The 121,896-nt window shown below is 40.1% G+C and overlaps 12 protein-coding genes across 21 annotated transcripts in view; 2 read left to right on the forward strand and 10 right to left on the reverse strand.

Annotated features, from left to right (window-relative positions):
* The window catches only part of khsrp (KH-type splicing regulatory protein), a 9,069-nt gene extending 1,762 nt beyond the window's left edge, over positions 1-7,307 (reverse strand). The window contains exons 1-17 of the mRNA XM_085277615.1: positions 6,989-7,307; positions 5,160-5,259; positions 5,024-5,077; positions 4,907-4,943; positions 4,755-4,813; positions 4,584-4,655; positions 4,439-4,496; positions 3,421-3,568; positions 2,792-2,890; positions 2,602-2,703; positions 2,414-2,516; positions 1,898-2,022; positions 1,164-1,460; positions 946-1,055; positions 761-846; positions 468-677; positions 42-238 (exon numbers count right to left, since the gene is read on the reverse strand). Coding sequence (XP_085133741.1) covers positions 42-238; positions 468-677; positions 761-846; positions 946-1,055; positions 1,164-1,460; positions 1,898-2,022; positions 2,414-2,516; positions 2,602-2,703; positions 2,792-2,890; positions 3,421-3,568; positions 4,439-4,496; positions 4,584-4,655; positions 4,755-4,813; positions 4,907-4,943; positions 5,024-5,077; positions 5,160-5,259; positions 6,989-7,078 — 1,947 coding nt within the window. The 5' untranslated portion in view covers positions 7,079-7,307. The remainder of the gene's footprint in view (positions 1-41; positions 239-467; positions 678-760; positions 847-945; positions 1,056-1,163; positions 1,461-1,897; positions 2,023-2,413; positions 2,517-2,601; positions 2,704-2,791; positions 2,891-3,420; positions 3,569-4,438; positions 4,497-4,583; positions 4,656-4,754; positions 4,814-4,906; positions 4,944-5,023; positions 5,078-5,159; positions 5,260-6,988) is intronic.
* Positions 7,308-10,526: 3,219 nt separating this feature from the next.
* On the reverse strand, positions 10,527-25,884 carry LOC146573073 (mitochondrial adenyl nucleotide antiporter SLC25A24-like). 2 transcript variants are annotated; one of them, XM_085277627.1, is made up of 12 exons: positions 25,513-25,884; positions 22,728-22,945; positions 18,954-19,077; positions 18,781-18,868; positions 17,253-17,364; positions 16,957-17,115; positions 16,673-16,825; positions 15,263-15,376; positions 14,971-15,138; positions 14,743-14,890; positions 13,554-13,736; positions 10,527-13,157 (listed from the first exon to the last, which is right to left on the reverse strand). In XM_085277627.1, exons 2-12 carry the CDS (start codon positions 22,920-22,922, stop codon positions 13,147-13,149), a joined length of 1,455 nt encoding a protein of 484 aa, XP_085133753.1. In that variant the 5' UTR covers positions 22,923-22,945; positions 25,513-25,884; the 3' UTR covers positions 10,527-13,146. The 2 variants fall into 2 exon arrangements, with proteins under 2 accessions (XP_085133753.1, XP_085133752.1); XM_085277626.1 differs by having other exon boundaries at positions 10,527-13,736; positions 25,513-25,882.
* Positions 25,885-27,578: 1,694 nt separating this feature from the next.
* LOC146573074 (regulator of G protein signaling 5) lies at positions 27,579-30,453 on the forward strand. The gene is made up of 5 exons (XM_085277628.1): positions 27,579-27,756; positions 27,842-27,898; positions 27,987-28,039; positions 29,372-29,535; positions 29,615-30,453. The coding sequence occupies exons 1-5, from the start codon at positions 27,713-27,715 to the stop codon at positions 29,780-29,782; spliced, it is 486 nt and encodes a 161-aa protein (XP_085133754.1). The 5' UTR covers positions 27,579-27,712; the 3' UTR covers positions 29,783-30,453.
* A 169-nt stretch (positions 30,454-30,622) lies between these two features.
* On the reverse strand, positions 30,623-32,755 carry lg6h19orf53 (linkage group 6 C19orf53 homolog). Its single transcript, XM_085277629.1, has 3 exons — positions 32,604-32,755; positions 31,266-31,321; positions 30,623-31,171 (listed from the first exon to the last, which is right to left on the reverse strand). The coding sequence occupies exons 1-3, from the start codon at positions 32,689-32,691 to the stop codon at positions 31,025-31,027; spliced, it is 291 nt and encodes a 96-aa protein (XP_085133755.1). The 5' UTR covers positions 32,692-32,755; the 3' UTR covers positions 30,623-31,024.
* A 1,755-nt stretch (positions 32,756-34,510) lies between these two features.
* On the reverse strand, positions 34,511-50,414 carry mri1 (methylthioribose-1-phosphate isomerase 1). The gene is made up of 6 exons (XM_085277630.1): positions 49,850-50,414; positions 48,656-48,879; positions 42,869-43,038; positions 42,604-42,780; positions 42,285-42,509; positions 34,511-40,112 (listed from the first exon to the last, which is right to left on the reverse strand). Exons 1-6 carry the CDS (start codon positions 49,979-49,981, stop codon positions 39,979-39,981), a joined length of 1,062 nt encoding a protein of 353 aa, XP_085133756.1. The 5' UTR covers positions 49,982-50,414; the 3' UTR covers positions 34,511-39,978.
* Positions 50,415-52,458: 2,044 nt separating this feature from the next.
* Positions 52,459-71,671, reverse strand: cc2d1a (coiled-coil and C2 domain containing 1A). The gene is made up of 28 exons (XM_085277631.1): positions 71,479-71,671; positions 71,133-71,202; positions 70,898-71,036; positions 70,661-70,764; positions 70,337-70,582; positions 69,882-70,197; positions 69,037-69,146; positions 68,856-68,928; positions 68,081-68,182; positions 67,833-67,960; positions 66,911-66,983; positions 66,661-66,794; positions 66,203-66,290; positions 65,400-65,476; positions 65,139-65,234; positions 62,962-63,084; positions 62,649-62,707; positions 61,782-61,898; positions 60,708-60,781; positions 60,561-60,619; positions 60,324-60,475; positions 60,114-60,204; positions 59,889-60,038; positions 57,951-58,142; positions 57,713-57,839; positions 56,216-56,292; positions 55,999-56,046; positions 52,459-55,918 (listed from the first exon to the last, which is right to left on the reverse strand). Exons 2-28 carry the CDS (start codon positions 71,187-71,189, stop codon positions 55,886-55,888), a joined length of 3,045 nt encoding a protein of 1,014 aa, XP_085133757.1. The 5' UTR covers positions 71,190-71,202; positions 71,479-71,671; the 3' UTR covers positions 52,459-55,885.
* A 3,317-nt stretch (positions 71,672-74,988) lies between these two features.
* On the forward strand, positions 74,989-80,675 carry LOC146573078 (uncharacterized). 8 transcript variants are annotated; one of them, XM_085277640.1, is made up of 8 exons: positions 74,989-75,125; positions 75,330-75,369; positions 76,215-76,318; positions 76,405-77,156; positions 77,589-78,111; positions 78,931-79,070; positions 79,371-79,475; positions 80,402-80,675. In XM_085277640.1, the coding sequence occupies exons 2-8, from the start codon at positions 75,336-75,338 to the stop codon at positions 80,478-80,480; spliced, it is 1,737 nt and encodes a 578-aa protein (XP_085133766.1). In that variant the 5' UTR covers positions 74,989-75,125; positions 75,330-75,335; the 3' UTR covers positions 80,481-80,675. The 8 variants fall into 8 exon arrangements, with proteins under 8 accessions (XP_085133766.1, XP_085133765.1, XP_085133758.1 ...); XM_085277639.1 differs by having other exon boundaries at positions 77,580-78,111; positions 80,402-80,674; XM_085277632.1 differs by lacking the exon at positions 80,402-80,675 and having other exon boundaries at positions 77,580-78,111; positions 79,371-80,382.
* Positions 80,676-80,767: 92 nt separating this feature from the next.
* Positions 80,768-82,273, reverse strand: nanos3 (nanos homolog 3). Its single transcript, XM_085277641.1, has one exon. The coding sequence runs from the start codon at positions 82,109-82,111 to the stop codon at positions 81,449-81,451; it is 663 nt and encodes a 220-aa protein (XP_085133767.1). The 5' UTR covers positions 82,112-82,273; the 3' UTR covers positions 80,768-81,448.
* Positions 82,274-83,199: 926 nt separating this feature from the next.
* Positions 83,200-86,241, reverse strand: LOC146573080 (afadin- and alpha-actinin-binding protein). Of its 2 annotated transcripts, none has more exons than XM_085277643.1 (12): positions 86,051-86,241; positions 85,816-85,916; positions 85,673-85,741; positions 85,462-85,585; positions 85,299-85,377; positions 85,086-85,206; positions 84,579-84,723; positions 84,364-84,467; positions 84,116-84,277; positions 83,796-83,910; positions 83,552-83,711; positions 83,200-83,361 (listed from the first exon to the last, which is right to left on the reverse strand). In XM_085277643.1, exons 1-12 carry the CDS (start codon positions 86,097-86,099, stop codon positions 83,265-83,267), a joined length of 1,326 nt encoding a protein of 441 aa, XP_085133769.1. In that variant the 5' UTR covers positions 86,100-86,241; the 3' UTR covers positions 83,200-83,264. The 2 variants fall into 2 exon arrangements, with proteins under 2 accessions (XP_085133769.1, XP_085133768.1); XM_085277642.1 differs by having other exon boundaries at positions 83,552-83,720; positions 86,051-86,238.
* Positions 86,242-87,150: 909 nt separating this feature from the next.
* On the reverse strand, positions 87,151-95,565 carry LOC146573081 (guanine nucleotide-binding protein G(I)/G(S)/G(O) subunit gamma-10). The gene is made up of 3 exons (XM_085277645.1): positions 95,343-95,565; positions 94,673-94,799; positions 87,151-88,766 (listed from the first exon to the last, which is right to left on the reverse strand). Exons 1-2 carry the CDS (start codon positions 95,430-95,432, stop codon positions 94,674-94,676), a joined length of 216 nt encoding a protein of 71 aa, XP_085133771.1. The 5' UTR covers positions 95,433-95,565; the 3' UTR covers positions 87,151-88,766; position 94,673.
* Positions 95,566-97,750: 2,185 nt separating this feature from the next.
* Positions 97,751-98,582, reverse strand: LOC146573082 (pancreatic secretory granule membrane major glycoprotein GP2-like). The gene is made up of 4 exons (XM_085278721.1): positions 98,346-98,582; positions 98,098-98,257; positions 97,924-97,999; positions 97,751-97,836 (listed from the first exon to the last, which is right to left on the reverse strand). Exons 1-4 carry the CDS (start codon positions 98,540-98,542, stop codon positions 97,817-97,819), a joined length of 453 nt encoding a protein of 150 aa, XP_085134847.1. The 5' UTR covers positions 98,543-98,582; the 3' UTR covers positions 97,751-97,816.
* A 10,582-nt stretch (positions 98,583-109,164) lies between these two features.
* LOC146573083 (scavenger receptor cysteine-rich type 1 protein M130-like) lies at positions 109,165-121,304 on the reverse strand. The gene is made up of 17 exons (XM_085277646.1): positions 121,228-121,304; positions 121,040-121,127; positions 119,802-120,575; positions 119,278-119,709; positions 118,575-118,889; positions 117,685-118,116; positions 116,954-117,268; positions 116,259-116,690; positions 115,521-115,835; positions 114,825-115,256; positions 114,031-114,345; positions 113,666-113,874; positions 113,251-113,399; positions 112,068-112,310; positions 111,820-111,979; positions 111,646-111,721; positions 109,165-111,539 (listed from the first exon to the last, which is right to left on the reverse strand). The coding sequence occupies exons 2-17, from the start codon at positions 121,101-121,103 to the stop codon at positions 111,520-111,522; spliced, it is 4,683 nt and encodes a 1,560-aa protein (XP_085133772.1). The 5' UTR covers positions 121,104-121,127; positions 121,228-121,304; the 3' UTR covers positions 109,165-111,519.
* Positions 121,305-121,896: the final 592 nt, after the last annotated feature.

The raw sequence follows: 121,896 nt of genomic DNA on the forward strand, positions 1-121,896 counted from the left end.
TTCCAAGCAGCCATGAGGTCAGTTTTAAACATCAGCCATACCTGTTGTCCCTGCTGTGGAGCAGCTGCTTGTCCAGGAGCCTGGCCTGTCTGTCCATAGTAGGCAGCCTGCTGTCTGTAGTACTCAGCCCAGGCTGCACTGTAGTCCTGCTGGCCACCAGGTGCAGCTCCTCCTGCTGCAGCTGCTGTGGGGGCTGCTGCTGTGCCTGGAGCAGCTGCTGCCCCTCCTGCTGGCTGAGCTGGAAAAGAAAAACAAGTGCAAACATACATTATATATGTACAGTTACATGCTACAAGCACATATGGATGAATGAATAATATATTAGCATTAAAGTCACTTGTGAGATGGCAGCACATTTGACGGTTGTGACTTTTTAAATTCTTTAAGAATTAAATATTTGAAGTTGTTAAAGGCTGTCAGTTACAGACTTAATAAACATTATTTACTCAAAATTAGTTCCAACTTACTCATGCCCATCTTCTTATAATACTCTTCCCAAGCCTTGGTGTAGTCTGGCTGACCCCCAGCAGTCTGGGCTGCCGGGCTCTGGTCCCCTGGTGCTGCTGCTGCTGCAGGAGCTCCTGGATTCTGAGCTGGCATTGTCCCCCCTGGCTGCTGCCCGTAATATTGTGCATAGTAGGCTGCCCATGCTGCATTTGGGTCTGCTGCAGCCTTATCTAATTGGGAAAGATGAAATTGAGTTGAGGAATAAATAATCAAGTACTGAAACAAACAAAAGAGAAATAAATAAAGGACTTACTGGGGTCATATGGATTTGGGGCTTGCCACTGCTGATAGGCATTTCCCCAACCCTGAGAATACTGGGCACCACCTGGTGCAGCTCCACTGTAGAGAGACGGGACAGTTAAAGCATAAACCACCTACTTATATGAGTTAACCCTGAAAGAAAACACACTGGCACAACTATTTACACACTGTACTTACTGAGGAGCTCCACCAGGAGGCCCTGCATTATAAGGGTTCGGATTATAGGGACCCATTGGACCAGGTGGCCCTCCTGGACCAGGACCACCACCCACAGGACACAATGGGGCCTGGAAAAACAGGGAATAAAAATCATTATACCAATAACTTCAGACTGCATGGGATCTTTAGGCAGCTGCTTAAAGTCATTCTCTGCTTTGTAAGTAATGTGAACCTACCTCAATCTTCTCTTCTATAAGCTGCTTTGCATGATCAATCTGTTGTGGAGACCCTCTGATGGTGAACAGTTTGAAATTCGGGTCACCGTTTGGAGGTGGCTGACGAGATATCTCCACAAATGCACCAGTTTGCTGGTTGATGGACTTGACATTCTCTCCTCCTCTGCCAATAACAAGCCCACATTTGTGAGCAGGGATGGAGAAAGTCATCTCACCTCCTGGTGGACCCCAGTTCCCTTGGCCTCTACCCTGCCCTCGGCCACCAGGTGGCATACCAGCACCAGGACCCGGTGGACCCTGTGAAAGAAACATGCCACATTCTTTTTAATTAACACAAAATTCAACATTAAAATTTCTTAAAGAGGCCCTTAATAAACATGTGTAACATTTCAAATAATGAGGTCAGTGTTTATAACAGTTATCCCTGGGTGCCAAAAGTTCAGGCTGAAGACTGACTTAATGGTCATCTCAGCCACACAGCTTTGGCCCCACCCACTTTGTGTTTGCACCTTCTCTGTTTAATGGCTAGCCTATCTAGAGAGGAAAAGAGGAGCTAAAATGATCTGTTTCATACACATAACCTGAGGGTCTGCATAAACACCCAGTATGCAATAAATAAGGATTATTTGGAATCATGCAAAGCTACTCTAGCATAATCCAAGAAGAAAAAATATGGAGTTTAAATTGAGCATTTTAAATTACATCCCCTGCCCGTCTCTTCAGCGTGTACTTACCCCTTGCCCACCCTCCTCTCTGGCACGGATGCTCTGTAGCAGGTCAGTGATGATCGAGGCAGCGTGCTGACACTGGTCTGGTGGACCCATAATATAAGCAATCTTTTCAGGACCTGTACCATCATCTGTAAAGAGTAGGAAAATGACAGTTGGGTTTATTGATGAGAGTCCACACTGAGACAAAAACAAACAAACAAAAATTTCTAGCCACCAATACTGAGTAGATGTATGTATGGTATAAATGTGAACATCCTAGGTGACTTCCTTCTCAGTTATCACACCCACAAGACTTTCAGAAAATTTGAGCTCTGACCTTGACCTCAAGGTCAAAGTCACGATTCAAATTCATCCAAGATTTGTAGCAGATGCACCTATGGTATGAATTTCAAAACTATGTCATCTCATTTTCGAGTTATCGTATTCCCAAACTTGGGTGTCCACGTCGCCCACCTCCCCAGTGGGGTGAAGATATTTTTCAATTTTATTACATGCAGTGAAAGTAGAGTGAGAGTGTACCTGGTTTAAACTGTATTTTCACGCCAGCATCACTCTGGATCTTCTTGATCATCTCTCCACTGCGACCAATCACAACTCCCACAGAGTGCCGCGGGACAGCTATCTGTAACATTAAATAAACACTTAACCATTCAGAGTTGATGTGTCTCACTGTGCTGGTCGAATTCAAACACACTGTCTTTACTCACTTCTATGCCCCCTCCTCCCATCCTTGATCCATATTCGTTCCTCTCTCCAAAACCCTGATGTTCTCTCTCTCGTAGGATCTCATTAACCATCTCCTTAGCTTGCTAGAAAGGCAACACAATGAAAAATTTTAACCAACAGCAGCTTAACATATTTCCCGCACAAATGAAACCACTTAACCCAAAACGGTACCTGGACTTTGTATGGGTCTCCAATGATACGAAGAGGTTTATCTATGTTGGGTGGCTGCGACGCATCTTGGATAAGAATCATTTTGACTCCAGCTCGCTCCTAAGAATTAAGGAAGAGGTATATTACAGACACATGGCAGACTAACCAAACTTCGGCACATCAGACTGTCCATTTGTTGCACTTGTATTTCGTACTATGTGATATGTCAGGTGTTATTTGTAATAATAATTTTTTTCCAAATATTTTTATGCTTTAATTTCTACAGCTCCCTCATCTTGGAATTAAAAACAACCTTCAGGAGATGGTCTAAATGTTTAAAGTCACTTTATATGACCTTGAGTTACCTCAGGTTCTAAATGTTACTCCTGATAATTAAGGCCTTTCTTGGCACAAATCAAAACAATTAACTGTTCTGCTGTTTTAGTTTTCCCCAGCTTCAAGTTTGCAACTTTGATTGTTACTTTAATTATATACTTAATTTTGTGCATTTTATGCGCACATTTGTTTGCGTTACTAGTTTATGCAACTACTGATCTCTGCACTCTTACAAAAGCAGTGTTGCTGGCTATCTTTTCCTGGTTAAATAAATAATCATCACCATCTGTATAACTGAATGCTGCATGTGTCACCTGCAGTTGTTTGATAGTCTCTCCTCCTTTGCCAATAATAAGGCCAGCCTTTCCAGCAGGGATTATCATCTCTTGCATGGAACTTGACTGACCATTGGTTGACTCGTGACCTCTGGACACAATGTCATCAAGAATCGCCCTGGCTCTCCTGCAAGCAAATTCATATCAAGGTCATGAAATGATTGAAGAACAAAAGGTTAATGTGGCACAGACGCAACCTAGTTAACATTTCACACCATTACTGCAGAAAGTCCAAGCAACTTTTACAGCACACAGTATGGCATTGCCTCAGAAAGCTGCAAGGATCTGAACAGGTAACCCTGCCAAATGTTTATAATAAGGACTATCTCCCAATGTGACTGTAGGTACGACCTAGGACCAACCAACAGGAATGCTGCATGAAATAACACGCTGATCCAAAAAAAATAAAAATAAATCATGATTGCCTCAAGGAGGACAAAGAATGGGAACAAGCTACAGCAGTCACAGCCCATGATTCAATATTTTTTAAATCACCATGCAGCCAACCTGTCTTGTTGTCCTAGACAAGTTTCATTAGATCTATGTTGCACAGAGTGCCTTAGAACTGATAAAGCTTCTGACATCTTATAGTATCCAAGCAGTTACACAACATGTCCAAATCCCTGAGAGCACGCCAACTTCCTCCAGTCACCTAAAGATTCATGGCATACATACAATAGCAAACAAACAATGATTAGTTTAAGGACCATATTTATGGTTTAAGCTTAATATAGGACACAGACAACACAGAGTCATGTCTTAGAGGCCAAACTCATCCCAATAGTGCAAACCACTGAAACTTAACAAGTACACAGGAAATAAAGATTTCACACAATCTAAAGCTGTACCAGGAGGTTTGTCTATCATTTAACTAGGCTGGCCATCAATCTCGTTACCATTTCTCCCTACAGATATTAATAATGAAATAAAATTTACCACAAACCAAACTTCTTGACAGCTTTTCCCAATATTTAAAAGACTTAAAGGACCAACTTACTGTATGGCATCGGGTGATCCTGTGAGGGAAATGCTTCTATCTGGCAGACCAACACTGTCTGTGGATTGATATGATAACAATTATAAATCAAAAGGGACGATGGTATATCGATGAGGCACCGTTTACTTAACTAATCACAGCTCACCGTGTGCAATTTGGACTTTGCAGCCAGATTCTTGCTGAATTTTGTTAATCTGTTCGCCTCCTCGCCCAATGACTTTAAGGAAAACAGAAGAATGTTGAGTTTAGTCTGAACATGTGTAACATAGCAACACGGGAATAATTTGTACAGTTTATGAAGGGTTTGTCTACTCACTGAGCCCAACCATGCTATCAGGCACTCTGCACTCTTCTGTCATTGTGGAGGGCCTTACACTGCAGACACATGATCGTGAATAAATAATGACATACAGTGTTTCAACAATAAACAGCAAAAGGTGTTTACATAAAGAAAAATAAAAGTCAAACCTTTGCTGGGACAGAGCAGCTAGCTGAGCTCCAATAGCTGTAAGAGATTCAAAACTGGTGAGCAGGTGGAAACTGAGCAAAAAGGAGTTATTGTAACTAGAGAATTGTTTAACGTACACATTGCAGAATCTCTTTCACTCTGTGATGCTACCTTCTTGGCATCGGGTTCATCTGGAAACAAAAATAATAGTAAGCCTTCAAAGTGGAGTAAAGGAAACTGTAGACAGAGTCCAAGTTTGATCAGATTTTCTACCTCCTTCTTCCAGGGATCGTTTCTGTGATGTGAACGGGTAGCTCTCGGCTCCTCCGTTGTTTGTCGGGGACACACCGTCGCCACCAATTTTAGCTGCAATCTGGAAAGAGGTGAATACTGGATTAAACCAGAAACCTTTGCAAAGACACCATTAAGACATCTGAAATGTGTCTATTTTGGTAAGAAATCTTTGACATTGCTTGGAGCTTTCAGACATGTTCAGCTCATGTCATATAAATAAAAGATCTTCACATTTAAAACTGCAAATCAACAGACACATGAATATATGTTTAATTATGAGGAGATAATGTAGTGCTAATAAATGATGCTCCCACGGCATTCAGGGGTTTGGGTTGTTTGTTACAAAGAAAGAGTAGAAATTTTGAGAGATGTGAGCATGTGCCAGGTTGGGAAGAATAAACTAATGATAATATTGCAGTGCATTGAATCCCTACAAAACTGATCATCATTCTCTTAATATTATATATAATTGACTACAGATTTGTATCAGACTTTTCATTAACCCTTCACTGCATAGTGCTGATATGGACACTGTCTTGTTTAAGAATTGCTGGTACAAATGATTTAGTTATCATTTTAACTCTGGTTATTCTTACAGTCCAAAACAATGTTTAGTTCTGCTCCACATTATAAATTAAAAAGATGTGATCCCCAGGTCTTTTAATGTCCCTTTTGTATCACAGAAAAATGGTTTAAAAAAAGCTTTCATGTGTCAAGTGGCTTCTGTTTGGAATAAATTATCTTTAAATGTCCATTTTATCACTGTTTTAAACAAGCTTTGTTTTTGACTTATTATGTTTTCAGTAAGTCTATTCGTTTCTATTTCTATGTCTATTCAGTATGTTCATTTATTTCTTCTCTAACTGAATAACTTAATAGGTTCGTTTTGTATGATGGTGTAGTTTAATTTGCTTTTTATTATTGGTTATTGTTGGTTCGCCTTTGTTGTGTTATGCATTATAATAAATATCTTACCACTTGTTGTATAAATGTTTGTTCTGACTCCCTGGGCTTATCCACATATAATTGATCAAATATTAAGTACTTATTATAATATTAGAAGCCACTTTGAAACATGAGCCATTGTGACTGTGCCCCAAATTAATGGAAGCACGACAGTCAGGCAACCCGACACTAATTTAAATCTAATAAATCAAAGAAACTATAATCCAATGCTAGCAGTCCCTTCAAGTATCACAAATAACCTTAAACGATCTTAATTTATCAAAAAATATTAATTTAATATATCTATATTCAACATCTCAAAATATAACTATCACCAGATAAAATATACGATGTGTTTTTTTATTTTGTTGAAATAAACAACTATACTTGTTAATGAAAATAGCCATTAGCTGAAAAATAACCCTTTACAGTGAAAAAAAGTAAACGATGGCTCCTGAACTCTTTTCAGTCAATGGTCTACATGAAACAAAACAGCCATAATGCTATAATACAGTTACCTAATAAATGCCTCATAAATGAATGGAGATGATCCCCATATAACAGCTAACCGTTAACTAACGGGTAATAAGTAAATGTTGCTTACTTAGCCCAAGTTCACTAAATTTACCTCAAGGATCGCGGTAGGGACAAACATTTCATTTATGTAACAGAGCCATGCTAACACACACAATTCAATTGCCTCGATCTGAACAGAAAGTAGGGCAAATGAATGGCTTTGCTATTAGCTAGTGTGCTACCTCGCTAACTAAAGCTAACGTTACTGGTCGTTATGCTAGCTGCGGTTTCAGAGCAGCTAATTAGCTCGCCGGCTGACTCCTCTCGTAGTCGAGCGCTTGGATTACCTGTCTGGCTCGCTGAACGGCATCTGCGAAAGCGTCGTTTTTCATTCCTGCTCCGACTCCATTTGATGGCAGAGAGCTGTAATCAGACATGCTGCTCCCAGAGGGCTAACACAAACACGCGCGCGCGCGCACACACACACACACACAGGCGGGCTGGACGGCTTTGGCCGGGTCGAGCTGCGCAGAAGCGGGAAGGTTAACAGGAGCGTACAGGGAGACACCGATGTGTGTGAGATCTCCTACCACGCCGGCAAACTTCCCTGCTTGAAATAACCAATCAATGCATGTTCGACCCCGGGTTTTCTTCTTCCTCTTCCTTGTACCTTTGAGGGTTAAATTGTTAAAAATTTCAAACACAATAAAAAAATGTCGCCTCCATCTGGACTGGAGCGTAGTTGCACTGAAATTGCACAGAAACCGATGTCTAGTCATCTCAGTGGTTTTTCTTTCAATGTGTTCAAGTAATTGTATTATGGTAGGCTTTTTAACTGTATTTTTTAGCTTAATAACATTATATCACATATGTAATTTCCTTATGTAGAGATACACCATGAAGACATTGCAATGGATGCTTAAATTCATGTTTATGTAATTGCTGATACAGACAGTGTTTGCGAGTAACGGAATACATGTACCGGCGTTACGTATTTAAAATGCAAAATATGAGTAACTGTATTCCGTTACAGTAACCTTTTAAAAGGGTGGTATTCAGAATACAGTTACTTTTTTAAAAAAAAAAATGGATTACACGGTGGTCTTTTCCTGTTTCACATGTTAGGCTATGACATCTCTATTTTTGGTAATTCCACGCCAGGGAAACCCAAACAAAACACGCATTAAGAGGCTCTAATGTCTGCATCTCAATCTCGCGGCCCATGTCACCCCTACTTGCGGCCGCATAATCACGTGAATAAATATTTTTAAAAAGTTATTCACAAAAATGATTTAATATGAAGGCAATAGGCAGAGTGTTACAGGCATAGCCCTAAATAATGTAGCCTGATGGGCAGTGTAGTGCGTGCTGCAGGGAGAATGGACTGCCATACCCGTGCGTGTGTGAGCGCGAGGAAGGGAGAGAAAAACTGAAGTGGAAAGTCAGAGTTGTCACCGAGCAGAATCGGGAGATGGAAGCATGTAAATGTAATAATAACCACTGCAGCCAAAAAGAGTGCCTGACGAGCCCAGTTGTAAGTAAGCTGTTAAGACTCGACTGTACACTGTGTTCTGTTTTCCTTCGAAGCAACCTTTCAACGCCTCTCTCTGTCTCGCTAGCAAAGTTGACCCAGACAAGTTAAGGGTAGCTAGTTTTCGGCTACAAGCCCGCCAGAAGTCTCTTTACGACGGCTCGGAGCCGCAAACCTGTTTTATATACACGTGAATAGTTTTCAGAGATCGCTGCAAAAAGTGCAGCCTTACCTAATGTCCACCCTGTTACTCATTTTATATTAAGATTTAAAAATCTAGTTGGTATTGGTATGGTGAGTAACCTTCAGTAATAGTAATAAATCACACAGCAATAGTACATTCATGTAGTTGTAAAAAGCATGATAATATATTAAGTAATCCAAAGTATTCAGAATACATTATACCCTTTGGCTCTGGTCCTGACAACCAGTAGCGGTTTTTAATACGGGCGGTTGCCCGGGGCGGCATCGTTACATACAGCATACATACCGCTACATACAGTCCAGTATATAGAGAGACGAGACGACGAGACTCCAGTTACAGCAGTGCAAGTAAACAAACAATAAATATAAGAAGAGTAAAAAAGTAAATATACACTTTACAACTAGGGATAAAGGGACCAATAACAATTTAAAATTTATAGTTTGATGATTTAAAGTCTCACACACAACCTGTCGAAAGGGCAGGCGGCCGGCTGCTTCCAGAGCACATTTCATTCATAATGTTGTCAGTCCAAGCCCATTATGTATTCATGATTTGAATCCTGGGTTGTGCGAAATCCCAGACATAAACCCTAGACAAAGTGAATCTGTGAACTAAGGTGTAGGTCTATTAGGTTATGTTGTGGTGATGCTCGGGTTGGGGAATGGGTGTTCGTACTGGAGTGCAAAATTAAAACCAAGATGGACAAGAAAAGTTCAAAGCCATCAAGTCCTCAGCTTAGAAAAAATAGAAAAGAAGAGGAGGAGAAACAAGCAAAAGATACAGGTAAGCAGATGTGTCATTGGATAATGGCAGGACATGTAGCCTGAAACTATCAGAATCAGAATACTTTATTAACCCCTAAGGAAATGATGTGGGTTACAGTTGCTCCAAGAAGAAATGGTAAAAAAAAAAAAAGCAACAGTAACAGACTAAACTCCAAACATACATCTGTCATGACTTTAAAAAATAAAAACTGGATGTACAAGTTTTCATTTTTTTATATCACCAATAATATTTGGCTCAGTGCTAAGTGCCTTAGCAAGATGCACCTCAACCAAACACTTTTGGTAGCCATCAACAAGCTTCTAGTACAATTATTGTTGGATATTTGACCAGTCTTCTTGGCAGAATTGGAGTTCATTTAAACTGGTTGGTTTCCTGGCACAGATCCATTTTCAACAGTGTTGAGAACTTTGGGAAGGCCATTCAAGGAGCTTTAGAATAGAATAGATTTTTATTGTCACTGCTACAAGAACAATGACACACAGTTTGGCATCTTTCCATTGTGTGAAATACACAATAACGTAACATTTACACAAGAAAGATATGTATAAGTTATACATACAAATGCATACATACGGATACACCCACCCATACATACATACATACACACACGCGCACACACACACACACACACACACATATATATATTATATATATAACATCCATGAGTCTTGTCAGTGCAGTTAACCTTCAATCAGGTTGGAGGTAGGGCATGTTTGACAGCCTGTGGGTAGAAGCTTCTGTTGAGTCTATTTTTTGCCTTTATGTTTATTGCCTGCTTTATCCATTCCTGCACCAGTTTCGATGTGTGTTTGGGATCAGTGTCCAGTTGAAACACCCAACTGTGTCCAAGTTTGAACTGTGTAGCTATTGATCTGAGTGAAATTGAAGAATTTGGAGGTTTTCCTCTTTCTTCATTATTATCAACTGTTCCCAATTGAACAGTCTTGACTATTAGAAGAACTAAATTATATACGGTAAGGGCCACAATTCTGATTAAAAAAAAAATCCTCATATTGTATTGCAAATTAAGAAAAATCTGACAATTTCAAAGATTTGGAAACATTTAAAAACTCACTCTTCACTGGCGTTCAACAGATTCTAGACTGCAATGAAGTGCTCTCCTGGATAACCGCAGGAAATTATTTGGAAATTCACAAAATAATTACTTCTCATAGGAAACGGTAAGTACAAACCCCACAAACAATTTTTCATTCATTAAATTTGAATTTAATTGCATAATTGCTGTATATCAGGTAAAAATAACAAGGTGGGGTTTACTAGGAGTGTTCTTAAAGTCTGACTTTCATCTTTTAACACACTGTCACCAAATACAAGGAGCATTCAATAAACACAAATTACAAAGTTTATTTAGTTCACTGCTTTCATTTTATTTCTCATTGATACATATTTTGATATTGAGAAAAAATGTTCACTTGCATTAAATACTATTATTGTTTCATGATACAGACAAAGATAAGTCTTAGTATAGTGTTTATGAAAATACTGTACATGGCACTGGCCCATGTGGTAAGAAAGCATTCAAATATCTCTGCATAAGAACAGTGACATTACCCATGAGCATTTAGCCAAAGAAGTTATCTGAAACAATCTGTGCTCCTTGATATGGCTTTGGCAGTTCATCTTCTGTAAAACATAAAGTCTTTGGGTGTGCTTTATTCAGTTGTAACTCTTCTAGAAAATGCATGGCAGAGTGCCTCTTCAGTAGTTTTTTTTTTCAATACCTATTGCTTTGCTTTACTAATTGTGGCCCTTTTAAGTCAGGAGTGTACCTCCACCCTACATATTCCACATGTACAAGGACTGATCCCCCAAGCTCAGTTACTGTGTATACTGTTTAAGACATCACCTGTGGTGTACACACAATGGTTGGCAATACTGCAGTGTAGGTGCAATGTGTGCAGGGCTTTTTACTAACTTGATTTCCATGGAGTCCAGAAAACATGAGTATGGTGGCGGGGTGCGGTTTGTGGCGCAGCGGCAGGGGAGGGGTGGGGCAGAGGGTTCCGGGGCAGTGCCAGGGGAGCCTGACTGGCACTGTTGCCAGTCATCAGCTAATCGTGACCTCCCTTATTTACATAGTAGGACGTTGGGACCGGCAGTGTGAAGCAGAGAGAGAAATCAGAGGGACGCAGACGGAGGAAAGGGCACTGTAAAGTGTGACCACTAAATCACTAATTGTGAGAATAAACAGGGTTTGCACAGTTGAAACTGAGAGACTGGAGTTGTGTGGTGTGTTTCCCGTGACCACTGTGTTACAGTTTGTTCAACTTGCATTGAGTGTTTGTGTCTATTGTTTGTGTAATTGTGATTAGCAGAAGTTTCCACTTGCTGGTAAGAAAAGATGTGAAGACAGGTCTGTCTGTCCAAAGGATTGTACAACCGGCTTTGTTCAAGTCAAATGGAACCTTGATGTTACCGCAGGCTCAAGAGGAAGTGTTAACGATGCACCCACAAGGCTGTGAAGAATGTATCCTAAAGACACCACAGGCTACACCAGCCCAGCCAGTTTCAGAGGACTCAGGTGATGTGAGCTTTGTGTCGCTGGGTTGTGTTTTCAGTCAGCTATCTGCACAGTGGCACATCCGTGGCCTTAGGGGCCTTCTATTTGACCTGCATCCCTTTACCCGCCTCTGTATCGTCCTGCAAAGAGTTTAGGTTGAGTGACCCTCATCATTGTGGTCATCAGGTCTGTATCTTAGCAACATTTATCATCTCCTTTCACAGAGGCTGAGGCTTTAGGCCTGGCCTCTGAGTTTCCAGCCACAGCGTTGCCGAAGGCTCTTGGTCAAACAGGGTGGTGTGTTCGTATGACTACATAGTAGTTCAAGCAAAGTTGAAACAGAGAGTTCAATGTGAGACAGGTGGATTCCCTCATCTGCACAGCCCCTGACATTCTCCAGTTTCTACAAGTCCCTGTTAGCTTTGAGGGGACTGATTGCAGCCATGAAAACAACCTTTGCTGGTCGTCATAAACTAGCACCTGTATTGCCTGGTTGCCAAAAGTGCTCGTAGTGTTATGCTGTGCTGTCCTGCCATGGGATTTGGAGGTAATGGTTTTGTGTGCATGCTGGTTGTGGTGTCAGCTGTGAGAACGTCAGACCTTTCAGCACACAGGTAGTGTTGCAGCTGGCTGCCAGATTATGCAGGCGGTGCTTTACACAAAACCTCCATTTCACTTTAAGGCCTTGTTTTCAAGATGTATCTTTTTCAGACTTGTGCTCAGAGATCAGTAGGTGAACTACTCGTTGGTAATAGACCAGACTGCCTGGGAAAACCTGTCACTGGATTGTGGAGGTGACCTACTATTCATTTAAATGGGCAGTCCAGGACCTGCAGAATGCATGTCTTCCCTTTAGGAGTTCTCCCACCTCATGTGCTTTATTGCAGGATGTGTTTCTCACAGAAATTTTTTACAGGAGCCTTTTGGACGAACTTGTCCACTTTTACCAGATTTGACTGCTAAAAGTGACTTAATTGAAAAACACATGCTAGATTCTGTAGCACATGGCTCACATATGGTTGAGAATGATGTTGTTTTTTCACTGTAGCCAAGTGGCTTTCCTTACATTTGCAAGTAGGCGTAGTGCTTGGGAGAGGCAGCTAACCTTTGGTAGCATCTTGGATCAAAACCATGAGCATATGCTTATGTGTAGAAGAACTCTACAATCACACTAGTACTCAGCTGCCATTTTGTGCTACATTTGCTTCGTTTCCTAACTGTGTTTGTTACAGAGTCCTCATATACATGGAAAATGGGTGGAGAGAGAGCCTTGATACATAAGAGAACAGTTAGTTACTTTGTAACCTAGGTTCTCTGACTCTGTAGCCAATCAGTGATGTCTCTTAAAGAGTATCCCCATGGAGATCAGACCCCTTACATGTAAAATATGTGGGACTGGGAGACCCTGTAAGTCTCTCTACTTAGAGAGAATTGAGGAAATTGGATCAGCCCTCCATCTTCTCTAAGTACCACCTGGAAGAAAAAAAATAATGTTGTAGCAATATAATATGGTTTTCAAGATCGACTATACCTTTTACCTGTTCTCAGTCAAGTTCATGCAAATCCTCATATGTCCAGGTCACTCCAGCAGCAAAATGTCAGTCTGTTAGCTTTCACACATCTGCTGACATGCATTGCAAAGCAATTACAGATCACATGTCACCCAAATGTCAGAATTTCAAACAGATTACTGTATATATAACATACAGTATATATGTCGATTTCTCTCATCCTTATCTTCAAAATTCAAGACTTACATTCTCTTGTATCATTCAAAAGCCTGTCGACCCATGCACTTCCAACAGCTTGCAGGTAAAAAGCACCACAGTTTCTCCTTTTGCTACCCCTTTCCTTTTCCTACCCTCCTACCCTCTATATCCACGCCAAGGAATATCCTTGTGTATTCATAGACGACATAGGACACGCTCACAGCGGGGATGACTTTGAGCATGTTGGGAGAAATTCCTCGATAAAGTCCAGTGATGCCCTCCTGGCTCAAAATGGTTTGAAGCAATGTCAGCATGGAGACTTTAGGGGCTCCCTTCACTGAAGCTGTTGGGAAAGTAAAGAGATGAGCCACATCAAGATCATTTTAACACAAGGGGCACAATATGGTCTTCATCTGATGGAGCTGAACATGTCAATCCTACATATTTCTGAACTTGTTATAAACACTAAGCAAACTCTGTTGAAAGAAAACTGAGCTAAAGACTCTGGAAAAAAGTTAAGAAATATACCTTGGACTAAGATGTTCTTTGTTTCCTTTTTTTGGTCTACTGTTTAAAAGCCCTCTGGTGGCTCGACATCTTGCTAACAGGCAGTTTATGATTCTGTTTTAAATTTATGTTTTACATTTATGCCATAAGTACACTGTAACCTGATTTGTATCTCCCTGGAAATCTAATGACATAGATGCATAGATGCAACCTGCGACTATTGTGATTGGCCTTTTCAGTACTGTTAATTTTTCCTGTGGATTTCCAAACAAATGGAAATAATTTGTTTCCCTATGACCAGAACAAATAGAAGGGACACAGGACACAGGAAAAAGGACCCAACACTTTATTTCTTTCTATTATGGCCGGGGCAACATATAACTAACTAACCCATAAAAACCCCCACGAAAGCATGAATTCTGCTAAAGAATTCGGCCACTTACGTAGGTTGCATCGTAGGCTTTACATAGATTTACAGCAGAAGGCTAAATTAGCCGTAAGACAGTTATTCGACTAAAGTGCACAACCCCTCAGAACCGTAATTGTCAATAACCAAAGCATATGACAATATTTCTTCGAGACGGCATCAGCTTATATTGTAGTACTTGTCCATTTCAGCTGTATTAGCACAATAAAAACAGTTGCCCTCATTACTTTATGCGATTATGTGCAGTTGATGCTTTGAATGATGCTTTACCATATGTATCGCCTGGAGAGTCACATCAAATCTTATAAATATAAAATTCATATATGAAGGAATTTCTTTGCACACCAGCATGTGTTGAAATTCCTCTCACTTGTCACTTATTTGTAACTGTGAGTACAAGCACGCGTATCCTCACCTTGCGCTTGCATTCGGGTACGGATCAGCGCCAAAGGGTAACTTGCCAGTTGTCCACAAGTGCTGGACACGGCACCACATCCAACCAGCACCGTGACCCCTGGGTCCACTAAACCTCTGTTCCTGTTCAGCCAAGAAAACTTCAGAGTCTGTTGAATAAAAGACATGAAAAGAAGGTCAAGACTAAGGAAAACACAGCGGGAGCTGTAGGTTTTCATGTCTCTCTGACCTCGTAGACAGCCAGATCGATGCCAGCGTAAGGGATAATACCCAGCAAGTTAGGTATATAGCCCTTGTAGAAGGCTGCGACGCCTTCTCTCTGTAGGATCTGTTTGGCACAGTCTGCTATTCCTGAGTATTGACCTGTTTTTCTCAGTGTGAGACGGGTCTTTAACACCTGAGGGGAAGAAGAGAGAAGGAAAAGAAACAGAAGCAGACAAAAGGAGAGAACTTGTTCATTTTCATTAAGTCTATAAAATGTGTTTTCTCAATAATATAAAAATATTCTTTATGTCTGTTACCTCCATTGGATAGATGGCTGTCTGAGCTGTTGCTCCAGCCAAAGAACCGGCAACGAATCTCTCATGTACTTTTAAAGTCCTAGATTCATTACTGCCACGCATCATTTTCTTGATCTGTGCAGAAATACATAATTTTTAAGTTAATAATGTGAAATGGTTGTACAATCAGAGAAGAAAGACAAATTATTTTGGCAATTATTGTTAATGTATCGTTAAAAAGTAAACTGAACAATAAGAATAACATGACTGTCAGCTTTTACATCTGTTCCATGCAAGCTTTGCTTTTAAGATGTCACCAAGCACAAAATGTCCAAGAAATTCAAGCCTTGAGTTGTGAAATTTAAAAAAAAGATGACTGGTAGCTATCAGCAGCTTTCCTCAATATTGGATGCTAGAACAACTAAAACACTTGTAGAAAATCTACCTGGTAAAAAAGCAAAAAACAAAAACTGAAGGCCTGGTAATGGAAACAGCAAGGAAAGAGAGTAATAGAATCGAGAAATAGCACAAAGTGAGCCTCAGATTGGGTCAGTGGTGAGCACTCCAGGATTTGGAGGGTTTGTGGTTCTCAGAATTTCTAGTAGATCAGTAGGTAACGGAAGCTGAATGCCTGTTAGTCTAATACTGGAGTCCCATTGTTTTAGATCAGGTGCAACATTTACAGACCAGTAAAGCCACTGCATAACACCCCGTAAAAACACTTCCTTTCTTTTGAGGCAAAGAAAAAAAATCTTTGCCTTCATAAACAAAAGCAATAATTTTAAATTTAAAATGCAAGAGAATTTCACAAAATCAAATGTTTATTTATTCATATAATTAATGATTAAGGACAGTATAAACAGTATATTTACATCGCAGTTATGAAACAAAATTAGACGTAAAGTTTACACGCAAAACTGGTGCACGAGCGAGGGGAAAGCGTTTATTGTGTATAATAATACACAATGAGGAAGTCAACATTTTGGGTGACATCCTTAATGAGGAAACAACACTGTCATGTTTTAGAATTTAATGAGCATTTTCAGGAAAGCACCTCTCATTAGTTAAATCTTTTTTTTTTATTTGTACCACAGAAGGTTAAAAACATTGTGACTTTCTGCAGTCTTGTTGCCATGCAACCAGAATACAGTGAAGGAAATAATAGCCTGAGAAGTCCTGCATCTGTTTCTCACTTCCGCGATATCTCGACCAAACTAGCTGCTGCTGGTTTGGATTCATATTCGATACAGAGAGAATAAATAAGAGAATATGTTTATTTTTCACAATGATCTAAATAGATCATTTAGAACGATTTAAATATTTGGACAAAGGAAAATAATAATAATAAGAGAATGATGAATCACGGTAAAGCCTTGAAAGAGTTAGGAGTGTAAGGTGAAAAATTGAATGTGTGTTCATAGTTTTCTCCACCTGTTCGTAAGCGGCAAACTTGATAGCAGTCTCCGGGGCAATTTTTAGGACATTGATTCCATTTCCCCTCCACAGAGACCAGATTCCTCCCTCTTTCACCATCGTCTGAAAATTGCTTAGCACATTCCCTTTAAAATCAGAGGAGCCGTGTACCTGGCAGAGTAAAGCAAGAAAGTCAATATTAAAGCATCAGAGCTCAAAAAAGACTTTTTATACATAAACAGTAACACATGGATGAATTCAGAGTGATCAGAGAGATAAGGCAGTAAGTGCACCAGTCTGACCTGTCGGAAGACTTTGAGCCTGTCTAAAGGGGCCGTTCCAGTCCGGGATACAGATCCGGCTATGGCTCCAGCCATCAGCTGCCGCCAGACAAACCCAGACTTCTTTTCCTCTTCTGAAAATTCATCTGGGACTGTCAGCTGCTCACCGATGTCCACCATCTACTGAAGCCATGCAGGTCAGAAGATGTATAAAAAAAAAAGTAACAAGGAGTGGGGAATAAAAAAATATTTTGAATTCTTAACAGTGGTGTCAAACACACTGCATACTGTATGATAAATTTTGTTTCCGACTTTACCAATGAGCGTTTCCAATGGCACGCCACTTCCTCCATGTTAGTGATAGGGTTAAACAGGAAGTGGTCCCGCCACTCATTCCAGTTAATGGTCATTGTACCATCCTTATCTATACTGTGGAAACACATATAAATAAATATTAAAAAATAGATAAAAAGGTCATAAAATTCATATAAAGAAAAACACCAGAGACTGTACAACAAAGATGGACACAGCCACAGTGACATCACCCTCTGGTTAGAATGTCTGCAGGGTTCAGACACCTTACGTCTGAAACCACAGTAAGTTCATGTAAATCGATAAAAGTTCATCTTATTATTAACTACTACTACTACTATTAGTAGTTCAGCGGCTGCACTTCCTCTATGTCCTGAGGAAGAATAACCTGGACCAGAACCTGCTGCTGGCATTCTACCGCTCCTCAGTGAAGAGTGTGCTCTAGTACTGCCTGGGCGTTTGGTATGCAGGGGTCACAGCTGAGAACAGGAAGGCTGCGCAGAGGGTAATTAACACTGCCCAAAAAATCATTGGCTGCCCTCTGCCACCCCTTGAGGCCATCGCCAGCTCCTCCTGTCTCAGGAAAACCAGGCCCATCACAGGTGACCCCTTGCACCCAACCCACCCCCTGTTTGACCTGCTGCCCTCTGGCCAGCGCCTCAGGTCAATCAGGTCTCACACCTCCAGACTCACAAGCAGCTTCCTCCCCTGGGCAATTCAGACTGTCAACAAACACTATACACCCTGCCCACCAATCCTGCCTCCCTAGTCTGAGCCATGGTCGGAGTAACCTTCATCACTATGGACTCTTTTCAGACCAAGTCTTTTCTTTGCACTACTACTGAGCACTTTGCAACTATTTTGTTGTCCAATGTTTCAATCGTTCTCTTATTTTTGTATATTTTTCTCTTGTTTTCTATTTATTCCTGCTGTCTACTATTTATATTTTATCCCAGCAGGACAGTTGGTGTAGAGCACCTACAATTTTGTTGTAAATGTACAATTACAATAAAGGGCTATTCTAATCCATTCTAAAGACTCAGTTTCATTAGTGTGGAGATCTCTTCATATTCACGTTTTCAACTCTCTGAATGTTCTTCAGATCATGTTTTCAATATCCCCTTAAAATAATCCACTGATTCAATCAGTTTAGTTTTTTTAAAATATGAGGCTAAAATCAAGGTTTTATGGATAAAAGACAGCTTTTGTAAATACTACAAATCTCCCTCCTCTCCATCACTGGGCCAGAGTGAGGATTGACTCCAGCAAAAATTGACATTATATCTTCCACAAAACTAAATCTCTAGGTTAGAGAGTAACTAACAAACCTGTAACAATGGGTCACTGTGACTGAGGTGATTGAACAGCTTCTAAAGATTCTCCCCAGTTTGGTTATAGAGCATAGTCAGTGGCTTAATATTGAAAGTGTCACGCTGCTCAACCTATTAGAAATGGTGGCAGGTAGTATTTTTGATGATAGACAGGGATCGTAGGAATTATTAATGCAATATGGATTACTGATTGATAACATACCTTAACAAAATCCTGTTGGCATCCTCCAAGCTAATATTCACACCAATGTTGCGAAGACAGACCTGAATCTCTGTTGCATCTATGCGACCTGCAGATATCCACAAGTCACAGGGGTTGAGTGAGAGACGAGTGAGATAATTACAAAAACTATCATGTTGTGATCTGATACAGACCATCGTTGTTATTGTCCAGGCTGCGAAACATGTCTTTAAGCTGCTTTTCATGGCTACGAAGATACTGAGTGAACTCTTCTAAGTCCAGGACTCCATCACGGTTGGTGTCTCCGGCCTCCACGATCTGACAGCAAGGACGTGATGTAAAACAACATTTGGTCAAGAACAAAAAACAGGTCTTTAAACAAGTGTAATTACACAGTGCTGCTTGGTCCTTAAAAGTATACTTTTACTTTTACTTGAAAGTATCCGGACCAAAAATGGACTTTAGCCTGTCTACACATTACTACAAAGACAGTGTGTTTGTAGTTCTCCACAACAGCATAAGGTTGCTTCAGCTTATCAGAGCACACAGAGCTGAGGTGACCTTGACAGCAAAGAAATATCTCCTCACAAAAGTCCAGCAGCCTCTGGGCTTTACATAAACTTTGCAATCTGTTGGGAAAATATGGCTGATAGGTGTTGTGCAGTCAAGGAAATATGTGTTAAATGAAATGCTTTTCTCCCAAGAAGGATCGGTTCATCTGTTTTAAAAAGTCAAAAAGGCTGTTTTATAAACTAAAACTATTAATTGAACTTTACACATCCAGCTAATAGTTAATTTAAGCTGTGAACAGAATTATTTTTAAGGTATTCACCATACTCGAAGATTTAATGGGCCACTTCAATGTTTATTTCTATTAGTGTAGCTTGCATGATTCACAGTTTACATTTTTTTTTCCATTAGAAGCACATGTAAAGGGTCCAAAAGACGTACACTGAGAATCCCAGCTGCACAAAAACAGCCAAGCAATGACGCGATCAAGACCATTCGGATTTTCCAATATTTCCAGTGTTTGTTAACTTCACTGTCTACTAATATCTCTCGAAACTGTGTCCAAAATTTAGTTTAATAAACAGTTTCTAATGAATGAACTGCAGATAAACAACGCACCGATTTTCCCTTAAATCTGTTAGTGGATATTACCTCCTTAGTGATGCCGGCAACTTTTTCATCTTTAGCCTGTGGCGATGACACCATGTGGATTGTAATCAATCAACGGTTTCATGTAAATGTAAAGGAGTTTTTATCTGAATTTTAATTGATTATAAACAATCATTTATCTGCTGAGTATTTACGTTTGTCAGAACTGACACAGTTTCATATCTTATCAAGTTAAAAAATGATAGACAAATTTGTTGTTTGCAATCTAGAAGTTTTGAAATTTTAGAAAACATAAAAAGAAAAAAGAATGTTTGGACTTTTTCACATACTGTATGACATTTATCTGTGTGCAGCTCCTCAGTCTATAACAAGCCATTTCATTCTGATTGGCTGCCCCTCATGAAGAGAAAACAATAGTCTCTTATGTGTTCACTGTAAGAGCTGTATGACTTACAGTGAACACATTTATGTATGCTGACTTTACCATGACGTTATCATTTGAAATTTTGGCCATGTGTGTTATGAATGTCCACAAAAGGTTTGGATGACTAGTATGCCACTCTGCAACCCTTACTCTCCTTACAGTTACAGCTACACCCCATTTTTCCAAAACTTTGGTGTCCATCTCTGTTTTATGTAGTGGCTCAAATAACAATAAGAATCCCTGTCTAGTTACCTAAAAAGTAACTCTGTCGCAGAAATATTCTTGGAAAAACAGGGGCCAAAACACACTGAAAGTAGAGAGTGAATTACACAGAAGCAGTGATAAATGTTACAGGAGAAAAAGAAACTGGACAATTATCCATGTGTAGAGAGATCAAGCATATGACAGAGCAAAAGGTTACTAATCTCAGCTTACAAAGTCCTGCTCCTTTGACCAAAATAGCATCCCGCTGCCCTTTACATGTGTGCAAAGACAGACACTCACACATTAAATCTTACCCTAACATAAGCCTCAAACTCTGAAATAAACCATATTATGCTTGCAGCCCTCTTAATTCACAAAGAGGAGCAAGGCTCAGCTTACAGTTTTCACACAGTCCAGGCGAGAGAAGAAGCAGAACTAGAAGAACTGATGAGTTCTCTTGGTGACCCAGACACTTTTTACCAAAACAAACACTCAAAGAGAGAAGAGAGACACCGTGTGTGCTTTCTCAATACAAATCCATGCTGTTTATGTTCTCTGCTGCTGCTGCTGCTGCTGCATAAATAGTAAGGATGCAGATAAGATGGAACTAGAAGGTAAAGGGAGAAGGGCAGAGATTTTGCCTTTCCTGGTTGTTTAATGTAAAGAGAAGAGGAAAGATGAACGGGTGCTATTCTTAATGAATAGAAAGTGTGCAGGAAGGTGAAATTTAGACACAGTTTCTCCTTCCCACAAAAACCCATGCATAAGCAGGTTAAACCACTGAGTTAAACAATGACCTTCCAACAGTAGAGCAACAAGTAATGGCAAAAAAGCACTGAAAAGCTGAATTACTGAGGTTTTATCTGAAACCAGCATCTGGTTTAAAAATCTTTCTTTACAACTAAACTGACTTGATGTGACCTTTAATGTGAAGTGGCTGCTGGTACTACAGAGTGCCCTCTACTTATGTTTGCCATTTACAGAGACCAGCCCTCATGAGTCCTCTAATGCACCTTGACTTCAATATACAAAAATGGCAAATGGCAAAGCCCAAAAGTAGAAGCCTGCTGGAGGATTTTGGTGGATATATTCTCTCTCGAGTGTGATCTGTTGTAGAGACAGTAGGCCACCTGGGGACCAAAGTTATCATCTAAAACTAAAATTAGATGTGGAAAAACCAAAGAAATAACAAAAGCATAATTGCAGGCTTACAAAACTATCTAAAATAAAAGAAATACAAAGCTGAAATGTCTTCACTTTCATTCTTATCTACTTGTTTAAAATCTTCGCTATAACCACCCTGAATAAATGTATTGCACGCTCAGTCATAAAGGTAAGGAAAGTTGAGTTCCCAGAACGTTGATCCTGTTTACCTGGACATTGCATTTCTCAACGTCCGGGTAAACAGAATCAACTTTCTGGGAACTCAACTTTCCTTTTTCCAGGATTCAGCTGGGTGGAAATGTGTAATGAGACTGGGAAGACAATAGGACTCTCCCACTGTGCTAGGAACCATTTTGAGCTTAAATTATGCTTCAGCGGGAAATCTGCTTCATAATTTATGATGTAACTGGAAACTCCTTTTAACCCTACGGTGTAACATTCCACGTAATCTGATGTGCACCTCCCAAGAAATGTAGCTACATTTAGGGTCAACGCAGCTCGCAAAGACTGAATGACGTGGAAGGTTGAAGTGTAGAGTCGTTTATCAAAATGGCCCACTATTTGTGTGCATGTTAGGTAACAAGATTTTTAAAGAGCATAGAGCAGATAAGGAATGATTTATTGACTGTTTAATGGTAAAACTGTGTCAGATGGTAAATGGACTGGTTCTTATATAGTGCTTTTCTGTTTTATCTGAGCACTCAAAGCACTTTAGACAACTTGCACATTCACACAAGCACTTTTTTCTAAGCGCTTACTATCTAACATTCACAGAAATTCATACTCCCATGGATGCATCGAAGAGCAACATGGGGTTAACGTCTTGCTCAAGGATATTTGGCTTGCAGACTGGAGCAGACTGGGATCAAACCGCAAACCTTCCAGTTAGTAGGTGACCTGCTCTACCACCTGAGCTACAGCCACCCAGACGGCTAGCTCCTAAAGACCAAAACAGTCTGATCACTGACATTGGGAGGTGTCTAATGTGAACTGGCAAATATCTGTAGAAAATGAACCCATTTGTAATGCACAGTATCACTGTATGCTGCTGTATTACCTTCTCTACTGAGCCTTTGGAAAGCCCCTGGTCTGCCAGCCCTCTCCGCAGTTCAAGGATGTCAATGTGTCCATCTTTGTTGATGTCCAGCTGTTCAAAGAGTTCAGCCCAGCGCTGCTCCCGCTCCTCGTCTGGACTAGAGGATTCACTCTCCTGGCAGTGCACCCAGGGGAACCAAGTCCGCTGGGGTCCCATGACTGGTCACCAGTCAGAGTTAGCTGATAAGATACAGGGGCACCAGTTCAGTATCCACAGCCTGACACAGAACAGTATGTCTGTTTATCTGTGAATACCTCAAACTTTCATTTGTACAACAAACTATTCAGTTATCAAAATTAAGTTTTGTTAATGAGAGCATTGCAACCCATTAGGGTCAGTAAACTGAAGCTTATGGGCTGCAAAGAAAGAGACCAAAAACAATCGAGAAAATTATTAAAACTGACTGCAAACAGTTGTTATCTGGTTGGCGGGTTTTGCAGAGGCAGCAAATGTAATATTAAGCAGAAACAGGGGCACAGCGCAGGACCCTGGACCCCAATCATAACCAGTCTCTGTGGGCCCCCTTTCTTTCTTGATCTGTATCTTTCAGTGTAGCTAATAATTAACTGTTCATATTCTGCATTTGATTAAAAAAAAACAAAAAACAAAACTATGATATGTCCAATAGTCTGCCCACCTTAAAATCTCCCCATGTTTGGATCCTCATCTCATAACATACTGTAGCCTGTATAAGCCTCTTAACCTTCTTACAGCCTAACACTGTTTTCAGCCTGTTTAGTGCTAAGGTACATTAGAGGTCTACCCAGATCACTGAGACACACTAGAAGTTGTAACAATGTGAGTATCCTGATAATTGTGAAAGTTTAAATAAGTCTCCCAGCTTCCGCTAAGGAGCTCTTTTGGAAGAAAGCGAAAATACCTTGTGTGGGGCCAGTGACTGTAATAAAGGGGGGCCTCATGTCCTTGCAGTGATTGGTCTGTTGAATAGACGTGGTAGTGGTGGAGCTTCTGTGATTAGTCACACCAGAGGGCGTTTCCACATAGTGAGAAATAACTACAATTACAGTCCTTTGGTTGTGTAGGCTGAATAACAGAATAATGAAATCCATTCAATTTAATGATATATGTGATAAAATAATATATAACAGCCACTTTCTGTTGGTATTTATTTCACGTTTAAAGCAGAAGTTAAATATATCATATAAGGAAGTCTACTGTTTTTGCAGATATATATCGGGTGGTTTTGGAACATATGACAATCTTTGTGGGTGTACAAAGAGGTGCTGGTGTACAGCAAACAGCAAAAGCTGAATAAACGCACCCATAAAAGTGTCTACATAATTTTCTTTTTAAAATAAGAAGCAGTGTCACTGTGGTATTTTAAAAATGCTGTTTCATCAGCCTGAAAATCTCACTGTCTAATTGCTGAGAGTCACTGGTCCAGCATATCACGAAGACACTTGGCATTAGTGTGGCTAAGCTTTCAGTTGAAACTATTCTGGATAGAAATGATTGTTTGGAATAACTCTGAGTTGCCGTGATGTGACCTCAGTTTGTGTTACATTTTGCAGATCATTTGGAGAGGGGCCTGGGGCTGCTTCACTCACTCTGACTGTTTCTGAAATGAAAGGCCATGTGTTTCATACTGTTGGTTGTAAGTTGTACTGGGTCATTTTGGTAGATGTCACATCTGAAACTGGCTCACTGTCTTTAACAATTGCTAAACCATCCTAAGCCTGTTATCTGTGCTCTGCTAACCTTTGTTAACAGCTGACTCCCCTCACTTTGCCTTCCCTCCTTTGTTGATTCATGCCATTAGCTGTCACTTAGATACAATAAATTAGTGGTGTAAAAGCGAGGCCAAGGAGGTCAGCTTCATTTGTATAAGGTGAATGTAGCACCTCTACACCTCTAGTAGAGCCTCCACTATTTTTGAGAAATCAAAATTCAGTCACCAAGCTGATGCATTCAGGCAATTTAACTATGACTAATTTACTTACGGATGAAACACAGCAAAGGAAAAACAAACATTTCATTCCAAGCTAGAAAAGGCTCCTCCTGCCACCGAAGAGCTTTAACCCAAAACTAGATGCCCCTGAGCAGAGATAACATGAGGAGGAAGCTTCAGATGTAAACTCACTATTTTGCAGTTTTAAACCTCAAATTTATTTTTTTTTTTTTTTGTGTGTGTGTGTGTGTGTGCATTGTATCTGTTGATAACAGGCAGCCGTCACAGTTTTGTTTACAAAGCCTTGATGATAGGTAGAGATTACATCTGGCAGGGTTAAACTGGGTGTACTGTAGCTGTTACATAGTGTTCCTGTTATAAAACACCATTTGAAATGAATAGAGTTGAACGCTATTATTCATAGTGGATGTGTAGTCGATTCAGAGTGTGTATTGTAGTTGAGTTTGCAGCACAGGACGTAGTGTGAGTTGTGTAAGGCGCTGTTACTGTGCCCACCCTGTTAATCTGATAGGCTACGATTAGCCTATTTTGAAAAATGAATGCAAGCAGCAGGGCATGTGGGCATCGAGTGGAACGTTTACTAAATTTGTAACCTAATACTGATGTGTTCGAACACTCTCCAGTAACTGAGTTACTGGTTATTACCGGTAAACTGGGAATGCCATGAAATACCCCGGCTCACATGTTCATCCACATACACAACAGCATTTTATCCTTTAAATACATGACAACACCTTTCACTTGATCCTCACAGCGTTACGCACGCTGTTACGGTCTAATTATAACATCTACGAGACCATTTTGAGGCGCACTCACAGTGTGTTTATCTGCAGACCGACTCGCCGCCCATGCTCGGGCGGATGCGGAGGATCAGGACGCAGGAGAAACCGGCAGGTCCGCTCAATCCTAAAACAGCACTGGAAACCACACAAGCGGGCTCCCCTTGGCTTCAGCGGGTCTCCGTGTTCTGCGGCGCTTGGCGCTGCGTCTTGCAGATTTCTCAGACACTCTTGTTGAGGAAGCAGGAAGCGACCGAAACACGCAGTCGTCCTCCTGCTGCTGCTGCTGAAGCCTTCTGGTGGAGAAGTGTCCGATCCGTGTGTGTCCGCAGTGTACTCAGAGTGTGAAGCCGGCAATTTATTTTGCGTCAATAAAAAGAATTATTAATTGTTTACGACAAGGACTTCTCACATGACATCAGCTAGAGCCCCTGGGCCAGATTCTAAATAAATACTAAGATCATCAGTCCATGGTTCCCTAATGCTTATAACAGGCTAATACATTTAGGTCCATAAGTATTTGGACAGTGACAGTGTTCTTAGTTTTGCCTCTGTTCACCACCACAGTGGCCTTTCAAACAGCCATGCTGTAATTAAAGTACAAATTCCTTATATTTAAAGTTATGTTAATTTGTCCCTTTACTATTGAGCAATATGATTAAAAATGGCGGCACTTCCTAAACAGTTAATGCAGTACTTTTGTGAAATCCCTTGACTTAAAGCTGAAAGCCTGCACAGAATTGTATATCACTGAAAAACATTCTGCTAAATGAGCTTCTTTACCTTCAATGTACTTTGCGAACGGTTTTTAAAGGCTGGACACTTTCGTGCATGCTGGATTTTAACTATACTAGTTTGACTTTTTAAAAATACTTTGAGTATTCACGTGTATAACCACTCTCTGTTTATTTTAACACAGTATATTACCTAAAATTATTCAAGGTATTTCAACAATTCCGCTGTTGGGCACAAGGTGTCCCCTTCTTCGTTATTTTCAGTGTGTTTGGAGGTTTCAAGTTTCCAAATCACACGTGACTGGCTTCCACACTAGTTATGTCACAAAATTCCTGCTTCTTCCCTGCAGCTCTTGAAGATGAGCACGGAGATTTTATAACCTATCACAGCTGGCAAAAGCATAAGGTCGAAGGAAAAAAAGGAATCACTAACATGTAGAGAGGATATTCGTGCATGTTCAAGTCATTAATTTAAACAGTGAAGATAACCGAATGCACTGATATGTATTCATAAATGATATTTCTCTCCAGGTGAGACAGGAACATCAATGAACAAGAACACAGCTGGGGATCTTTCTGAGTATCTCAGATAATTTGGGATTTTCCTCACAGCGTCTAATGAAACACCAGTATTTAAAAATTAGTTGACTCATGTGTGCAAATGTTTAACCAACCAGTGTCATCTTTTCATTCAGGAGGAGCACGACATAATCTGCAGGCCTCCCATACGTCACATTATTCAAACAATGGAAGTTATGATTCAACAGAAGCATTTTTGTCTCTATGTGTCTCTGATTTGATTTTTACAAATTTACAGTAATATGGAGTCGATCAGAATTTGGCACAAAGTTTTAGCTCTCTTTTTAACATTATTTGCAGTGACATACAGATGAGCACTGTCTGCAGAGAGCCACATAAGAGGGTTATAAAACAGCCAACTAACAAATTAGAAATGGAGAAGAAAAGCTGAACCTTATTTAATGATTTTGCCAGATGTTCCTCTAATTTTGTCCACCAGCTTGTCCATCATCATCTCCGGCCTGCAGATCTCAGACATTCTCCAGCGATGAGTGGTTGTGCCTGTCCACCTGCTCCTCCCTCATCACTTTATTCTTCTGTGATATAACTCTGCAGCCCACTCTGTGTTTCGTTTATGACACACTTTTAAGATGACAGGTGTACCCTGACCACTCATGTACACTCACACATGTGATTTTCCTACTATTATATTATATATTGACTGTGTTTGTATCTCTTGTTGACAGGACTACATGGCCTTTGAGCACGTATACAGCCTCTCATTCAACGGTTTTAATCTCTATTCACTTCCCATCTCCACACCTGCTGTTCTAATCGAAGCAGATTGACAGATCAGATAGCACACGGGCGGACTGCTGTATATAAGAGCAGCACGCTTTAGTCCAGGAGACTGGCTCGGAATAATTCTTCAAATACAGCTCGGTTAATTTTCCCTTTGCAGATCATTTAATACTAGCAGCTTCAATGTGTAGGGGGCTCTCCTACCTGCCTTCCTCATGTCTGGAGAAGTACGTGTTTATTTTTGATATTATGTTTTACATTAATAAATGAAACCCTGAGTTTGTTTTACATCTTCTTTTGTCTGTGTTTCAGGGCAAAAGAGATGCGGGTGAAGCTAAGCCACCTGGCTGAGACCCACCACAAGAACAAGTAAGTTCACTGAAACCCGTATTTTGAATAAGGAGTAAATCAGAGGAGCTGAAGCTACATTTCTGACTCCCTGTGCCCCTTTTATCAGGACTCAGGACGGAAGAATTCTGCAAGACTTGGAAACGCTGCTGAACAGCAAAAGTAAGATTCACTTTATTTTGCTTCTGAAGTCAGTCACCACTTTAATATTCAAACATGAAAAACAGCTCAATGTTACTGGAGGGTGAGGAGATTTGACCTTTTTCTGGTTAATTCTAGCACATCTTTACTGAGAAAGGTTAATCAGTCGTTTGCACAGGCAGCAAAGTGCTTTTATTTTGTACATAAGAACGCACACTGATATTTCAGCTAAAAATCTGAAGACATTAGGCATTATTATCACTAACATATAGTGTTCTTCCTTTTTAAAAATGTGACATGGTAATGTTTATTCAGGGTGCATCCTAACTGAACTGCTTTTTACTTTTTACTGAGTTAATTCTTATAATTAATTAATTGTAAAGTAAAAGTACCTTTACTTTTATACATCTATATCTCCTGTATTCTTAATACTCTAGATAGATGGTGAAAACCATCATATTACTGTTGGCTAATTTATTTTTTAGTGTTGCTAATGCTAACTTACTATTTAAAACAGTATGTATCAAAGGAAAGGCAGTCAGCTGTGTTTGACAACTGCATATTTTGTACTATTTAAGCCTCAATAAGGAGAATTAAGGTGAAATAACTGTTACAGATTCAAATATTGGGGATGGATACAAGAGGAAAAACCACAATAACCACACTGGTCCGGCCGGGTTGAGTCAAACGATGATTTTAATGATCACACGCGTGGGAGATGGACACCGTACGCAGACAGCATCAGATCTCAAAATGGTGGAGCATTGATCAAACTCTTATAGCCTCTAGTGGCCCCCACCTAATCATAAAAGCCTAAACATTCACATGCTTTCTCTCACACGGCGCCTAAGCTATGACCTTGGCTCCCTGTTTATCTGCTCCTGCTGAGATGGGGCAGAAAACTCCAGCATGTTCCGTTCTCTTCTAATCAGACAAATAAGGCGATGACTTTCTGCGAACAGTATTTCTTATAACTCAGCAGTATAATGCATCATAAAACAATATCATTCATTCACAATAAATCAGCAGTCTAATGTAATGCAAATCAGTTTAACAAATGCAATAGTTATCACCTTCTTCTAATTCAGGAGAATAATGCAAACTAAAACTACATAATAATTCACAATCTTTAATTAAGGGTCTAACATGGCATAAAATAATATTATAATCTCACATAACTCAATGTTAATTCCAGTGGCACAGTTTATCATAGGAACTGTGTAAAAATGGCTTTTAGAACAGTATTTTTGAATTTTTGTAACCAAGTAAAAACATGAAAAGCTCAGATGTTTAGCTGAAATTTGTGTCAAACCTGAACCGTTCTTCTAGCTCTTCTTTTCTTCTTCCTCTCAGGTGGTTTGCAGGCCTTTCGGGCGTTCCTGCGCTCCGAGTTCAGTGAGGAGAACCTTCAGTTCTGGCTGGCTTGCGAGGATTACAGGGTTTCCCCTTCAAACCTGCAGAAGAACAAGGCCTGCAGCATCTACAGCCAGTTTATCAACCCTGACGCTCCACAGGAGGTTGGTAGAGAGGAGCACACATCACTAAACAGCAAATGATGAAGAACAAAACTTATTTAAATAACTTTTCCCTCGTTAGGTAAACCTGGATGCTGAGACCCGGGAGGCTCTGCTGAGTGTGATGGACTCTCCATGTCCCAACACATTCAACAAAGCACAGCAGAGGATCTACAGTCTGATGGCCAAGGACTCCTTCCCTCGTTTCCTGCGCTCACATCACTGCATGGAGGCCGTTAAGGCTTTTTAAACATGCTCAGATTAGTACTAGACCTGCTTTAGAAATAAGTGCTGGTGAATCTGTACTGCTTCACTTGTTGATTGTATTTTAGCAATTAATCTAACATATGTGATCATGTTAACCATAAGGTAGTGCTGTCCTTATATGCACAGTATACTATCAGTAAGCTTTAAGTCTGACGTTGTAACCTCATAATTATCAAACTTAAATGTAGATGTTGCACCTCTGCATGGCTACAAATTAAATCCAGCAAAAGGATTTAAATAAATACCTCATAACAGAGAACTCTTGTACCTTCTCTGCGGTCTTCCTCAGAATCCTTTGTCCATCCCTCCTCTGCACACGTCTAAACCATTTCAGCCTTGCCTGTCTAACTTTGTCTCCAATCACTACAACGCATGTGCTTACGTTAGAAAAGCACCAGTAAACTTGCAACCATGTCCGATCATGCAGCTATTGTCAGCATGGCTGGAGTCTAACTGAGCCGAGGCATTTAAAAATGATTTTGCTGCTTTTATTTAACCTGTTTATATTTTCACTGTGATTTGGAAAAGGGTGTGGGGACCTGCCAATCATATTTAGTTGTCAGCGTGAGCAGGGCAGATTCTGTTATCCTTGTAAAATTCTTATACTCCTTACAAAGCATGGACCAAGTACCATCAAAGGAAAGAAAACAAGTGACACCCAAAAAATTTTCATATTTAAAAATAAATAAATATATATATATATATATCGTTAGCTTCATAGCATAAGTGCCTAAGTCATTGACTTAGTCAAATGACTTAGGCAATTATGCTATGAAGCTAACGATATATACATACATACACACAACAGATTAGAGAGAGACAGTGAACTGATCATCTTTAGTTTTAAAAAGCAAGCTGACAAAACACTTTATCAACACAAAAGATTAAATAAATCAAGCCCATTTATACATTTTACAATACAATTTTTCTGTACAGTGATAACTACAGAATAATCTGACAGAGTACCAAAAATCTGTCTCCTTTGTCGATTTTATCTTTGCAGGAAAAGATAAAATCCTGTGACAGCCTGATGTAACCTGTCCAGTGAGTGTAATCGCTAAATGTTTTGGATTAACTTCTTAAAAACATGGAAGTCAGCTTGCAGTCAAAAAAACAAAACAAAGCAGGACATGTAACATTTGATATTAATTGCAACCCATTCAAACTTCATTTTAATCAATTTGTAATATAAAACCAGAAGACTCAGGTCTCGAGCGAGCTGGTTTTATTTGGAGCTGGTTCCAGGACGGGCTGCTCCAGGGTTTCCTTTAGCCTCGGGAGTTTTAATCACACTCAGCGGCTTGTGGAGGGAGGAGCTGGCCTTCTGGGTCACCTCCTGCTCAATCTTGTTCCTGATGGCAACCTCTAGACCCTTCAGCAGAGTTGGAGACAAGTTAAAGCGGGTCAAGCTCAGACCTGTACTCACTGTTAAATTCCTCTGATTTCCTGTCACTTGTCCTCCTCACCTTCTTCAGCTTCTGCTGCTGAACCACTTGAGCCTTCTTCGGTGCTATGATCCTCCCTTTGTAACAGAAAGTGTCACAAACATCAACTTTCCTTTTTCAGATACTCTGAAGGTTTGTCCATCAGATGGAGCTCAAGCGCTTTTTGGTATACCCTGCAAAAACTACAGTCTGTATATGAAAGATGGATGTAGCCACCATGACATCACAGCGGTTAATGAATTTAGTGAATTTTGAGCTGAATGTTTGTTATCACCATCTTTTGAAATCATTTGTGACATGTGTTCACTCACGTGTCATTCAAAAGGCCGGCAAGCTTACAGCATACTGTGTTTTATCTTCATTTGTGACTCTAATTGAGGTCATATTTTAAAATGTTCATTATGTATTAGTTAAGACTTTAATAAAGACACGTCAGAAAACAGCTTAAGCATTCCTCAGAAAGTTCACTTTAAGTTGCTCCTCATGGCTTACAGTTTTCCTTGATATCAAATTTAAGTCTGTAAGTTTACACTTCTCTCGCTCCCAAGTGCTGACATTTTGTCACATTTTCATAAAAAAAACAGGAAACTTGGGAGACTTTTTTTAAACAATATTAATTCTGATTGGATCACATCCAAACTTGTCCCGCCTTTCTGCACAAGTTCATCAGTTCTGAGTTTCTGTGACAACTAAATACTCCTTAAGACACACATATTTCCGAGTTATGCCTTCCTGCAGCCGTTTCTTTTATATATATGTATATAAATATATATGTGTGTGCGTGCGTATATCTATCGATCGATATCTATCTATCGATATCTATCTATCTAGATAGATATGTTAATGTGATGTGCACTACTCTCTTTTTTCACTGTTCTATAACACTTTAGCCACTGTTCTATATATCAGTACTTGCACTGTGTACTTTGCACCTGTGGCATTTTAACTATGCTGTTTATTTATTGTAGACTGTACTATTTCTATTCTTTATTCTGCTGCTGTAACAATCATTTCCCTTGTGGCATCAATACCGTATCCATCTGTCACTAGCTTGCTTACAAAGGCATGAAGCTAATTTGATGTTTCTGTTTTACTCTCGACCCCCTTATTTTTTTTATTTGTACTTATTTATTTTTTGTGTGCTTTTGAAAGGCTTTAGTGGGTTACTGGTTTCATTGCTGTTTAAATATCCGTGCTGGACAGACTGTCCACATGTTTGAGGTAAATAATCTGAAACGTGCTCAGCTGTTTACAGGCGGGGCACATGGTGGAGCTGCTGACCGACTAAAAATACTTCACACGTTATTGTTAATATTTTTAATCATCGGGCTTCATAAGGGAAAGAAATCAGAGCCATACCTCCTTTCTTCGGGCCTTTCTGTTTGCTCTGTTGTTGTTTTTTGGATCCTGGACGCTGAGCTTTAAACTTCTGCGAACCCTGAGCCATTTTTGCTTCCTCCGTTTTTTTCTTCTTTGCATAAAAAGGTGCTTTATAGCCTTCTTTTTGTCATTAGCGCCACCTGCTGGTTAATCAACTTACAGCTGTTTAGTACAGCCTTGGAAATGAAGTTCAGCGCTGCATTAGAATCACACGAACACTTTCATAAACTTAAGTCTAAACCTACTTTGTCCCTTTTAAACTTAATTTACTTGATATTCAAGTATCTTCTTGCAAATAAGATAAGTATAACTTTGTTTATCCCGAGGGAAATTCTTTTGTCATATGATATGCTCAAAGCAGCAGGAGAGACAGAGGAACAGATGAATAAGATATACAATAAGAATAGCAGTATACAGTATTATACAGTAAGATAGTGCAAAATATAGTATCAAATAACTCTAACAAAGTAACAATATAACTATATCCTGGAGAATAAATAACTTAACTATCAGTGCAGGCGATTCTAGAAGGTGACATAGTGTTGTGCAATTGAATAAAGGGAGTAGCAGCGTATGATGGGGAGATGAAACAAATATTCAATAAGGTACTGTTGGGTGATATTGCACGGTCTGAAAAGGAACAGAATAACATTGGTATTAGTCTTAGGAAAATCACCTACAGAGTGAGGAAGAGCTGTACAGTCTTATTGCCACCGGTACAAAGGATTTACTGTGGCGATCAGTTCTGCATTTCGGGGCGATGAGTCTTTTGCTGCATTTTGCAAATGACTGCACAGTCTGTGCTGTCCGGCTCGCAGTGACAAAGCTGTAGAGCAACTTAAACCTTGATTCAGGTGGATTTCTATGTAATAATGTGATATTTTCATTGTAACCTTTAACAACGCTTTAATTCAGCTTTTAGAAAATATGTGGCCATTTGTGCTTACCTTAATTTAAGCGATTCCATGACCAACCATTTCTTCTTTTTAAATCACTCCTTAGTGGTTTTGTGTCATTAGCATTGTTATCCTTTTTAAAGGTCCAGTACTTTAGGGACAGGTGGAACCAGTCTTATTTCACACCTCTGACATCTGCTATCGCTATTCCAAGTTCAAAAGAGTCCTTGAAGCCATAAACGGTAGTGGATGAATAAACCTAGCACAAAAACTAAGGATATTTGTGTTTTGTTGATGATTTCTTTGTTGAGGCAGAAGGGACCAACACAACCACAGTGACTGACTTGTGACAAATGCTGGTTGAACAGCGTGTGGCTCATCCACTTATTCCATTTCAAGGTTGTGGTGGAGATGGAGCTTATCCCAGGTGACACTGTGAGGGGAAAAAAAGGTAGCACATACTGGACAGGTTGCCAGGCCCTCACAGCTAACACAAAGAAAAGAGAGCCATAGTCTGTTCAGTCCACATCTACAGACTGTTTAGAATCACCAGTTAACTTAAACACTTGAAGGAAGCGTTTAAGTTAACTTGAGTTTGAACATAGACGTCTTGCTGTGAGGTGGAATTGTTAACTCCTGTCCCTCTAGGACTGCCATCCCAGCAATTTTATCCCATGTCCCCCAGTCTGCCAAATTTCACAGAACAATCTGCAGAACAATCCTGCAGCCACTGGTTACACATTTGACCTGCATGGGAGGCCTGCTAACAAAAAGGCCTCAGTTTCCCAGTGAACATATGACAAAGACCAAGTATTTGGGAATGAAATGCTCTGGAGAGAGAAATCAAACCCACACATGTTCAAAACAGGAACCTTGTTGTGAGGTGATAGTAGCCCGCTCATCGGCACCTCTGAGGCCAAAGACTTGGTTACTTTTTATGTCATCTGTCATGTATTCACAATTTTGCTCAATAAATGACAAAAAGGCAAATTCTACTTGTGCATTTTTGCTGTGGTTTTACTTCTTTCCTTTATTGATGTGAAAGAGAAATCTCTTAATTTATGACTGCACTTTACAGCATTATATTCATATACGTAAATATATAAAAAAAAATAAAACCCAGTTCAGAACACTTTCCACATGTTACAAAATCAAACCCAGACCAGGTGATTATCAAGAACAACAACAACAACAACAACATACTTGCACTTAAAGAGGCCATCTGAACAACACTCCTTCCATGGTAAATGCAGACTGCACCAATCGCTTTATAATGCATACACATCTGCTATGATTAATCGAATCAACTTGGAAAGTACGAGACAGGCGGCGCTGGATTTTGGCACCTCATTATTATCCATGTTTTGGCCTTTTTGGAAGGAGAGGACTGCGTTATCTCTTTTTAAAATACGACATTATATTGCTGCTGCTTAAAAAGCATTAATCCATAATACAGAAATACAGTACTGTGCAAAAGTCACCCCTCATTTCTTTATATCTTGCTAAGAAATTGGAAATAACTGCACCAATTTATGAAAACATGGTAACAAATATGTAAGTATATAAGACAAAAAACACTTTCTGCTGTAGACACTTCTACAGACCGGCCTTTTCTTCTTTTGTCCACTTTCCTCAAATTTTTTAAGAACTCAGAGCACTCCATGCTGAGATATGCAAAATTTTTGGCTAATAGCTATTCGGGAATCACATTGCTGGGGCAAATATACCATTTTACTATTTTATGTAGCAGCCAATGTCCCAAGAAGAACTTTGAAAGACCTTTAGAAAGCCTACAGAACTATTACTCAAGACCACTTAAAATAAAATAAAAAAAATAACAAGAAAATGTGACTTATTAGAAGTGAAATATAAAGAAATGAGGGAGAACTCGAGACATCTGCAAGGTATTGTAATTCAACTGCAACCTAAAATAACAGACGAGCCTGAATCTAGGCTACTTTGGCAAACTAAAAGCACCGCCACAAATTAATTGTCACTTAGCGTTCAAGATACAAACGAGTGAAAATTGTAATCCATATTTCTTTTCATCAACCTTGTCAATCTGCTCTGCTGCAGGCTGGCGCATTAAGTGCTTGTGTTCATGCATTTCAGTGTTCGAGTCCGTGCAGGCAGACGGAGAGGTAGTGCGTATGGTTGAGGAGGCCTCCCCAGTGTGGTGCTCTAATGGCCTAGTCACTAGGAATCACAATGAAATCATGAAATAAACCAACAAACCACAGCAGAACAGTTATAATCATGACCTACAGACAAACAAAAATCTTGTACCTCTTAAACAGAAATGACAGGCGGCGCATCTAACGGGCCATAAAATTGCTACATATGTCAGGAAAATTGTCTAAAATCCCCCCCTCCCCCAAAAAAGCATGAAGTCTTTAACTTTACAAAACGAAAGAAATTTTTTAACACTTGCGTGTGACCTACCAGCATCTTTGTGAGTTGAGGTTTGATGGGTGAGAGAGGTGATGATTGATGAGGAAGAAAGTGAAGAAATGAGCTTACATTACAGCATATCTTAAGATATAGACAATAGACACTGTCGTAATTATTGATGTTAAGCTTTTTGTTTTGTTTTTTAAAATGATGTTTTCTCAGAACCTCCCTGTGGTCCTGTAGAGTAGAGAAGTTGTGTAGTAGACAGTCAATGTGTGAGGTGGTGGTGCCTGTGGCCAGACCTCTGACATCTCTCTAATCGAGTCAGTAAATGCATTTACATGCACATTACCATGCTGGTCTAGAGCACTGCTTTTCAACCTTGATGTTAGTTATAACCCTGCGTAATTACAGTATCGCGTTTCCGCTCATTTATGCATCAGCTGAGCCATCTCCGCAGTTTCCGGCCATTTACACTGATACTGACTGACGCACATAGGAGTACAATCACGTTTCATGTGTGTTTATATGGACACATTTCACCATTATGAGTGTGCAGGTAAATCCACTCACTCACAAAAGAGTGGTGACACTGTGTGTAGGAGTGGGATAGCATTTTCTGACACAGAGCACAAAAATCAAAACGCTGTCTGTGTTTTTAGGGCGTCTTTAACAAGGTTTTGTTCTTTCTGCACGAGGCAAAAATGTTTGAATAGGCATAAAACACGCCGCCAACAGGCAAGTCTGAGATTTCAACATGCCATCGGGCTTTGTATTTTCAAATGAAACAAAAATGTTACCATTCAATTGCTATGGCCGAGTTTCAGGTAATATACAAGGAAAACCACAAAACAAAAAACCAGACTGCGACGCAGTGCAAGCTGTGAATTTTGAAAATCATATTTTCCTTCAGGAATTTCTGCTACTTTTCACAATCTGAAGTATGTGCAAAGGACTCCTCTGCACATCTGCAGAGGAGCCATTAGGCCTGTGATTGAACAAAGACGTAGGCTAGATCTAATAAAGCCTGAAAACAGAGTGAAGAGATGGTTCAGAGGTCTGGTTTCCTCTGAGAGCACTTGAATTACAATATGCTGAAAGGTTTTTTGTCTAATAACCACAAAAAAATATTACTGCCTGCCTCAGCCTTTAAGCACTCTGGCAACACGATATGAACTCTGTTGAAGGACGGAGCGAGGGGACTACTGCCTTACATCAGTAAGCTACAATCAGGCTGCACCTGTAAGGCAGCAAACAGTGTGGACCTGGTGACTTTGGGTAAATGATTAGGTGTCAGCACGCAGATAAGAGACGTCTGGGATGTTTCTACGAAGCCTCTCGCAACGACAAATGCACCGTAAGCTTGCAGGCCAGGTGGCAAAAATTCAGTGCATTCAAATCACAATACAAGACCTCAAACACAGGCTTGCATCAATCAGTCTGCCTAACGATGCTGGATTTATCAGTTAGTAAGTTGGCAACTAACTTGAAGGACGGTCCAAATATTGGGTGTAAAATTTCAACTAGTATTTTGTGTGAAAATGCTTTATTTTCTGTTATAAATGCACACATATTGTTACAATGCTGGATGCTCATAAAGGGATTTCTTAAAGGTCTTCCATGGACAGGAGCTAAAATGGCTTGTTTCAGATGGCATATGAACTGGAGGATAAATAAAATAAACAAGAACTATTTTTAACTGTGAATCATTCAAATCTACTCTACTAGAGCCCAAGAATAAAAATATGGAAAAAAGCATAATAGGTTCCCTTTAAACAACTGCTATATTGTTAGGATATTCATTCTTTTCCTGTACAAATAGTTTCAGCACTAGACGAGTTTGGCATTTCCTACTATTATGAAATTCATTTTTCCTTTATAGTCCTGTTCTTTCATCAGGATAGAGAAAAGAAACTCAGGGGCCAGAAATGTCAAACAATAACTTCTGAGAAAAAAAACAAAACCTTTGTGTACTTCTTGATATCGACCTGCTTTCAGTCGCTCGCGGCACAGATTTCGGCGAGTCGCGAGCATGTCTGGGAGTTTATGAGGAGGGATTAGTCCAAGCGGTCGAAACACATTCGAAGGTGAGCGCAAAGGCAAGAAGTGGCTGAGTGTCTGACGTCCGGCCCCAAACGAAAACAACATTTATACGACTTAAATGTTACATTCTCATTGGTGGTGGCGTAAAAGTACATAACGCAGAAGATGCCCTCCATCATAAAGGAGTAGTTCATGCCCCCACAAAAAGAGACAGTCAGCTCCTACTCACCCCCACATTAAATTTGTGAGTCTCTCAGGTTTGTATGGCCCAACTAGTTAGTCTGAAATCTAAGACTTCACCTCTAGACCAAGTTTTGTGTCTCTGACACTTTGAAACGCCATCACGATGTCAATACTGGAGGGCTTTAAAACTGCATTGATTTGTTTTCCACACTTTAGTGGCAAAACAAACTAACAACACACAAAATAACAGAGATATTAAAAGAGTATTTTGGTATTTATTTGGCAGTTAAGAGCAGCTTGACATAAAGGCAGAGATGTGGGTGTATGACACGCAACAAAGGACTGAACACTGGAGATTTCACTCACATGGTTTGGAATATAATCATTAGGCTGCTTAACCCAATGTTAAAACAAGCCATCAAGGCGGATGTGTTAGCAAAGCGGTTTGTTATGATGACACTGTGGTCACAGAGCAACCTAACCATTAGCTTGGAGTCAAATCAAAGCAACCATCTCTTTCTTCTACTTGTCAGCTGTGTCCGTCTGCTGCGTCACGCACAGCAGGAAGTGTGAGAGTAAAAATCCTTTTTTGTGCAGCTTTTCGTGTGTTGAGGCTGATGTAGTTAAACGCACCATCTGGAGAGAGATTCGTTTCTAAGCAGGAAAGCTGACATCGAAAAATTATTTTAAAGTCTTGACTGATGTGCACACAAGCCAACAACTAAAGCTTAATTTTGAGGCAAACTACTCCTTTAACTCCTATTTTTTTTTAATGATTCTTCCTTACAGAGAAGGGTAACAGGCAGCCCAAAGTGCTGACCAGCCTCCAAACTCCCCGGGTCTAAATCTGATCGAGCGGCCGTGGGATGCATCAGAAAGAGACCGATCTGGACCCGTTTCTGCAGGTGGTTTTAATGCTGTGGCTGATCAGTTTATACAAGTCTATTACGAGAGTACATGTGTGGTATGATACAGTATAACTGGGAAGAGCAAAACGCAAATAAGGAGTGAGGTATAAAAGTAGCCATGTAACGTTAAAGGCTTCAGCTGACTAGCGTGACCGATCGTTCAATTATTTTGACACACAAAATTCTTCCATATTAAGACTATGAGCTAAAAATGTGAATTTGTCTATTACAAAAAAGTTCCTACACTGAGCAAAAGAAATGAAATGTTAATATAACATTTTTAGATGCGAAATGTATTTTTTACATAACCGCTTATTTGGATGAAAAAGCGGCGCGTTTCACGAGCGGGGGTTAGTTTCTACATATGTACACACTACCAGCAAGGATATATATATTTACAAGTAGGTAGCAGCATTTTAGAAACCACGACTTGTTTCAAATTAAAGAACCAGTCGTGCTATTTAGGCTTTCGTTTTATTCTTTAAGTTGTTACAATGTGACTTTCGTAAGGTCGCATTTAGGTTTGTTTGCCAAATTGAATTTCTGGGTTCGAGTCCAGCTGAGCTTCTTTTTTTTTTTGTTGGTACAGAAGCCATTTGGAAAGAGAGGCTGAAAGAGACAATGACAGATGCAATGGAAAGCTTTGGAGGTGAAAGGTAAAGACAGAACAGGGATTTAAAAGAAAGGGGAGACCGCACGTGTGTGGCTACTCGACTCCCTGCAGTGAGACTCTATGTAGCTGTGTATGTGGAAAAGTGACAAACAAGATTTTTTTTTTCCTGTGTGCACCACTGAATGCAACAGTGACTGTGTATTGAACAAAATTCAATTAGAAATACAACTGTGCGGCGTCTGTGATGATGAGAAAGTGTCTCTTAGTGTGACGTAAACATGCAGTGGTGCGCACGGACCAGCAGGAGGAGCCGAGTGGCTCTAGAGGGCAGTGAGGCGGCCGGTGAGCGCCGCCTGGAGCTCAGAGGGGAGGAAGACTCCCAGCTCTGTGATGATGCCCCCTGTGATGAGCTGGTGAGGGGTCACGTCGAAGGCCGGGTTCCACACTTCGATACCTGCAGGAAGCGGCCGGGAATGAGGTGTTAGTCACACAACACAATTCACAGGTTATTATAATGCAAGTGCACTAACGTGTAAGCTAGCTGTACTGAACACAATATTGAGAATTAAAACCCAGTTGAACGGTCTGACACTGAGCCCAACGTGCTCCTTGTCAGTTGTTTAAACATTGATTTAAACAACAAGATGAAGATTGATTTAAAAAATAAAAATCTATCATCAATATGAATAATCATGTGTCGCAATCTGTTGCTGTGATGAAAAAAGTCTCGTCATATTGAAGATGTGAAGATTCCTGAGTCAAAAAGAGGCTTGAATAACTTTAAGACTATGTCTGAAATAATGTGCCTTAATGTGAGTTTTCGAACACTGTCTGCACACTTAGGATTAAATTATCATTAAATACTACCAAGCAAAACAGACGCCCAAAAAGCTTAAAGTTTGACATCTTTTCCACTCGAAAAGACCCGAATCAGTCTTACTTATGTACAAAAACTACAAGTAGGTCATAATAAAACATACTCTTATTTACAGTTGCTGTTACTGCATTTTTGTCCCGGTCAGAAGCAGAATCATTTTAAAAATGTACGTTTGTGTTAGGTTTTCCGTCTTTTCCTGTTAATACAAACTGAAAGTGGGTAAGCGATGACTGAGTGGACGCTGAGTGGACTGCCCTCTTGTTTTTAAACTAAACATCATGGTTTTAAGTGAAACGTGTTCATATTTCTCAGTACACTGGATTAAAATGGAGGCTGTGCTCTATATTTACCTGTCGCCGGGGTAAATCATAGTATCGGAGCTCCACTGATGATAGCTTTCTTTCCCTAATCGCGCTACAATCAGGGTGAACATACTCAGAGTTGATTTAACTAAGTCTGATCAGCCTTTCTGGATATTCAGAGTCTCCCACAGTTAGACTCAGAGTTTGTTGACCCTGCTTTCTGTCTCGGGTTTATTTTTCCTTCAAACAGCAGCAGGACTACACCCCACACTGCTCGTTACGCATTTCTTTACTGTGGTAAAGGAATGTTTAACGACTGCAACAGTGTGGTTCTAGTACACCAAAACCTTAACTAAAGGTTAATTCATAATTATTAAAGTCTGTGGGGAAAGTTAAAGAGTGGAAAAAACGAATGTGCAAGCACACATCCTCGTCCCCGGGGGCCTGTGTACTCATTAATTCAGCACAATTACTGTGATGTCACTGGGTACCTAGAGATTAAATGACTCAACTAAACTCTCACAAACTCAACTAAAATACATTTTCAAGGTTTGATCCGACAGACTCAGGCTCAGGTCCAAAGGGCTGCAAGTCAGACTCAAACCTGGGCTTCAGCCGTAAGGTATATGGGCACTTGAGCTCAGTAGGGCTGCTCTGAGCACTCCAAAGTGCATAGCATTAATATATTTACTGATAATCCAGGCTTTAGTTTGCCCTCACACATTTCCACTGTGTTTCTGTCCAAGCACAGGCCATTTCCACACATGAACTTTGGCCAGCTTTGCACAGTTGTTCTTTCTGTAATGCAGCGCAGAGCAGTAAACAGTCTGCTTCAGATGCATGCGGTTCAGCTGAAAGGAGCTCCCCATGTAGAGGCAGCTAGACACATGACACCCACTCACTAGCACTGAATACGCCGGACTGTTAGCTCCATAATTTGTTCAGCAGCACATGACATCACACAGACTTTGTACTGGAGAGCTGAGAGGTTAAAAACCAGTTAAAGTCCCACCTGAATGCGTCTGACATTTGCGGTGTCACGTACACCTCTGTGGGCGGTGGTGCATGTGTGAAAATGACTCTGTTCTCTTATCTCTATCATGCCACTGACTACTAAAGACGCATAAATGGCCTGCAAGAAAGTTCAAGAAAGAAAACCCGGCGAGAAAATAAAAAGGATGATGACAGAAGAACTTTGTGTGCACATTAGTGGCCACAGGGCGCCTCTGTGCAGGACATATGAGCTAACAGCCTCCTTCACTCTGGCACTTACGTTTCATGTGATGCCAATTTAACTCTGAGTGTGTTCGGTGCTTAAGCCTCTGGGCTGACTTTGGAACTGGGCCAAGCTCATCTCCTCTCCAACCTTGATGCTTTCCTGTCGATACTCTACCGAGCTCGCGCTTATTTAAGTGCTCTCTCTGCACAGACATCCCTCACGCCTTACCTGGGGCAGCGATGGGAACCCCGTTTATAGAAGTGAGTTCCTCGGGGGGGCGCACTTCGATGATGATGTCCCTCCCGCTCTCCAGACTCAGGTCACACGACGTGCTGGGTGCCGCCACATAGAAAGGTATCCCATGGTGCTTAGCGGCGATGGCCAGCTGGTACGTGCCGACCTTGTTGGCTGTGTCACCGTTAGCAACCACCCTGTCTGCACCCACCACCACAGCTGAGGGAGAAAACAGCAGAAAGGAAGTCTTAAGAAAAAAAAAACGTGAGGTTTTAGTGAAGTGAAGGAGACGTGATGGGACACAAACACACACCTGTGATGTCCATCTCCCTCATGGTGAGAGCTGCCATGCTGTCTGTTATAAGCGTGGCAGGGATTCCCTCCGCTACAGCCTCGTACGCCGTCAGTCTGGACCCCTGGTTGTACGGCCTCGTCTCTGTGCAGTACACGCGCTTCAGCCTGCCCAGCGCGTGGAGGCTTCTCACCACGCCTACACACAGACTCATATCAGTTACAGTGCTCTAAATATTTCAACAACCACCTTCTTTTCTCATTCAGAGCCAGCGCTCCAGTCTCACCCAGCGCCGTCCCGTATCCAGCTGTGGCCAGCGAGCCGGTGTTGCAGTGTGTGAGGATGGTCACCGAGTCCCTGGGGACGCCAGAAAGGATGTGCTGAGCTCCATAGTTACCGATCTTCCTGTTGTCATTGACGTCACGCTCCAGCATGTCTTCGATCCAGGCAATTACACTGCAGGAGGGGGGCCACAAGAGGTGGGAATTGAGAAGAGGATATATGTCTGCCACTGTGGGCTCAATGTGTCCATCATATCTGCAGGAGCAATACGGCTTTGTGTTTCTGTTTGTCATGACTTTGCTTTCTCCGCTTTTCTCATACACAATCTTTTTCTTCATGCTGTTCCTTCTCTTTTTCTGCCATAGCTGTGCCACATCTCCCTCATTTTCTCTCACTTTCTTACATTATTCTTGCTGCACAGTCTCGATTCTTACCTTGCAGACACGCATTATCAAGTAAACACTTGCACAAGTGTTTTTGGAGACTGGCCCACAATTCAAACCACACCAAGTTTAAAGTAACATAAATCTTCCATGGTTACCTGCTAGGTCTTTCACTCCACCACTACAGTGTTTCTCTTTAGCCCAACTTATTCTCAGATGAATGGACGGGTTCTTATATAGAGCTTTTCTACTGTACACCTTATACAAATATGCCTCATTCACCCAGTCACACAATCACTTTTCTATGCTTAAGTGCTTTGTATCTAACATTCACACTCAGAGAGTAACTTGGGGTTAAGTACCTTGCCTAAGGATATGTGGCATGCAGGGATCAAACTACTATCCTCTCCATTAGTGGGTGACCTGCTCTACCTGACCAGGTCTCTGAGCTACAGTCACCCCAAGCAATGTGACTCACTGCTTTGTAATGGAAATCTAACTTATTTATTTAACACGTGGGAAGGGAGCTAGTCACCTTTTCAGTTTCCACAGTCTTTAAAGGGACACTTTGTTTGGACAGGGCTCGAATGACTCGTAAGTCAGTGTTCCAAGTGGCTTAACGAACAAACCTCTGAAAATGTTCAGCTAAAAAGTGCAAAAGGAGTGAAAAAGCAGCCAACGTCCAAAGAGACCTTTTGACTCCTTGAAAGCAAATTATAACGAGCGTGCTGCACAATACCAGCTTAAAGGTCAATTAAAATACCTGTTAAAAAAGTGCTTATTTTCAACAAATTCCTTTGAGTGGATGCTAACGACTGACATGGCGTTACTTTGATCCCTGACCTAAAAACGGTGACGAAGACGAGGGCCCCCTTATGTTCAGCCCACTGACACGAAAGTCAGGAAAACATTCAATCACTGATAAGCATAGAGGCCAGTGACTGATGAACTGAAACACTTGCTTCTTAACTGGAACAGTTACCATGAAATGCATGTATTGGTGCAACCGCAGTAAATATTGATTCATGCTTTGGCACCAGCATTTTCTTCTTTTAACTCTACGTAGCTTTCTGCACAAAATTAAGTGAATCGCTGCCTTGAGGCCGGGGTTACTGTAAAGTAGATCACTCCCTTCTGTCAAAAACAAGCTGCATCATCTGCCCCTGACAGACATTATCCACCTAGACTGAACGTTTTCCGTCACCAAGAAACACCAATGTCTTTCACACGTGTTCTTTTCCACTTGTCTGAAAATAAAAACGAATCAAATTGCTATTCAATCACTATTTAACAAGTGAACCCTGTAAAAATTACCACTTGATAATTTGGTTTTAACACTAATAAGCTGCAAAAATGTATACTATTGATGCTTTCCAATTTTCACTTCACAACTGATCCGATAGCTTCTGCAACTTCTTCAGCAAGACACCTGCAGCTGGTGTTAAATGAGGAAGTGTTACAGCAGCAACTAACTCGGGAGACACCATTCAGGAGGAAAACTGAAGAGCCGAGATGATTTCATGTAACAGAACAAGTTCATACAGAGCAAACAACTGAAAAGCTGACAGTAGAGCCTGACCGATATATCGGTGTGGCTGACACTAGCTTTACTTTTTCATTTATTTTTTGTATTCTCATTTAACCCTTCTGAGGTAAAAGAGAAAACTATTTGCTAGGGCTGTGCGATATGACCTAAATCTCATATCCCGATATAAAACATCTATCATCCGATAACGATATAAATCACAAAAAATTTAATATTTTCTGTAAATTCTGTGAATCTCAGGTAGGTGAAGTGTTTCCAGCTGGGCGTCATGTAGCTGGAGTCGAGTGTTTTAACCGATGCATGAAACTATACATTTTTAGACATAAGTTGTAACGGCCGCCGTTTTCTTTGTGAGTATTTATTACACGGCGTGCTGTGGGGAAAGCCTGTTCTAACGTTTGAGTCTAAAGTTTATTTTTTAGCACCTGACGACTCTTTTTTTTTTTGCTTCTCATCCGTCAATACTCGGCATACTTTTTCACGTGATTCCGTTTATTTTGAAAATTCTCAACAGGATCTTGAGCTTTATTGTGAAAGTTTTATGTGGAAAATAAACAAGCGGACATGCGATGGTGTTACCGTCGTTGTTGCTAATGACAACCCATAAAAACAGGCGCTTGTCCGTCTGTAGTGTGGTTATATTAAATATAAGAGAAAGAGAGAACTTTAAGAAATTAATATAGCTACTACAGTGACCATCAAAACAATAAAAAAAAATATTGCCGTGAACAGTTTATTTTGCGACACCACGAAACAAACGATAGCGTAAAATGAAACGATAGACGTTTTTCTATCGTCATCCGACATATATCGTTATATCGAACAGCCCTACTATTTGCGGATATGCTCGTATCGACGTTTATGATGGCCAATAAATGAAAATGGAAAAAGTAAAGAACAGACAAAAAAAACCCGCCATTCAATCATGTTATGAGCATATTAATGCTGCATAGTTTATCTACCAGAGGAAACTCTTTGATCCGAGCAGTCGGGCTGAGTGTAAACGAGTAATTCATGATTTGCTGAATTAAATAATAATCTTTTTTTTTGCTGAAAAAAAAAGATTATTGCTGAACAGCACCGATATATTAAGACTCACAAATAAGTACACATAAAAAAAAGTGAAGTGTGTTTGTTACGCATGTCTGAATTAAGAAAATCTCACCTGATGTCAGATATCGCCAAATATTAATATCAGTCAATATCAGTTGGCAATTTTGCCTCTGCATTCAACAGCATAAAGTCTGTGAATCCTTTAGATAAATGAACGTTTTTAAAATGCAAATGTTTTTTTGTTCCTGATGAAACTTTTACAAAGCCAGCTATTCACAGTTTGAACCATTCCTTAGCAGATGTGCAAATCACAGAGTGAAGGCATGTGTCCACATAGCTCTGCATTTCCAGCAAGTTACCCACTACTTTATGCAAAACAAGGAAATCTGCAAATCTTTGAATCATTGTTAGGACCCAAAGACCACGTGGCTTATTTCCCACCTCAAATGTTGGAAAGAAGGTAACTGGATGTCTTTAGGAGTTTTTTTGTCTTTGTTTTGTTGAAGACGTTTTAGAACTGAAGAAACGTCTTGGATAAGAGGCGTAACTTTCAGAGAGTCCCAGGTCATAAACCCCTAGTGGGGTCTGTCCTGTTTGGAGGCGTTTCTAGGAGCCGTTAACCCAATCTTGGTCACACGAGTCATTGCATGAGCCAAGGTGGTTTGGGTAATTACCATCACCGTGGCCGACGACTAAAACCTCTGAGATATTGCCCCACCCCGCCATTGTGCGAGCTATTGAGGTCACATATGGCAAGGTGTGGGTGCGAGTTCAAAATACCTGGGATTTCAGGAATCCACTGTATGTCATGAAAGCCTACACAGACACATCCATCAATCCATTTTCTGCAACTTTTCCCAGACCCGAAGACAGCACTCCACCTTTTTTAGGGTTTGGCGGTGCCAATTCTCATTCTTTGCTTGTCACTCTCAGCTGGAAAATTCCCCAGTGTAAGCTGGAGGTCATCATTTAATGAAAGCAGAAGACCCACAAGAATGAAAATTCTCTCCATAAAAGTTAAATGGCACCTCTAGCAGTGTCCAACTCGAACCAAGACCGACTTACTGCGAACAACATGAACCAAGCTCTCACTGTGTGCCTAACAGCAGGCCACAAACCCCAAACCGGTCTGGTGGAAACTACTGAAAATCTGTAAAACTAGTCAATGTCCATCTCAAATAAAGATAACTTCAACAACTGCATGGAGTATTTGTGATACCAAATGATTTCAAAACATACATTTGTCCATTATGAGAACGTTTTCAGTTAAGCTGCCATGTTGATTTGGGTTTGAAATCATAAACCAGACCACACAAAGCGTTTCTCCGATCAGGTGAACTCTTTATAAGCCTGTAGAAGATCTAGAACATCTGTCAGTCATCGACTATCTAACTGATTGTCCATCACGTGGCCAATGCCGGGGAACGGAGTAATCTCTCGCATGACATAACACCAGTCCAAGGGAAGTACCAGAACTCACGATACGATCATGGTATGTTGCAGACAAGAATAATATTAACACAATCCATTGATTCTGTAATACAATCCAAGCAAGATGTCCAAGATACAATTAAAACAAATATCCTTAAAAAGGGAAAAGGCTGGAATGTCTTTTTTTCCATAGCATTTTTGTGCTTCTGTGTGTGGCTAACAGGGACATGGTTAACTTGTTATTCCACCTCCATAATGCAAACACCGTGATCCAAAAAAATCCAGAAGTGAGCTACCAGTGCTGGTAAGACAGAAACCCTGGGAGTTTATTTTTCACTTAAAGCATGAAGACAAAGGCCGGCGTGAGAGCCGTTTGCGTAAACAATGAAGAATGATCTATCCAGCTGTAATTAGGGACTAAAAGTGGATTTACATCAGCTGAACAGATACTGAGAAGATTCACCTGATTATTTACATTTTTTTTTGGTTCAACCAGTTTTTTTAGTCCGTTTTTGAGTGTAAAAAAGCTCCCCTGCGTGTCCTCCACTTGTCTTTTACTCGCAAATGCACACACCGTGAAACAAAAAGTTCAGGAGATGAGACGAGCGAGAGTCTCTGCAAACGTGTTTACATTAAGTTCTAATTTAAAAATCAAACACGCAAAGTCAACAGACAAACACCGCCCGACGTTTCACTGTAGCTGCTCCTCACATTCATTTTAAATAGCACAGAAGGTATGTGCATCTCATATGTCAGCCACATGTGGAGACTCTGACATCAAAGGGAATAATAATAACAGTGCTGCTTTAATGCATTAGCGAAGAAAACATGCTTTAAAAAATAAAATTTATTTAAAATCACTCTAACCACCAGCAACCCACGAGATCACTGCCCATTGGTCCAACACCTCAAAGAGAGAGGGAACTCCTTAAGAGCCCCTGCAAACCTTCAAAGAAACAATGCAGTACCGGTATATACTGCTATACAGACATCATCCCCCACTCCTGTTGTGCACTTCATCCTGCTCATCTTTACTGGCACACTGCTGCGTTTTCTGACCCCAAACCACCATCAGTAGACCAGGAAGTAATGTGAAACTATCATCAAAAATGTGGATCAGCAGCATGCATGTGAATCGCTGATCATAACAGCAGAAATGTATCAATTACTCCACAGAGAGGTTTTTTTAAGGTAGATTAGAAGTTGAGAAACCAGCCAAAGATTTTGGTTGGGATTGATCAGTGTAAGGTGGCCTACAGGTCCCGGAGTAACAGACGTGCAGGACCCGAAGAAGAATACTGTCTGTTATCCGATTAATTAAATGTGACTCCACTCAAACATATCAAACATAACCAACAAACCGCAAATTGCTGTCTACCTTTCTCTGAGCTGCTCAGAGTTCTTCTCCATACTCTCATTCTCTGCAAACTCCATCAGCTCGCGGGCGGCGCGGCCCATGTTGACGGCGGTGGGCCTCGCTGAGGTCAGGTGACACAGAGACTCCCTGATGAAGGTCACAGGGTCGTCACCTCCGGCGCCTGCCCGCAGCTCCACGGCCAAGCTGAGACAGCCAACGATGGCGATGGCCGGAGCCCCGCGCACCTGGAGGAGAAAAGGAAGAGGACAGTAGTCATCATCATCACCATCAGTTTTAAAGAGGACGATCAATGTTTTTCCAGCACAAAGCTGGAAGTGGGTGAACACAGAGCCAAAAGTTGTCACGACAGCTTTGATTAAAATGATCTCATCTCCGTTACTGGAGACATTGCTCTCACTACCATTAGACTTTATTAACATGACATCACCCCTCTGCTTATGGCACATTCCTTCACTCTGACACACACACACACACACACACACACACACACACACACACACACACACACAAAGGATCAAACAAACAGCTAGTGAGTGTGTGTGCAACTCGAAAGACAAAAGGTCTAGTGTCTTCTTGGCTCTTATAATAACAACAATAATAATGATAATAATAAACACCTTAAAATGCTCCAGCTGTTACAGAACTTGAGCGTCTTACATGTATGTGAACACTCAGGTATTTCAGGATTTCAGGTGTGGAGACAAACTGGAGCTGGAGGTGTCACCGAGTGCAGCACAAAACCAAAAAACGCGAACAAAAAAAAAAAAAAAAAAACCCCTGGCAAAGGTCATTAATAATTCATCAATAATCTCTCCCAAAGAAAGGAGGAGGAGGAAGAGAGGGGGGAAGGCATATTTCATGGCTGGGTGGCTCAGTGAGCGCAGACACCCAGTTTTATCGCGCTTACACATGATGTGAAAACTATAAATAACGGATGGTTTAAAGGTAGGTGAGACGATGCTGCAGGTAGGTCCAAAAACAAAAATACAGGCCGACGGCGGCGAGCACATGTATGTGTGCCTGCATGCATGCAGCGGTGAGAGCACAAAAGACCCGACACATACAAAACACAACACAAAAAACCCCACACATGCATGACGGGAATGAATGCACATGCGGCAGGCGTGCAGGGCAGGCTGGGGGAGCGGGTGAAAGGAGAAGGTTTGGAGAAAGGGGAGAAGAAGAACCCCGTACCTTCATGGACTTGATGGCCTCGTAAGCGTCCTGCACCGAGCGGATGTCATCGTAAACGGTCTGGTGTGGCAGCAGCAGCTGGTTGAGGATCTGCAGAGACCCGGTCCGGTAGCGGATCGCTTCTAGCGTCATGACCGAGCAACGAGGCAGGATAGCGGGAAGGGGGTGAGAGGGAATAACGCGGATGGACCGGTTGCCGGCGGGTGCGCGCACACGCACTCACTCACTCACACTTACACACACACACACATATATACACACACTCACACACACACTCGTTCTCCCTCTCTGAGCTGATCCACGCTGAAGTGACCGCGGCCTGGCTGTCGGCAGTCCCGTCGCAAAGAGGAGGAAAGTGTAGCGGGAGGATGAGGAGGTGCGAGTGGGACGGAGGAAGGAGAGGAGAAGGTGGTGTGCTGTCTGCTGTATGGGAGGATGAAAGGGAGAGGAGTGAGAGAAGGGCTGGAAACCTTCACACACACACTGACAGACGAGCAGGAAGGCAGACACGGAACCACGTGTTCATCCGAGCAGGAAGCCCTCGCCTCGGTGTCCACGCCCACTAAAGTCTCGCGGGGTTGTCCAATTTCTTTAAGGCTCCCCTCTTATGCCTCTGTGCGCCATCCCTTCCCCCAACATTTTCCTCTTATTTTTTTCTTTCCCCCCATCTTTTGTCTCGGGAAATTTCACACTCACGCACGTTATTAGCATAACACCAAAGAACCACGAGCTTCCCCCAACAACAGCAGACTCCTTCTGCAAAGACAAGTCTATTTTTGTCCCAAGATTTTATTGTTTCTGTCTTCTGGCGACACCTCCTCCCACCAAGCACCGCAAGCTCTGTGTGCAGTAATCACTGCAAAAACCAATCCAATATGTTACCGGAGTAGATTTCAATGGGGGATCCTCTCAACGGGACTGTGGGGGCGATGCCTGTTAAACACAGTGCAGATATATATATAATCAAGATTATTATAAATGGAAAAACAAAAACCGGTTAACTGAAATAAAAATATAAACTGGACTTTTGCTTAAAAGGGAAAACCAACAAAAGTGACTTGTGAAGTTTGATTAAAATAAGCACTGCAAAAAATGTATAGGAAATGTCTTGAGTCCAACATGCTCAAGTACTGAGTCACAGTATTCGTTTTTATTGTACCTGTTTCAACTTCTAAATATAACCGTAAAATCTAAAAAAATTGCCAAAATACAAAGTACAGTTTACTTAATATAGCTAAGTTAGTGCACAGTACTTAGAATAACCTCATTTTTCTTTTTGCAACGGATTCATGTAGTATATATGCCAGTGCCGTACCGTGCACTCACAATTAACAAGTTGCTCTAACTTAGCTACCTTAAGTAAATTGTACAACTAAATTACGATGAAAGCAAAAGCTGGGCTAACACGGAAAGTAATACAATCTCAACTGAAACTAAACTTTTTTTAATGTAATAAAAGTAAAGATGTGAAAATTTCATAAAATCCAAAAGTAATAAAATTACAAAACTGTTTTATTTTTCCATTTTAAGTATTTTACAATACATTTTTGTTTCTGCTGGTTTACAGAGCAGGTTTATTCATTTATTTATTTATAATGTTTATTTTCAGCTTACTTTGTGTTTCAGTTCTTAACTATTACTATAATTTGGGAGGTATTTGGGAGGCGATTTAAGATTAAGTTTAAAAAGTTTATCACTATTATTATATTGTAGCAGTATATTATTATTATTATTATTTTTATTTTATTTATTATTATAAACCTAAAAGATGTTTTACATGGTTTTTTTTTCAAGTTTTTGTCTGAAGTCTAGTTTTTGTTTTCAATCCAGTTACTATTTTTCCCCACACCTAGTGTTTTGTTTTAGTTAAAATTAAAATCATGTTACCAACCACAGCACAGACTCATAAATGATTTGCATTAATGAGTAAAGAGCACAGTAGACCTCAGTGCTTCATATACAAGTCTGTGACTCTCACATTATCTGAAATGAGAGTCACACAAGCGGATAACAGAGGAAAAACAAGAAGCATTTGAACCTGTTCTACCCTTTGGCATTGAGTAAAAGCCACTAAAGACTCTGCTGTTTGCAGAGAGATAAAGTGTGCTTGCTAAGGAGTGAAAGCATAAGTGAAATATTCCACTACGTGTTGAATCGTCAACGGGTGCCTGATTTTTGTGTTTTTCTTTACATAAATACATTTGCATCCTCTTCTGATGCAGAGAAAATTCAAATTAATTAAACCAAGTCTTCCATGTGGAAGGGCAAACTGACCCCTGCTTAATTTATTCTCAATACTCAAATGTGGTTTCAAACATGTGTTTCTTAATTGTTCTTTCGTTTTTGTTCAGCTGGTTTCTGGGATGTTTTTCTTCTCATTCTTTCAGTGTAGTTGTCATCATTTGACATTTCTTAGGTTTAGTTTTTATACAAACCCTCAGAGTTAAGTAGACATCCTTACCAAACACATGCATCAACACTCCCTCGGGCTGGGTGTTCTTGACAAAACAAAAACTGCATTTATATTTTATTTTAGTTAGCTTTATTACATTTCATGTGTTTTAGTGTTATACTTACCTATAGTAGACTTAATAATGACACAAACTCACTGCGGTTTCACCACTTTATTCGTGTCAACACCAACCTCATACATAAGATAATAAAGCCTCAAGAATCAGGCCGTCATACATTCCCATTTTAAACTGCATCAATCATCAAGACATTCACTTAAAAAAAAAGAGACAGAGCATATTATGCCATATTTACCAAATATAAATATTACATTTATAATGATTGCCCTTACGTGACTTAGCAAATTTTTTAAAAGATGTCAGCTTCAACAATAAATGGATACATTTACCCAACTCATCGGGAAGAAAGTAGTAAAAACAAAAAAATAACAAAACTTAGACCAAACTTTTTTAAATGAAATCAATAACAGGATAAAGACAGACAGCCAAACAATCGTATGAAAAGAGAGTGAGCAGGAGTGTGTGTGTTGTGGTGTGTTGTATATGCAGAAACGGAGTGTGAGTCACCAGCAGGACAAACTAACAATATGTCCCTCCACCCGGGTCCTGACCATCCACCTACCACACTGAATGCTGATGAGCTCGTTGCTACGACAACAGGTCAGCCTCAGAGGCCGCAAGGTTATTTGGGGAGTGGGGTGATGTGGCAGGAGTGCGTTTGTGTGTTTGGGGTGACGTGGGGTTACAGCTCTGGATTTAAAAGAAAAAAAAAAAAAGTGGGTGTGGTCTAGGCGGGGATGGGGGTGGCGGTGTGCAGTTGCACTTTTTGTGCAGGCTCAAACATGCAGCTGCTACACGGTCACACTCAGATGTTTTTCTTTTAATCGGAACGACATCTTTGTGTTGTTGTTGTTTTAGTCCAACTCACTATTTTCCATTAGAGCTGGTCTTTCTGTGAACCCCACTCCTGGGACAGATGTTCTGTTTTCAAATAATTCATTCAGCTTTGCGTTTCATCCACAGGAAAAACAAAACAGAACACGGGAACATTAAAATTAAATACTAGTCCCTTTGTTTTAAAGTTATAAGCAGTAATTGGGGGCTTCTTTCCTTTCTGTGTGTGTTGCTAACATGAGGCCATTACTTCCGGCGACCCAGAAACTGATCTCCAAATATTGGTCATTCAGTTTCATGATTAACTTATACAAGGAAGTATAGAGGTCCACCATAAGGACTTTAAGAATTTTGTTTTTTTATGTAACCCTCTGCTGATTGTCAAAGAAAATGGTTCTGCTGAAACAAACAGGCACATGTTTACTCCAGTTTTACATGCATAGCCCCTCTAACAGATTTACAGCTGAGTGTAAGGTCCGGACAGAGAGGTGGTTCAGACTTTCAGCTGTGTTCACCCCTTGGCTCTGCCCTGCGTACAGTATGAAAACCATTAGCAGAACCTTCAAATTTGCTCAAGTTGAGTAATCCGCTGATTCACTATTTAAATCTTTCTTAATGCCCAAAGCTTTACAAATAAATTTGTACTTAAACTACACTGCTGCATAAATGCATCATTGACATTAATCCAGACCTGCTTGGCTCGAGCTCGAGTTTTAGGAGCGTTCAAGATTATAGTCTGTGCCGTACAAAGATTTAAATAAGACACAAACGATCACCTAGAAGGAAAGGGAGCACTTTTAAAGATTTGAAGCCATGTTTAATACTCCAATCTGATGTTCTAATGCTACGATCTATCTACAAAATAATATGAGATGATCAAAATCAGCATAACATTTACAAAGAGTCAAAAGATGTCCTCTGTTGATTAAAAAAAAAAAGAAAAAGTGGGGCAACGGGTGTTACATAAGGGTCACCACACAGTGGAAGGCCAACTTTAACCGGGATTATTTGCTAATGGAGTGAAGCAGTGAGTGGATTAGCGTGAACACATGATTATCTGACGTGTCACATGACCAAAAAACTATTAACTGGAGTTACCAGACATCGTTAATATTGAGGATTCAAACACAAAACGCACAATAAGGCTCACTTAAAGTAGTCTGCTACATCCCGGCTGGATGCAATCAACGTGCAACAGGAGCTATTGTCAGATTAGCACACCAAACATCTGCCCAAATCTCAGAATACATGGCAGCCCACATTTGTCGGATTTTTTTTTTTTTTGTACATCTTGTGGTGTTGTGGCAAATCATTCTGATCATTGCAATCTGCCCACCTCAACTTTGTCAGCGTGTCAAAGTTTAAGTGGTTTTATCTGTATTTTGTCCGCTTGACTTTATTCTCCAAAAAGAAGGGAAGGCAGAGAGGAAGATGATGATGACATAGGTGTCTGTGGGAGAACTGAGACAGAAATGAGCAATTACCCAGCCATACTGACACTTATAGGGCCGCCTTCCTGTGGTTAGATTTTTCAGTATCCACTGTGCTGCCACTGGAGAGCTCAATGGGACAAATTCTGTTTTTGCATCCACCACAATCTGTGGGGGAAAAAAGCACTCTGACGCAGCAGCTCTAAACTGTTTTAAACTAAGTGACAGCACAGCGGGCTTCATATTGTTTAAGAGTTTAAATAGATTCTGAGTAGGGCAGCCTATTAATCAAGAATAATCTTGAAAGGAATGGGTGCGAGGAAAATAAGATGACGAAGACGACAAAGAAGAAACAGCTGATGAAGACGCAGCAATCTCTTAGCGAGGCTAAGCTTCTACCACATTCATGGCACGCTGTTAAAACCCCTCTTCCCAGCCCCCAGAGGCGACTCTACGTCTGATGTAGTCGCCTCTTTGGTGACATAAACACTAATCCCTTATCATGGGATGTAGGCTGCTGCACCCCGAAGCCCCATTTTTTTTGTTTTTTTTTTTTCTTTTATTCCCGTATCACAGCACTCCAAACGGAGCAGATTACTGTAATCTGTGAACACTGGAGCAGACAGATTAGATTAAGCTCATTACACACATAAAATACAGGGAAAAAGGTAAAAAAAAACCCTCTAGTTCACTGGTTAAACACACCTAAGAGTGCGTGGACAAACACACACACGCACCTTCACACACACATATTTTTGGTCATCTGTAGACACCAAAAGCCGGTGCCGAATGTAAAACGTCAAGTCTTCTGGCAGATTACTTCATCAAGAATTGTCACAGGAACGTTGGGAAAAAAACAAAAAAAACCCAAAACAAAATAGAATACCAGCAAAGTCTGTAAAGCCATTCTTTAGAAGCAGTTTCCTGTAGTGTTTGTCTTGTTTAAGTGCAAATGCATCTCCCTCTTTACACATTTGGATGTGTTTTTAATTGCCGTCTGCTTGGCGGCTGCAGCCGTTTGTTAGGTTATTGTGGCAGGTAACTAACCACATATGACACAAGCTAAAGGAACAACTGACTGAATTAGCAGTTTAGCTCATGCAGTTGTTTTGCAGCACTGAATCATGCTAAAGGTACTTATTGTACCCACTGTAGTGTTTGGTATATGAGTGTGTATGAGAGAAAGAGAGAGAGAGAGAGAAAACAGTACTCCAGCCAAGGCTCCACTCCTTATTCTGCTCTCATCCAGTGCGTTTCCTCTTCAGCGATTCCAGCTGGAGCAGAGAGAAGGTGTAAACACACTGAACAAACTGCTTTTATATACACATGACAATTACACAACAGCAAGCCTTACCTCATTCTCAACCATCTTCAACCTGCCCAGTGCATCCTTGGCAGCGTCCTATATAAGGAGAATAAAAAAAATTTTTTCACACTAAAACAAACAAACACACACACACACACACACACACACACACACACACACACACACACACACACACACACACACACACACACACACACACACACACACACACACATGCCTGTCCATACCCTGACCCTGCACTCACCCGGTTTCCTTGGCTGGAGTATTTTTTCACAGACTCAGAAAGTCCTTGAACGAAGCGTTGCAGCACGTTTTCATATTCTGCACATGTGGTGAAGGAAAAAGTGAGTTACATGATTCGTTATCATCATCATCTTAAACAGAATGAATTTTTTGCGAGAAAACAGAAAGAAGTGATGGGGAAACGGTTCATCCCGACCTGGGATTTAGGCTCAGTTTTTGCCATCATACTGATTTTTAGATTTTTTTTCAAATCCCATATTGAGAAATAGTTATGCTGCATTTGTTATTTATGCATTCTTTGTTGTTGTTTTTTTAACATTGTATAGTATTTTGTTCATAAGCTTTTCTGTGAGCAGTGAGTCTGTTCTTCAGCTACAACTGCAAGCCAGTAAGGAAGCACTGCCACCTATGTACTCTTGAGATGGACAGTTATACGGAGACGTCTCGTTACTCAAAGCTAATTCTCTTTTCATCTTCAGCCAGTGAGTCCTGTGTTTGCTTTCCTCAGTAGATTTAGAACAAATAAACCAGTAACCATAAAACAGCTCGTTTCTGCCTGTGCTTTGGGTAAAGTTGCACGCAAGGGCCACTCATGGCCCCTCGATGCAGCAGCCTCCACCACAGGATCTGTGGAGTGGCAGCACAATCACACACATCAAGAGACTGACACAGCAGCAGCAAGGACAGCAAAGCCCACAACTAACCAACTAACCGACCAACCAACCACTCTGAGGGACACTGCCAAATGCAGGTAGAGTTTCTCTGAGATGCAGAGACAGTGACAGCAGCAGGAAACCTTAAATAATCCTTAATAATAAAACAACTTTTACTTTCTCCGCAGAGGGGATCCTCAATTTATGACTTGAGTGCCAATTTGATGCATCTATCAGACTGAATTACTGCAAAAATTAAAGCTGCCACAAAACCTGCCTGACAAAAAAGAAGATGCAGAGATGTTGTTGCATCCATAACCCGATGTTCATCAATGTAATAATTTAAAAGTTAGATTTGGAGTTTTGCAAGATCAATTCTGAAGTGCACAGGGTGCTGCTCAGATTCAGCCAAATGCTGCAAAACTGATCCGACTTCACTTCACAGTGCAAACGAATAATGAAACGCAAGGCAAAAAAAATAATGGGACAGTCTAACCTAAAGGAGCTTTTCAGTTATTAAATAGTTTGTGAATGCAAAGACTCACAAAAAAGCAGCAACTGAATCTGAATCTAATATCTAATATTGTGGTATACAGAGCAGAAATGACAAAAACTGTTCCATTTAGCTGAAACAATTCTAGGCTGTAGTGGTGATCCCAGTGATGGACTTGTGATGGAGCTGTGTGCTGCTATCAGCCAGTACTTTGAGGACCTGGACTGCTCTACATAGATGCTGTTGACGAAAGACTTTCCTGTCTCGGTCAAGTTGTTCCAAAACGGAGTCAGGCTAAGATTTTAGGGAGGGGTAAAAGCACATGTTCAAAAGTAAGAGATGTGTGTGTTACCTGTGAGCATGGCAGGAGAGGCTCGTTCCAGCTGTGCTTTCTGCCACTGCAGTCGGTGTGTGACCTCTTGGTGCTGATGGATGAGGTCAGACGGGGTTTCCCGCTTGTTCTTTCTGTACTCTGTAATCTGAGAGACAAGCGTAATGAGTGACGAGACCTTGGCGCCTTCGGGCCATTGTAAGCATCAGTGAAGTGCACGTTGTGGGTCGACTCGGGCCGCATGAACACGCAGTACTACCTTCCTCTCCAGCCGCTCCTTGTCGTAGTTGAGGAGGCTGAAGCTGTGGAGTTTGTACTGTGGAGGGGAGCTGCTGGAGTGACCGCTCCTGCTGCTCGCCTCGTGTTTCGGTTTAGACCGAGGAGATGCAGGCTGATCAGAGCTGCTTCTGCCGTTTCCTCCATGTCTCGGTTTGGACTGAGGAGATGGAGCCTAAACAAGCAGACCAGAGCATTTCTTAGATTTCTTGGGCAACTGACTCATTTTCACCCAGGTTTATGAAAATCAGGTTATTTGACTTGTGCATTGCTAGTTTTTGTAATGCCTACCTTTATTTACCCGTAATCTGACTAGCAGGCTGGTTTACACACAACAAGTTTGCAGTCCAAACACATCTAAAAGGTACTGGCCGCACTTAATGTGAGTGAAAAGCCTGCAGTCTGCTACGATGTGAGCAATGCTTTTTGCTTCTTCTGGCTACTGACAGTGGGAAAGACTAAAAGCTGGTACAGCTACTGGACTGACGATTTGCTTTCCAGCACGCTCAGAGTGTTTAAATTCAAATCTTTGTCACTATTCTGTTTCAACTTTGTTTGTAATTGTTCGTGAAATAGATTGCAGTTTAAACCATGGGTAAGAATATATGTGTAGATGCAAAACATCAATAAATAAGCATCATTTATTTAAAACTGCTTTTCACAGATAAGTGGTAGCAAGGCAGTGTACTCAAATAAAATAGAATAAACATTAATTGTCCTAAAAAAAAATAAAAAAAACGATACAGAATGAATTAAAATCAGTAAAGAAGCCTGGCTGACTAAAAAAAAGTCAGTAAGCATCAGTAAGACACCCAAACACGAAGAAGGAAAAAAGATGCCTAAAGCCGAGAGTTTGAGTGAGTTTTAAAGCAAGGCTGTTTGTCATTTCTATTCAAATGCAGCATATACTTTACAAAAAGCACACGAATGTATTAACACTCAAGTCAGGCCTCATTGAATCATCGCAGCAGAAGATGACACAATGAGCTAATGTAATTACAACAGCGCCAGTCGCACCTCAAACAACCTGGTTGAAAAAAATTACGCAAGTAAAACAACTAATAACAAAAAGCAATAATTTGAGGAAAGTACATGCTTCTTGTTTGTTTTCCTTCTTTTGTGGAGCCATGTTTAATAAACTACTTCCATCACAGCCATTTTTTCCCTATTTTGTGCTTTTCAAATATATTTCTTGCATTTCCACTCCATGTATCTGCTGCATTTATGTGATCATGCATCCTGGCTTCTGTAATTCTACCCAGGCAGCTCTATGACTTGAACTGCATAGAACGGTCTATATTTTGAAAGAATCCAATTTTCAGTTTTTTTTTTCCATGTGAGAAAGTAAAACTGTGATTCTTTTGAAACTGTCTGAAATTCACGTGTGAAAACTGTTTCTCAGAAAGCAGCGAAACACGACAATTGTTCCGATAAAGATATCGCTGTAGTCTCCATTTTTCCTGAAAGGTTATAACGGTGTTTCCACTCATTGACTAAACATTATGCAGCAGTATGGATTCAAGAGTTTGCCAGTTTCTCCTGTGCCAAAGAACCACTAGCACTTGAGTTCATAAAGTAATTGCGTGAAGAATAAAGAGAACTCGCGAAGACGCTAAAATCTTGTACACTCTAAGACTTAAAATCGCTGCGTGAAGTGGGATGTTACTGGTAGATCACCAGTTTTAAAATAGATGTGGTTTCAGACACTATTTGATCAGCCACCAAACACTTTGTTTATACTGGCTGACTTCACACTTCTGCTCTGACACATATGAACATCCAGTTTGTGAGGCAGCACTTTGGCTCAGTGTTTTGCACAGTTTGCATCACACATGGAAGTCTTGTGTACGTCCCTGCTTGAGCTGGACGTGTTTCAGTCCAAAGACAAAGGCGGGTCAGTTTAATTGATAACACTACTCACCCGTTCCTTTTGTTTCTCTGTCGGCGTGGAGACTGGTTCGAGAGTCAGCCACTTCTCCTTCACTGGATGCAACTCGACGCCTGACAGAGGCTCTCTGATCTTCACCCTCACCTCCAGCTTTCCGCCTGTAGTTTTACGTCCATCCATCACCTACAAAAAACAAACGCGCGCAGTTAAACCGCCTCTGAACATGTGTGGGTGCGCGCACGCGTAATCAACACTCACCTCTAAGATCTCTCTGATTTCACAGTGATTTTCTAGACCTTCTAGCTTCAGCTGAGCAGTTCCCAGTACTTTGTCATTCTTAAACAGGCCTCTGTAAACACAGCAGAGAATACAATTTACAGAAGCTACAACGAGGGGAAAAAAAACAAACAAAACACACCGATATGGAAGCATATTCTCTTTTTTTCTACTGAAGCTGCTGCGTTTTACCCCTTGTGGATGATTTCAAACTTGATTCCCTTGGATTGTATGACTCGTTTAAAGGCCCTGTGGCCGCGGTTGATGTTGAGTCTGAAAGTCTCTTTAAACTCTGGACTGCTGGTGTTCTTTACTGTGTTGGTTTTGTCCCTCTGAGCCTCCTCCTACACACACACAGAATTCATTAACGCACATATGTAAATACACGGACTGAAACGTCCACAGCGAGTGAATGTGAAAGATTCTCACCGCGCTGGGAAAAGGAAACTCAAATTTTACACTGGCATCCAGATCATTAGCAGAGACACCTGTGGAGAGAGAGAAGCTAGGTGTCAGTGCACAGCGATCTGACAGATTACTGCCTGGTAATTTCAAAGATGGGGATGACTTCAATACCAGAGGGAGCTGGGAGGTTGATGCCTCGGGTGACGTACAGTATCAGGTCATTGAGTGTCAGGTTGGGGTTGATCCTGCGGAGCAAAACAACAACAACAAACAAACAAACATAAAAAACACCATTCAGAAACAGCTTCAAAAGTCAGCATCAGTCAGCATCACGGAGAGGCAAACAATTAACTGATGAATGAGTCACCGCCACAGTCGCTTAGCTGTTAGCTCCGTATGACACTGGAGCAGAGGCAGAGTGAGTCACAATGAGTCACTCTGAGTCATCCATCAATCCAGTCAGGAAAAGCACTACCTTTAATGTTCAATCATTTGCTTTCAAAATTAAACAGCTCATGTACGAGTAGAAAATTAAATATAAAGGACAATCCTCATAGAGTCAAAACATCTTGATTATAACGTTTTAAAAAATACACAATAAAAGTGACAGTTTGATGAACCGCGGCTTAATTGACTGACTGACAGATTTTCCTTTTTCTGCAGGCACTGACATAATGCCACAAGATGAGTAACAAAAAGTTATACAGATGATTAGCAGTCTTTATCATAGGCGTCCTCTGGATGGATGAATTACATTAATTAACATCATGTTGGCCATTATACTGCAGGCTGATTTGTATTAGGTTTTTAAGGCAGATGTATTTGTCATTTGTCAAATACATCTGCCTTAAAAATTAATTAAAAACATGGCTTAAATCAACCATTTAAAAAAAATAACCAAAACACAAATTATATAATCTAACGAATCTAATCCGACTACAGAGCTGGTTAGTTTTTTCTTTTCTAATTTTGATAACGCTGTTGAAGTGACTTGATCTCCAGTCAGGATGTTACTAAGATATAAACTGATCTGAAAATTTGATAGTTAAGTAAAATAAGGATAATGTTGACAGAGCGCAGCAGAACTATGACTAGAAGAAAAATCAGGTAACGTTTGGCCGGAGGAGACCACGAAAGATTTACAGAAATCCTTCTGGACCAAAGTGATGGACCAACAGACAAACTGAGCGACTTGCGATGGTGTTTATTATGAATGAATCTGTATTCTGAATGTTTGCTACTGACTTGATAGAGTTGAAGGTTCTCTCCTCGGTGCGGCACTTGGGGACTGGATGACCCTTTGTGTAGGCGCTCTTTAGAATCTCTATGTACTTCATGGTCTCCTCAAGTAACTTCTCAGACCTGGGTGAGAGACAGAGTCATGATTTTTAGATCTGTGTGACAAAAAACATTTTTCTTTTAGTTTGATTTTGTCATTTTTATGCATTTTCGTGTCTACACGTCTACACACATCTTGGTCTCGCCTGGTACTGAAATACAACAAGTTTAATAACTGCACAGCTGAACAGCTCTATTTCCTGAGACAAACACATATATCACTGCATTTGAAAATCCGCGATTACAAAACACTCTGTGCATCATCTGTAAAAATAAATCCTAATTTTCTAGGACAGGACAAGATTTTTCAAACCATGCCAGAAAAATGAGGAAGCAGGACAAACCCTCTGAAGATAAGAAAAAGTTTTAAAGTACAATTCTCAAAGGTTAAATGTCAAAATATTTGAAGAAAACTACAAATATTATAAAGAGGTACATCATATATAAAGATAGCTAAAATCACTGTGTGCATGCTGACAATATAATTAAGAATTACAGAAGTTCTCAGTTAGATTTATTACAGACATTCATTAAAATGAAAAAAAAAAACTACATTAATCTGAGTCATAAAACCCTTTCTCTGTATTTCAGATTTTATTGAAATTTTGTGAAAAGGTGAATTTATACTTAATGTGATCACAACCAGATCTGTTCTAGAAGTTGGTGTTGATGCCTTTGAGGTAAACAGTGATCTTTTCAATGTTAAGCTCCAACATGACTGCAAAAAAAAAAAATCCCACGGTTATAAAACTAAAACAAAAAAAAGTTTCTTACTTTAAAGCCTCGGCCACGTTTCCCGTGTTTGTGAATTGCTGGGAGAGGCCCAGACATTTCTGTTCATGGAGAGAGAACAAAAGAGGGCGTGTTGTGTGTGTGAGAGAGAGAACATACCGTAGGCGAGGACAACAAAATAAAGAACAACTGTTATTTGTCTGTTTAAGAATCACAATCACAATATGTATGAACATTTCGTAACTAATAACCGTAACTAACACATGACATTAACATCAGTATGTAAGGTGGATGTCAAGAAGGTGCTTTTTCAGATAAAATGTAGCATAAAGATGAGGGAAAGGTGCATCTTAACCTCGTACTGCTTTTTCAAGTGATCCATGAGGTTATGGTACTGCTCACTCGTGGTACGAGAAGAAGGAGAGGTACGGGAACGAGCCAGGGTGTAGTCTTCTTCACTTACTGGAAGACTGGGAATCTGTTGTAAAGGAGAAATAGAAACAAACAAATAATAATAAAGACAATTAGAAAGTTACCAGGACCCATTCAAATACAAATGTAACTGATTTAATACAAATATTCTGTTATGAGTTACAACACAGCTTTGAAAACCGCATGTCCAACTTGGATCGAACTCTAATCAGCTGTTACTTCGTTTCCTGTCTGTCTGTTTTTACACTTGTGTGACAAACAAACAGAAGCACAAGCATAATATTCTTGGTTAACACATGAGGGGACACACTGAGAAATAAACAAGTTATAGTGAGTTATATGCAGAGAAGTCAAATAAAAGTGAGGCAAAAATAAATCAAAATCTTATGGGACAACTGGCACAGATATGAAATATGAATAGTGTAATGATGCTGAAAATATGCGTGCGCGCACACACACACAGAGGCGTGCGCGCACACACACACACACACACACACACACAGAGGCGTGCGCACACACACACACACACACACACACACACACACACACAGGCGTGCGCACACACAGGCGTGCGCACACACACACACACACACACACACACACACACACACACACACAGGAGGTGAGACCAGGTGTTTTGATTTCACCCCGTGTTTCCTTCCTATCATCTTCTATTTCCGTCACATTGTGTTAACACACCTCACACATTCAGCTCCTGCTGCCGTGACAACCTGTATAGCAGCAAACACACACACACACACACACACACACACACACACACACACACAACTCGTTTAATATAAATTATTTTAGCATGATACAACCAGTCTGTGTATTATTTCAGGTTTTTAGTAAATTTTTCCTGTTTACTTGTAGCTGAGGTATGCACAGTGACGCGCCCAGTGGACATGCCAAACTAAAAAGGGAAGAGCACCTGCAAGCTAACCAACCAGCAAACAAAGAAGCGCACACAAAGCCAACTTTAACAGAGGTGTGAGACAGAGTTTCTTCATCAAGTGTTAAGACAGGCCTGCGTTTCCATTCACTGTGAGATAATTGGTGTTTTTAAAGAATATAAATGTGCAGTATTTTCTTTCCCAGCAGAGACATGGAACCACAAGCTGGGTATGGAGGCAAAATGTTGGCGAGTTGAAAAGACGCATGTAACTACAGGCAAAAACTGACTTTTCAAGCTATGTGATTAGTGTGTGCTTAGTCAAGTTCACGCCAGAAGGTTATGCTGTAGGGCAGCGGTCCCCAACCCCCGGGCCTCGGACTGGTACCGGTCCGTGAGTCATTTGGTACCAGGCCGCGAGAGTTGAGGCTCAGGTGTGAAATGTATAGTTTTCAGGGTTTTTATCGGTTTTCAGCGTTATTTTGTTATCGTTTTTATCGTTAACTCGATTTTCCTGGGTCTTTTCACGTGTGTTATGAATAAATCTTATTTTTTCGGTACCGGTACTAGTTTTATTTTGTTGTATTTATCCGCGACACCTTAAAGGCCGGTCCATGAAAATATTGTCGGGCATAAACCGGTCCGTGGCGCAAAAAAGGTTGGGGACCGCTGCTGTAGGGTACAGGTAAACCACATGAACAAAAAAATGTTTTAAATTAAAAAAGAATAAATTAAAAAACATTTTCCCCCAATGCTGCCACTATATTGTCACATCCCAGCCAGTAAAATGAGCTATGAGAGCCTTTTCCAAATACGTGTAAATATGCCATTTATTGTGAGTGCCCATCATATTCAAGCTTATGAAACAGGTTGTTATGAGTCATCTGCTTGTTGTAAAACTAATCAGAATGGCTGTGCAGCTTTTTGTGTTGACTAGTTGAGAGTTTCTGTGAGGTTTGATGAGGCTATGTGGTATATGCAGGTTACATGACCATCAAAGCCTGACAAACTACAGATGTCTCACAGTCAACATGACTCTTATTTCCCAGTGTGGCTCTAGTGAAACTAAATTTGACACCCTTGATCAAGATTATCCTGAGTATTACCGATCCACCTCCTATTCAGGGTCGTGGGGGTGCTGGAACCTATCCTAGCTACCGTAGGGCAAGCAGTGATTACTAATATATAGAAAATGTATTTATAACCTTGGTGATGTCAACTGGCAGGCCAGACTTTGCAGCAGTGATCATGGCGTCCAGTCCTTTGGCATGTCTGAGGTGCTGTGCTGCTCCTGTCATGTCCTACAAACGCAGCAACAGATGCATCAATGAAAAATACAACAAAGGTTTGGAATTCCAATAACATCAAAGGCAGCTGTGCTAAAAACATCTGCATAACTGTAAAGATGGCACTGTATGCATCTAAAACAAAAACAAAGAAAATAAGCTGGGAAGTCAAAAGATTACCTTCATATTTTTGGAGCGCAGTGCCGCACGCATGAAAGCTTGTCGCCTTAGCAACAGGAAATCCAATTGCTGCTGGGCTACAAGGATAATTAAGACAAAAATAAGCGAAACTTACTGTATACCACGTTCACACCGTTAGAAAAAGTTTATTTCAGCTTATCTGTGACTCACTTCTTGACCACACATTGTTTATGTCACATATTGGGTTGAACAGTGTGTGGTGCTGAATCAGATACAGGTCTGATTCTCTTCGCAGTCTGAACAGTAAAAATTGATTCATCACTTGCTTGAAATAAGTGTCATTTTTACATCCTGAACTTTTTGGATGAAATTTGTTTTACTGAAGCCATTTGCATCACGATCCACTCCTGGCTCCAGCTGCATACACCTCTGTAAAGACTTAGCAGCCACTGCAGTACAAAAAACCAAAAGTGAAGTGTTGTCTCGCTTTACCCTCGTCTTCTTTGTCCAGTCGCAAGTTTGCTGACTTCTACTGCACACAGACAAAAGTGTAAACACTGACTCAGGTGTCCTCCATGTTTACTGCTTGGCAACAGCAAAATTAGTGCCCTCGTCTTCTTTTGCACATGCAGGTAAGTTCAGGACTGAGACCAGGTCACAATGAAATCTGATATTGCTCAGTCACTTTTTTCATATAGCGCCTTTTGTGAGAGCGAGAACGGTGAGCATAAATGGGCCATAAGGTTTGCAGTATGACAACACTTCAGTGTTGTGTAACACTCAAACATCGCGCATGACACATGCACATGCCCCTCTTACACACACCCACATTTGAAACTCACCTTTAGCTCCCAGTTTCAGAGTTGAGGAGCCTGCAGGAGCCTGAGGAGCTGGAGACTTTGCTTTCTGGACAGGTGGACGCACCACAGCCTGCAGAGGTTAGGATCAATAGCAAATGAAATGAACACAAGAACAGATTTCAAGGTCACAAAATACAGCTTAATACATCTGTGAGTTTGTGTGTGAATAAACTGATTTACCTTAAAGCGTTTGTGTAAATTATTACGGCTATTAATAAACTTGTTAACAAGCCCAAAAATGATGCAATAGGCAGAAGGTGCAGTTGAGAAAACAATGACTGAATAATCTGCCATAGAAGTTGCAGAAGCTATTATGGGAGACAATAAAGCTTTTTTTTTTGGCTTGGTGCAAAAACAATCAGATTTCTTGGCTGCAAAAAACACAATTTGGCCATTTGGCAGTCCCTGAATTTGTTTTTTCCCCCCATTCTTCTTTTTACCTTGGCAGCTTCTTCGTGCCCATCCTCTTCCTCATCTTCTGCGTCTGCATCCTGGTTTGCTATTTTCATTGCTGTTTCCAGGACACCCATGAAGTTCTGCTGACCACCCTCTGTGCCCTGAAGCGGTGGACAACCTGGAGCAAATAACAAAAATCACGCACACACACACACACACACACACACATGAAGAAGCCTTACACATCAACTCAAGACATCAAAATCTCAAGACACACATGAACTCAAAACTTACCTGGTGGCACGGGTAGATCAGATAAGTTAACAGGTCGGCCAGCTTTGTGAGCTTTGATGGCGTCCTGATATTGCTGTTAAGAGTGAACATTAAGTAATTAATATTACTCAAGTTTTGCAAGACATATACATATATATATATATATATACACATATATACATATACATATATATATATACATATATACATATACATATGTATATATATATGTATATATATATATGTATATATGTGTATATATATACACATATATACATATACATATATATATATACATATATACATATACATATGTATATATATATGTATATATATATATGTATATATGTGTATATATATACACATATATACACACATATATATATATATACACACACATATATATATATATATATATATATATATATATATATATATATATATATATATATATATATATATATATATATATATATATATATACACACATATATATATATGTGTATATTTTTTAAAAACTAATTCCTCGGTTTTGTGCTTGGATTGGAATGGAAATGGTTTTGTGTGCTTTCATATGTTAGATTTCAATATATATATATATATATATATATATATATATATATATATATATATATATATATATACATACATACATACATACATACATACATACATACATACATACATACATACATACATACATACATACATACATACATATATATATATATATATATATATATATTGAAATCTAACATATGAAAGCACACAAAACCATTTCCATTCCAATCCAAGCACAAAACCGAGGAATTAGTTTTTAAAAAAAAAGAAGCTGTAACAGCTAAAAATGTTTTAATATCTTGTTTCTTTTAGTTTCACTGAGCATAGAGTTTATTTGGAAAAAACAAGCAAACACATGTGCCACAATATTTGTGTTGTGTACCTTCATAATGCGCTGATGCATCCGGGCCTTGCGATCGTCCCCTTTGCTCTTAGCTCCCTCTGCTGCTGACTTGTATATATCCAACCTCTGCTGCAGGGCTTCAGCCAAACTTTTGGGAGCAGGCAGATCTTCAGAAGGCACAAACACACAGTAACGTACATTATTATTTTAACATGACTTTTTTTATTTAAAATCACTTCATCACACTTTTTGGTTAAAGTGAAGGACTGGGACTCCTGGAATCTTACCCGCAGTGGCCACCTGGGAGGGCGCAGGAGCAGCAGGAGCAGCAGGGGGGTCAGGTTTAGAAGAAGACTGAGGAAGCGCACTTTGCTCTGTTATTACGTCTCCTGCAGACGGTGGAGAAGTGGACACAGGTTATGATTGTAACTAATTATGAAGTACACATTAAACCCCGTTTGAACATGATTATCAAATCCAAGACCGTTTTTTGGTACAATATAGAGGCCGTGGCCGAGAAGTTTCTGGACCAAAAAATATACGATTGAACTTTATCCAAAGACTTGATGATGTAACTCTTGCTCTCAAGTATTACAGTGAAACAGATTTTTTTAATATACAGTCCTTAATCATCAGAGTTGTTTTTATAGTTTTTGTTGTGAATTAGTCTCTGAAACTCTTTTACATCTCCACTACTTGGAAAGCACTTTGCAGCTGAATAAATATAAAAATGTTTTAAATGATGCTTGTGTGATTGGCGCTAATGTTCTTACAGTTTCTCAATTTTTACTGTGCCTCAACAAGACCAGCCAGAGAACAAGCAACATCTGAGTGAGACTCTGGCACATGTGCAGAAACAAATATGTGACATGAACATACATAACATAACTCAATTAAGTACAGATGACGTGTGTTAGAGTGGAGCTTATAAACTGGACGTTTTTTAAGCAAAATTATTTTATTTAAATGGGCATTAATTTAATTTTATTAAAGGAAACTGTTAGCACTATAGTGAGTGCATGAATGAGCATTTAAAACTAACATTCTCCTTTAACCACTGACCAGGTGGAGGAGGCAGTGAGCTCAGGTCTACTGGTTCGCCCCGGTCCAGTGCCTCCAGTATCACATCGAAGTTCTGCATAAATCAAGAGCAGCGTTGTTAAAACAAACTATGAAAAATCCTCACACTACAACCACACACACACTCTTACTCCAAAGCCCTGGCTGACATCAGCTGTGTTACCTTGGCAGTGAGGTAGTGCTGTTTGGCCTGGTCAATGTTGCCGCTCTGTTTGGCGTGTATGGCAGCCATCTTATAATCCCTCTGTCTGGTCAACACTGCCTGTTTCGCCTCTGCGTGAAGAAGACATAGTCATGTGAGGGCGAGCATTACAGTAACATTTAGTTAGCAGACACGCTACTTGTCAGAGCAGCATAAATTATAATGTATGTTGTCAGTTAAGCGTCCATCGATCTCTTTAACCGCTTATCAAAATAAGGGTCATGGAAGAGCTAAAACCTATCCCAGCTGCTACAGGACTGAGAGGTAGAGTAGTGCACTCACAGGGCTAACTCGAAGAGATAGACAACACACTGTCATCCACACCTACAGCCAGTTTAGAGTCACTCATTAACTAAGCATGTACTGTATGTCTGACGGTGTTAGCAAGGAGACAAAAGCATTCATGCAAACTGCGCGAAGAAAAGCCACTGACCAGGGGATCTGAACCAAGAACCGTTTTGCTGTGAGATCACATTGTGAGGCATTTATTAAAAAGGTGTCGTCGATAACAGAAGCTAGAGAAAATGTACTGTCTGATCAGAAGTGAAAAAAATCCCACATGTATTTTAATCTTAATAAAGGAAAGAAAGCTTCTCTCAAACTGAAACAGAAGTAAAGATCTGCAGAAGGAAAGAAAAACAACGCAAATTAATCTTTTATGCAATGTTGTTTAGTGCAGTTATTTAAATGACCAAATATTATTCAATTCTTTTGAGTACGATGCTAATCTGATTAACTTGCACTATGACCGTGTATTTACTTTTATACTCTTCTAATAAACAGTATAATTCACATAATGTGTTTACCTGAGTGATGAGCATTAGGCTGGCTGGGTGTGAGGGGAGAGATGGCAGGTGTTTCCGGAGTCATGGCAGCAGCTTGCTTTTGGGGAGGGATCAAACGCGTTGGCTTAGTGTTCAGAGGTGTCGGGTCAGCTTCCCTCAGAGGTTTCTGATTGGTGGGAGGGGGAGGGACCAGCACAGGCTTGGGCACCTCTCGTTCTTTAACCACTTCAGGCTGGGCTGGGGAATCCGACTTTCCGCCGAGAGCAACAGGTGGAGGCATCTCTTCTTCATTGACTGGTTTTCCTTTCTTGGCAGATGTTAGCATGGACTGTAGAGTCTAAGGTGGAAGAAAAAAACCCATAAACATAAAGCTTGATCTGAGCAGTAAATGAAAACTTGAAGACTCTAAATAAAGACAAAAGTATGTACACAAGACTTCACATCCTATAAGATGCGTTTCTGCCTATTTGCTTTACCTTCAGCCCGCGTTCATATCTTCGAACTTTGCTAGTCTCGCCTGCAGCCTTGGCGTTGGAAATGGCAGTCTGATACATTTCAATACGCTCGAGGAGCCGTGACTCCAACCCAGTTGCACCACTGGGAGCAGCAGGAGGTGAGGGGTGTGAGGCGACACTAGTTTTAAGAGCTGTTGGTGTAGCGGCAGGTGGAGTTGGAGCAGGAGTATGCTCCTCATCATCCTCCAAAACATCATTCAGTTCTGCCTATGTGCAGAAAGGAAAATGTCAGTTAACTGTTTAGTCCCTGAAACGCTTACGTTTGTGTCTGTTTGTGTCCATTACCAACAGATCTTCATCATCCAAATCATCGTCCCCCATGTCGTCATCATCTATATCTTTCATACACAGAGCTGCCATTCGCTCAATTTCAGCCATGGGAACAGGAGCTGAACAGAAGAGGCAAACATATGAACATAATGTCAACTGCTCTTTGTGATATAAGGAAAAGGTCAGTTTAAACATTAGCACATGAATGAGAAAGAAAGAAGGCTTAATGTGCCAGAAGTGTGTCATCCTCACCTCTCCCATCACCTTTCTTCCCTTGTGCTCTTCCTTCCTTCCTTCCTCCCACCAGATTGAGCAACTCTGCCTCCAGCTCATCATCATTTCCCTCATCATCCATGCCGCCATCCGGAGACAGGTCAAGGAGCAGCCCCATCTGTGACACAGACAGACAGATAGGAGAAACGGCTTCAGAGTCCTGCCTGCTTGCCACACGTAAAGTTTACAGTTATCAGACAGGGAGGGTAATTACCTGTTTGGCTCGGGCCGCCCCTTGACCCCGAGGAGGTGGGTTGCGACTGCGACTCATTGACTTTTAATACCTAAAAGTGAACGCACAAACAGGATGACAGTAAATTACCCCAAAAGGGAAACCAATAGATATAGAATAAAGTTAAAACAAGTACAACTCTGACTCCTTGGAGTAAAATATACATAAATAATGATTACTTAGTACACCTGAGTCGGTACACTTCACTATCAGCCTCAAGGGCAATGTGGCGTAATAAATCAAACAACTTCTATGATCTAATATGCAGTTAGCTTCTATATTTATGTCAGCTAATAGCTAGACCCACAGCTTCACACGGGCTGTTTACCTGCTTAGATTAACGGAGTTAAACGTTAGCGTTACAGCCACACGGGTCGACGGTTAAAATCGGATCCAAATGAGGAACAGCAGACCAGATCTACCGTGACAGATATATTTCTGCCTTCTTTTCGAGTTCCCAAAACAAGATTCGCAGACAGTGGAATTTACTTCCTATATTGCGTCTCCAATAGCAACGAGCATTGCACTTTACGGCTAGACCAGAGCCGTTGAATGGAGAGTCACGTCTCACGTGATTCATTCAGGGCAAATCGATCCCGGAAGTGCTTAGGGAGTGTGATTGCAGAGCGAAAAAGTGTTTTTGTGTTTGTTGTTGTTGTTTTTTGTAATTAGGCATCAAGAAATGCATCATTATGTAATAGTGTGTATACCTCGATGAGGTACATCCATTAACATCTTTGTATATTTATTTATAACTCAAATATTCTAGGATTCATTTGAACTGGAAGCCTTATTTGCTTACTCAACATATTTTAAAACTGTTGAATTGTTGTTCATGTGTTGTTTAACAGCATGCTAATCAGAAAGAGTCTAAACCAAATATATTACTATATGTTGATGGAACAAAATAAATATTTAAAAGTTAATTATTTCCTACCTGCCACGTTTTCTTCATTGTCCTTTCAGAATTTATCATAAATTTATGTTATTTAAGAAAAGGTTATGAAGGATGACATTATAACAATTCACTGCACTAGCATGAGCGTTAGTCTGCTTTCTTTGTAAATACATAGCACACTTGATAATAATAATAATAATAATAATAATATACTGCTATTTGTTCTTTTGCATGACATAGGCAGAAACCTTTCTGTTGTGTATGTAAAAACAATCTGCTACTAAATTAGAACATCAATACTGGGAAGGTTACATTAAAACAAGTTACTGTGTATCATGTATCCCTGTATACATCCTTGTGCTGCTCACTCAGAGATCAGATTATAAATTACATCTACAGTCATCCCAGTGGCATCCTACTATCTTTCTTATTGCTGCTTACAAGTATTTCTTTTTTCAAGCTAATGTTTAAAAGTGAATATGTGATTATTTATGTATGTATTTTGGTAATAACTCTTAATTCTTATCATTGTAGTTTTTATGGCTATATTTGGATAGCTTTATCTAACTTGTTATCTTTATGTACGTCAGAGCTGATTCACTGATGGAGGAGTTTTGTGGAACAAGAGCAGAGTAACACCAGCAGCAAACTGTCTACCACAGATAGAGATGAGTCACTTTAACCTGAGAAATTAGATAGGGAGAAAACATAGCATCAAAGAACCACTGATATTATTGTAATGGTCCTCTAACCTCAAAGTGCCTATCAACAGCCAAAATGGGAAGCATATGAGCCAATCAGAGAAGAGCTTTCGGACAGTTTGAGCTGCGTGTTGGTATACATGTACTCAATATTGTTTCTCTTGCATCCATGAGGGGAATTAGCATGATGTTTGCTCAACACTTTGTGGGAGGAGCTAGATGTTAACCACGTTGATGCTCTGGCTAAAACCGTAAATGAAGCCGTAAATGATATTTCAAATTATTATTTGCATCAGGACATCTTGTTATTTTTAATTAGAAAGTATTATTAAAGTTAATGAAATGTTACAACTGAAAAAAAAATAGGAAATATTTCAAATCAAATATGTTCTCAGATTGTTGTTACTCTGTCCATCTCTTTTTGCTCAATAGAACCAGACATGCAACATCCCCGACAAACATCCTGATGAGAGTGGGGTGGATTTTACTCAAGGACAGCTGGATCAGCTCAGCTCAGCTGAAGATAAACCACACGTCTGTGACCAGCGTTGGAAGCTTCAGTCATTTATGCAATTTTAATATTCATCTGTATAGCCTGAGTGAAGAAAAACACGACTCTTGTGATGAGTGTGAAAAGAGTTTTACCCAGTCAACAAATCTGAAGACACGGCATACCCACACAAGAGAGAAACCATGCATCTGTCAGTGTGGGAGGCTTTCAGTGACCCATTAAATTTATGACATAATAAGAATTCCTATCAACGTTGTCCCCGAAGCTACATCAGCATTTCCACAAGGACCACAATCTGAAAATTTCAGAAGCATATATGAAGTCTATGAAGCAATAAAAAGCACTTTGTAAGAATGCTCAGTAGTTCTGATTCACTTTTTCTAATGATAGCATTAAACTCAGGTGGAGTTATGGATTTAAAAAAGAAAAATAACTACTACTCTGTGGGATGCTGGGATGCCACCTGGATAGATTTTTACTATCTTTGAGTTTTTGGTGCTGAGGAGTGAGAGCAGGGGTGAGGCATGCCCCTCACAAAATGGTATGGTCACATCAGTGGAGCTGTGGGCAGAAACTACGGGAGGATAAGCAGGTTCTGATCTTATTTTACTCTTATTTTACTCTCATAAGTACATCACTGACAATATAGTAATATTAAATGAATATTAAATTAAGCAGTACTTCCAAAAAAAAGGGAAAAAAAGTTTACTCCCTACTTTACTTGTACAGTTTCATCACCTGTGAGCCCAACATCAAAAGAGTTTTTTGCTCCTTCATCTAGAGATATTAAACTTTTATGTCAAATCTACTGAGTAGTTCTTAGTAGTTTAAATTATTAAATGTTATCTTCAAGCACAAACTAGTAACTGTTTTGTTCATCTATGTTTTTGCCACCATCTATTGGTCAATTAGATTTCCTGCAAACCAATTCATATTTTAGAGAAAATCACATATAAGCATTGGTTTAATGTTCAGATGATCAGATTTATTTTGAAATTAGTAGCCAAATCAGGTGGGTGATTTAGAATTTTCAGTCAGGTGCATATTTTTGGATATTGGAAAAAATTTGGAATACCCGGAGAAAAATCCAAAAGAACATAGAGAGAATATTCAAACTCCTCACGGGAAGAAAGAGGATATTAAGAGTGCAGCAGGTTGATAAACAAAAGAGCAGGAAAGGTGAAGAAGAGGTGAGCTTCCAAAATACAAGACAGACGTGAGAGTTAAAAAACAGTAAAAGGGACCATTATGGCACAATGGAAGTAGAAGGCCAGTACTGGTCTTTGTCTCAGAGCTTCTACTTTAAACTGACTTTAAAAACTGAACTAAACATTTTTACTTTTTTTCTTAAGGTTTTACTTCTGTTGCTTAAAAAAATAATTGTGAGACTTTAAGCTTTAGGAAGAAAGTGTTTGACATTCAGTATTCAGTTTACTATAAAATATATAAATTAAATTTTAAAAGGTGCTATTATTGTGCTGTTATCTGTTAGATTGAAAGTCCAGTGTTTTAAGATTCTGGGAACACCACTGCTAACAAAAGCCCTTTACTTCAGGCCTTATTTGAATCCAGATGGATAAGTTATATTAAAAAAATACTTCAATGCAACTTTTGTGAAATGGGGAAAGTGCCACGAAACGTTTTTGTACCAGGCTGGAAACATCTGCGTGTCTTTGAGAACTGAGTTGCTTTTGAAATCAGCTTCAAGTGTTGACGAAACACGTCCATCACTGACGTAAAACGTAAGCACACGGTCCGTGCATCTGGTGGGTGGATGTATGTCCCCGTGGGAAGAAAAAGTCAGCTGAAAAAAGTCGTCACTTTGTCACAGGAGTTATTTAATCCCCATATTTTTATTACTTAATGTAAGCAGACACATTTAATCGGTGCTCCGATTATCTGTACGTTTTCTCATTGAGTAAGCAAAGTTTACGTTTGTTAGCTAGCTAATACATTTGTTTCGAGAAAAATGTCTTTAACAGTTAGCTGACTCTTTTGCATAACCTTAAGTTAGCTGGCTTATCAGCTGATATATCTTTGATATTTTCACGTCTTTATCTTTCTCGTAGGAGGAGATGGCGAAAGGCAAAACGAAGATCAAGAGCAGTGGTAACAGGAGATGCTACTGACACAGATATTTGCTAATTTAGCCGCCGAATATAAATAATTATAAGATTAATTATGGTTTAAAATAAGTTGATTTTGAAAAAAGTTACGAATTTGATTTCAGTCCATTTAAAGGAGTGTGTTGTGTTGTGCTGTGTCCTGTGACTCCTGTCTTGTGCCAGAGAGTGATTACCAGTATTTAAACTGTTGTAAATGACTTGTTGGCCTATAATCTACCAAACATATCTCAACATATCTCTGATGAATGATAAAAAAAGTCATTTTTGTCCAGAAAGAACATTTCTGCCACAAAGTAGCAATCAGTTTTTGGCAAAGTGACTTTTATATTTATATTTTATATATATACTTTATTTATTATTATTTATAGACAAAACTCTCATTGACATTAATTTTTTTTTCAAGAGATTCTGGCTAAGAGGGAAGCAGGAAATATAACATCATCTATAATGATATTTTATGTGGAGTAAAAGGACTGGATCGATTATTACTGATTAGGTACAATAATGCAGAGTCACAAAACAACAAGCCATTTCTTTGGATAACTATTTTGTAACTCCTGTTACAGAAGGCTAACACAAGATAAATAGTAATAAAGGAAAAACATTTTGGAATAATCCTACTAATAATACATAAATATATATAAGGTATTATATAGTAATTTTACTTGTCTGGCCTACTTGAGATTAAACTTGCTGTACGTGACTTAAGAATTAAAAAGGGTTTGACTCTCCTCTTTGACATAGCACCAACTAAATGTTAATGGTGAGTATATGTAGTGATTCTTCTCCACAGTATTTGATTAATTGAACGGATTGCTTTGTTTTAAGAAGACTTAGCTCCACCCCAGGCTCGGTCACTCAGGTCTAGAAAGAGGGAATGTCCAAGTGATGACATTTCTCTAACCGATGATGTTCAGGCTCCACATCAACAGGTACTTTAGGTGATTGAAACAGAACCTACATTCACATATCATTAAGACAAGCTGCTTGATTCTCTTTGTCTTTTCTTTAACTTCAGGATGCTGAAGAGTATAACTCAGCAGTAGTTTCCACACCACCACAGTGTCCTCAGTCTCTTGCTCAGGAATGTGCTAAGACTACAAATCAGCAGGAAGCAGATCAAGCCTGTGCCACAAAACAGGAAGAAGATGCAGGCTGCTTTACAAATGTGGAACTTCAAGAGCAAGATGCTAACAATCCCAAAAATGATTCTCAGCTGGAAGACCTTCAAGTACTTTCTGAAAATTTCACCAACAAGAGTGGAACAAATGAGGAGGAAATGGATTTAGATGAATGTAACAGATCATTGTATGACACACGCACAGATCAGCTCAAGGTCTTCTTGCCTATCACCAAAGAACATGTCCAGTCCTGCCCGGTTGCTTTGAATGGAAAGGAGAACTCTGATGTGGAGAGCAATCAACACACTGGCCCAGAAGAACCTACCAACGTGTGCTTGGGTGATGTCACAAAGGGGTCGGTAGCAGGATTGCCAGCCAAGAAAAAGCGAAGGATGGGCATGTGTGGCCTGACAGAGAAGGAGCGGAGTCATTTTTTAATGACACAAAAGCGTGAAAACGGGCAAAACAGAGAGGGTAAAGTGGAGAAACCTATTTGCGAGAACACAGCTGAACCTGTGACTGTGGAAGAAAACACATCTTCACTCCCGTTACCATCCTCACCTCCATCCATCCCAGCAGACGGGCAGAACGGGGAGCCGAGAGAGGAAGAGATAAAGCTTCAGCCTAGTCACTGTAAAGGAGATGAAAGGTAAGTGTAATATTACATTTATTACATTTATTACATTTTTCAGAGTTTTACACTGTTTATCAACCAGCAGTGTTGGAAAGGAACATTAACACAACTACTGTTACATTAGTTATATTTTACCTAAAAGAGGTTTCACGTAACAGTTTTGCTCATTTAAAATTTAAACACCATGAACTTCAGTTAATGATTAGTTTTAAATACCTTAATTATCAAAATGGAGTTCAGTTTAGACAGTTTTATTTTCCAGAATTGAAAATCACAGGACAAAGAGAAAAATTAAGATTGCAAAGTGCTGTTTTCATTGCGAGTCAAGATGTTAAATAACCGTTTCAGAAGAGGTTTATAAAAATTCAAATGACTTTTTAAAACTGACTTGTATATGTAAAATACAAGAGATACTAATTTGTCATTTCTTTCTTTGAGAACACACAGAGCAGAAAGTGAAGCCTGTGCTGCTGTCAGTCCTTCAGATGGCTCCACCGCTGGTTTCGATTCCGGCTGCTCAGAGGGAAAAGGTAGTGAGCGTGAAGATGGCATAGTTACTGATTCAGAGCAAGCCGGTGACTTAGATCACATTGCAGAAAAAGAAGCAGGGGAGGATTTGGGCAGCCAAAAACTCCAAGAACTCAAAGTTTGTACCAATGAAATTATGGCTGAAGTACCTAAAAATCAAGAGGAAGCTGGCTTAGCAGAAGCAAACTGCAGCTCTGCCATGTCTTTCTGCACAAGTCAAGATGAGAAGACTGTCCACCTGCAGGCTCTCCTTCTGCAGGTGGACAGTGTTACTGGAACAAGAGATGAGAAGGAGGAAGAGATCAGCGGGAATGTGTTCAGTGGTGATGGAGCTGATAAAAATGTCTCCTGTTCACACACCCAAATGGGAGGATTAAACTGTGGCTCTGTGGAAATCTGTGAGAGCGCAGCTACACCCAGTGTCTCAGAGAGGAAAGACAGTGTAAGTAGTGGCGCTAAAACCTAAAACGGAGGGAAGGAACAGACTGTTATTTTGAGAATAATGTCAAAATGTGGCGATTACAGTTGTTGTTTCAAGTCAAACAACTTCCACAGCTCGTATAAGCTCTACAAAATGCCCTGTGTAGATGAGCTAGGGAAACAGCTTGATCAGCTGCCATTGTTTCCCCTCTGTACTGCATGAGGGCGTAGCCATCCATATCGATATACTGTCCATTGCCAGCTATTTAATTTTGCAAGTATGATTTCACTAACTCATCAGCACAAACCATTTTTTAGAGGTTGTAGCAGCCGTGGCACGTCTATGACCTGAAACAACAATTTTAATCTCCACATTTCAACTTTATTCTTCTTCTATTTTAAGGACTAAAGGACTAAATCTTTCTTCTTATTTTGCCCTTTTGTTCCCCTTAATGATTCATTAATGTAGTTTATAATGTCATCACAGTCTTTCACACTTATGCACCACCAGTAAACGCACTGGGCATTAGTGCTGAAACTCTTAATCAGTTATTGATTAAACTGTCTGTAAAATTATAAGTCATTTATGTTAAAAATATCAAGAACAAATGTTTCAATCTTGTGTGTTTCTAGTATATTTATCTGTGTTGATTTACAGTCAGTTTTCCTTATGTTCTCTTTACTTGTGATGTTAATTTGACAAATTAATTATTTTAATATTTAAAAAACTAAACTATGAAATTAATTAACTGAAAATAAGCCCAACATAAAATAGCTACTTAATTAATATCATGTGGAAAGAGCATTTATTGTTTTTGTTTCTTTGTGTTTATAAATACAGTGTGATCCTGATGAACCTGCTGCTGGTCCGTCAGCTGTTCACGCTGATCGCTCGCAGACACTCTCACTCACTGCTGACTCATTTGGATCTGGGTGCTTAGATTATGTGTCGGACTCCCAGCTGAACACCATCGTTCTGATGTAAGAAATAAGCGAGGAAATACCAGTATATCCGCTGATACACAAAAGACTGCACACACGAGCAGTCGGATGCTTCAGATGTACAAGTCTCTGTATGTGTATCTTTCAACTCTACTGTGCTAATTTTACTCAATATTCAAGAAACTGTTTTATAAAAATAGTCTCAAATATAAAAAAAAGACATTTTTAAGAGACAATGCTGTCTTAAAGTTAAAAATGTACTTTGGTCATCTTATGAAATTAACAGACAAGCTTTAACACCTCTATTTTTAAATTATTCCGATGTTTGTGTTTCTGTAGTGAGGATGAGGCGATGCAGAAAGAGGAAGACCCTGATTCCTCAGACTGTGATGAAGATGGTACAGACCTAATCTGCGGACTTATCAGAGAACTCTCCTCTCTAAAGTTAGTACATGCCATTCTTCTTTCAGCTACCAGCGTCTTAGCGTCTCTTCCTATAGGTAACCTTTTGACTTTCACTACCATTAGTCAGTTTAATTGTTTTTATACTCGCCTCCCTGCTGTGATTGGTTGGGGGTAAAGCATGTGTGGTCAACTCTGCCAGCTGTAGATCTCGTCTGGTCAAAGATGAGCAAGCGAAAGTATGTAGATGTGAGAGAGACCGACATTTAAGTGGCAAATTTGCTTGAATAATCCTGCAGCACCTTTAAAGTCCATGACATTTATCTGTTATTACACACCTCTCCCATTCTTTAAACCAGTCACTTAAAAGGCAGTTCTTGCTCTAATTTCTAACTCCAAAATTTCACTAGAGCAACTTTGTAGGTTGCACATGTCCAAAAAAAATGAATGTTTTATCTCCCTTTCTCTTCCAAGCAAGGCAGTTTTCTTCTGATTGGGTGCCCCACACAAAAAAAAAGCCACAGTTGTGTGCCTGAGATGACCAAAGTAGGGCCATCTACTCTCACTGACATTACACAGAGCCAAGATCAGAAAAACAGTAAACCCTGTTGTGCATCGTCGACATGCACAGCGGGTTGAGGATGGTAAAACAGAATCGCTGACAAAATTAAATATAATAGTGGCTTCTCTCAGCTTCCCAGTAGATGCACCTATGGTACAAATTTGAAGATCGTTGGTGATTTGCAGAGAAGTTGACCTCTGACCTTAAGGTCAAAGTCATTTGGATTTGAACTTGTCTGAGATTTTTACTAGATGCTTCTCTGGGATTTATCTTAAAGTTCTACATCGCCTCATTCTTGAGTTCACAAGCTTAGGTGTCCATGACGCTTGTAGCCCACCCGGCAGGTTGACGGATACAGAGTTAAATTGTCATGAATGAAAAATAATGTCCTCCATCTTTCTTCTAGTCGGAGAGTCATGGCTGCTCATCGAGAGCTGGAGAGTCTGCGCCGTAGCAGTAAAAGTTCAAGGAGCTCAACTCGTTAAGAGAGTTGTTTCAGGTTTCTTCAGTCCTTATTTTACTGCTGCCCCAGTGGTTCACTGGTAAAGAACATGTTTTAAAGTGTTTACTGTTCTGGAGTTAACTGCAGCTCAGTTTTGTTTTGCTTTTTTAGTTTAATGACTCATTCCACTTCTTCCCAAATAAAGATGGATGTTTATTACATGCGTCTTGTCATTGGTGATTTAGTCACATTAATTTGAACATGACTCATTTAAAATGTCAAAAATAAATAAATAAATAAAAATTGAAAAATGACAACATAGAATGCAAATAAACTTAACCAATTTAGTTATTTATAACTTTTTAGCACACAAGAATATCCACAGAGAAATTTTCAGACTTTTTCCACAAAGGCAGAAGAGTTACAACGGCGTTAACATTTTTAGAAAAGCCACAATTACAGTTTTCAAAATAAAATAATCTATCCTCAAGAACAGAGGCCTACTTGCACACAGAAACAAGAACAAGTCACTCATTTTTAAAAAATTTAAAATGCTGACATGGTCACATAATGCTTTACCTGTTTTAGTAGAGTTATTAATGATGACTGCATCTCTTATAATGTTTGACAGTGTTATAATCCTTCAATGCATGGACAGGAAATATGAAACGATATCAGCTGGCCACGTTTTAAAAGTATGTAAAAGAAACATACAGTAATTTTTTGAAACATGTCTCCTCCCAAACATAAAATCTGGCAGTCGTTCTTGAAAGTGCCTCTCAAATCCAAACACCAAACAGCTGAGGTATTTTAGGCTGGCAGGACCAGCTGCAAAGAAACTCTAATCAGCTACACAGCAAACGAACCAAAGCATGCAAATGAAAAGCACACAAAAGCAAAACCACACTAGAGCTAAAATAAATACACAAATAGAAAAAATAAAGTCACACTAAACGAAACGAGGGTCCTGCCTTCTGTGTAGTGTCTTATTGTCCCTTGCCACCTGCTGGTTCAGCGTCTGGACTTGGCGTACACGGAGCTGTATGCGCTGTCCACTTTGGGGCAGAAGCGCTTGGTGTGAGCCTTGGCCCCCGTGGCTCCACACAGAGGACACACGTACTGGCGCAGATAGGGACACAAAACATCTCCTTCTTGGTTCTTCAGCCAATGGGATCCGTAGACCAGCTCAGACTCTCCGTTGTGTTTACAAAAGCTGCAGAACATGCGCTCAGGAGTGGGTAAGACTGCCTCAGGTGTTTTGAAACGACTCGTCTTCTTTCGATTTTTTGGCCCCCGGGAGCCCGGCGGGTTTTGCATCACTTTCACATCAATTGCGTTTGGTGCATACGCCACACCATCCACTGGATCCGTGCGAGCAGGGGAACGCATTAGTGCACATTCGCGGGAGCAGGGATCCGGCGCGCTCTCTGCTCCGAGGCCACCTTGGCGAGCTGCGTTATTGCGCACAGATACCATAGCTTGACTCATGTCGTCACACTCCGTGTGATGAGCTTTGGACACAGGCTGGGAGGACTCGGAGACGGTGCTGCGACCCAGGATATCTCGAATTGTATCACACAGTCCCATGTAGTCTCGCCAGGGCTGGAAACTTTTGCTGTCGGACTCCATGACGCGTGGCAGGTGATGAAGGAATCCCCAAACCATTCCGTTCATTCTAGCTCCAGTCCGGCGATGTTTTCGGCCCCTTCGGGAAGATGACCCAGTTTTTTTACTTGAAACAAACACCAGCAGACAAAACAGCTCGCGTTGCGCACAGAATTTACGAGTAGTAATTGAGCACAAGGTGTGACCTCACCAACAGCGCAGCAGCCAGTCACGTGAGCACGTGCCCAACGCGTGCGGCCAATTAAAATGAATTTCCTCCAAATGTTTGCGCAGCCCTTGTCGAGGGTTAATGGGTACATAGATTTCATTTTCTGTACGTAAACATATTCAACATGCTTCAATGTCAAATTATATATGTCAGTATACAAACTTTTTCATTATTGGAATAAACATTAAAATAAATAAATTCTATTTTATTTCGATAATGACTGAAAAGTCGAAGCGCCAGAAATACATAAATCATTCTATATATGTAGACACCTTCGTGCCCATCTTAGTCCAGTTGAACTACTATTCAGAAATTTTGGATTATACCCCCCCCCCAAAAAAAAGTTATGAATTTGCTGAGCTTCACTTGATTCAAATAAGTTAAACCAGTGATAAAGGCCAATGGCATCTTAAAGAACCTCATGGTATCACCCTTTAGTTATGCAGCTATAGTCTCAGACTGCTGTGAGACCTCCCATGATGAACTTTCCACCACTCCTTTTCACTCCCATTGTTAATATGCCACTATTGCATGCTAACTTATGTACTCTCTCCTGTTTGAATTTGGTCCCCTTTTGTCGTGCAAAGTCTCTATGCTCCTTTTACCCTTGTGTTGTCCTCGGGATTCCCATATACTTGTTTGCCATTCACCTACGGGTCGTTTTTGACCTGAGGACAACACAAGGGTTTAACAAGTCATAGCAGATGGCTGCCTGACCTGGTCCAGATCCTGGGTCGTCATCCTGTTAAAAGGGAGATCTTCCACTCTGCTGTTGCAAAGTGTTGTTCACAGCAGGGAATTACAGTTCACTAAATTCTTGAGGTTCTCTCTAAAATATAGTGCAAGTCTACTGACAACTTTAGATCACAGCAAACAGCACTGCATCCACATGAAAAAAAAAAAAGAAACAAAAAACAGTGGAGATAAATAAAATTCAATATTTATTGTCAATTCTAAAAAGGGGAAATTGAGTTTCTGTTGAATAAAATTGCATTAAAATGACCAATCTAAATGTGGAGCATGGGGCGTGTGCCCAATCCTGTCTGCTCCAGCGTCCCATGTTTCCAAGTGCTGATCAACATCTCTGGATCTACACAATACAGAAACAAAATTTAAAATAAGCAGCACTTTCATAAAGTCAGGAGGAAAAGAGTTTGCAGTAAATACAGAAGTTGTATCTGTTTTCATGTCACAACCCCCCACCACCCAAAAAATACTTTGTTAAATAATTATTGCATGAAAGGAGTGCAGGAGAGAACTGAAGAGTCATATCAATCCACCTGCAGTTGTATGGTAGATTGAGGGAAGAGTAGAGCTCAGGAGTGCTGGGAGTTTGGACTCTGCCTCTTCCCTGATGTAATCCAGCAACGGCAGCGGTCCCTGACTCAGAGGTTGATGGAGTAAGGGGAAGACAGCCAGATATGTTTGTGGGTCCCAAACCTGACAGACCTGGAGTCAAACATGTGTGTGACTTCAAAGCATTTGACGTAAATTTTTTAAACCTATTAAAACGACTTCACTCACTGAGAGCAGTGCTCTCTCTTCTGTTGTTGTTTGGCGCTCCTTTGTTAAACAGAGGTGAGTCACACAGATATTGCTGCTTGAGAAGAGAGGCTCTCTGTTGCTCAAAATCACAGCGCTGCAAACAAGACATTAAAACAAAGCAGAAAAACAAGTTGCATAAGAGAACCACTCGAAAATGTACAATCCTCCAGTGTGATGGTGTCCTGATAAACTATTTTTTTTATTTTTTTTGACAAACCTTATTAGGGAACTATCAGAACTGACAGCAAATGACATTTATATAACCCTTTATAAATGAGTCTGCCTTATTTTCTTCAAACCTCACGGCTCAGTCGAATGGCGGCATCAGTGAACGACTGACGTTCCCTTTCAAAAGTCCTCCTCATATGATGGAACTCTGCCCAGCGCACCTGAAGACGTTCCCACTCTTCCAAAAAGTAGCTATCAGTAAGTTCGGAGGGGATGGGTGAAGCAAGGGTATCCTTCACAAAGAAATGAGGGGAAAAAAGTCTGAGACTAGCAAAAGTTTACAAGACAAAGAATGTTAACTCATATTAGAGGGCAATACCTGCAGCATTTGCTGCTGCAATCTGACAAGATGTTGACTCTCTTTCAGTTCAGCTTCCAGCTGAGCCAGAAGCTTTTCTTGGTCGGTACCAGCAGTAGTCTGACCTGCATGAACACTGTAATTCTTAAAAGTTTTCCAGTCAACACTCGATACAGTCTTCTTTGACCCAACAATATTTCACAGATTGTTTTAAAGTGTGTTTGAAAGAGGTTTACCTTCAAACATGATGCCCGGTAGTAGCCTCTGCACTTTCCTCCAACTCTGAACAACCCCGCCTGTCACATGTTCTCCAAGTGCTTCCTCAGCTTGATCCAACCTTTTATCTCCATCCTGGGCCATATCCATCGACTCTGACAGGGTCTTACATCAAAGTTTAGATCGATTTATTGGGATTGGGAAGAAGACTCTAATGTTAAAAATATTCAAAAGCTTTGAAAGTGTATTTATTATCTTGACATTATTTTAGTAGCTATTCCAGATCTTTAAACTTTACATGGTCTTCATCAGCAAATGTAATTTGTGGTTTAAGGCAGCAGATTTATGAATATATGATCAGTCACTATAAGGTTCATTAGTGTATCATTCCAAATGTTTGCAGCAGCAGGGATTGAAACTCTAAAAGGATCTTGTGGTGGGATTGAGTTTTCATTTGACTGTTTTTGGATCAGTTCATTCAACATAACTTATTCAGCATCTCTGGTGTTAGTTAAGCCTTTGCCCACCTGCTCCATGTCGACTCTGAGTGCATGAAGTAAAGTGGTGAGGCTGTGACGCAGCTTCATCGCCTCCCTGAGCTCTGCTTCTCTTCGCTCCAGCATCAGACGCAGTGCTGCCTCTTCTCGTCTACAAGTTGGAGAGAGCAAGTCAAGATTAGGAAGAGCAATTTGATGAGAGTCCAAGGTCAGAAAATGCATGAAAATAACCAGCTAACGTACTTCGCAGTAGATCTGAATGATTTAATTGGCTGTTCTTTTTTGCCCCGGCTTCCAGGTGGAAAGTTTAGCACCTCTATGGCTGGATAGAAAAATATAACGGGTTGAAAGCTACAGGATGTGAGAAATATTTAAGAGGTAAGCAAACTGCTGGGGTTAATCTCACCTGGTCCTTTCTCTCCATGTCTGTCAGTCATCTGTGACAGTCGCTCCTTCAGTCTGTTGGTCTGCAGTTCTCGCCGTCGCAGCTCCGCTTCCTGCTGGTTACATTGGAGCTGCAGATGGCCGCACTGACAAGTGGAAAGATATAGTTTAGGAATTGGAAATGAATATGAAGGCATTCATTTAGAAAACCCTCACACATGCTTTCATCTTACTTTGACCCGCTCACATCTCAGCATGTCCTGAAGCCTGGCCACATGCTCATCCATCTCTTTTAGCTGCTCCTAGAGGGAAAGAGTTCACCTTGTCTCCTTAATCTGAAACACAAATCTGTGCTCTTAAATTTATTGTAACACACCCTCAGTGAGTCTCCTTGTTCCTCCCTATCAGCCCACCAGGAGGCGCTTTGGGGGTGCGCATTTAGAGGGTTGAGACTGGGATCCCTAAACAGATGAGAGTCTGCAGGAGAAACACAAAAAAGCAAGTAGGTGGAGATAAGGTGAAATATGAATACAAATATGTCTTCTTTTTTTTAAAAAAAATCTGGTCTGGTAGCTTAGATAATGTTCTTTCAAGTGAAAGGATGTCATTACCTGAGTACTCCTGTCTGTCGTCTTTTCTTTGCACAAACCTGGAAGCCATCTGGCTGCAGTATACGTATAATAGCAAAAGGTAGATGTTTTTACAATTCTAATTGATGTGCACAACATCTAGGAAACGCGGCTATATATAACTTTACAAAGGCTCTCACCTGAGCAGCAAAACCTCCTCAGGTGAGTCCAGCCTGTGTTCACAGGTGATGGCACTTTTGTTAATTATCACTGACAATGATGAATGAGGAGACTGCAGCTTTAGACCATTATTCAATCAAACTACTTATTATAAAAGAAATTCCACTACTACTTCTCAAATTGTTGCTGTGGAGATTGAACAGCACAAGATTCCTGGGGGTGCATGTGACCGACAACCTCCTTCAGTGTCAAAGCTCACCAGCACCTGCACTTCCTACAGAGGCTAAAAAAGACTCATCCCAACCCATCGGGCTTCACCACTTTCTACAGAGTCACCGCAGAGAGTGTTGCATTCGTCTGCAACATGAGAGTAGCAGTGTCTCAGAAAGAACGGCACTGACAAGATTATCGGGGTCTCACTGCCACCATCTGGGGATCTGGCAAAGGAACGCTGCCCTTCATGGGCAAAAAGGATCGTGACGGTCATCACTCACCCGGTCACTGGCCGTTTTCCCTCCTGCCTTCAGGCAAAAGGTATCGCAGTATAATGTGAATTTACCCAACTGCCATCAGACTGGTAAATTCATAATGTACATCATAAATGGATGTAGTACAATAACCTAAGCACGACTTAGCTTTTTCAGGTTTCTTATATAAATGTAATGTTTTTTGACAGCTGCACTAGAGCATTTTTACATGGTCCCCTTTTTGTTTTTCTGTGTTCATAATTTCGTTCAGCAATGCATCTGTAACGTATCGACTGAATGCCAATAAAGAAATCCAGATGGGTTTTTTTCCCGTTTAATGTCAAATTAAAAGCAGTACCTCGAACAAGAGCAGCAGCGATAATTTGAGACGTCTTTGCAGTGTCACACTGCTGTAAGTCAGTGTTCGTCATCTGTCCCGTGACTTTGAGCTTGGTGCTGTATTTTGTTTTCAAATGCATGAATAGAACAAATGCAGCACATTATCAACATTTATTTTATTGTTTTTTTTTTATGAAGACACTGCCGTTATCAGTATATTTTTCTTGATTTATAGAGGTGACACATGACATACTGATGCTGGTGAGATCCTGGAGATTTATGACATGTGGGCAGACACTTACTAGTGCACAAAAGTTTGTGTTAATGTAGAAACATGCCACTTGCATACAAGACAGATGGTCACTGGAACTGAGTCAGTGCATGCCTACCCTAAATATTCATTTAAAAATCATAAATGATTTCATATTCAGCTGTTCAGATGGCTTTAATATCAGATTAAAAAAGTGAAACCACGTTTCAAAATGACATCAAACTTTTGAGCATCACACTTGATGCAGTTCTCTGTTCCTCAGATGCACTTTACACAATATATGATCTGGAAAATGTTGATGTTTGCATATCCTTCAGTCTTTTCACTTTGACTATAAAACACCTGAGACTGAACCTTCTGACCTGCTAATGTGCGAGTCGTAAAATAAGTCAAAAAAGTGACACTTCATAATAATCATTTTCTTATGCTATCTGTGCAAAGGATTAACATTTCCTTAAAAAACAAAACAAAAAAAAAAAGCATAGCATACAGATTTTCAGTGTTCAAAAAAAAAAAAAAAAAATTTTTTAATTTAGTTTCTTTTGAAGGCTTCCCACAAAAGCAACGTTTATAAAGATACAGACTAACAGCAGTGAAGGTTTTGGTTGATAGTAAAATGATTCCAGTGTGGAAAACAACTATTGCAACAAGTCATTGCAGTAGATTCATTAAATACAAACATTATCAGAAATATGTTTCTAATGTGATATACATTCAATTTCTGCCACTATCCAAATTGTGTAAGGCCATAATGTGTTTTTAAATTAAAGACAGGTACAGATACAGGCAGGTAAAAGCACGTCTAATGGGCTCTTACATACATACAGAAAACAGCGGGACAAAATGTTAATGAACAATCACATGCCCTAAAGCGAGAGGTTAAAAGTGTCGTAAATCAGATTATTAGAAACACCTTTTACATAATCACAAATACATGAGCAGTTTCTTTTGGCCACATATAGAGTTAGTCCTGTGTCTGTAGTGTTAATGTCTGTGCTTTGTAATGACACACTTGGCATGGATAACAACATGTTCCTATTGCTGAGCAGCACCTGCTTTAAATTAATGATTGATTGTACTTCCACGTGTTACGCAGAATACAAGAGGAAGTTACACTTGCACTGGCCGTTAAACATGGGCTGAATTTCACTGACTGGAAAGAGACACTGTTCAGTCAGTAAATGGAGAGTGGACATGTTAAGTACTAGGTAAACCCAGAGCGGCTTAATCATTAGTCAAGTTAGTGTCAGGAACAACTTCTTTTTTTTTAAACATGTAGAGTTTAGACCTGCTTTTATGTAACAGATTGGAGTTATGAAGCCATTAGTTTGGCAAACAAGTGGAATAACTGCCCCCCATAATCCCTCCTCCCCTCTCCCAAAACCCCGACCCCTGTGTGCATCATCCCAAGAGGTGTTGCAGGTAGATCTACAGCGGCAACAACTAGAAGTGAAGAAAGCCTTCAAAGAACAGATCCAGAAATCCTCCGCGTCTCCTTCCGCTACACACAAAAAAAAACAGAAACATGGAAAAAAAGAGTTAAGCTGCAGGCCAAAATGACAAAAATCAGTAAATCAATAAAACACATCTGATGACATCTAATGCATGCTAAAACTCTGAGTTTGTGTTATGAAGGTGGTTCACTCGGTACCAAGGTACATCACCATGGTAACTTATGCTGCAGAATAAACCTGCTCCAGATGAGTGCATGTTTGAAATTTGAGATAAAAAAGGTATGAAATCACTGCCTACGGACCAACCAGTTCTACAGAGAACAGCTTCAGCATTCCTAGAATATCACTCAGACCTCCGTGTGTAGACAGTAGGAGGACCAAAAGTTGTTTTTTTTTTTTAAATCATCATCTAAAGTCTTTTGTCTTTCTCTAATGAACATCAATAATAAATCCATACATACAATAAATATTCTTAGAACCATCTTTATTTCTCCCCCCCCCACTTGTTGGCTGCAAACAATTTGAAAAACTTTTCATTGTTCTAAAAGCCTTAATGCTCGCTCCTAAACCAGAGCACTGGTTTGTATGTTTTATTCTTTACTCTGGCTGCAGCTGAAAGGATGAACTAAAGCAACAACTATTATAATCTGTAAGATTCTCTTACCAAGTCTTAATACCACATTATGTGTAATGTTATATTGTTGCTTTATTTACACAGTCATCTTTTGTTTTATTGCCAACTTTCCTTTTTGACTTCAAATAGGCCAATCTTTATTAACAAAGTAGGTCTATTCTGGTCTTACTTACAAAAGTGCTTAAACAAATTACTAAACAAGTGGACACGCACTCAGCTGCTCTCAGTTTGTATTATGTGTGTAACCTTCATATTTTTCTAATATCACGGTTTTATCCTTGCAAAATCAGCCACTCTGCTGCTAAACAGACTTATTTGTGTTTGTTATCTTTTGTGTCAACACGCTCCATGTGACCTCTCAGCCTGACTGATGATGTTAGGGTAAATGAAGCCAGATAACAGAAAGATCACAGAGGAGAGCAATGACAACACCACTGTTGGTTTTTCTCGGAAACATTAAGGTCAGGAAAATTCCTAATTGTTTATATAGTCAACTCACATTCAGCTGTCAAACACATGCATATCTGACCAGGCCAGACAGCATTAGGGTTTTTGCTGTTTAGTGGAATACGTTTTAGCCCAAGCCAAAAGAAAAACACGAGTACTTGGATATAATATTTTGTTCTTACCAGTGTTTTGCTTAAAGCACATTTTTGTTTTTCAAAATGTTAGAAATAACACAAAAACACAAGTTTTTGTCAATTGCTTCCTTTTGTGTAACACAAAAGCACACACACTGTTGTAACACACAATAAAGCAAGCTTTAAGAAACAAATGAAGCAACACTTCAAGTACTGCATGCTATGTTTATCTCTTACCTGTTTTTTCTACTTTTTAATTTTAACTATTTTTAATAAAATATTCAAATATTATTTACTTATTCTTACTTAAAATATTATTTGACTATTGTACCTTTTACTTTTATTTTCTCTTTTTTCGACATTTTTAAAAGCAGATTTTATTTGTCTTTTATTAGTTTTATTATGTCTACGTGATTCTCTTATTTTGTAATTATGGGCAGTGTTGGGGAGTAACGGAATACATGTACCGCCGTTACGTATTTAAAATACAAAATATGAGTAACTGTATTCCGTTACAGTTACCATTTAAAAAGGTGGTATTCAGAATACAGTTACTTTGTTGAAATAAATGGATTACACTGCGGTACTTTCCTGTTTCATTTTGTCGCGGGTCAGGACTGTTTGGGTTTTGTTTGACAGCTACGTGCTGTTGTTCCAGGCAGCAGCGTTACGGTTGCCATGGTTACAGGGCGACGCTCTCTCTCTCTCTGCGACTGTGTGTTTCCTGGGTGAGAGAGCACCTTTTCGTTGTTGTTGTTGTTGTGCTAAGCTAATAGGCAGAATGCTACAAGCATAGCTCTAAAGAATGTAGCATCATGGGCAGTGTCTGTGAGCGCGAGGAGGGAGAAAAAGGGGAGTGGAAAGGTACAAGTTGTCATCGAGGAAAAACGGGAGCTGGAAGCATGTAAATATAATAATAACCACTTCAGCCAAGAAGAGTGCCTGACGAGCCCAGTTGTAAGTAAGCTATTAAGACTCGACTGTACACCGTGTTCATGTTTTCCTCCGAAAACAATAAGTTCCGTTGGAGCAGCCTTTCGACACCTCTCTCTGTGTCTCGCAAGAAAAGTTGACCCACACAACAAAGTAAAACTATTTTTCGGCTACGAGCTGACACGGACCCCGCCGTATTAGTCTGAGGTCCCTTTACTACAGTTCGGAGTCGCGGACCTTCAGTAATAGTAATAAATCACACAGCAATAGTACATTCACGTTGTTGTAAAAAGCATGATAATATATTAAGTAATCCAAAGTATTCAGAATACGTTACTGTCATTGAGTAACGTAACGGAATACGTTACAGAATACATTTTGGGGCATGTATTCTGTAATGGAATACATTTTAAAAGTAACCTTCCCAACACTGATTATGGGTTTGTTTTTTTTGTATTTTGTGTTTTCAGTTTTGTCACTGCTGGTTCTGCACATTTTTGAAGACTACATAGTCCATTTGCCTCCATTGAAAAGCACTTAACTTTGGTTTTAAATTTCATATTAAAATTAGTGACTTAATTAATTCACATATTTAACAGGGAACTACTCCACCTATGTTTTAAAGTTTTTAGGTTTAAAGTTAGAATTAGGTTTAGGTTTAAGAAGCTTGGAAGTGCAATAATATTACTGAATGCTTAATCATGCTTTGTGTAGATACCAAAAATAATTAAAAATAATGACAGTGTAACAGCATTGAGTGTGGGAGTAATGTTCTGGGTGGTTTGTACTGTAGCCTTACTGGAACAGGTAAATAAAATAGGGGCATCATTACAAGTATTATCAACACTTGGCCTTTTCCTGTGGTGAAAAGTAAAAGTATTTCATGTGCTCTTAGTAGCACATGCAGCTTGGCAATCTGATGTAATTTCCTGGAAAACTCCACCCAACCTTAACAGACAAGTGAAAACTCCAGTATAGCTGTACTGGGTTTATATTCTTAGTGCTGGAGAAACTGTGGGAAAAGCAATGCCGACATTGTCATTTGTGTAAAACATAAATAAGTTTGAGAAAATATGGTGGCAAATGATAACATTTCAGTAAAACAATGGTTCTATGGATGTTTTTTGGCTGTTTGTAATAAAAATAAATGGGTCAGCACAATGGTGCAGCAGCTGGCGCCATCAATTCACAGCGAAAATATTTGGGGTTTTAATCCGTTGACCTGCTGGGGCTCTCCTGTATAGAGTCTACATGTTCTCTCTGTGCCTGCATTGGCTGGCTCCAGGCATGAACATCTTTGCATTAGTGCTGTGATAAACTGGTGACCTGTCCACAGCTACAATAGGCCCCACTCATGACCCTAAACAGAATAAATTTGTTAAGAAGACTGATGGATAGTATACACTTAAATGGATGTACTCACGTGTCGATAAAGAAATAAAACTGAACTTAATGTGTTTTTTTTGTCCCATTTTTATTCTCTTTCCATTTGCTTCTGTAGGGTCAGATAATAATACTGTTAATTTCCACTGTTATGCTGATGACACACAACTATATGCAAATACAAAAATCTTTTGAAGGGCGAGGACGAGTAAAAAAAAGCCGCCCCGGCCTGTTTATAGTCTTTTTATATTCTAGCCTATTTGCCCCAAAGGCTGGGTGGAGCAACCCTAGTGTTTGTAGTAGTGCTCAACAGCATGATTTGAGATCCCTTCCCAGACGCCTTAACGCCCACTCACATCCTGGGCCATCTGACCTCAGGAATTCGCATGATAAGGTGGGGCCAGGTTTCACAATGAACTCACCCGAAACTCTGGCTGATTGGGACCCACACCCAGTTTCACACCTTGGCTCAGGCGATTAGAGGATCATCAGGGGGTCCTTTTGTCCCTCTCTGTGGGGGATACTCCCACTAGGTTTATATCTGGGACTCTCCACCATTTGACCTTAGAACTGAAGAAGCTTCTCGGATGAGAGGTGAAACGTCTTCAAGCAACTTAAAGAAGTCCAGACGCTTTTCTTTGCAAGCTCCTTTGACTACGATGACCTGGATGACTGAGAACCTTCACAGTCAACAGCATGATCAATTCACTTTTACCAACAATAGAAAAATTTGGACTGTGAAGCATATTTAGGGGCACGTGCGTATAATACGACCAGCCCAACTAGCCTCTTTTATCTCGACTAAAAGCCTGAAAACAATTACAATTGTAATTACAATCATAATTACAATGAAAACCCTCACAGCCTTAATCAACCCGCCTGATCTCCAGCCTTTCTTTTATTTAGAATAAATTAAAACTAGTCCAAATACATGCACACCATCAGGATGACTGACTACTTGCAGAAATCCCATACAGGCACAGGATAAACAGTGAGATGCCACTGTTTACTGTGGCATCTTTAAATTCATCAGATTTCTTGTAAACTTTGCTGCAGGCTGAAGGCAGCTAACCTCAGTAACTCCTAGCATGAAAAGCTAGAGTCCTTCATGTTTGTAATTAAAGCTTTAATTAAGTTAGTTTAAGCTTTAGTTAATATTTTTGTGTGTGTATGTAAACTAAAACTGTAAAATTAAAGCTGTTTTTGATAACATGGAAAAGAACAAACAGGGCTGTGGGAGAAAAAAAAAAAAAAAAAAAAAAAAAAAAGGTTTTCAATCACGTGCCCAAAGTTGCGACATTGGATGCCGCTAAGACTGGTCTCTATGACGTTAGATATTTGATGTCACAAAACTTTGGTTCAGTGATTCCAAATCTGAGGTCCTTTTGTTCATTTCCACAAACCTGACCTGTAGCTTGGAAAACAATCATGGAAACCGGTTCTCCTACATTGAGGACTCTGCTACCAATCTGGATGTGATGTTTGACTCAGAGCTTTGTTTAGACAGTCATGCCTTCTCCAACTAAGAGATATTACCAAAGTTAAAACTGTTTTAATCCCAAGCAGACCCTGAAAGTCATCCATACTTTCAACTCATCACATTTGGGCTTGTAAGTCACTCTGTGTGAGTCTCAGCCAAAAATCTCCAAATTCAAAGAGACAGAGTCACATCGCTCCCATCCACGTGACACCAAACTCACTGTCTGTAATTGTAGATTTGATTTTATATTTTCCCCAGTTACCTTTATAGTGTCTGTGGGCTAAATTAAGTTCACTGACCGGAAAGGTGCTCTAGCCTGTGAGCTTCAGGTCAAGCAGCGTAAAACAAACTTTGCATGAAGGCGACACATAGAAACACATTTATGCATTTTTGGAGTCACCAACTGAATCCATGCAAATTCCGGTGGCAATGTAATGCATGCAATTTGTGCTGCTGTGACTTTACCACACAGCTTCCTTGTGATGTTGTTGTAAAGGCTCTAAACCTTCCTCCAAAACAGATGTGTTAGCAAGATAGCTCGACATGTATAAAATGCATTCCTTGAGCAGAGGAGCGATGCACCGCTTGACAATTTTAAACTACAACTAATTTTATTTACATTTTTTTTTTTTTTTTTAAATCAAATATCAGGAATGTACTTTAAGGTAACACTACATTATTTGATACCATCTACTTCAACTGTGTGTGACCCATATATGCATTAACCCCCTAAAAATGTCCATTATAAATGCCCCCCAAAATGCAGGGTTTTAACTGGGTCATAATGGATATTTTTCAGAATCAGAATCAAATTCTGATTCTGAAAAATGTCCATTATGACCCAGTTAAAACCCTGCATTTTTTTTCCGCCCTAGTTTAATTAAATATACAGTTTTATACCCCCACCAAATGAAACCTCCATGAAGGAGCAAGCAAGCCTACCTCAGAACAGGGAGCAGGACTTGGGGGGTCTGAAGGGATTATCACTGGAGGGGACGCCCATCAGGAGAGGATCCTTGGAGGCGTTTTGCATACAGAAGTTTTTCAGATCTGCGGCAGCCTGGGACACCTGCAGAGCCAGACACACGAGTGAGTGTGTGTGTGTGTGTGTGTGTGTGTGTGTGTGTTGGGTGGGGGATCATGAAAACAAAAACAGAGTATTTGTGATTCCTGCTACAACCCTTTGTACCTCCCACTCTCTCATTTACATGACTAACTGGCTCATTTTTTTTGCATAACATTTGCAAGGAACAGTTCCATACACGAACGGGTGTGTCTGCTGTGTATCTCTGACAGATTATGCTCACAGTCTCCTTAAAATAATCAACCCAGGGAGGTTTAACTTTCAGAAATTCCATAAACGGGTCACTTCTCCTGACACTTTAGAGCGACTTTCTAAAACAAACTAATAAGCAGAAGAAACTTGTTCGCTTGTAGCTGCGATTTAAACTACCAGAAAGCAATCTGTGAGTCTTAAGTGTAACTTAGTGTGGACAACTTTGTTGAATCTACGGACACAGCGTCACTTCTACGGTCGGTCTCCGCCATTCAGCAGCAAGAACAGCTCAATCTTCCGTGTTTGTGTGTGAGTGTAGCAGGGGTTCGTTCGTACCTTGATCCTCCGGATACTGGCCTCGAACCGGAGCTGCTTCACGGCTCTCTGGGCGATAACTAAGTTGTTGTTGGCATTGTTGTTAGACATGGCGACGGCTGTCGGTAAAGACACGTTGAAGGCTGTTTCTTATAAACTGCCACCACCGAGCGAGAGGCAATTTATCCCTAACGGCTCCAAACTAAACCCGAGAGGGGAAACATCGTCCACTGGTCAGTGCCCCGCCCCCGCTGCGCCAATGAGGTACTGGATTGGACTCTAGACCCGTCAATCAAAAAGTAAACTCGGAGACACGCCCCTGAAAACATTAACCATTATTATTAGTTTCCTAGAGAGCAGATCTCGAGGGTATCCTGTGACCTTCAGCCACAACATTTATCACATCACTTAACGTCCACCACTGTGATAGCCATATCTACAATAAAATACGTGAAAATAAAAAAAGTGAGGGTAAATGACTCACTGAACACAAATCTAGTGTTTTGTTGGAGACATCCAGCGTAGCAACAGCAGGGCGTAATTCAGGGATTTTTACTTTGGTGCCTACACAATAGCATGAAAGACGGACATAACTTCCAGATCTGAAAAGCCAAGCCAAGGTGAAAGTGTGCTAACCTTTGCCTTCTTTTTAATACCACCAGGTGGCGACTCATGTGGTTTCAGAAAGACTTGTATAGAAAACATGGGAAAATGGTCCAGGGCTCACTTAATCTGTGACCTCAGTAAACACTTTCCCAATGAGTTTATGAGCTTAATTGATACTTTCCAGTCATACTGAACTTAAAATTAAGTCTGTTTGAATTGCAAATGATGGTCACTCAAAAAGTCTGACAGGATTATACAAGATCGGCTCCCTGGGTGTGTATTTTCACAGTACTCACCCACACATCACTCATCATATCCACTTTCAAATCACTAAGTTGGAAGTGGCAAAAATGCTCACCTCGAGTGTTTGCAATAGGACCATACTATAGGATGGTCCTGTTGTGTAGGATAGGATAGAATAGGATCATACTAACAACTGGGTGACATCAAACTGGCTAGTAAGACTAGTTCAGCACTGTTAAAACAGTAAGCACAGTTCTAGTGTTAGTACTGTATCGGTATGAAGGTGATATCTCATGAACATTGTCACTGCATGAAAACTTGGTCTTGCTATTATCTGATAACTGTTTTGCATTGTAATCGAGGGCTAAAAATTGAGCCAACACGGAAATACCAAAAATTGTAGTTCCTGGAGTAACTTCAGGATGGCTTGAAAAACAAATCAGTCCCCACAGACTTCCACGGTAAAAATGGCCAAACAAAAAGTATGTTTAGAGCCCTGTGTAAAAATGGTGTTGGGTGTAGTGGGTGAGTCTTTTATAACTTATCTGTCTGGATTTTGCTAAGATTTGCTTTGACTTCAAAATTAACCGGAAAAACCAACATAACTTTAATTATGCAAGAGGATCCTTGCCTACAGGCTGTCAATCACTGCCTGTAGTTTAGAACCCATTGACATCACCAAATGCTTCAGGCTTTCTTCGGTAAATGTAAACTATGGTCTACTAGGTTTCAGATCAGGTGACTGACGTGTCTATTGAAGAATATCCTATTTCGTTGCCTTGAGAAATTCTTGCAGTATTTTGCTTAATCTGAGCAGAAAGTACAGTGGTGTACACGTCACCAGGAGTCACATAATCACTAAACACTAGTAACTTGTTTCTATTCTTAACCATACATGCTAAGGCCATGACATTACCTGGTGATGTGGTATACTCTGGATCATACTCCTTCTTTATTTGACTACTCGTGAACTCTTTGTTATCTTGCTCATAGGTATATATGTTTTTAAGTCAAGATGTTAATGAGGTACTTTTGTAAAAATCTCTTGAATTCAAGCTGGAATCTGCACTTCACTCACATCTAGAAAATTCACTCTTGTAGTGTACAGAGGATCACTGAAACAGTCGTTGACCAAAACCTTACGGACCTGAATTTCATCATGTAGTACAAATGACAGCCTCATGGTGACGCCAGAGGAAAAGTTATCAGTTAACCAAAGTCATTCAAATCCTCCATTGAGACACATACTACATTTAATGACAGATTATCAAGCAGTTGTTTTTCATCATATTTTTCACCTTTTATGCTGTGAAACTTTATAACTGGTTTGGTTATTAGACCCAGAGAGGAGCCCAGTGTTTTTTGAAACAGATGGTCTTAGTCCCAGTAATAAAGAAAAATAGTTGTGAACATAGTAATAATAATAGTTCAATAATTCAAACAATTTTTTATACAAATAAGAAAACAAAAACAAATACAAAAGAAAGTACATGCATCTTGATTTTTATTATTGATTAAATTGTACAATATCACAGCATTAATATTTATTATTTAAATATGAATATTTAATGAATTTGAAAAAAGGATTTAAAAAAATGAATATGCCCTCATAGAATGTCCTTGCGATATACTTGGATATTATGAGTTCATGCAGGTGACTTATTCCCTAATAGAAAAAGAAGAAATGGTGGTTATTGATTTGAGACCGATCATTAAACATTAGTATTGAATCTAAATTTGTATTCATACTCACAAGTGATCGGTCCAATGGTGATGGGATTCATAGAAGCTGAGTTGGAAACAGAGCGGCGTGTCCTACTTGTGCATGACTACAAGGAGAGAGGCGATGAGAATAAAGATATAGGATTAAAACCAGAGAAACCATTTTGGATTATGGAGTACTGCTAAAGTGAAATGTGGAACTCACTGCTACACAGCTGGAGGTCCCCTTTTTGCACAGGCTGAGGCTGCAGTGAAGATATATGTCTCTGTATTGACCCTGGAGCAGGAAGAGCAGAGCAGAGAAACGAGCTCGGAGGGACGAGCCGCTTTCAACTATTGACACCTTTAGGCGGTTAGTGGGACACCTGTGAGACAGGAGGGAGGAGATCAGCAGGGTCCACACAATTCACTGTATCTCACAAAGCATTGGTGAGGTTGGAGAGATGCACATACTTGTTCTGGATGAGAGGATATTGTGTGGGATCATCAGGGTTTGGTGAGTGAGTGGCATAGCAGTCCTCCAGAACAGCTGCCAAAACTGGGTCTGTGTCCTCCACAGAGACGCCCACGTACAGAGGTGAACCCACTGGGAGGAAGACTTGGCCTGGTGGATAAGACTCAGTGTAGTTGGAGTTGCGGAACAGAGACATGGAGGCTCGAGCTTTTGGACCCGAACCTGAAATGCCTCCAGACAACCTGAAAAAAAGGAAAGAAAATTATATAATGCAATGATCTCTCAGACACTACTTGCTGCTATTCTGTCTTTTTCCTGGTTTGTGTAAGTGGAGGCCTTCAGTTTGTTTGCTTTGTTTTCACTTTATGTCTTTATGCCCACTGTGCTCCGGAGTGGACATCTCTAAATCAGAAGTCTGATGGTTCAATCCCCAGCTCTTCCAGACCATATGTTGGAGATGTGTGTATGTGAGCATGTGCCGATAAAAAGTGCTTCAAGTGCATAGACTCAAGTAGCATAATCAAGGACCATATAATGACCAAAAATGTGCCTGAGAGCAGCACCACTTTGAGATTATTGACCTGGATTTCACAACTTATCTTTGTGCCTGTGCGTGTGTGTATGATTGTGTGTGTATAATCACTTCACCCCACCAATCATTCTGCTGAGTCAAGTGATCACTGCTATCTCTCCTTTCTTCCTCAAAGCCTTTGTGGGAAAACTCTGTTTCAGCCTACATACAGTTTGTGGGGTTATGTTAATTTGTAAATCCAAATTGTTGCCTCGAGGCAAGTGTTTAAAGTCCCTGTCAGTACTTGAATGTGGGTATTTAGATCCTCATCATTAATAGATTCGTCTTTACATGATTTTTATTGACTGACGGCTCTGTTCACTAAAGCAATGTGGCTGTCATATAATTTTGTTACAACATTTCTGAATTGGTGGATACATAGAAATAGCAAAAAGAAGGACAAATACAAATATAGAAATCTCTCATGTGAAATCTCCTTGAGTTTTTTCCTCTCACTGTACTGATCTTTATTTGTTAATGAATAATCAGGTCCTCAGATGACAGGAGGCTCAACAAGTCAACAAGGACAGGTTAAATAATAAATAAGGCTGTAAAAAATCAGAAACTTGTTTTAGTGATAAAAATCTAATTGCAGAATCTTTTTGTCCTGTTTTCTCATGTTTATCCTGTTGTTCTTAAAATGGACAGGATACATTATGGAATGAAGCAAAGAAAATACTTTTGAGAACAGGAAGTGCTCTCTTTAAAAAATGTACTCTTCACATCCCACAGCTGCTCACTCAAATATGTGAACGCTTGCTACCAAACAAATTTCCTGTAGATGAACAGTTAAGACAACCTTGAATTTTGAACCTTGACGTGTGTGTGATCATTTGATTCAGAAAGAGTCATAAATAATCATTTAGGAAATGAATATAATTACCACATTTGTCTTGGCCCTATGCCTATCAGTGACCATGTAATCTACTTTCCCTTTCATCATGGGAAGCCAAGTAGACGCACCCTTATGGAAAACACTGTCCTCAGCTGGAGAAAGGTAAAAAAAATAAAATAAAAAAAATTATACAGCATAATCAGGGACCATATAATGACCAAAAATGTGCCTGAGAGCAGCACCACTTTGAGATTATTGACCTGGATTTCACAACTTATCTTTGTGCCTGTGCGTGTGTGTATGATTGTGTGTGTATAATCACTTCACCCCACCAATCATTCTGCTGAGTCAAGTGATCACTGTTATCTCACTGCTATCTCTCCTCTCTTCCTCAAAGCCTTTGTGGGAAAACTCTGTTTCAGCCTCTCACTAAAGACTCAGGTGGGTTCTTTTGCCCCCTGAATCCTCTTCTTTCTACTGGAATTAGAGTTTGTTTTTAGGTTTTATTATTAAGTATATTTGTCTCAAATTTGTTTTTAAAACTTTAAGTAAACAGTTTTTAGATTTAAATGTTTTATATAAATGTGATTTGACTAAATAAGAAGACGCTTCCTACGTATTCTTTACATCTTAGAAACCACGTGGTAATCCACCATAGGAACGCCAAGCAAAACAACACTATTGTACAAAAACACAGAGAAAAGATGAAAAATGTTTAAAAACAACATATAACAGATGGGCTGAAGATGATTTTAAATAAAGGACATTTGTGGTGTTTTAGTCACAAAATCTTGAAGAATCATATTTTTTATGTTTTATATTTATTTGCACCAGAGTACCAAAAGAATTCATTAATTTTGGCAGTTTTATTTGCACAAACATTATTCTTGAATGTTTGACACTTCATGAAATGTCATGAAGTGGAGCTAAAGAGAAAAATCTCAAGTAACATTTTGCAACTAATTTGGTTAATTTCTATAAGGTCATTAACATTGCTGGGTAATTGTATTTCAAATCAACCAAGTCCTCTGCTTGACCAGCAGGGCTTGGTTGTCCAAAGATTGCAAAGTCCCATATTTGAACACACATAAATCCAAAAGTCCAATGTGAAATTCCCAGTCACAAAAATGAAAAAATTCTATTCCATGTTGACTCATCAAATTGTTTAGACTATTTTTTGTTAAACCATCTCAGATTCATCTACACTTTTTGTTATCCATATTTACGTTTTTAGTGGAAGAAACGAGGGAAAAATAAGAATTTGCATATTAATGATTAAGGAACTGACCTCCCAGACCATTGTTCCTTCAGCCGTTATGCAGCGTACTGTTTATAAGATTGGGGAAACCTGCACTCAGCTGAGACCGAAGAAGTCACTTGGATTAGTGACGAAACGTTTCTCCCACTGAAAACTTCACGTCCAGATGAGCAGAATCAAACTTTGGTGATTTACTTGTAGTCATTCTATTTCCTCTGTACTTATACTTAGGTTTATCCCAGCTGTGACCAGTTTCCAGCCCTCCTGATTATCAGGGGCGGATCTACTGGGGTGGCATGTGCCACAAGTGGTTGATTGTTACACTCTGGAAATGGAATGAAGGTGAGTGTTATTAACCTTCTGGGGCCGACGGACGCAACACTATCAAGAAAGAGAGAGAGAGAGAGAGAGAGAGAGAGAGGAAGAGAGAGAGAGACAGAAAGGGGTACACAGACACTTTGCGCAGGCACCGTCTCCACCTCACTGAAGCCAGTAAACACGTCACTGGATTTGGCCCGGTGGCAAATTCATAAAAGGAGACATAAGCCTGCTTTGTTATAATATTTACCTCCACAGATGACTCTGGCATCTTTACAGTTAACACAATTGTGGACCCCAAACCAAGTATGTTTGCATTTGGTAGTGCTATTAGCGCTGCCACAGCCCAACTGTCTGCACACCACATTGGCATCATTAAGATCTCAGGAATCATCACCAACAGAAAAACAAAATATTAATTGGGGTAAGTAAAATAAGAATAATGTTATTGGTAGACAAGGCTTGCTATGATGACTGCTAACATATAGGATGATGTGGAAGAATGGGGGAAGGTGTTGTTGCTTTGGGTCTTTGGGCAAGAGTTTCGTGTTTCTATTCTTAGTTTATTCTTTTGGATATTTCAGTCTGTAGTTCTTGTTACTTTTGTACTCTGGCTCTGTTTGCATTTTGAGCATTGGTTTATATCTCAGCATAACATCTCCAGTGTCCTTTTGTATCTTGTTAACACTTTGTCTCTCTCCGTGTTTGTTACTTCCTGTTTTATTTTCGCCCTCTGTTGTCTCCTGTGCAATCTATAAGAGATAAGAGACAGAGAAGCTGATACAGACTCTGGCTACGTCTACACTAATTTCAAATGATAAATTTGAAAACGACATTCTCGTCTAAAAACGCTCCGCGTCCACACTGTCGTTTTCAGTCATTTCCTAACAGTTGTTCATCTACACTGAAACGACTCAAAGCGCTTGTTCCTGTATTGCGCATGCGTGAAACGAAAACGATTCGACCTGCTAATTTCTGCCTGCTGTTTATTTACTTACCGGCTCTTTGAAACGTTGCTGTAAAATGTTGAGGAAAAGCACCAAGTTTTTTAAATGGACTGACAATGAGGTGGAGTTCTTGCTGCAAGTAACACAAAAGTACAAAGTAGCAAAAGTGAGTGAGAATTAAAGAATTTTCTAAATGCTCCGGATTCGCAGTCCACACTGCGATTCGAAAACGATGTTTTCAAATGTATCCGCTTTGGAGAGCATTTTCAAAGAGCTCAGTTTTCCTTGACCAAAAATGCCGTCTCAGTGTGGACGGAAGGCCAAAACGGAGAGAAAAAGATGCGTTCTCAAATGAAAACGTATTATGTGGACATGGCCTCTGGGTAGTAGGGAATTAGTTGCCAGATGACTTGGAAAGTACAGCTTAAGTGATGAGGGAAATTCCCAAGAAGGTGTTGTGTCCTCTGGACTGTGGAATTGGTGGTGGAATGAGGAAGTAAAGGAAAGTGTTCAAAACAAAACAAAGAGATCAGTGAAGAAAAAGAGGGGTAGTGAAGGACATGAAGAAAGTAGACTAGAGCAGCGGTCCCCAACCTTTTTTGCGCCACGGACCGGTTTATGCCCGACAATATTTTTCATGGACCGGGCTTTAAGGTGTCGCGGATAAATACAACAAAATAAAACTAGTACCGGTACCGAAAAAAAGAAAATTTATTCATAACACACGTGAAAAGACCAAGGAAAACCGAGTAAACGATAAAAACGATAACAAAATAACGCTGAAAACCGATAAAAACCCTGAAAACTATACATTTCACACCTGAGCCTCAACTCTCGCGGCCCGGTACCAAACGACTCACGGACCGGTACCGGTCCAAGGCCTGGGGGTTGGGGACCGCTGGACTAGAGCACTGGGCGGCTTGGCGTACAGAAAAGAGAGAGGTAGCAAAGAGACAGCAAAGAGAAAAGACTTTTATCGACTTGTCTGAGAGAGAGGGTAGTTGCTGAGATAGTTTAGATATCTGCAGAGAAGATATAGAGTTGATGTATTTGACCAAAGATGTTGATTATGGAGCTTCCAGGTGCTGGACAACATAGATGATTCATGGATGTGGTGAAAGAGGAGATGCAGAGGGTTGGTGTGACAGAGGAGGGATAGGGTGAGATGGAGGTGAGCCACTGTGGAGAGCATGCTAGGGAGCAGCCAGAAGAGGAAGAATGAAAACAGATAACCTATCTAACCAATTCAGGTTAAACTATTGCACTGATAAGATACCATATCTTGGTATTGTATCTTGATAGGATAAAATCTTGGTATCTTATCAAGATATGTTTGTTTTAGATTTGCTCTCACGTGATTTTTACTGTAAGATATGAGGAATAGGCTTTGATATAATCTGACCTCCTTTCTGTTTTATGCAGGTAGTGTCATACAACATTCAAGTCTTACAATTAGAGTCATTACAGAAGATGTCGTTAGGCCCCCGTTTTTTTAACAAATAAAAATGTAAAAAAAAATCTTTTGAATTTGAAGAAAAAACATACAAACTTGTCATATCTAAGATGGATTACATCTTACATCGCACTCAGAATAAGACCTCTGAGCGAAAATTGATTACATCTTGGAGAAGCTCACTGCAGTCGTTAGTTCTCAGAATCTGCTCTTTGAGCACAAGAAGGACAACATCACGGAGCGTAGGTTTGATAAGATCATGGAGAAGCTCACGGCTCTCCAACGGGAGATTGAGAGACCAGTGTCGGACAGCTTTGAAATTCACATGAGTTGTTCGCACTAAAGTAATACACACTCATCCCCCCTCCCTTTCCAAACTCCTTCGATGCTTGTCCCCTCCCGGGGAAGATGGCGGTCGACTGGACCAGCGCAGACATGCTGCAGGACCGGATGCGCTGTCTACACCGGCTCTCTCTTACCCTTTACCCACCCTGTTGCTTGTCTTGTGTTTCTATGGTGTACTGATAGTCATGTGCTTTTTGTGCTGAGGTGTTTTTTTCTGTTATCAAACTGTTCTCCCATTAGGAGCTCAGTCTGAGTGGAGTTTTTTTTTCTCCTCCTCTCACCTCATGTTATATATTTTCGTTGTTTTTTTCCTATCAGCCTACCTCTCTGACATGTCTTCCCAATGTGTTGTTTGTGTAAGTTTGGTCAGAAGGTTCCTTTGTAAGTGTGCATGCGCCATTAGCGTGCTGCCTGCTGTAACCCTAATTTCCTTCGGGATTAATAAAGTATTCTGATTCTGATTCTTAGATCAAAATATTACATAGACAAGACATCATGTTATCCAAAACTAAGTGCACATGATAAGACCCAATGGGAAATAGTGATGTTATTTGATCTGGTCATGTTCTATAATATTTGCCTCAAAGGCATGAATTCATCTGTAAAGAAAAACTAACATTTTTTCTGCCTATAGTCTGTTTTAAGATTAAAAGAACAAAAGCCTAGTGTTTGAAGTTAGTGAAAGAAAAAACAAGTGGCTCAACAGCACGATCAATTCATTTCACTTTTGCTAACAATAAAAGCATTTAGACTGTCAAACACATGTATAAAAATTATAATACAACCAGCCCAAGTAGAATCTTTTTCTCAACTAAAAGCCTGTAAACAAAAAACACTAGTGATGACAATGCTGTCTTATGCAGCAGTAGCCTCTCCTCTCGGACACACACGGCAATCAGCTTGTTACTATAAATACAATGAAAACCTTCACAGCCTTTATAAAACCATCTGATCAACTAGCATAACTGAAGAATTTTTTCAACTACTCCCGTCTGTGTGCCGCCAAACTAACTGACTGCTAAATGTAGATTTGATTTTAAATTTTCCTCAGTTACTTTTATAGTCTTCTGTAAGCTAAATTAAGTTCACTGACTGAAAAGGTGCTCTAGCCTGTGAGCTTCAGGTCAAGCAGTGTAAAACAGACTTTACAGGAAGGCGACACATAAAAACGCATTTATGCATTTTTGGAGTCACCAACTGAATACATGCAAATTCTGGCAGCAATGCAATGCATGCAGTTTGTGCTGATGTCACGGTGACATGCACAAAAAGCATTCCTTCAGCGGAGAATCTATGCACTGCTTGACAATTTTAAATTATAACTCAGGTCACATAAAAGGTGCTCAGTGTTAAGTTATTATGGCGATCTTACCAGGTACGAAGGAAGGCCACCTTTGTCACACTGAAATCTCGAGTTGAGGCTCAGCACAGCTCACTAACCTGTTAAACTCTCCTTTATTTGTTTTTTAATTTTTTTTATTATGTGTGACTGTCATTATAATTGCATTCTGTAAAGCTAAGTAGGAGTTATTCAACGGTGCTTGAGTCCAACCCATCTGATATTTCCTGTTTATGATGTGTTTTTTTTATATATATATACACATATATACACATACATACATACACATACATACACATACATACACATACACATACATACACACATACACATACATATACACACATACATACATACATATACATATATACATATATATATACATATATACATATACATATATATATATATATATATATATATATATATATATATATATATATATATACATATATATATATATATATACATATATACATATACATATATATATATATATACATATATATAAAAAAAACACCCAGCACGCCCCTGCGGGCGGTTTATCCTTCAAGCTCGGGTCCTCTACCAGAGGCCTGGGAGCTTGAGGGTCCTGCGCAGTATCTTAGCTGTTCCCAGGACTGCGCTCTTCTGGACAGAGATCTCCGATGTTGTTCCCGGGATCTGCTGGAGCCACTCGCCTAGCTTGGGAGTCACCGCACCTAGTGCTCCGATTACCACGGGGACCACCGTTACCTTCACCCTCCACATCCTCTCAAGCTCTTCTCTGAGCCCTTGGTATTTCTCCAGCTTCTCGTGTTCCTTCTTCCTGATATTGCTGTCATTCGGAACCGCTACATCGATCACTACGGCCGTCTTCTTCTGTTTGTCTACCACCACTATGTCCGGTTGGTTAGCCACCACCATTTTGTCCGTCTGTATCTGGAAGTCCCACAGGATCTTAGCTCGGTCATTCTCCACCACCCTTGGGGGCATCTCCCATTTTGACCTCGGGACTTCCAGGTTATACTCCGCACAGATGTTCCTGTACACTATGCCGGCCACTTGGTTATGGCGTTCCATGTATGCCTTGCCTGCTAGCATCTTGCACCCTGCTGTTATGTGCTGGATTGTCTCTGGGGCATCTTTACACAGCCTGCACCTGGGGTCTTGCCTGGTGTGATAGACCCCAGCCTCTATGGATCTTGTGCTCAGAGCTTGTTCTTGTGCTGCCATGATTAGTGCCTCTGTGCTGTCTTTCAGTCCAGCTTTGTCCAGCCACTGGTAGGATTTCTGGATATCAGCCACCTCCTCTATCTGCCGGTAGTACATACCGTGCAGGGGCCTGTCCTTCCATGATGGTTCCTCGTCTCCCTCCTCTTTCTTGGGTTTCTGTTGCCTGAGGTATTCACTGAGCACTCGGTCAGTTGGGGCCATCTTCCCAATGTATTCTTGGATGTTCCTTGTCTCATCCTGGACTGTGGTGCTGACACTCACCAGTCCCCGGCCCCCTTCCTTCCGCTTAGCGTACAGCCTCAGGGTGCTGGACTTGGGGTGAAACCCTCCATGCATGGTAAGGAGCTTTCTTGTCTTTATGTCAGTGGCTGACATAAAGACTGACATATATATATATATATATATATATATATATATATATATATATATATATATATATATATATATATATATATATATATATTAGGGGTGCAACGATATTCGTATCGATATTGAACCGTTCGATACAGTGCTTTCGGTTCGGTACGCATATGTATCGAACAATACAATTTTTTTCAATTTTTTTTTTTTCAATTTTTTTTTTTTTTTTTTTTTTTTTGTGTCCCGTTTGGATCTATAGCCATCAGAATTGTTGTCTTGAGGCCAAGAAAGATGCCAAGAGGATTTATTTTAAGTGGATCATCATATTGGTCCATTTGATTGACCTTTATTATAATTATGAATTTATTTTATTTTCAGTTGCAAACGGGACAGACATGACTGTGGGATAGGACAGGGGGAAAGAATGAAAGAAAGAGGGGGAGAGAAAGAAAGAAAACCAAAGGGGAGAAAAAAAAAAGAACAATACAAAATTTGTAATTTATTTTATCAACTTTCCTTCTGACGATGCTGTCTGTGTTGAGCGCTCAGTGAATCTGCATTTGACTACTCCGCCTAGGCTCGAGAGTGCAGCCTAGGCGGAGTAGTCGAACGCAGATTCACTGAGCACTCAACACAGACAGCATGGTCAGAAGGAAGAGCGCAGGGCAAGCTAGCGAGACAGAAGTGGACCTCCCCACCCTCATTCAGATCTGGCGTTTGGAATTATTTTGGTTTTCATGTGACGTATGACCCTGAAGGTAAGCGAGTCATGGACTAAAGTAAAACAGTATGTTGGATGTGCCATGCAATGCTCAATTACATGGGTGGGAGCTAGTGTGTTAGCGCAGTTAGCTCGTTAACGTGTTGGCCGTCTAGCCCCTCTGTATAGGGTAGCTCGTTAACGGAGATTTGCCGTGTTGCGGCGTTAAGGTTATTTCAACGAGATTAACCTGAAAGCACTAGTGGGAACACAACGAATATGACTGCACATTTACACCGACATCATCCTAGTGCAAAGACAAAAACAACAAGCATGCATGCTACAAACTTTAGCCGAGTCATTTAGACAGCTGTTAGCACAGGATTCTCCTTATGGAGACCTGATATGTTTAATATGCTGCTGAGAATATAGCCCAGAAGAAGCGGATAGTATAGCTTTTATTTTGGAAAGAGACATTTCTCTGTAATAAACTCTCTTTTCCAAAGATGAGTGATTCCTCAATCAGATACAGGGCTCGCAATATCGCTAGCCCGACGTCCCGGGGCTATCTCTGCCCTGCCTGTCGGGCTATTGTAGGAAGGAAAAATATATGTCAATGCTTTTGCATTCTTTCAGAAATGTAGCTGGGTAATTATGTCATTGGGTGAGCCACTGTCAATATGTGACATATTGAAATCGTGTTTGAATTTGCGCTTGTTTTTTTGCTTTCACTTTGCAATCGCGCGAACTGTGTATAGAGAGCGACAGCACTGATCTGTGAGTGATGATAATTTGTGCACCAATTCCTCTGACATCGTCTTATTAATTGTTAGCTTACTATGCAAACATGACAAGTGAAATCTCCCGCAGCTTAAACATGTGAGAGGTTGATCGCGCAGAGAATCGCTGAGCTTATGTGAGTGCGGCAGGATATATATTTCACTACGATGACCTGGATGATTGAGAACCTTCACAGACAGATATATATTTTAGTTCTGCTGAGCCAAATAAGACAGGTCAGGGTGAAGAAGTGACAGCCAAAGAAAAGCTTACCACAAAACGGAGAAGTTATGACAAATCAGACTATAAGGCAAAAAGAAAGTGCAGCTTTATGGTTTCATGGACAAAATAATTTCTGTGGCTGCAATATGATGAGCTAAAAAACAACACGCACAAGGGTTAGGGTTAAATTTAAAAACTGTACTTTTGTGTTAAAATATATATTTATAATTTTAATAAATGACAAATTAAAAAGGCATGAACATTTTTTTTTGTATCGAAAAAATATCGAACCGTGACACCAAAGTATCGAACCGAACCGAACCGTGAATTTTGTGTATCGTTGCACCCCTAATATATATATGTATATATGTGTGTGTATATATATATATATATATATATATATATATATATATATATATATATATATATATATATATATATATATTTTTTTTTTTTTTTTGCTCTACAAGGGACTGATATCCACTTACGAGGACATTATACTGCCACTGTTCTATCAAAATTTAAAACGAATGTCTTCATATGTTGATCTCATTTTTCTCAGAAACAAAGATTAGGTTATAAAAAAAAATCAGGTAATTCTTTGTTTTTAAATTCATTAGGTCCCAATCAGCCCAAATGGCAAAGAAAAATTAAAAATGCATGCTGTGACAGAGTTCAGGTCTTAGGAGGTTAAATAATAAAGTCGAGATGTTATTGAAGGGCTGACCTTCAGCTTTAATTCAAAGGGTTTAACAAAACTATTAACTGCTTAGGAAGCCATTTTATACATAGTTCTGTATTTCAGAGGTTCAAAATTAACTAGATAAACTAACATAATTTTACATTTGAATACTTGGATGAGGATTCTTTGCTCTCAATAACTACCTGAAGTTTAGAATCCATGAACATCACCAATCCCCCTCCGCGATTCGCTACCTTATCGTGGTGGAGGGTTTTGTGTGTTCCAGGGATCCCAGGGGCTGTGTTGTCTGAGGGCTTCTGCCCCCTGGTAAGGTCTCCCATGGCAAATTGGTCCTGGGTGAGGGACCAGACAAAGAGCGGTTCAGAAGACCATTATGAGAAGAAAATCAAGGGAACAGTTCACCCTGCCTGGGATAGGGTTACCAGGGCCCTTCCCTGGAGCCAGGCTCAGGGAGGGTCAAATGATGGCCTGACTAAGCTGTTAATGCTGTACTTTTGTAAAAACCTCTTAAATTCAAGCTGGAATCTGCACTTCGCTCATAACTAGAAAATTCATTGTTGCAGTGTACAGAGGAAAGATCACAGAAACAGTCATTGTCCAAAAGCTTACAGACCTGATTTTCATCATGTAATACAAATGACAACCTCATGGTGACGCCAGAGGAAAAGTCATCTGTTAACCAAAGTCATTCAAATCCTTCTTTGACTGTTGATACCCATCCCAAATTTAATGGCAGTTTATCAAAATATGGAAAGTCAGTAAACCAACCCAGAGAGGAATCCAGTGTTTCTTTGAAAAAGATTATATCAGTTCCAGTAATAAAGAAAATGTTTTGTGAATATAATAATAAGGTTGGATATAATGTACTTAGCATATAACATATGAAATAACATATTAAATTCTACAATGTAACATCAGTTTGATTAAATCATATAGAATGAATTTGAAAAAAGGATTTAATTACATCATAGAAAGTCTTTCTGATATTACAGGATGTTACAAGCTCACCGAGCTGATTTATCCCGCAAAACAAAAAGAAGAAATGGTGGCATTTATTACTTCTAGGCTGGACTACTGTAATTCATTATCAGGATGTCCTAAAACTTCCCTGAAAACCCTTCAGCTGATCGAAAATACTGCAGCAAGAGTACTGACACAGACTAGAAAGAGAGCAGATTTCTCCGATATTTGTTTCTCTTCACTGGCTTCCTGTTAAATCCAGAATCAGATTTAAAATCCTCTTCCTTACACACAAGGTCTAGAATAATTGGGCCCCATCTTATCATAATGATTTTATAGTACTGAATCACCCCATTAAAGCACTTCACTCTCAGACTACAGGCTTTATTGTGGTTCCTAGAGTATTTAAAAGTAGAATGGCAGGCAGAGCCTTCAGCTTTCATGCCCTTCTTCTGTGGAACAAACTTCCAGTTCGGACTCGAGAGAAAGAAACCCTCTGTATTTTCAAGATTAGGCTTAAAACTGTCCTTTTTAATGAAGCATATAGTTAGGCCTGGATAGGGTGACCCAGAATCCTCAGAGTTATGCTGCATTAGGTTTAGGCTGGTCACGGCAGATGGCCGCCCCTCGGTGAGCCTGGTTCTGCTGGAGGTTTCTTCCTGTTAAAAGTGTGTTTTTCCTTCCCACTGTCACCAAAGCACTTGGCCATAGAGGTCATATGTTTGTTGGTGTTTTCTCTGTTTTCTTTGTATTATTGTAGGGTCTATACCTTACAACATAAAGCACCTTGAGGAAACAGTTGTTCTGATTCGGCACTTTATAAATAAAATTGCATTGAATTGAATTAATACCTTCTCTGCAATTTTCATACGGTGCAATGAAATGTAAAGGGTATGATTAGAGTGTGTGAACTGTGATACTTGGTGGCTTTGCAGTTTATCACCCAGTTGGTTTCACATTCTAGCATCAAGGTATAGTTTTTACAAATAGGATGCATACCTTATTTGGACAGTTTGCAGTTATACAATGAAAAAAAGCCCAAATGGAACATAATATCAAAAAATATGTGTAAAATATTTGTGAATATTATATTTAAATCATCTCTCTTCTGAAAACAGAGTTCTGGCAGTTAATTTCACACTGCAGAATGTTATTGGATGTTCCAGATCACTCAGCTGGCTTGTCCACTAAAAAAAAGAAGAAGAAGAAAAAGTTGATATGGCAGTTATTAGTTTAATATAAATCACTATGTCAAGACATGAGCTCTGAATCCAGGTTTTAATTCATACTCACAAGTGATCGGTCCAATGGTGACGGGATTCATAAAAGCTGAGTTGGAAACAGAGCGATGTGCCCTACTTGTGCATGACTACAAAGGGCAAAAGAATGAGAAAAGAGATATAGGATTTAAACCAGAGAAACCATTTTGGATTATGGAGTACTGCTAAAATGAAATGTGGAACTCACTGGTACACAGTTGTACTTCCTCTGGTTACACAGGCTGAGGCTGCAGTGAAGATATATGTCTCTGTATTCACCCTGGAGCAGGAAGAGCAGAGCAGAGAAACGAGCTCGGAGGGACGAGCCGCTCTCAACTATTGACACCTTTAGGCGGTCAGTGGGACACCTGTGAGACAGGAGGGAGGAGATCAGCAGGGTCCACACACTTCACTGTATCTCACAAAGCATTGGTGAGGTTGGAGAGATGCACATACTTGTTCTGGATGAGAGGATATTGTGTGGGATCATCAGGGTTTGGTGAGTGAGTGGCGTAGCAGTCCTCCAGAACAGCTGCCAAAACTGGGTCTGTGTCCTCCACAGAGACGCCCACGTACAGAGGTGAACCCACTGGGAGGAAGACTTGGCCTGGTGGATAAGACTCAGTGTAGTTGGAGTTGCGGAACAGAGACATGGAGGCTCGAGCTTTTGGACCCGAACCTGAAATTCCTCCAGTGAACCTGACAAAGGGAAAGAAAATTATATAATGCAATGATCTCTCAGACACTACTTGCTGCTATTCTGTCTTTTTCCTGGTTTGTGTAAGAAGACAGCTTTGGATTTGTTTTCTTCAAAAGTCTGATGGTTCGAGCCCCAGCTCCTCCAGACCATATGCTGGAAATGTCTTTGGAGATGGTGCTAAACATGCATCCATTGGTATGTGAGCATGTGCAGATAAAAAGTGCTTCAAGTGCATATAATCAAGTAGTTGAACAAGTGAAATAGCACTGCCTAAATAACAGATTATATAGCTGATTTAAATTTTACACTAGAGTTTTAATCCAGTAAACATGTTTTGTTATGTTAATTGACAAATCTCCCTTTCTGACTGGAAAGAAGACTTTGTTTATTTTATTTTATAAACTTTATTTTATAAAGTCCAAGATATATATGTATTTTGAGCAAAAAGCAACAAAGTCTCTTGAGGGAATTGTGCGACTAAAAAGACATCTGCACTGGTAAAACGCTGCCTCCTGGTGGTAAATGTTTGTTAAATTCTGCATTGAATAATTACAAAACATATCTTTAAACTACAACTAGGCAGCAAACTGTTAACTGGATTGAGTAAACAACTTAATGTGGAGCTTTCTAAACAAACTGTAACGCTGTTTGGAAAATAGCCTCACAGCTAAAAGCACTTAAGTTTATGCATGAAGGATCTGAAAATGACTTTCAGTGGTCATGTTAAATTACAAACAGCTCACAGTAATGCATGCTTACTCTCTCATAAATGGTTAAAAGAAACACACACAGTAAACAAGATTCATCTTAATTATTGCAGTTTGGTAACAGAATAATTGAAAAGAGTGGGGTAATAACTATACTATTACACACATGAGAGCCCTGAATTTTAGAGCTACATATACTAAGTGATGCTGCAGTTAAATTCAATGAACTTACAGGTCTGGCCTGATAGCTACATTCAGGCTGGCGTCTGTGTCCAGGGGATAAGCACAGGAGAAGGGAAGACCCACAGGAAGAGCGAAGGACAAATTAGTCAGAGGGTAGATGAATAAACTGTTGAAGTAGATGACATGTGTGCTGTTGGTCTGAAAGACAGATGATGACATTTTCAGTCAGTTAAGAAATCATGTCACCTAGAGAAAGTCTAATCACCAGAGACATGTCCACAGGGGTTAATACAGTGAATCCTTCTGAAGTCTCTGACTGCTGTTGCTCACTTTTTTCTCCTTGAATAACAAAAAGGCCATTTTATGCCAAAACACAGTCTACAGCCATCTTATCACAAATTAATTGCGCAGTAGTGTTTTTTAATGGGACAGTTAAACAATAGGAAAAAGAAATAAGTCTTTACCCTCAGCACATTTCCACAGGCACCTGCCCGAGCCTCCATTTCATACCAAACATAATCATCACGGACTCTGACCCAGGAACAGTTGCTGGAAGCCAGGTTGCCCGAGAAGGGGTTCAAACCGGAGGATGACATGCTGCCCATATGCAGACCAACTTGGATTTTATCACGGCCACAAATTAACTGTGAAGTCTGGAGTGGAGGCTGCTGGACTAAAGAAAAAGACATGAGGTCACTAATAAAAAATGAAAGCAGATGAAATAGGAAATACCAAATGAGGCCAGCATGAGTACTTCAATGTCATAATATAAGATAAGATAAAAGATTTCATTATTTCAATTTTTCAGTATGTGAGAACTTTAACTTACATTCACATACGACGCTGGCATCTTCATGGTGACCACAGTTGTGGACTCCAAGCCCGTTGTGTCTGCAGTCAGTTATTGATGATTCATTTCCAAAACAGTATACATCGTCCAACCAGATGGGTCCGCTGCCCTGTCCAAAAGCTGCACTTTGTAGCGCTGAACGAGCGCTTCCACAGCCCAGCTGTCTGCACACCACTTTAGCATCATTCAGGTCCCAAGAATCATCACACACTGTGCCCCACTGTCCATCATTGAAGACCTCCACTCTGCCAGAGCAGCGGTTCTGACCATTGACCAGCCTCACTGACGAAAGAGCTAATAGAAAACCAAAAGAAGGAACACTGTCAAATTTTACTGGAATATTTTTCAATAGTAGTATCTGTACTTCTACTTAAGTACAGAATTTCTGTACTTTTGCTACCTCTGGTGGTGCTGTAAAAGATGACACCACTACAACATGTCAGTACATGAAACTTCTTGCTTCTTAGATATTCCAGGATCACCTATAAGTGATATTATTGCAAAGTGGAAACTCTTACAGCAGCTCAGTCACAAAGAATCATCCTATGTAAAGTTACTGAGCAGTGTCTCTGTGTGCTGAGGCACATAGTATGTTAAAATGTCCAACACTCAGCTGACTCAATAACTGCAGTGCTCCATACCTCCTCTGGCATTAACAGCTGTTCAAAAACTGCGCAACAGGAGCTTCTTGGCATGGGCTTCTGCTCTGTCTCAAAGCCAGACAGTTACAAAGTTTGATTCCACTCTTCATAGCTCCACATGTTCATATTTACCTTCACAGACGACACCAGCATCCTCAGAGTGGGCACAGTTATGAGATCCAAACCCTCTGTGTTGACACTCAGAGAGCTTTGATTCGTTGCCTGAGCATGTGACTTCATCCAACCAGATGGGTCCGTTGCCCTGTCCAAATTGTGCATTTGTTGGTGCTGATAGGACCGTACCACAGCCCAGCTGTCTACACACCACCTGAGCATCCACCAGGCCCCAGGCGTCGTCACACACCGTCCCCCACTGTCCACTGTGAAAGATCTCCACCCTCCCAGAGCAGGAGCTGTTTCCATTAACCAGGCGGACCTCCCCCTCGACTGCTGTGCTGTTGCCCACTGGTGTTGTGGTAGTGATGTTAGCGGTCACATGTGTGGTGGTGAAGTTCTGTGGCCTTGGTGTTGTTGGAAAAACAGTGCTGTTGATTCCTGGTTGGACTGAAAGAAAAGTGTCTTTGAACTCAAAGGACAAACTCAGTTTGCACTTCCTTCTACATTAATGAGGATAAGCTCTCATTAGAACATCTCAACATAATTGTTTTCTCACAAAATCCTTATTTACTTTGCATTTGACTCCATGTGCTGCACAACAACTTTATATTTAAATGGTGATTTAGAAACAACAAATGAGAATAGTTTTTCTCATCAGTTAGATGTCAGCAGTAAGAAATGGAGGGTACCTGAAAAATGCATAAAATTTACCTTCACAGATGATGCTGGCATCTTCATTATGACGACAGTCGTGGACTCCAAGCCCGTTGTGTCTGCAGTCAGTTATTGATGATTCATTTCCAAAACATGCTACATCGTCCAACCAGATGGGTCCGCTGCCCTGTCCAAAAGCTGCATTTTGTAGTGCTGAACGAGCGCTTCCACAGCCCAGCTGTCTGCACACCACTTTGGCATCATTCAGGTCCCAAGAATCATCACACACTGTGCCCCACTGTCCATCATTGAAGATCTCCACTCTGCCAGAGCAGCGGTTCTGACCATTGACCAGCCTCACTGACGAAGCAGCTAATAGAAAACCAAAAGAAGGAACACTGTCTATGGGAGTACTTCAGAGGAAATGTAGATTTATTAGAATAATATAACAATATAATAATATATATAATATATAATAATATAACATAATCATCTTTCTACTATTTATTTTACTTCGGCTGACAGGTGACAACACGTTATTTTAAACTTATTTTTAATTTGTTGGTAATTTGATAGTTCTTGGGGGCAGTGTCTGGATTCATGGAAATATCTTCATAGTAAGTTTATCTTTATTGAAAAATTTCTCATAATTCAAGACTAAAAGAAAAAATTGTTGTGTGGATAAAAACCTGTAGTAGTATGTAACTATAAATCATCTTAGTTCAGTGTTATCCCAAATGCACACACGAACAAAGTTGGATTTCACTCTCTTTAACCCCACATGTTCATATTTACCTTCACAGACGACACCAGCATCCTCAGAGTGACCACAGTCATGAGATCCAAACCCTCTGTGTTGACACTCAGAGAGCTTTGATTCGTTGCCTGTGCATGTGACTTCATCCAACCAGATGGGTCCGTTGCCCTGTCCAAATCGCGCGTTTGTTGGTGCTGAGAAGACCCTGCCACAGCCCAGCTGTCTACACACCACCTGAGCATCCACCAGGCCCCAGGCATCGTCACACACCGTCCCCCACTGTCCACTGTGGAAGATCTCCACCCTGCCAGAGCAGGAGCTGTTTCCATTAACCAGGCGGACCTCCCCCTCAACTGCTGTGCTGTTGCCCACTGGTGTTGTGGTAGTGATGTTAGCGGTCACATGTGTGGTGGTGAAGTTCTGTGGCCTTGGTGTTGTTGGAAAAACAGTGCTGTTGATTCCTGGTTGGACTGAAAGAAAAGTGTCTTTGAACTAAAAGGACAAACTCAGTTTGCACTTCCATCTAAATTAATGAGGATAAGCTCTCATTAGTACATCTCAAAATTATTGTTTTCTCACAAACTCCTTGTTTACTTTGCATTTGACTCCATGTGCTGCACAACAACTTTATATTTAAATGGTGATTTAGAAACAACAAATGAGAATAGTTTTCTCATCAGTTAGGTGTCAGCAGTAAGAAATGGAGGGTACCTGAAAAATGCATAGAATTTACCTTCACAGATGATGCTGGCATCTTCGTTATGACCACAGTTGTGGACTCCAAGCCCGTTGTGTCTGCAGTCAGTTATTGATGGTTCATTTCCAAAACAGTATACATCGTCCAACCAGATGGGTCCGCTGCCCTGTCCAAAAGCTGCATTTTGTAGTGCTGAACGAGCGCTTCCACAGCCCAGCTGTCTGCACACCACTTTGGCATCATTCAGGTCCCAAGAATCATCACACACTGTGCCCCACTGTCCATCATTGAAGATCTCCACTCTGCCAGAGCAGCGGTTCTGACCATTGACCAGCCTCACTGACGAAGCAGCTAATAGAAAACCAAAAGAAGGAACACTGTCTATGGGAGTACTTCAGAGGAAATGTAGCTTTATTAGAATAATATAACAATATAATAATATATATAATATATAATAATATAACATAATCATCTTTCTACCATTTATTTTACTTCAGCTGACAACACGTTATTTTAAACTTATTTTTAATTTGTTGGTAATTTGATAGTTCTTGGGGGCAGTGTCTGGATTCATGGAAATATCTTCATAGTAAGTTTATCTTTATTGAAAAATTTCTCATAATTCAAGACTAAAAGAAAAAATTGTTGTGTGGATAAAAACCTGTAGTAGTATGTAACTATAAATCATCTTAGTTCAGTGTTATCCCAAATGCACACACGAACAAAGTTGGATTTCACTCTCTTTAACCCCACATGTTCATATTTACCTTCACAGACGACACCAGCATCCTCATAGTGACCACAGTCATGAGATCCAAACCCTCTGTGTTGACACTCAGAGAGCTTTGATTCGTTGCCTGTGCATGTGACTTCATCCAACCAGATGGGTCCGTTGCCCTGTCCAAATCGCGCGTTTGTTGGTGCTGAGAAGACCCTGCCACAGCCCAGCTGTCTACACACCACCTGAGCATCCACCAGGCCCCAGGCATCATCACACACCGTCCCCCACTGTCCACTGTGGAAGATCTCCACCCTGCCAGAGCAGGAGCTGTTTCCATTAACCAGGCGGACCTCCCCCTCGACTGCTGTATTGTTGCCCACTGGTGTTGTGGTAGTGATGTTAGCGGTCACATGTGTGGTGGTGAAGTTCTGTGGCCTTGGTGTTGTTGGAAAAACAGTGCTGTTGATTCCTGGTTGGACTGAAAGAAAAGTGTCTTTGAACTAAAAGGACAAACTCAGTTTGCACTTCCTTCTACATTAATGAGGAAAAGCTCTCATTAGAACATCTCAACATAATTGTTTTCTCACAAAATCCTTATTTACTTTGCATTTGACTCCATGTGCTGCACAACAACTTTATATTTAAATGGTGATTTAGAAACAACAAATGAGAATAGTTTTTCTCATCAGTTAGATGTCAGCAGTAGGAAGTGGAGGATGGTGAAGATGACAACATTTGTTTTGAATTTATTTATAATTTGTTGCTAATTACATAGTTTTTAGTGGCATTATCTGTGGATCCATGGAAATATTGCCATAGTAAGTGTATCTTTAGTTAAAAAATGGTAAATTAAAGCAACAAATGAGAATAGTTTTCTCATCAGTTTGATGTCAGCAGTAAGAAATGGAGGGTACCTGAAAAATGCATAAAATTTACCTTCACAGATGATGCTGGCATCTTCATTATGACGACAGTCGTGGACTCCAAGCCCGTTGTGTCTGCAGTCAGTTATTGATGATTCATTTCCAAAACATGCTACATCGTCCAACCAGATGGGTCCGCTGCCCTGTCCAAAAGCTGCATTTTGTAGTGCTGAACGAGCGCTTCCACAGCCCAGCTGTCGGCACACCACATTAGCATCATTCAGGTCCCAGGAATCATCACACACTGTGCCCCACTGTCCATCATTGAAGACCTCCACTCTGCCAGAGCAGCGGTTCTGACCATTGACCAGCCTCACTGACGAAAGAGCTAATAGAAAACCAAAAGAAGGAACACTGTAAATTTTAATGAAAGGTGGATCTATTAGAGCAATATAAAAAACAACACAATAATCTTTCTACTCTTTCTTGCATTGACTGACAGGTGACAACATTTTATTTTGAATTTAATTCTATTTAGTTTTTACTGAATAGGGTTCTTGGAGTGATTTTGTGTAGAGTTATCGAAAAATTGTCATGTTATGTTCATCTTTATAAAAAAGGTTACTCATAATTCGCCTGAAAGAAAAAATACTTACCATGAAAAGCCTTATAGGTAAAAACCTGTAGTAGTATATAACTTTAAGCCATCTTAGATCAATCTGGCCCCAAATGCAGTCGGTACAAAGCCGAACTTCACTGCACATGTTCATATTTACCTGCACAGATGACACCGGCATCCTCATAGTGACCACAGTTATGAGATCCAAACCCGTTGTGGTGACACTCGGAGAGCGTTGATTCCATGCCTGAGCATGTGACATCATCCAACCAGATGGGTCCGTTGCCCTGTCCAAATTGTGCATTTGTTGGTGCTGAGATGACCCTGCCACAGCCCAGCTGTCTACACACCACATGAGCATTCACCAGGCCCCAGTTATCGTCACACACCGTCCCCCACTGTCCACTGTGGAAGATCTCCACCCTGCCAGAGCAGGAGCTGTTTCCATTAACCAGGCGGACCTCCCCCTCGACTGTTGTGCTGTTGCCCACTGGTGTTGTGGTAGAGATGTTAGCAGTCACATGTGTGGTGGTGAAGTTCTGTGGCCTTGGTGTTGTGGTAGGTAAAACAGGTGTAATTGTGTTCACTTCTGTTTAAAATAATAATAATAATCATGCACTCAGAAACCATTGAACCAACTGAATCATCAACAGGTTAATTATATTTAAAGCATAGGTTTACCTGCACAGTATGCAAGGTTGCATGCATATGGCTTCACAAGTTTGTAGACATAGTAGTTTGCATGGCAAAGTTTAACATGGATGGTGTGTGACTGAAAATGGCAGCAGCTGCCACTCCAAACATTGCACACAGTGCGATTCACAATTTCACCTGACCATGTGGGATGAGGTTGTGTTATCCACAAAGGCGCATGAGTTCCACACCTGTTTGATTCGACACACCTCTCTGGAATACGAGCACTGGTTTGATTCAAAAACAGGCGATACCAGCCTTGCCAGTTTATATATTGATCACAGTGTAGGACCTCAGTATTTGTGTTATTTGTTGAACGCCAGTCATCATTCAATGTTGCATAGTTCTGACAAGGGTCCACACATTGGGAATTGATGCAGTCCGTGCCTGAAGGACAAACTGTGTTCCCACAGTAGAACCGGACAGATTGGGAAGAGGCAGCTGCTCTGTTCTTGGAGGAAGGCTCCAGACATTCGTATGAGCCTGGCGTGTTGTGGCAAATCTGAGGTGGTGTGCATGGTGAGTTTGGGAGGGAACACTCATCAGTGTCCACACAGCCCTTCTCTGAGGACCAGTGGTAACCTCGGTCACAGCAAGAAGAGTCACTGCAGAGTTTTGGGTCATAGCAGGTGAGGCCATCACCTACAAAGCCATCTTTACAGATACATGAGAGGGCGTGGCCGGTGAAGGTGTCACCTCTTTCCTGTGACTCCAAGCAGGTGGCTTTGCCATGACATGAATCACAGCTGGTCACAGGAGTCCCTGCAGACAAAATAGTCACAGCATTTCATCTGTCACAGCACTTAAATACAAGTAAGACTTTTTGATTCATAATCATTTTGAAACATCTTTTGAAATCTCACCACAGTGTAAAATAGCTGAATTTAAAAAGAAGAAAGATTTGAGTAATTTGTTGTAATTTAGATAATTCATCAAAATAACTCTTTGGAGGCATTTCACGTCACTGTTGAATACTCTTACTGAATATGAGGTAAATATTTGTCTACTTTCAAACTGATATTTAAATAACATACCTTACCTAAAAAATTTCTAAAGGAGAAATGTGAAAATGTAAAATTAGCAAATTCATTATAGTTTGTCTGGAGCAATTATTTAATTAGTGTCTTAATTAGAGGCACAATAATTGACAAAGGAAAAAGTACCATTATAATAATTACATCAGTCCATTTAGAAAATGAATTTATGTCTAACTAGAGATGATTTACCTGAAGAAGTTCCTGTGAAAATATGCACAAGTATGAGTAAGAACAGTCCAGAAGGCGTTCCCATTATTGATCACATCCACGACTCAAACTGCGTGAAAAAGACAAAGGAGATGTTTTAAAACTGCATTTTTACATTATGCCATCTTATTCTGTATTAAATCTATAACTTCTGATGTGTCTGTACTTACCCTGGAGAGACTCTGAGAATCCAGCGCTTAAGCTCACAGAGAGTCTGAGGATGAGAATTTATTGGCCTGTTTCTGTGTGCAAAGGACAAATAGAAGTGATTGATGGGGAAATATATAAGTAGGTAAGACAAAGAACTTATTCATATGGCATCAAAGGAGTTACTCATTAATCTAAAGAACGAAAAAGAATCACGTCCACAATGAAAGGGCACATCCACAAAGCCCAAGTCAGTCATTTTTATGGTACAACAAATTGATGTTTGCACAATCCAGTATTTTCTCACACTTTGCTCATTTATAACCATCTCAGAAGATAAAGAGTACACTAAGTTTTGTGCAATGAAGCTATCTGCCCGACATTCAGAAATGTTGTTTGATCCAATATTCTTATCTCAAGATCCTGTTGGCATCTAGACTTTCAACTATTCAATATTTCCAGTGACATCAGGTGAACCCTGCTAATAATCATGCATGAATCAAAATGCCCCAGCACATGTAAGTACTTTTACAGTTAGACCCAAAAGGTTTTGGATAAAGACTTGCTGTTGTTGTAAGTTTGACCAAATATTGATGTTGTGAAAGGCTTTCATCTTTAATATGAGGGGCTTTACAACATTTTGCTTTATTGGTTTAGAACTTACAGCTGCTTGTGCATGTGTTTCTTTGCCT

Source organism: Mchenga conophoros, linkage group LG6 (assembly GCF_057382185.1).
Source record: "Mchenga conophoros isolate Kocher_MC1m ecotype Shallow Benthic linkage group LG6, M_conophoros_male_GT1.1, whole genome shotgun sequence".
Lineage (NCBI taxonomy): Eukaryota > Metazoa > Chordata > Actinopteri > Cichliformes > Cichlidae > Mchenga > Mchenga conophoros.

What these genes read in the sequence shown, in the direction of transcription:
- LOC146573073 (XM_085277626.1), bottom strand. Translation starts at nt 22,922, where the DNA reads ATGGGACCCCAGCGGACTTGGTTCCCCTGGGTGCACTGCCAGGAGAGT. An exon ending in GGCTCAAAGTCTTCCGACAG is followed by an intron (nt 16,826 to 16,956) that starts GTCAGACTGGTG and finishes TTACTCTGCCAG; the next exon opens with GTACACGGCTCCTCTGATTT. An exon ending in AGTTTGCCGCTTACGAACAG is followed by an intron (nt 15,377 to 16,672) that starts GTGGAGAAAACT and finishes ATTTCTGCACAG; the next exon opens with ATCAAGAAAATGATGCGTGG.
- LOC146573074 (XM_085277628.1), top strand. Translation starts at nt 27,713, where the DNA reads ATGTGTAGGGGGCTCTCCTACCTGCCTTCCTCATGTCTGGAGAA. An exon ending in AACGCTGCTGAACAGCAAAA is followed by an intron (nt 28,040 to 29,371) that starts GTAAGATTCACT and finishes TCTTCCTCTCAG; the next exon opens with GTGGTTTGCAGGCCTTTCGG. An exon ending in ACCCTGACGCTCCACAGGAG is followed by an intron (nt 29,536 to 29,614) that starts GTTGGTAGAGAG and finishes TTCCCTCGTTAG; the next exon opens with GTAAACCTGGATGCTGAGAC.
- lg6h19orf53 (XM_085277629.1), bottom strand. Translation starts at nt 32,691, where the DNA reads ATGGCTCAGGGTTCGCAGAAGTTTAAAGCTCAGCGTCCAGGATCCAAA. An exon ending in GAAAGGCCCGAAGAAAGGAG is followed by an intron (nt 31,322 to 32,603) that starts GTATGGCTCTGA and finishes TCTGTTACAAAG; the next exon opens with GGAGGATCATAGCACCGAAG. An exon ending in AGCAGCAGAAGCTGAAGAAG is followed by an intron (nt 31,172 to 31,265) that starts GTGAGGAGGACA and finishes ACTCTGCTGAAG; the next exon opens with GGTCTAGAGGTTGCCATCAG.
- mri1 (XM_085277630.1), bottom strand. Translation starts at nt 49,981, where the DNA reads ATGACGCTAGAAGCGATCCGCTACCGGACCGGGTCTCTGCAGATCCTC. An exon ending in TCTGAGCAGCTCAGAGAAAG is followed by an intron (nt 43,039 to 48,655) that starts GTAGACAGCAAT and finishes CCCCTCCTGCAG; the next exon opens with TGTAATTGCCTGGATCGAAG. An exon ending in GGTTCCCATCGCTGCCCCAG is followed by an intron (nt 40,113 to 42,284) that starts GTAAGGCGTGAG and finishes CGCTTCCTGCAG; the next exon opens with GTATCGAAGTGTGGAACCCG.
- cc2d1a (XM_085277631.1), bottom strand. Translation starts at nt 71,189, where the DNA reads ATGAGTCGCAGTCGCAACCCACCTCCTCGGGGTCAAGGGGCGGCCCGA. An exon ending in GGGCGGCCCGAGCCAAACAG is followed by an intron (nt 71,037 to 71,132) that starts GTAATTACCCTC and finishes TCTGTGTCACAG; the next exon opens with ATGGGGCTGCTCCTTGACCT. An exon ending in CAGAGAAACAAAAGGAACGG is followed by an intron (nt 58,143 to 59,888) that starts GTGAGTAGTGTT and finishes CTGCTTGTTTAG; the next exon opens with GCTCCATCTCCTCAGTCCAA.
- LOC146573078 (XM_085277632.1), top strand. Translation starts at nt 75,336, where the DNA reads ATGGCGAAAGGCAAAACGAAGATCAAGAGCAGTG. An exon ending in TTCAGGCTCCACATCAACAG is followed by an intron (nt 76,319 to 76,404) that starts GTACTTTAGGTG and finishes CTTTAACTTCAG; the next exon opens with GATGCTGAAGAGTATAACTC. An exon ending in TCTCAGAGAGGAAAGACAGT is followed by an intron (nt 78,112 to 78,930) that starts GTAAGTAGTGGC and finishes TTATAAATACAG; the next exon opens with TGTGATCCTGATGAACCTGC.
- nanos3 (XM_085277641.1), bottom strand. Translation starts at nt 82,111, where the DNA reads ATGAACGGAATGGTTTGGGGATTCCTTCATCACCTGCCACGCGTCATG.
- LOC146573080 (XM_085277642.1), bottom strand. Translation starts at nt 86,099, where the DNA reads ATGGCTTCCAGGTTTGTGCAAAGAAAAGACGACAGACAGGAGTACTCA. An exon ending in ACATGGAGAGAAAGGACCAG is followed by an intron (nt 85,378 to 85,461) that starts GTGAGATTAACC and finishes TTTTCTATCCAG; the next exon opens with CCATAGAGGTGCTAAACTTT. An exon ending in AAGAGAGAGCACTGCTCTCA is followed by an intron (nt 83,721 to 83,795) that starts GTGAGTGAAGTC and finishes GTTTGACTCCAG; the next exon opens with GTCTGTCAGGTTTGGGACCC.
- LOC146573081 (XM_085277645.1), bottom strand. Translation starts at nt 95,432, where the DNA reads ATGTCTAACAACAATGCCAACAACAACTTAGTTATCGCCCAGAGAGCC. An exon ending in CCAGTATCCGGAGGATCAAG is followed by an intron (nt 94,800 to 95,342) that starts GTACGAACGAAC and finishes CTGGCTCTGCAG; the next exon opens with GTGTCCCAGGCTGCCGCAGA.
- LOC146573082 (XM_085278721.1), bottom strand. Translation starts at nt 98,542, where the DNA reads ATGTCTCTGTTCCGCAACTCCAACTACACTGAGTCTTATCCACCAGGC. An exon ending in TATCCTCTCATCCAGAACAA is followed by an intron (nt 98,258 to 98,345) that starts GTATGTGCATCT and finishes CCTGTCTCACAG; the next exon opens with GTGTCCCACTAACCGCCTAA. An exon ending in GGACCTCCAGCTGTGTAGCA is followed by an intron (nt 98,000 to 98,097) that starts GTGAGTTCCACA and finishes CTCTCCTTGTAG; the next exon opens with TCATGCACAAGTAGGACACG.
- LOC146573083 (XM_085277646.1), bottom strand. Translation starts at nt 121,103, where the DNA reads ATGGGAACGCCTTCTGGACTGTTCTTACTCATACTTGTGCATATTTTC. An exon ending in TGCTGGTGTCGTCTGTGAAG is followed by an intron (nt 117,269 to 117,684) that starts GTAAATATGAAC and finishes GTTTTCTATTAG; the next exon opens with CTGCTTCGTCAGTGAGGCTG. An exon ending in TATCCTCTCATCCAGAACAA is followed by an intron (nt 111,980 to 112,067) that starts GTATGTGCATCT and finishes CCTGTCTCACAG; the next exon opens with GTGTCCCACTGACCGCCTAA.